At 41.5% G+C, this 144,179-nt stretch overlaps 5 protein-coding genes and 1 pseudogene across 7 annotated transcripts in view; 4 read left to right on the plus strand and 2 right to left on the minus strand.

The window, feature by feature from the left end:
- Positions 1-1,346: 1,346 nt before the first annotated feature.
- LOC139384844 (beta,beta-carotene 15,15'-dioxygenase-like) lies at positions 1,347-9,290 on the minus strand. Its single transcript, XM_071129740.1, has 11 exons — positions 9,075-9,290; positions 5,606-5,734; positions 5,385-5,514; positions 5,095-5,242; positions 4,857-5,004; positions 4,522-4,742; positions 4,135-4,404; positions 3,693-3,798; positions 3,388-3,482; positions 3,175-3,286; positions 1,347-3,073 (listed from the first exon to the last, which is right to left on the minus strand). Exons 1-11 carry the CDS (start codon positions 9,139-9,141, stop codon positions 2,913-2,915), a joined length of 1,587 nt encoding a protein of 528 aa, XP_070985841.1. The 5' UTR covers positions 9,142-9,290; the 3' UTR covers positions 1,347-2,912.
- Positions 9,291-16,673: 7,383 nt separating this feature from the next.
- LOC139384554 (polycystin-1-like protein 2) lies at positions 16,674-32,185 on the plus strand. Its single transcript, XM_071129394.1, has 33 exons — positions 16,674-16,959; positions 17,609-17,767; positions 18,812-18,952; positions 19,047-19,454; positions 22,511-22,741; positions 22,899-23,047; positions 23,177-23,353; positions 23,568-23,705; positions 23,835-23,978; positions 24,048-24,172; positions 24,341-24,461; positions 24,641-24,772; positions 24,981-25,206; positions 25,315-25,505; positions 25,622-25,852; positions 25,936-26,037; positions 26,132-26,310; positions 26,404-26,550; positions 26,648-26,847; positions 26,938-27,170; positions 27,358-27,580; positions 27,684-28,147; positions 28,246-28,342; positions 28,450-28,590; positions 28,681-28,866; positions 28,982-29,312; positions 29,470-29,603; positions 29,701-29,828; positions 29,947-30,107; positions 30,315-30,525; positions 30,727-30,828; positions 30,907-31,038; positions 32,015-32,185. The coding sequence occupies exons 1-33, from the start codon at positions 16,674-16,676 to the stop codon at positions 32,183-32,185; spliced, it is 6,201 nt and encodes a 2,066-aa protein (XP_070985495.1).
- Positions 32,186-41,773: 9,588 nt separating this feature from the next.
- On the plus strand, positions 41,774-55,747 carry LOC139384556 (polycystin-1-like protein 2; annotated as a pseudogene).
- On the minus strand, positions 53,567-62,986 carry LOC139384524 (26S proteasome non-ATPase regulatory subunit 7). Its single transcript, XM_071129354.1, has 7 exons — positions 62,808-62,986; positions 62,222-62,313; positions 62,018-62,110; positions 61,819-61,916; positions 61,587-61,667; positions 61,227-61,318; positions 53,567-56,763 (listed from the first exon to the last, which is right to left on the minus strand). Exons 1-7 carry the CDS (start codon positions 62,879-62,881, stop codon positions 56,331-56,333), a joined length of 963 nt encoding a protein of 320 aa, XP_070985455.1. The 5' UTR covers positions 62,882-62,986; the 3' UTR covers positions 53,567-56,330.
- A 2,360-nt stretch (positions 62,987-65,346) lies between these two features.
- On the plus strand, positions 65,347-130,398 carry LOC139385151 (nuclear factor of activated T-cells 5-like). Of its 2 annotated transcripts, XM_071130233.1 has the most exons (14): positions 65,347-65,640; positions 104,165-104,293; positions 116,333-116,993; positions 118,181-118,370; positions 119,247-119,437; positions 119,617-119,789; positions 120,939-121,073; positions 121,201-121,253; positions 121,905-122,037; positions 122,661-122,729; positions 122,884-122,987; positions 123,134-125,108; positions 125,261-125,517; positions 125,724-130,398. In XM_071130233.1, the coding sequence occupies exons 1-13, from the start codon at positions 65,568-65,570 to the stop codon at positions 125,497-125,499; spliced, it is 4,125 nt and encodes a 1,374-aa protein (XP_070986334.1). In that variant the 5' UTR covers positions 65,347-65,567; the 3' UTR covers positions 125,500-125,517; positions 125,724-130,398. The 2 variants fall into 2 exon arrangements, with proteins under 2 accessions (XP_070986334.1, XP_070986335.1); XM_071130234.1 differs by lacking the exons at positions 65,347-65,640; positions 104,165-104,293 and adding an exon at positions 111,667-115,738 and having other exon boundaries at positions 125,261-130,398.
- An 8,292-nt stretch (positions 130,399-138,690) lies between these two features.
- The window catches only part of LOC139384304 (lysine--tRNA ligase-like), a 10,911-nt gene continuing 5,422 nt past the window's right edge, over positions 138,691-144,179 (plus strand). Inside the window, exon 1 of one of the 2 annotated variants that reach the window (XM_071128981.1) lies at positions 138,691-138,771. In XM_071128981.1, the coding sequence (XP_070985082.1) occupies positions 138,728-138,771 (44 nt within the window). In that variant the 5' untranslated portion in view covers positions 138,691-138,727. The remainder of the gene's footprint in view (positions 138,772-144,179) is intronic. The other variant, XM_071128980.1, reaches the window with a different exon arrangement.

The following is a 144,179-nucleotide window of genomic DNA, read 5'->3' on the forward strand; positions in this document are numbered from 1 at the left end:
AAGGTAGGCCTTGAAATACATCTACAGGTACACCTCCAATTGACTCAAATAATTTCAATTAGCCTATCAGAAGCTTCTAAAGCTATGACATAATTTTCTGGAATTTTCCAAGCTGTTTAAAAGCACAGTCAATTTAGTGTATGTAAACTTCTGACCCACTGGAATTGTGATACAGTGAATTATAAGTGAAATAATCTGTCTGTAAACAACTGTTGGAAAAATTACTTGTGTCATGCACAAAGTAGATGTCCTAACCGACTTGCCAAAACTATAGTTTGTTAACAAGAAATGTGTGGAGTGGTTGAAAAACGAGTTTTAATGACAACCTAAGTGTATGTAAACTTCTGACTTCAACTGTAACTGTCGTCTGATGTACTTGGCTATACACTCTGTATCAGATAGTACGCCTCATCTTTGTTCTCACTTTGTTAGATCTCTTGAACATTCTAGGAATTACAGTTATGGTCGCATATTTATGTAATTCAACACGTTTGTTAAGACAGGCCTGTGAAATTGATTTCGGTGAACTCCGTGACACTGCCTGTAAGATTGAAAAGCCTCTCTTCTCCATTCATTCTGCTGTCTGAAAGGTAAGGATAAGACTAAGGTAAGACTTCTACTTACTGTAAGTGCCATGTTGTGACAGGTTTTTGGAGGAGAAAATAGCATAAGGATAGTAGTCACAAGACTATTATTACTGTAAGTACTCCTCAGTTACAATAAATAACTTGTCTGTCTTGGGTGATTTCATTATTGCTGTGTGAAGCTGTCAAAATGGCTTCTCATGCACAGTAAATGTAAATAGCAAAATGTGATATAAAACATGAAAATGTTGCAGTGATCATCTGAAAAGTCTAATTATTTTAAAAGATAACTATGTCTAAATAATGGCATCTCTGTATTGTGTCTATGCTGTGAGGTAAGGTCGGGGGTAAGAAATCATGATGGCAGTTCTTGGCACTGAGTTACCCAAATCTTATACATGTATACCATGATTAGTCTAATCCCATCCTAGAGATTGCACCAGGTCACCTAATATATTATATTTGTAAGCCATTGGTACCATGCTAGCCTATGCCAATTTCTTGTTAATTGTGCATGCCTGGCACTGAGGAATATCCCGTGTCTGTCTCTTATTAGTGAGGGTGAAGTCCCCGAGTCAAACCACATTTCCCATGGGGGAAGGAGGGGCTACATTAACAATCATATCAACCAACTGAACAAATGGTCTTAACATTTGTCTGTTTTTTTCTGTAATATTCTTTGTAGATTTTTGTAGATTTTTTTTCTGGCAGGGAAAGATTGGTTCCTCTACAAACATCAAGAGATATGGATAAAGCAACAACAAGGTTTGAATATGTTTTTTCCCTGAAGTTTTTATTTCTTAGCAAGCAAAAATGTACTTTATTGGCATAGCCATGTTGTTGTTGGACTATATTACACATAAATAGCCACTTGTATTACTGTAGTTGTAAACAATATGTTCCTTTTAGAATGTATTAATTAAAACGGTGATGACATGTTCAGACTTAAAGACAAATAGTTCAATTGCACATTTACACAGACATCAGGGGGTCCGTTTTAGGCAAAGTCACAGAATCAAACTCAGACTAACACACTATTAAAACAAAACAAAACATAACATTAACAACAACAATAACTGGCATTTAATGCACAGCAAATTGTCAAACTGTTAAACTAACTTTAGTGCATGAATGTCTTGTTTGAGTCTTCCTCTAGAATGTACTAAATCAAAGTATACATGTTTTTTTGTGTGAATTAAATAAAAGTATGACATATTTCATAAACACACTATTCTAATGGATATTCAAATATATATTTACAAACCTAATGTAAGTACATTGTAGTGACCCATGGTAATAATCATCATAATGTTGTTGAATGAGGTAATTATGTGCGCAGAAAGTGCTGTAAGTTCTCACTTTTGAGAGAAGTAATGGTGATAGCAATGCCACAGAAATAATAACAATGCCATAACTGCTTTGCCATACACTATTGTTTTCCTTAATAACCTGGTGTACAGAAACACAATATAATGTACAATTGGGTGACCAGGATAGACTGGAATTAATACATTATTATTAATAATACATTATTATAAACCCTTTTTACATACAAAACTATATTGTATACATCCTGATAAGAAAAATAGAGGTTATGTCGTTCTCTGTCTAAAAATAGGATTTAAAAAGACACTTTGTGGTAGATGTTCTGTAAACATAAATTATACAACATTTGAGCAAATACTATTGGAGAGGTAGCCTAGTAATCGAATGGCCCGGGGCTGGTTTTCTACTAAGCAATATGGAATTGTTTCAAGATGGTCATACCAAGGATAATTTAGCTATTTGATTTGAATTGTAGGTATACAATTTTGTATTAGAAAAATATTTGATAAAACATTGAATTTGGTCTTACTGATATTAGCCCATAGAAACACATTGAGTAACAGATTAATTCATGAAATAACAGATTTACATTTCGTATCAGGTTTAGAACTTACACAGCAGGTTACGATAATTAAAGTAGCAGGTTAGGAGAATTAGGTTAAGGTTAGGAAAGGGGTTAGTGTTAGCTAAAATAATCACCTTTTGAGGTCAATTTGACAATCTGTATCCCATCTAGACATGATCTTGTAGCTCTGCCACCTTCTACCACAGATGTGGAAGGCCGTCATTGTCGGATGCGGTGGACTGAGACGCAGCCCACACAAAACAGATATCTCTACTTTAAACTGAAGGATTTTGATGGGGATTTTTGTTTATTATGCTAATTATGCGAATTATGCTAATTTAATTTCCACAGGGGCACGGACATCAACTTTATATGGTTGGGAGTAATACTTTGCCCTCTACATTGTTAAGGTACAATCCTGCCCTTAGCTGGCTATGTCAGTTGGTGCTCTGTGTGGGAATGAAGTGTCCATGCAGATCCATGTGAATGCTGGCGTCAATTGAGGCACGAGCAATTTCCTCAAAGGTTTTGGCATTAAGGACAAGCATGAAGGGGGATTTCTTTGGATTGAGTGAGACGACTGAGGACAAAATGACTCCTGAAAACAGAAAATAAATAAATGTACCGTTTTATAGTGACATAGACATCAGAGCTGATTAAATGTTTTTGTAGTGCTGAAGAAGACCTACTGCCTCTTACCATCATCCTCCTCCACAGCTCCTGGTGTGGCAACAAACACAGGCTCAGAGGGGTAGCAGTCCTCTTCTGTCCACTCAATGTACTTTCTGGTCACAATGTCCCCCTTCCCAATCTGTGTAAGTATTATTAACACAAACAGAAGCATGTTTTCAGTGAGTAATGAGGAGGAACAACTTCTCTATCTTTAAGGAGAATACATTGGTAAGAGACTACCTTATTTGGGTGTGGAGTCCACTCCACTCTTGAGCCATAGAAATAACGGTACTTCTTGCCATTGAATTTGTAGTTCATCCCTGGCAACTCCAAACCTGTTTGTGTACAAATGGAGATAAATACAATTGTATTGTAACATTTATTTAGAAAATTACATTTTTTTATAGGTACGATGTTCCATAAAAAATGCTGCAACTTATAACCCTCAATATTTCATTAAAACTAACAACTGTTTTACTAATGTAGCATTTGATATATAATGGTATACCGATCACTGTGATGTTCAGTTAACATCAAAGTCTCACCTTCAAATATTGTGTCCGGCAGGCAATACAGCGAGCCATCTCTCTGCATCACTGTTTTGGCTGTTGTGTCTTTGAGCCTCACAAGATTTGTTCCTTTTGGAGTATCCTATAACATACATGTATCCAGTCTTTATTTGTTGTATAAACATGTAATGGTAACATTTAATTTGAAGCGGCTTTGCATGAAGCTTAGATCGCCTTGAAAACATAATATGAATTAATAGCTAGTTCATCATGAAAATGTCTAATTAAGCAAAATATCACAGGCCCTGATCAGTTCTAGATGTGATATATTCACAATATATCACGACCTCTCATGCTTTAATGCCTATTATGCTCTATAGCTCCCTCTTTAAGGTGCTCAATGTTTTAACTGTTCATAAGGAGCTAAATATGAATGTATTTACAGGATAGATGTGGGGTCTTATCTACCTATATATACCTTGTCAACAGTGAGAGGCAAGACGAATCTCTGGCAGACTGGTGGGGAGAAGTTGATGTTGTTGCTCTCAATGAATTCATGGGTTTCCTTTCTCAGGTTCGCTAAGTAGAACATTTCATACAGATTGCTGTCTTTGTAGGTGACCATGTCAAACACTACATGGCCGTCGTCCTCGTAGGCGTTGATGTGGTGGAAAACCACCAGGGCATCGGTGTAGAACTTGGTGGACACAGCCTTCCCAGTCTTCTTGTCGACCAGGTGGATCAGCGTCTAAAGAATGACCAAGGGGATCACCAGAGAGAATGTAAGAAGTTTGATTGTTGGCAAAGTGAGTTGAAGATAAAAATGAACATCCCATGAGGCTGTGATCAGACAAGTGTAGCTTACAATGTCCTCTTTGTCGTATCTGAGGCAGCTGGCCCAGTTGACGCTTCTAAATATAGCTGTGGCCAGTCTGACGATGTCCAGTTTGAATGGCTGCTCGACAAAGATTATGTAATTCTCTGTCATGCCGAAGCTGTGGAAGTAGCTGGGAAAGAGGGTAGAGCGAAACGGTATATTGCAGACCTGCTTCACCTTCCGCAGGGCAGGCTTCTTATGCTCCTTGTCTGGAGAGGGAAAGAACATTGTCCTGTGAACACTTAAATGTGTAATCATTCATGGAGGTTTTTCCCCTAACATGTATATGGCCAAGAACCCCCAAAATTTAAATGTTCCGATACCTGATGCATTTACTGGAACCTTGAAGATGACATAGTTGGGCATGCCAAACCTCATGAGGGCAGTTCCCATGTTATAGGTGTTTCCCTCATCGTCGTAGTGAGGGTGTGAAGTCGCCATGTTCAGAGCAATGTGATTCCTGTAGTTCATCTGAGGTTGAGTTTACAGGGAGAATATATTAAAGCCAGTGATAATAGATTACATGGACAACAGTGATCATTTCAACAGATTTGAATTTACCTTTCCAATTACGTCCAGGGTCATTGGGTCAATTTGATTAATGTAGTTGACTTCTGATGAGGCATAGTAGTCCTCACCATATCTAATGATGTTTATCAGGTTGTTATCTGTGAAGTCTGGGATGGCAGCGAGAAGGTAGGAGAAGGCTCTGAAAAAAGGACAAGACACTATGTGATATTATGTGTTTTTGGTCATGTTTGTTGAGATTTTTTGTGTGGACATCCATGAAAGGGACATGTAAAATCAGGAACAAATAAACTATAAATCATGTTTAAAAATGCATTATTTACTTTGAAAATATGTTTTTGCAGGGATCGGGATAGATCATGGTCCCAAATTCTGACACAACAATCTTGTTTGCCTGAGTGTTTTTCTTGAAGGTGTCACTCCTCAGGAATTTACTCCTGTAGTACACATCACCTGTAAAACACAAAGATTCTCAGCCCGATTCAGCCAGCTGGGAAAGTGTTCACCATTTGTGGAAATGTACAATGTGTTGTTCCTGTCTCACCATCTTTGAAGGTGAAACTATGAATTAAGGCCATGCCATCAAACCAGTGGTTGTATTCAGTGTCTCCCACTTTAAAGAGACCAGGCCCATTGCGCAGCAATGTCCCTTGTAGCCACTCAGGGACACATCCTGCAAGCACAGAAGATACAAGACATAAATGCTTTCATTTTTACCATATTTCCATGTGATAAACCAAACAATGTACAAATGGAGCTGATCCCTGATAAAGTTTGACCTTCAGCCTATATATTTTTTTGAATGGCAAATTTGATAACTTTTGAAAGTTTACAATAGAGGTTCATTATACCTCATATACTGTATATAGGTGTTTGTGTCAGTGAAGGCTCTTCGGAGGAGGAAGGGGAGGCCCATCGTCCTCAGTGATTTTCAGAAAAATCTCAATTGTAAAACATTAAAAAAGTTATCCTTTTTAGATAGAATTATACTAAATATAATCATGTCATCAAATAATTGATTAAAACATTGTTTTGCAATGGTCTACAGTAAAAAAAAATAGTCCTTCAACTTGTAAGCATTGCAATTTAGGCTATCATTTTGGGTACTGATGTCTCGCAGGATAATTGTTTAACTCTATTTGTGTTTTATAACTGTTTTTACTATAAGGCTACACTTAAAATGAGACCCTATCTCACAGGCCTCTAAATATAGCCTTTTTAAAAAAAAACGAAATTTTTGAAGAAGCACTTGCAGTGGCTGATAGAGAAAACAGATCTGGCAATAAGAATAGAGTCTTGACAATTTGGGACCCCTTGGCTATACCACAGTAGCCCTACACGGTAAAATAACAACTCAATGTTTATATCCCAGGACAAGTTAGCTAGCAACAGCAAGCTAGCTAAATAGGACAAATTAGTTAGTGTAACAGTACAAGTTTAGACCGTCCCTCGCCCATACCCGGGCGCGAACCAGGGACCTTCTGCACACATCAACAACTGACACCTACGAAGCGTCGTTACCCATCGCTCCACAAAAGCCGCGGCCCTTGCAGAGCAAGGGGAACTACTACTTCAAGGTCTCAGAGCAAGTGACGTCACTGATTGAAACGCTATTTAGCGTGAAACGGCTAACCAAGCTAGCCGTTTCACATCCGTTACACTAGCAAGTGCAAGCTAGCTAGCTAAATTGCCAAACATGTTTAATGCTTTTCGACGTGTTGCCAAATGAATGTCATTGGTTCAGAGTTTGTTTCGGTATTTTAACCTGCGTGTCGTGATAGCGTTTGGTGTAGGGGGACAAAATAAATGTATGCACGATAGCGCACGCGCGCAGCCGGTTTGGGTTCCGTGTCGTCACAGAAACTGCGAACACACAGGCAGAGAAGCACAAAGGACACTTTTTCTGAAAGACGCTAACCAAATTCCCATATCGATCAATGTGATACAATCCTTTTCCAAAGCGTCTGGTCTATATCTTAACATTAAGAAATGTGAACTCATGGCTGTCAAAAGATTGTGTGACACCTTCATATTATGGTATTCCAGTAAAAGAAGAACTTACATATTTAGGCATAACCATTACAAAGGATCAGAAGTCTAGAGGCTTACTAAATTTTAACCCTCTTATTAAAAAAAAAACAGAATAAACTAAATCAATGGCTACAGAGGGACCTATCTTTAAAAGGTAGAGTCCTAATAACCAAGGCTGAAGGTATCTCTAGACTAACATATGGTGCGTTATCTTTATATCTTGACCGTAAAATAAGCAAGGAGATAGACCAGATGCTTTTCAACTTTCTTTGGAGAATCCGTACCCATTACATTAGGAAAACTGTTGTAATGAACACTTATGAGAATGGAGGACTGAATTTTCTGGATTTTACTACTTTAAATAATACTTTTAAGATCAATTGGATAAAACAATTCCTAAGAAGACCCACTTCTATCTGGAATTGTATTCCTCATCATGTCTTCTCTACTTTTGGTGGCCTTAACTTTATGTTGTTTTGCAATTATAATATTGACAAAGTTCCAGTGAAACTTTCTGCCTTTCATCGGCAGGTTTTCTTGTCATGGTCCTTAATTTATAAACACAATTTTTCTCCACACAGATATTATATATGGAATAATCAGGATATATTGTATAAAAATACCTCTCTGTTTTTAGAATATTGGTTCCGAAATAATATCCTATTGGTGAGACAACTGGTAAATGCAGAGGGTCTTTTACTCAGTTATAAAGAATTCTTATCACTTTACAAGGTCCCTGTAACACCTAAAGATTTTGCAATTGTTTTAGATGCCATTCCCTCAGGTGTTACTCTGTTATTCAGGAACGTGTCAAGAGCTGACCCTCAGAGCCTACCTTCTGTTGACCCTGTTGACTCATCAGTAGAAAATATTTGTTTCTCTTTTGGTCCATTCAACAACAGAGCGATACGATCCTTGTTTCAGCAGGATGTTGTATCTATACCTTATGTCATGCCTTATTGGAATGGATTTATTGATAATATCTGTTGGAAAAAAGTTTGGATGTTGCCACACACATACCTACTTGTTAACAAAATTAAGGAAGTTTCCTTTAAAATTATTCATAAATATTATCCTGCCAACCACTATATGAAGAAGTTTAAGGAAAACATCAACTCAAATTGCTCCTTTTGTAATGACCACCCAGAAACAGTTGTGCATCTTTTTTGGCATTGTATGCATGTAAGAAAACTGTGGTAAGACATCAGTAGGTTTATAATTGAACACATTTATGAAGATTTTACACTATTGTGGAGAGATGTACTGTTTGGATTCTTTACATACAATAGAAATAAGCGGAATCATTTTTATGTAATTAATTTCATTATTCTTTTGGCCAAATTTCATATACACAAATGTAAATTTACAAACAGAAAACCACATTTTCGTACCCTACAAAAAGAAATTGAACTGTATTTTAAGACAGTTAAATGCTCTACTAACAAAAAAGATGTTAGAATTGTAAGTATATGCATGTCCCTTAAAGTCCTTGTGTAATTGTAATGTGATATTGTACCCCCTAGCTCGATTGTCTATTGTTTGTAATCTATGTATGCTTGTGTTTCCTCATGTGCTTTATGTATTGATTTGAAATTAATAATAAAAAATAAAAAACATGTTTAAAAAAAGAGAAGCACAAAAGGATGGAGGTGCGGCGAGAGAGCAGACGAAAACGCTTCTTCGGGGAGCGCAGCTGTGCGCAGCAATACAAATTGGTGCTGTGACGTCGTCGCAGCAACAGCAAAACGTAATCCACCGTTTTCTAGCGGAGCCAATAGCGGAGCTCACTGAAAAATAGTTGGAAACACTGCACAAGATATTAATCAGAACGTGCCAACGTTAAAAAAGTAAAGTTGCTCAGAAGGAAATAATAGTTTTATTATGCAAGTCACTAGCAAATAGGAAACTAACTTACTAACATAGCAATAACACTGAACTACCTTGAAAGATCGGCTAGCTAGTACATAAAGGGATACGCCTACCTGTTACTTCTGCTTTGACAGGTTCGGGTGATTCAGTCCCGTTCTTGCCGATGATGGATTGAAACATGGCATCAACTATGTTTCAATCTATAGGCTGTTATGTGGTACAGTGGTCCCTTATCAACCACAATAGGTTATATCAAGCTAGACTATGGACGGGTCCGTCTATATCTTTGTGGTATGGACAATAGTCTAGGGGTAAAATTCCAAATGTATTACATAACTGTATCACGTATGACCACGTAGGCTACTAGGCCCCGTCTATTGGCTGGTTTAGGTAAAGCGATCACAAAAAGTGATAACTCACTAAAACAATTACTATCGCCATCTACTGGCCTGTTTATGTATAATCAAACTGTAACAATGGTGGTTATATAACATCACGAAGAAACAGAGGTCAGACTCTTTTAATGCATTTTATTACAACTTTGAATTGAAACTCCACTTCTTCTCTTTTACCCCTTCTTCTTCATCTCTTATCAAATTGGCATCTTGAACTTTACTAAAAGATGGAAAAGAAAAAAAAGAAATGGATAGATTAGAAATAAAATGTGCTTTTGGGCAGTCTTCACGATAATGGGAGTTTATTGATTTTATACATGTAATGGGCTGCCCTATAGTAAGTTTATTAATGAAAACTAAAAAGCAAACACCTGGTAAACAGCTGAGGGATGGGCTGGAGAAATGTAACCACTCTCAAATTCATAGACAGAGCTATGGATGCAAGGACTGCTCATCCATGAGATAAAAATGTAATGTATGTAAGTTTTAACCATGTTTTGGAGCTATGCAGTGTTTATTTACAATTTTTGTTTACAAAGTAATGGAGTCAAACAGTTATATTTAGACAGTTGAATAAGCTCAACAGGCATTACAAATGACATTATTCAAGAATCAATGGCTATATACAGTGTCATTCTTTTACAAGTGAAAACATGTACAGTGCATTTGGAGAGTATTCAGACCCCTTGACTTTTTCCACATTTTGTTACGTTACAGCCTTATTCTAAAATCGATTAAATTGTTTTTCCCCCCTCAATGTTTGCTAATTTATATATTAAAAAAATAATAATAACAGATACCACATTTACATAAGTATTCAAACCCTTTACTTAGTACATTGTTGAAGCACCTTTGGCAACAATTACAGCCTTGAGTCTTCTTGGGTAAGACGCTACAAGCTTGTATTTGGGGAGTTTCCCCAATTCTTCTCTCCAAATCCTCTCAAGCTCTGTCAGATTGGATGGGGAGCGTCGCTGCAGAGCTATTTTCAGGTCTCTCCAGAGATGTTCGATCAGGTTTAACTCAGGGCTCTGGCTGGGCCACTCAAGGACATTCAGAGACTTGTCCTGAAGTCACTCCTGCGTTCTCTTGGCTGTGTGCTTAGGGTTGTTGTCCTGTTAGAAGGTGAACCTTTGCCCCAGCCTGAGGTCCTGGGCTCTCTGGAGCAGATTTTCATCAAGGATCTCTCTGTACTTTGCTCCATTCATCTTTCACTCAATCCTGACTAGTCTCCAAGTCCCTGCCACTGAAAAACAGCCCCACAGAATGATACTGCCACCACCATGCTTCACCGTAGGGATGTTGTCAGGTTTCCTCCAGACGTGACACTTGGCATTTAGATCAAATAGTTCAATTTGGTTTCATCAGACCAGAGATGCTTGTTTCTCATGGTCTGAGAGTCCTAACGTGCCCTTTGGCAAACTCCAAGCGGGCTGTCATGTGCCTCTTACTGAGGAGTGGCTTCTGTCTGGCCTCTCTACCATACAGGCCTTGATTGGTGAAGTGCTGCAGAGAATGTTGTCCTTCTGGAAGATTCTCCCAACTCCACAGAGGAACTCTGGAGCTTTGTCAGAGTGACCATCGGGTTCTTGGTCACTGCCAAGTCCAAGGCCCTTCTCCCCTGATTGCTCAGTTTGGCCGGGCAGCCAGCTCCAAATTGATTCCATTTAAGAATCACGACGACCACTGTGTTCTTGGGGACATTCAATGCTACAGACAGTTTTTGTTACCCTTCTCCAGATCTGTGCCTCGACACAATCCTGTCTCAGAGCTCCTTCGACCTCACTGCTTGGTTTTTGTTGTATAGATAGATGTGTGCCTTTCCAAATCATGTCCAATCAATTCAATTTACCACAGGTGGACTCCAATCAAGTTCAACTTGGACTCCAACCAATCAATGCCGCACGGCAATCACTCATCCATATATTTATATGTACTGTACATATTCTTATTCATTCCTTTACACTTGTGTGTATAAGGTAGTTTTTGTGAAATTGTTAGATTACTTGTTAGATATTACTGTATGGTCGGAACTAGAAGCACAAGCATTTCGCTACACTTGCATTAACATCTGCTAACCGTGTGTATGTGACCAATAACATTTTATTTGAAATTGTAGAAACCTCTCAAGGATGATCAGTGGAAACAGGATGCACCTGAGCTCAATTTCAAGCCTCATAGAAAAGGGTAAATAAGTTTTTTTTTTATTGTTTTTTAAAATTATATATACATTTGCAAAATGTCCAAAAAATCTGTTTTTGCTTTGTCATTATGGGGTATTGTGTGTAGATTGATGAGGAAAGTGTTTTATTGAATCCATGTTAGAATAAGGCTGTAACGTAACAAAATGTAGAAAAAGTGAGGGGTCTGAGTACTTTCCGAATGTACTTGTATGTACCAATCCCAGATTGCCCCTTTAAGACCTTTTTACCTTTCATAATAAATTGGTTCCCTCTCAAACTTCCTCTTCGCCTCCCCAACAGAGATTTTGTCTCTGGCTGACATGGCCTGGATAGTGGCCTGGGACAGTATTAAAAACCAATAATTAATCATTGTAACTTAATGAATGGATAAAGGGAAGTTTAAAGGAGTAAACAAGCATACATATGTTAAAATCCATGAAAGTGTCAGTAGATGGTAAGAGTTCACTGCCCATTATTTTGGCTGCCATGGCTGGATGAAGAGATGTCAGTGACTTTGAAAGAGAGGCCTCAAAGGAGCATAGGGGGTTAACGGTGTGTGTTTGTCTCAGTCACCAGATCGCAACCCAATTGCAGACTTATTGGAGATTCTGGAGTGGCGCCTGAGACAGCGTTTTCCACCAGCATCAACAAAACATTAAATTATGGAATTTCTAGAGGAAGATTGGTGTCACCTCCCTCCAATAGAGATCCAGTGTCACTGTAAATTATTTGCAATCAGTGTATCAATAAATCAATCAATTAATTTTCTTGCACTGGTAATTGCGTCCTTCTGAGCCGAGGAGTAGACATGAAAATAGAAGGAAATTACGTAGGAGTGGCCCAGTTTTACTGAGGGGCCAATTTAGCCAGAGGCTCTTTTAATGAGAGGCCAGATTCTCAGTCTCCAGCAGGACTCTACGACGGTGGCTACATTATGGAATTAGTCCATAAGCCAGACCCCCAAATTTGGTCTATCAGGCTCACTGGAGGCGACAATGTGTCCTAGTGAATTTAGAAAATGTGTGATAGCAGTGCAGCAATTGGAGCTTTCTCCAGTAATAACTATTTCTTTCATTCCTCAATCCCGTACAATTTTCCCATAGGGGTTTTACCCTATGACAGATAATGCTAATATACAAGTTATTGCTCACGTATAAGCTTTAATTATACAGTGCCTTGCGAAAGTATTCGGCCCCCTTGAACTTTGCGATCTTTTGCCACATTTCAGGCTTCAAACATAAAGATATAAAACTGTATTTTTTTGTGAAGAATCAACAACAAGTGGGACACAATCATGAAGTGGAACGACATTTATTGGATATTTCAAACTTTTTTAACAAATCAAAAACTGAAAAATTGGGCGTGCAAAATTATTCAGCCCCTTTACTTTCAGTGCAGCAAACTCTCTCCAGAAGTTCAGTGAGGATCTCTGAATGATCCAATGTTGACCTAAATGACTAATGATGATAAATACAATCCACCTGTGTGTAATCAAGTCTCCGTATAAATGCACCTGCACTGTGATAGTCTCAGAGGTCCGTTAAAAGCGCAGAGAGCATCATGAAGAACAAGGAACACACCAGGCAGGTCCGAGATACTGTTGTGAAGAAGTTTAAAGCCGGATTTGGATACAAAAAGATTTCCCAAGCTTTAAACATCCCAAGGAGCACTGTGCAAGCGATAATATTGAAATGGAAGGAGTATCAGACCACTGCAAATCTACCAAGACCTGGCCGTCCCTCTAAACTTTCAGCTCATACAAGGAGAAGACTGAATCAGAGATGCAGCCAAGAGGCCCATGATCACTCTGGATGAACTGCAGAGATCTACAGCTGAGGTGGGAGACTCTGTCCATAGGACAACAATCAGTCGTATATTGCACAAATCTGGCCTTTATGGAAGAGTGGCAAGAAGAAAGCCATTTCTTAAAGATATCCATAAAAAGTGTCGTTTAAAGTTTGCCACAAGCCACCTGGGAGACACACCAAACATGTGGAAGAAGGTGCTCTGGTCAGATGAAACCAAAATTGAACTTTTTGGCAACAATGCAAAACGTTATGTTTGGCGTAAAAGCAACACAGCTGAACACACCATCCCCACTGTCAAACATGGTGGTGGCAGCATCATGGTTTGGGCCTGCTTTTCTTCAGCAGGGACAGGGAAGATGGTTAAAATTGATGGGAAGATGGATGGAGCCAAATACAGGACCATTCTGGAAGAAAACCTGATGGAGTCTGCAAAAGACCTGAGACTGGGACGGAGATTTGTCTTCCAACAAGACAATGATCCAAAACATAAAGCAAAATCTACAATGGAATGGTTCAAAAATAAACATATCCAGGTGTTAGAATGGCCAAGTCAAAGTCCAGACCTGAATCCAATCGAGAATCTGTGGAAAGAACTGAAAACTGCTGTTCACAAATGCTCTCCATCCAACCTCACTGAGCTCGAGCTGTTTTGCAAGGAGGAATGGGAAAAAATGTCAGTCTCTCGATGTGCAAAACTGATAGAGACATACCCCAAGCGAGCTGTAATCGCAGCAAAAGGTGGCGCTACAAAGTATTAACTTAAGGGGGATGAATAATTTTGCACGCCCAATTTTTCAGTTTTTGATTTGTTAAAAAAGTTTGAAATATCCAATAAATGTCGTTCCACTTCATGATTGTGTCCCACTTGTTGTTGATTCTTCACAAAAAAATACAGTTTTATATCTTTATGTTTGAAGCCTGAAATGTGGCAAAGTTCAAGGGGGCCGAATACTTTCGCAAGGCACTGTATATCATTGGAAAGATTCACAGCTGTCCTGACACATTTTTGGAATGTTCAGGTCAACAGAAGTTTAACCTTTGACCTAGAGGGTACATATCAGAATTACCTGTATAAATTGCTTTTAAAAGGAAACCCTGACACATTTTTAACTTTGTCTGACAAGTGGTTCTGAAAGGTCATTACCTTTCAAATGATATATAATATAACTAACTTTGAAAGCACTCGCTACAACTATTGTTTAATAATCACCCATATTATGCTATTGACATTAGAATTTTGGAAGCTTAGCCATATACTTTCATGTAGTGGGACAACTATGTTTTTGAATTGTAACTTTGGTGATAGAGGCACCAGATTTCACACACATAGCTAGAACAGGGTTTTAAACAGATGTGTAGATACAGGGCCATCAGAGGATTCAGGCATTATCCCCACAGGGTTTTTTTCTCTCAATATGGCCGCCACATAACTCATTGGGGATAAATTTCACAAATCTACAAGATCTACAAATCTTTTCTAGCTGTGTACAGTATGTGCAATTTGGTGCCTCTATCACCAAAGTTACAATCCAAAAACATAGTTGGTCGAAGCTCTGAACATACCGAAAATGTGTCTGATGGATAACTGTAAATTCAAGCTTTCCAATGATGTATGATTAAATGGTATACGTGACCAATAACTTGTTCTATACTGGCATGGTTTGTCAAAGGGTAAAATCCCTATGGGAAAATGTATGGAATGGAGGGATGAAAGAAAGCCTGATAACCGGAGAAAGCTCAAATTGCTGCACTGCTATCACACATTTTCCAACTCTAGGGACATAGACCTTTAAAGAAATCACTATGAGACATCACCCCAAGTGAGCCCGACCGATCCCCCGCCCTGGCTCATGGACTAGTATGCACACTCCACACAGAAGTGCATGCACACTCCACACAGAAGTGCATGCACGCACACACATGCCTTTTCAACTAATTGTTGTGAAACTTACTGTTATCTAAATGCCAATTCTGTGCAAAATGATTACGCAATTCTTTCAAACACAGATCATGTCCATTATCTTTAAACACACGATAAGGCCACACACATTCAGGCATCTGAGAATAACACATTTAATATGTTCTGTTATTATCTCAGTGCAATTATTGTAGCCTATCATGTTGACATGATGTAAGGCAACTTGAGTTTAATCCCACAAACTCCTTGGGGTTTATAAAATGTATCCAAATGGAAAATGCATTAATCCACCATGGCCTGGATTCTCTTTAGTCAATTGGAAAATGTAGAGCAGGCCTATACTTTGGACCTACGTTTATTTGCCTTTATCTGTGCACATACTTAGCTATATGTGTTTATGGTTTTACAGAGGTCAATTCTGCTGTCACTGATTACCACATAGTACAGCTGGTCTAGAGCAATGCTTCCCAAACTCGGTCCTGGGGCCCCCATGGGGGCACGTTTTGGTTTTTGCCCTACCACTACACAGCTGAATCAAATAACCAACTCATCATCAAGCTTTGATTATTTGAATCAGCTGAGTATTGTTAGGGAAAAATCCAAAACTTACACCCAGGGGGGCCCCAGGACCGAGTTTGGGAAGCGCTGGTCTAGAGTCCCATATACGCCAACATTCTATCATTAGATTACATTTTCATACACAATAGAAACAAGGGAGCTAAAACTTAATAAACACCAAATGACATGATACCGACTCACATGCAGCTCCGAAAAAGAGACATGTTCTTATTAGTCAAAACAGACAGAAGACTTGTCGAGTTCACCACATGAACAAATGCATTTTCCTTTACAACTAAGGATGTCAAAAGTCCAGAAGAGTTGGACATGACTGTCAGGAGACAAGGCCACTGTCTGGGTCAGTGGTTGATTTAAAAGTCCTCTGACAGTTCACAGCAGTACCAATGTTAATCAACAAAATTCTTGGCCCTGTAAAGTTTAATATGTGGTATAAATACAAAGACTCTGTATTTTTGGACTTTTATAACTCTGATGGTCTTTATCTGGGTCATTGGTTTGTTGCTGCCAAACCTGTATAAAGTTGATCTACACCTGCAAGCTGCAGTGTGTTACATCAATGGTAGCCTTCAGAGGCACCCATTATTACTGTTGACACAGGGTCCTTCCCTGAGGACCTTATTGTAGACCATTCACTATATCCCTGTGGTCTGTTGGTTTGTACACAAGGATTATGTCCATTAGAACTTCACAAAGAAAGTGCAGTCAGCCATAACAGGTCATTCTGTAATGTCAGGCCCCTTTAAAAGACAGCATGTCATCAGGCTGCCTGTAATAGTGCACAGGTGAAGGGGTGAAGATGGACAGCACTAATCTCTCTGTATTGCTCTTGATGGCTCTCCTCTTAAGCCTGTCTTGTGCGGAGGATGAGATGGCACCTCTATCCTGCCCAGAGTACCAAGAGGGTTTTGACGGCTCCTGTTATGAGTTTGTGGCTCTACCGCGTTCCTTCCTCAGTGGACAGGGCTGGTGTGAGCGGGGTGGCGGACACCTGGCCTTCATTCTAAATATTGATACACAGCAGTTCCTACAGAAGCACCTGCAGCCAGAGCAGGACTGGTGGCTGGGTTTAGCACCTGCCTCCCCAAACCTAGCACTGGACTCTGCTGTTGCTGAAGGTAAGAGAGCAGCCCAGGCAACTAAAGTGGGCATTATTTGATAACACTAATGCGTTAGATCCTTTGATCATGCAAAGGGTGGGAGTAGAGTGCATTGTATTCATTTGAGCAGATATTGTACAGAAAAACGTTACATTTCCACTGCTGTCTCCCAACCTAAGACTAAGATGCTGGGCTTGTTCACTCCCACATCAGCTGGCCTCTTGCTGGGAGATTTATAATGTATTAATCTCGCTCCATTGCTAGGAGACCATGCCCCATTTAGATATATCCTTTTAGCAGCTAATTAGGTACATCTGTCATTCAATAGGTTTTGCTGTCCAGTCCGTTGAATTAAAGCAGTCTTTTTAATTCCCCACACAAAGGTCCAAACTGTATCACCTAATAGTGCTGTTTCCTTTCCTTCCTGCTTCTTTACATATTAATGCCTCTGACATCCCTCATGAGAACACAAGCTATCATAGTATTTATTAAATTAACTAGATAGTACACAGTAAGCATGTCAGGTCGAACAGATGGGACATCTAATATTGTGGGAAAATAATACTTTATTTCCTCTCCTTTGAAGAGCAGGTGTTCCTAATGTTTTGTACCCTCAGTGTATATATAATATAATACTTTAATTGGTGTTTGTGCTGTCAATCCTCAGGTCCTCTCTCCTGGCTTGATGGCTCTGATGTCAGCTACTCTAACTGGGTGAACGACCCTGATCCAGGGGCTGGCTGTGGTCACATACTGAGGAGCTCAGGGTTACAGTGGGAGGCAACAAGCAACTGTAGCCAGGAGCTGCACTTCATCTGCCAATTTGGTTTGTATTTGATGTGTGTGTGTTTGTGAGGCAGAGAGCGAGGAGTGCAGCTGGATAGAACTGTTAATATTGTAAAACAAACACAGCTGCAGCAAAGGAGGGAAATGCACGGGAACAAAATTCCACTTGAGGAAGGAGCTATTGTATAATCAACATAAAAGATGTCTTTATCGCACGGGAAACCACAGTAGCCGAATAAAAGCAAAGCCACTGAATATAGCCTGAATATAGTGAAATCACATGCTTTGGTTGTAAAAACAATACAAATAAATAGAAATACAAGGTAGTAAATATTGACCTTCGCATTTAACGTATTGCACTGTTTGTCCACCTGAGCTAGTGTTTCATGCATGAATGGCAGACATTCAGAGTAGGCATTGTAATAATGATCCTCTATCTAAACCATGTGTACCGATACCCCTCCCATAAATGTAATGGCTTTTGTACAACTCAATTCTAAAAAAGGAAGACAGCCTAATGAGGAAAACGATAATGACAATTTCATATAATTTACGTTGTTAGTAGCACTTTCTGTAGTGACAAAAGCAGGCCTACAATATATGCGCCTTATTATCTACACAGCTCATCCCACTCTGTTACAGTATGTACTATGTAAAGTGATTTTCCTCTCCCTCAGTATATAGGAAGCAGTGGTTGCTGTGTGGCCTTCAGACAGTACCTGTACTACATGCTTCTCTGCTTGATTCCAATCTCTCTCCCTCTTATCAGTTGGATTACACAACAACCAATCTTTAGTCGACCACTATGTGAAAAATGGCACAGCATCATCAGCCAATCAACTTTAGTTGTCCCTCAGGCATATTCTAATAATACAGCAACACACATGAGAATATATTCAATTCAAATGCAGAATGCAATGTGATGCATTTCAAATTAAACAAAAATACCCAAGTAGGCCATTAACTTTGTTCTAGTTTGGTACATTTCAGTTCTTATATTTGAACACATTGGCAAGCTTGAGCAGAGACTAGCACCTAGCACACACAGTCATATTCATCACCCAGCTGTGTCTCTGGTCCACAGTCCAGAAAAACATCATCCTTCAGGAGCCCATTGGGGAGTTTGGCGTCATTAAGTGCTATAGCATGAACCAATCAACAGATGGTGCAAACTGCAAGGCCCTGTACGGAAGCCCCCTTCAAATCCAGGTAGAAGTAGAAGCTGGTAAGTAAAACCAACATGAGCCGAAATAAAAGTATCTGGTCTTACATTTCCGAGTACAAATCTTGGTAGAATGAGACAACTTTGCTATCTACAGGTACGAATGTGACCTACAAACTCCACAGTGGTGAGATGTTGGTGGCCAATTCATCAGCAGTCAGAGGAATCGTCGCCCACAACATCACAGTGGGACCAGAGGTGGAGAAACAGCTGGGCTCTGGCTGCCACCAGCTGACCCTGCATGCCTCTAACGGGGTCTCGGTCTTGGGCGTGTCCACTGAGCTGCAGGTGTGTCTGCTGGAGCCTGTGGAGGGCCTGCTGGGATCAGTGATGGCTGAGGAGGGGGAGTGTCCAGACTCAGACCTCTATGTTAGTGTCTCCCTGGACCGGGGAGCCCCGGTGCAGCTTCTCTTCCAGGTGTCTGGAGCCAACGACAGCATCTCTGAGACCAGAGACATGCAAAACAGCAGCATGCAGGTTTACAATATCTCAACCACTATCCAAGGTACCTAACCTATCTACTCAAACTGTCATCCAACAAACCTTACTCAGAGATTAAAATAGAGACTGATGAAGAGACCTTTTTTTAAATTCTTTATAATACTCGTTTATATTATTCATATCAGCTGTTTTGTTACAGGATTTTTGCAAGTGAAAGTCAGGGCCTGGAATGTCTTCTCACACATGGATGTGGATGTGGGGAACACAACAGTTGTTTGTCACAACAGTGACAGGCAGAATGGCTATGCAAACACAGTATGTCAAATAGCTAAGAATTACAAAAAAATGTATATATTCCTCTTTAACCTTAAACAGGTAGCACCTTTTTCACTAATGTGAAGGTAATTATTTTCCTGCAGTTTTTCTTCACATATTTGTTTTCATCACCAGACAGAAAAGCATATGAGAGTTCGCCGAGCCTATACCTTGAGAATCACTGCCATTCCAGAAACTGCCAGTCAAGACACCGAAAGCGTCAAACTTGAGGTAACTGGCTTAGGAGAACTATCAAATGGAAAGCAGAGCAAATTTGAATGGGAATGCAGTAAGTACCAGTTAAGGCCTTGAAGCCACAGGGCTGTTGAAGAGAACCCTCTCGCCTCACCCTATTACAGTATAAAATGAAAAACAATGACTGTAAACTTTGTTTTATAACTTCCATTTTCCGTAACAATCTCAATCGTTTTTTCCCCTCTGTTTACTCCGTGTTGTGTCTGTCATCTTTTTACAGCATGGCCTTATGGTGATGTTTTCTAACCATTTTCCCTTTCCAATTCCAATAGAAGAAGACTGTAAAGGGAAATGCAACGATAAAACAACAGACACGACTCGTTTGGTTGAAAAAGACTGTCTTCCAAACCCATTTGAGTTTTTTGAATACACTTTCTCTGTGAAGAAATGGAGTGGCGATGGGAAATGGGTCGACTTGATTTCAACATCCCAATGCATCACGGTTACTCCAACAAACTTCGCCAACTTTAGAATTTGGTAATATGGGGATACGCTTCAAATAGTGAAGTTAATATAATTAAACAAAGTCATGCTATTTTATTTCATGACATGATAACTCCCATCAGTGTCATTATAAAAACAGGCAATGACAATATTATAAAAATGGCTATTTAAATATCCTAGAAGCTTATTAATAATTCTAGTATCATCGTCATAATCATCCACAGAGAAGTACAGGTAACTGCCAAAATAAAGGAAACACCAACATAAAGTGTCTTAATAGGGTGTTGGGCCACCAGAACGGTTTCAGTGCACCTTGCATAGATTCTACAAGTGCATGGATCTCTGTTGGAGGGAGGTGACACTAAGCTTCCTCTAGAAATTCCATAATTTAGTGTTTTGTTGATGCTGGTGGAAAACTCTGTCTCATGCACCACTCCAGAATCTCCAATAAGTCTGCAATTGTGTTGCAATCTGGTGACTGAGACAAACACACACACACACACACACCTTAAACCCCCTATGCTCCTTTGAGAGCCCTCACTGACATCTCTTCATCCAGCCATGGTAGCCAAAATAATAATAATAATAACTGGGCATTTTTATACATGACCCTAAGTATGAGGGAATAATAATAATTGCATAATTAACTCAGGAACAACACCTGTGTGGAAGGACCGGCTTTCAATATACTTTGTACCCTTCATTTAATCAAGTGTTTCCTTTCTTTTGGCAGTTACATGTATGTTGGACATCATAAGGCTTTTGGACTGGCCTAGGTGGCCATACAGAATGATACTAAATATCTGGAATGAATTGGGTTAGAAATGATTTAGCTTAAACTATTGACAGATTTGTAATCCTTAAGTGTACAACAGGGTTATGACATTAGCATGTTAATTGACTGATTTAATTCAAATTCAGAAGTAAATTGGTCACATTTAACATGAGTTGCTCTCATGCCTATGGAGCATGCTGTAATTACACTAATAATAATGTTGCATTAGTTGCCCAATAATTACATAATAATGTATGTATTGCTTTGTTATTACAAAGGTAAACTGTTTGTGGTACAACACTGTTCCTATTTCCATTTGTATGATAACAATAACTGCTGAACTCCATTGCTATGTATTTACGAAGCAATAATCAAGTTACTATGTTACAAAATGTGAATTCAATGTTTTTAAGATCTATTTTATGCTAAAAACGTTCCCATATTCTTTCAGTTGCCAGGATAATTGTAATATAGTGGATGTAAAAAAAGATGTCAAATTAAATTTGGACTGTAACTCCAGTTGCCCAAAAGTAATTTGGCAAATTGAGGACCCAAGACCTTCAACAGTAAGTATGTTTTATTGGTTTCAAATCAAATTTTATTTGTCACATACACGTGTTTAGAAGATGTTATTGTGGATGTAGAGAACTGTTTGTTTTCATGTGTGAATGAGTTTCATTGGAGTGCATGAATCAATTTATTGACTAACCCATGCTGTCTAATTTGGAGTTGACATATTCTAGATAAATAAAACAAGTTGATGCATAAACACATTATTTGTGGACTGCATGTGATGGACTATACAATAGCCAGAGTTCAGCGTACATGAGGACAACATTTTGAATTCTGTGGTCTTCTAGGGTGCCCTGCAAAACTGTTACAACAACGCAGGGAAAAAGCCACTTACGGAAAGAAAAGATCAAGATGGTCAGAAAGAGTACAAAGTGAGCAAAAACTACCTGAAAGAAGCTTCAGATAGGCTTCAGAATCTCAATGTGATAGTTTATGGTGAGTATCTCTATTCCTTCTATTCAATTCCAAAAACACTATAAGTACAGGCTAAAAGTTTGGTTAACTCAGTTGATAACAGGATGTCCTTCTGATATGTTGAACTTGCATCAAACTGTTCTTTAGCATATCGACAGAAAAAAAAGTCAACAAATTGTCATATTTAGACATTTCCCGACTGATCAATTAGACATCCCCATATTTGTTTGAGATATTTATAGGAGCATAGTTGGGATTGATTCATCCTCAGAAAGTATGGACCTAATGTAACATGTTCACGAGTGGAAATAAGATAAATATCCTTTTATATCACCGTTCTTTAGATAAGGAAACTTTTGAATATGCCAGGTACACCATTCAGATACCAGGTGTTACGACTCCTGCACCTGCTGATACTACGCCACCTGTAACCTCTGCTCCGACTATCACCTTAAGTCCCCCTTCATGTAGTATTTACCCTCCGAATGGCACCGTTCTGGATCCTTTCAATATCACCTGTACAACACCTACATCCTGCACAAACGGCTGCCAATATTGTTTTAAAACTGACCAAGGTGAGTATCCCTCTTTGCCAGTGTTGTATATTTCAGGAAACCTTCTCCCATCAAAGAAGTTTAGCACCAGAGCCAGATTAAGATAAAAATGCCATATTGATTTAGCAAAAAAATTTTAAAAAATGTAATCAGATAGTTTTTCTTCTTTATCTTTCAGGTAAACATCTGCGCTGCAGTTCTGTAAATAAAGTAACGTTAATCTTCCTACCTGTTGGGGAGATAAGCAGCAACTACATGCTGTCGGTAGAGGTGACTGTTACAGAATTGAACACAAAGACACGTGGAAGTACCACAATCAACACTGAGGTTTGTTATTACCAAACAAAATAAATAATAAATGATATAATTTCATGTATGGGCTCTGTCTTGCCTTTCATCTCCATAGTTCACATCCATTTAGTAATTGGAGCACTCATTTAGTTGTTATCCCCCAAGGTGCGGCCAGCCAAGTCCGGTACCCCAGTGCAGGAGCTCCAATCTGCAGTGGCGAACACAGTGGCTAATCTAGGGCAGCAGGGGATGCTCTCTGGAGAGACCCTTGGACAGATGTTCAAGTCTGTGTCGGACATACTGAATAAAGGCTCCAGTGAGGAAAAGAATGACAGGATGAAGGTATAAGGAGTGTGTGTGTGTGGGGGGGGATACTAAATGAATATGATCTTTAAGACAAAGATAGTGGTATGTTTTCGTTGAGTTTACAAGACAGATGTTTGTGAGGTATCCTGATTGAATAATCCAGATGGAGATGGTGCAATTGGCATACATGTAAAAGGTCCAGGTTAAGGGCTTTAAACATCATTCTTCAATGTTGGTGTGTCTCCTTAAGCTGCGAGAACAGATGCTGATGAATATAACTGAAGCACTGGAGAACAGCTCCAGCAGCACTCCTCAGAAAGTGCAGCTGACGGCCAGAGCTGTGGCAGGACTCACCAAGAGGGGTGATGAGCTTAGTCCTGATGCTCAGGTACACTTGGATAGACCTAGCCCCCCATGGAAGCAGGGTAGCATGGAGTAATTCACACAAACACATAGGCCTATTCGTCAAAATGTGCCCAGAATAAAGACTTAATTTCAGATGGTCTATTTTTTCCAGCTTGAAGCTAGCTTCCTGGTGGCAAACCTCAGCTCTTCCCTCCTCTCCATGAACGTCAGTGAGCATGGTGGAGAAGAGGAGATGGTGCAGGCAGCTACACCAATTGTAGAGGCAGCCAGCAATATCCTGGATGTTTCCTCAAACGTGAGCACACCTTCACTTAGTCTAATGACAGTAATGAAGCATCCTTACTGAACAGTTTGTCTTTCACAGAGAGAAGTCTCTGATTTACTTCTCAAGGGCATGGACAATGTGCAGAGTGCACTGTTGAATTGGAAGAAGGTTGATGAAGCTCCTGTGATTGTCAACAGCTCTCAGATCACTGTGTTTGTGAACAGGTAAGAAGAATGTGGGCAGAGGACATAAGAAAATGAACTGTAGTTTTAAAAAGCAACGATTGTACCACATCAGACATATTTTCATTGCTGTTACAATGCAATGTCTGCAAGACATTGCAACTGTTATATAGCCTCAATATTGAGTGACAGCATATCATGCCCTCTCAGAGTGTCAACAGAAACTATTCAGATGCAGTCTATAAACATCCCAGATGGCTCCTCTGCAAGCTTTTCCTTCCCTCCCCTGGGTGCTGATGTCCTTTCTCCAGATGAACCAGTGGATGTGAGAGTAAGTGTGCATGTGGGACTATATACTGTATGTATGTATTATCATGAGTCAGTATGCATGAAAGGTATTTTCATTGTGAAGAGAGATATGTATTTTTGTACCTGTTAGTTTTGTTGATTAATAATTAGGTATGGTTTTTAAACCCTCTCTCTTGATTCACGATTTCCTATTTGTTACAGATGCTAAGTTTCAAGAAGAACCCATTTTCATGGAGCGAGGAGAACAACATTACCGGCACTGTGGGGTCTGTCTCCCTGACAAGAGGAAATGGTTCTGTCATCCCCATAGAGAACCTATCTGAGGAGATTGAGGTCAGAGTGCTGCAAACCCCTTCATATTCTATGTCATTTGAGAGTGTAACAACTCTACTGTTGCCTTAATAATACCATATTAAATTAAAGATATAAGATTGCAGATCCTGGATCAGATATCAGTGGCGAATGACATCCTGCTGTATATAATAAATTATATACCCATTATCTCTTCTTTGAAAAACATAATCTCTTCTTTGATGCTCAGATCTTCTTGCCAAGGCCTGAAGGAGTGCAAGCAAACAGCACAATACTGTACTTGGGAAACTACAGCACACTGATGGTCGACGTCCCTTCCCCTGATGTAACATTGGTGCTGAAGATAAAGCCATCGAAGAACATAACCTTTCAACTGTTCCTGGGGTATAAAGACTACCCAAACGATAAACAATACATAGCCAAGACTCAGATGCCTCACCAGAGCAACACGCAAGGTGATGTACCTCCTGAACGTACATGAGTCACGTAGACATAAGAATTGTGAAGCATGGTGAACGGAAAGCATTTCACGTTTAGAAACTGTGTGTGTGTTTTGGGTACAGAGGAGAAATACACCTGGGTCCTGAGTCCCAAAGATTTGACAGGAAAAGTTGGAGTGCATTACCTTGTTGTGAGGCCCATTGTGGAAGCAGGGGTTAAATCCGTCAATGCCACTGTGACTGTCACCTCCATTGCTGCTCAGTGCAAGTATTGGAATGAAACCTTATCCACCTGGAGTGAAGATGGCTGCAGGGTGAGTTAAACAAGTACTACACAACACCTTATAATAAAACAAAGGCACATTGCAGCATCCCTGCAATCCTAGACCAGGCCATAATGAAATACATAAACCAACTGTGATCTCCTTAGGTTGGTCCTTTAACCACGCTATTGGCCACCCAGTGCTTATGTACGCACTTGACCTTCTTCGGGAACTCTTTCTTCGTCATGCCCAACCTCGTAGACGTGTCACGTACGGCTGAGCTCTTTGGCACCTTCGCCCAAAATCCTGTGGTGGTGTGCTTTATTGGTTCCATCTTTGTTGCTTACGTATTGGTGGTCATATGGGCACGCAGGAAGGACATCCAGGACACAGCCAAGGTCTGACTTGAAAAACCACTGCTACCATTTTATCATCTTTGCTGTTGATGCAGAGTTTTACCTTCAAGTGTTACTTCTTATAGGTGAAGGTGACATTGTTGGAAGATAATGACCCCTTGGCTGAATACCGTTACATGCTGAATATCAGCACTGGGCATCGGCGTGGTGCTTCCACCTCCTCTCAGGTCAGTACCAACAGTTCCCACTGCTGCAGGACATCATATTCTGTTCTCTGATAAAACCACACTCAGTCACCCTGACCCTGTGTTGATGCTGCAGGTTACTGTGACTCTGCTGGGCATGCAAGGAGAGAGTGAGCCACACCACCTCACTGACCCTGACAAGCCTGTGTTTGAGAGGGGTGCAGTGGATATGTTCCTGTTGACCACACCCTTCTCTCTGGGGGAGCTGCAGAGCATCAGGCTGTGGCACGACAACTCAGGGGGGCACCCAGCCTGGTAGGAAAGGGGGAGGAGGGGAAAAATCTATGACCAAAGTTGAACTTTGAAGTGAAGATGTAGGTCTAGTTGACAATAAGAGTTTTCTTGCAGGTACATAAACAAAGTTATGGTGCAAGATGTAGAGACAGGACAGAAGTGGCACTTCCTGTGTAACTCATGGCTGACCATAGATATGAGTGAGTGCACTCTGGATAAAGTTTTCCCTGTAGCCACGGAGATGGATTTGAAGAAATTCAGGTGAGAAGGAACTTGAATGCACCTTGGAATGGTAAAATATTAACACAAATCTAATTGTCCATTATAGTACAAGCTTCCTATACCGTATATTCTGCAGCAATATGTTCTTCATGAGGACGGCAAAGGATTTCCGTGATGGCCACATCTGGTTTTCTGTGATCAGCCGGCCTCCAACGAGCACCTTCACATGTGTCCAGCGAGTCTCCTGCTGTTTCTCTCTGCTGCTGTGCACCATGCTGACCAGCATCATGTTCTGGGGCATCCCCACCGACCCCTCTGAGCAGACCATGGACCTGGGTATGGACACCTGCACAGTATTGGTGGCATTTGGAAATGGTAGGTTTTCAGAACAATAACTCGTTCTTCTTTCTTTTTCTACTCCTGTAGGTCATATCGAGTTCACCTGGCAGCAGCTGATGATTGGAGTTCAGAGTTCAATCATAATGTTTCCAATTAATCTCCTCATTGTGAGTATCTTCAGAAACACCCGCCCCCGAGAGACGAAGCCTGGAAAGCCCAAGGCAGAGGTGTCCAAGCAGGGGAAGACTGGCAGAGTGACTCACTCACAGCCCCCCTCCCCACAGAGGGACAGAGAACTCACACCAGACACAGTCATCAAGGTAAACTATGTCAATATATTAATATTCCAATTGAAGCCAACAGTCCCTACCATAAAATCTCATTTTAGATACTGCATGTCAGCTATGATTTGTAAGTAGACAGTTGTAAGTTTGATCTCTTCCTGGCTGTCTTTATTCTGTATTCTCTCCACATTAGCAAGGCTGTTAATGTACTGTATTCTCGCAGGACATAAAGAAGATTGCTCAGTCACTCTCCAAGGCTATGAAGAGCCCCATTCCACGCCTGGAGTTAGAGATGAAGTCTGGACCGCAGACTGATATCAACAATCTGCTCTCTCTGGTGGAGGACATCATCCGGCAGCAGAACCGAGCCAGTGGAGAGTTCTACACTGATGCCTCCAAGAAAGAGGGATCGCTCATTCTCTCACTAGGGGTAACCAATCTGCAAGGTACAGCCCGAGCCTCCAGATCCTACAATGATGATCATCAGTATTGGTTGAAGATGTTAAACTCTGTCTGACCCATATATTTCCTATGTCCCTCTGCTTTCAGAGACCAGCATGTGTGGGAGCCCTGAGAAGACTGGGGATGGGAGACAGAAAAGGAGCACCAACAGCCAGTATCTGTACAGGCAGCTACGCCATGTAGAGAAGGAGCTGAGCCTACTGGGACCTTCTCGCTTCCCCAACCCAGACAGCTACTGCCGGGCAGTGCAGCAGGTCCAGGGCATGAAGGGATTGCTAGAGTCTTCCAGCCTGGCAGGGGATGAGCTGGCTCAAAGCCCGGGCCAAGTTGAGAGTAGTGATGGGGACAGTGGCAGTAAAAAGTGCTGTCAAGACGGGCTGCCCTGGTGGTTTGTGTTTATCGGCTGGATACTGGTGGTAGCCACCAGCGGAGTATCAGGATACTTCACCATGATGTATGGGCTGACCTATGGGAAGGACCGCTCTATAAGCTGGCTCATCTCCATGGTCGTTTCTTTCTTTCAGAGCCTCCTAATCATTCAGCCGCTGAAAGTGAGAAACATTAGATTAGAACTTTCTCATTTCAATTTAAAATGCCCTGCAGCATGTATCTGTAATCTGGGTATAACTTTGTGGATTTCCTATCACAGGTGCTAGGTTTTGCAGCCTTCTTTGCTCTCGTTCTGAAGAAAGTTGATCAGGAGGAGTATGGGGATCCAAAAATGGAGGGGGCACTCAGAAACCCAGGTTCTTTGTTTTCCTTATTTACAGTTTTGGGGAAATTCTGTTTACTTGTACATTAGCTAGACTTTTACAACATTAAACCGTGTAAGATGACACAATCTGGTCCACAGATGACCCTGATGTAGTCTGGGCTGTCAGGAGGGATAGCACATGTAGCTTCTACCAGCCCCCGCCACCCACAGACGTCGAGAGGATGAGGAACAACATGATCAAGGAGCAGAAGGTTTTCGCCCTCATCAAAGAGATTCTCAGTAAGAGGAACCACTTTTTCGTTCACTGCACTGTCATTCACTGCACCTATTGGTTAACATACATGTTTAAGCCCTATGATTCTGTTGCAGCCTACATGGGGTTCATGTGGATGTTGCTCCTTGTGGCGTATGGTCAGCGGGACCCTAACGCTTACTTCCTGATTCAGCACATTCGGCAGAGCTTCAGCCAAGGGATCTCAGACAGTATGAGCCACGGAAATGTGTTCACCTGGGCAAATACCTCTCTTCTCAGCAACCTCTTCGGAGAGTACCCAGGTAGGATTCTCTAAAGAGGATGTTTTATTTCTTTGAGAAACACGACGCTCCAAAATTTTCTAAATAAAGGTATAGATTGAATCCTGTGTCAACAAAAGCAAATGGTGTGTTAAAGGTTTCATCACAGATGGGAACTCCAAACTGGTTGGTAATGCCCGTCTTCGCCAGGTGAGGGTGCAGAAGAATTCCTGCCGAATCGCCCGCTCCATGCGCCAGGCTGTACCTGACTGCCATGCTCCATACTCATGGGAGGTGGAGGACATGGGCTCCTATGGGCCAGGCTGGAACCGCTCTGCGAGTGAAAACACCTCAAAGACCCTCCGCAGCCCCTGGCGGTACCAAACCCAGGCCCGACTCAGAGCCCAACCCATCTGGGGAAGTGTGGTTCTCTACAGGGGAGGGGGGTTTGTGGTGGACCTGGGCCCTGACTCACAGAATGCTAGCAGGTAAGCTCACAATTACCAATGCTTCAAATTGATCACAATTATCATGCCATAGCAAATGTATATAATGCTATATAATGGAGGTTGGTGCCCCGTTCCCCAAAGGCTGTAGTGTATCGAATGGTGTATTTTAATTATTCCATGTATTCTGTCCCTGCAGTACCCTTCAGTATCTGTTTGACAACACCTGGCTTGATATGTTCACCCGAGCAGTCTTTGTAGAGTTCACAGTGTACAATGCCAATGTCAACCTCTTCTGCATTGTCACACTCATGCTGGAGACCACAGCTGTAGGTGAGACAGTTGTTATATCACTCCATGAATACAGCACAAAGTAAGTATTTAAAGGCATCCAAAACTCAGATTGTCAGCACCTGTCTTATTCTCTCAGGAGCGTTCCAGTTTCGCAGTGAGCTGCAGAGTGTCCGACTATACCAGTCCACCGGTGGACTCCACATCTTTGTCATGGCCTCTGAGGTCATCTATTTCCTCTTTATCTTCTACTACATGTATGTTCAGGTAAGCCTTAATTTAAATACCTTTCTTATGTGTAAAGCGTATAAAATCTGTGACACAATGGTCTAGTGCCATTGTTCTGGAATTCCTCCTGAGTCTAACTCTTCTCCTCTCCTCACAGGGAAAGCTGATGAAGCAGCAGAAGTGGGCTTACTTCAAGACAAAGTGGAACCTGCTGGAGCTCGCCATCATCCTCCTGAGTTGGAGCACACTGTCTGTCTTCATTAAGAGGAGCCTGCTAGGGAACCGGGACATGGAGTACTACCACAACCATAAAGACCAGTGAGTTCACACTGGGTTGGGGTATCATGGGTTTCTGTTCTTCTTCAGTTTTAGGCTGGGTTTCTGTACAGCACTTTGAGATATCAGCTGATGTACGAAGGGCTATACAAATAAATTTGATTTGATTTGATTCTTTCGCTAGTCTGTTATCCCTATTGTTGGTCCGTTGCTCCTATGTGATGTTCAACTTCTCCCCTCTCTATCCAGGTTTGCCAGTTTCCATGAGACAGCCACAGCAGATGCAGTGCTGGGGTATCTGATTGCATTCCTGGTGCTACTGGCTACAGTCAAACTGTGGCACCTGATGAGGTTCAACCCCAAGCTACACATGATCACAGCCACACTGCAACGTGCCTGGACTGACATATCAGGCTTCATACTGGTCATCACCATTATGTTCCTGGCCTATTCTATGATTGTAAGGGTCTTCCTGGAAAACTTTTCATTCTACAACTTTCCTAGTTGGCATTCTCTTGTAGCAATGCATCTGTATTCCTAATAAATTGCAATGTGCTTGCTTTTGTGATAAATGTCTCTTCAATTTAACTGAATCTTTCACAGCTGAGCTATGATTCATTGCGCTTTGACACTAAATCTAGCATGTGATCATTGTCTGCAGTCTAATCTGATGTATGGCTGGAAGCTGTACTCATATAGGACTCTCCTGGATTCTGCTCTGACCATGGTCAGCTTGCAACTGGGCATCTTCAACTATGACGAGGTTAGTAAAGGAAAGCTCTCTAAATTACAGCTATGGCCATGATGGCAGATCTTTGATTGGTATCTTCTTCCAATCCAGGTTCTTGATTACAACCCGGTGCTTGGAGCGTTCCTCATTGGCTCTTGCATTATATTCATGACCTTTGTGGTTCTGAACCTGTTCATCTCAGTCATCCTGGTGGCGTTCACTCAAGAGCAAATGCATCACAAGGTACTGTGCATCATAATCATATAATATTCTGTGTTTATATAACGGATGGGTCTAATCCTGAATGCTGATTGGTTAAAACCGCATTCCAGCTGATTCCACAAGTTACCACTGACTAAATCTATGACGTATTTACTCTGTTCCATCTGACCACTGTCTCATTCCATCAATCCACTGTTCCATCAATCCACTGTCTCATTAGCCCAGCCAAGCAATTTACAAACTTGATCTCCACTATAAAAAGCATCTAGACATTATCTCACATTTCTTTTAGACTGACATTTCGTTTTCAACGGCAGAGATTTGTATAAACCTTGCTGTCTGCATCTCCAACATTTTAAACATTGTTTCAATATTCAAATTCTATCTCCAGCTGTTCCATAGTAATGAAGGAGTCGGGACGAGACAGAGAGGCAGGCTGCGTTTCTCATCCAGTCGAAATCATGAATCAGCTACCGTCATTTTTATGGATAAATGCAAAGAAATGTCAGTTGAAAATAGCTTAAACAAAACTAAGTGCAGCTAGTTTGCAGTCTTTGAAGTGATTAGCTGAGTTGTTGGCTAGCTCCTCTATTCTGGCTGCACATTTTGTTGTGAATGTAAGTTACCCATTGTTGGCTAGCTAGCAAGCAAGGGATCAGAACGTTGCCAGCCAGTATGGCAATGGAACATTTACAATGTATGACTGGGTCGCGTCCATAAATACAGAACAAAAAGACTGAACGACTAGCCGGCTTGGGCAGGATGAAATAGTATGAATAAAATGAATACGTTTTTAATTCAAATATGTCAATCATTATTTGAATATGTTGGTAACCTGAAGTCGGTGTTTGGAGGACTGCCAATATATCCTCCAAACACCGGCTTCGAGGGCATTATCACTTAAATAATACAGTATCAACACCACCATTGGCCATTGGCTACTGTAGGTGTATCAATGTCAGACCAATCAGATTTGACTGATCTTTTTTTTTTACAGCCCTCAGAGGAGGAGGAGATAGTGGATCTGATGCTGATGAAGTTCTGCAGCTTGTTCGGGATCAAATATAAGAAAGAAGAAAGTAACAGTCCCAAGGTGATTGCCAACCATGCCTCTGTTACTAAGCAAGAACCCTCCACTATATCCTCAGAGATGCTTAGTTCTCAGTAAAGATCTGCCACTCTGTATGAATTGATATTGGAACTGCTTTCATTTATGTTGCTCAATAGGAGTATTAAAACATGTTATATCAAGACTTTTGCACCACTTGTATGGTTGCTTGTAGCTGTTTAATAAAATCTAGCAATGTTCTAACCATATGTACATGAAATAATAATTCCTCTATCTAACAGTTCTGCTTTTTCAATATATTTAGTTCCAAAATAAATAAACAATATAAAGGGTGTTGAACCAGAGCAAACTGTATTCTTTCATCATTATAACGGGTTGCATTAAGATCAGATAAAAGGCCTGAGATGACTGTTGTGGCCTGGGCAATTCATTCTGATCACATTCCCTAGGATAAAGAACTACTACAGAAATGGTTTAGTGCAGTTTCTGTTTTTACTTGTAAGAGTTGGGTGCAGACCTAAGTTCAAATGCATGTGTATTTGAGTATTTGTTATGTAAATACTTTTTTTCTTTGTATTTGAGTAGTTTCAAATACACATCCTGTATTTGAGTATTTTCAAATACACAGCCCAAAACAAGTACCTTTATTTGAGTATTTGAATGGTTACAACTAAATTGTATTTTAAAGTATTTTTCAAATACTTGGGTTAAATGCATGAGAGTGTATTTTTATTTCAAGTAAAGTTTATCTGGATACTTATTTCGAAATGTATTGTAAAATAATAGAAAAACCTGGAAGTATTTTAACCCCAGTCTGGTTGGGTGACAGAGTTATACATGCTTGGTTGACAGGCCATGTCGAAGTTAGGTGAAGTTGCCATCCTATATGCTAAAAATATAAATAAGCCACACAATGAAACAATGAAAACGAACACAGTTGGTTATAGGCTAAGCTAGCCGTACCATGCATAGATTAAGCAGAAATCTAGCTTTGCTTGACTGGCCCATAGTTGCATGGACAAACTGCAAGATTGGCTAGCTACTGTAGATAGCTACAACACAGGTGCTTTTCGCAATGCGGGTATATTTACATACACTAGTGTTGCTCCCTATTGTATTGGGTTGCACAAAAACAGTTTGTGGGAAGCCAGAAGTAAATAAAAATTAAATTTCAACTTACTGTTCTGGTGTGCAGGATGGTTGGTCATTAAAGGGATACTTCAGGATTCTGGCAATGAGGCCCTTTATCTACTTCCCCAGAGTCAGATGAACTCGTGGATACTTTTTTTATTACTTACCTCAATTAGCCACCATTTTCCCTACATTTTCCCCCACGTCCCCTAGCATTTCGAGTTTCAGCCAACGAGCTTTAGCCTTTCTCCATTTGAGTGACAGCTAGCAAGATGCACACAAAGCAGAGCGAGAAAGAGCACTGATGTGGTGCACATATCTGCAAATATGCGATGTAGTATGCAATTTTCGGGAAACACTTTTGGCTCATGCATGCTACTTTCAGAACTACTGGCTACAAAAGTACTGAAGAATCTCTTTTAGATGGGAAGAATTTAAAACCAAATATCTAAACGAACATGTTATTAAAAATACTTCCCAAAGGTGGGTCTATTTTAGGCCCACTTGCTCTCTACTTACCTCATGTCCAAATTAAATTCCCCTCTATTTTTAATTGTATATATATATATATATATATATATATAACATTTTCTAAAATTTAAAACATTGTCTACACAATTCGAAATGTTTCGTGGCCACCAATGATTTAACATTTATATCAAAATTAACAAACTGTTTCATGCATTAGTGCTTTGAATTTGTCCTCGGGTATGGCATCATTATTCATGTAAATATGAATGTTCAATGATTCTCAAATAGACAAGAAAATGAATTGAACTCATTATTAGTTTCTCCTGTCTTTAAATCAGTCATGATTTTCTGGAATTTCAATTAAAAAACAAATTATTTTCTTGTACAATGACAATAACCAAGCGCCTCCCCATTACATTTTGAGTCAAATTTACCGAAATTTACCGAAAGTGTCTTATGATGGATGATGTTACCTGCCACATGCAATTATTAACAATTATTATTATTATTTTTTTCTTCACATTTTGTCCAAGACAACACATTTTTTCCCCTATCATTTATCAGCATCACCCATAGGACATTATGTCACACCGTTGGACAATACACAACAGGCAGTCAAATTTGACTATTAAAACATGTTAATGACAATTTCCGAAGTTTCTAACCACTGTACAATTCAACTTCTAAATATTAGCAATGGATCCTCGTTAAATAATTTATAGTGTGTTCACTCCAATTACAGGGCCTTGAGACTCCTATTTTGTTCTTTTTTGTGTACTTCCCCAAGTCGGCAGCGGGTAATTTTGCGCCTGCTGCCTTAATCCTTGGGTATGATAGCCGTTGCTCAGGCTCACTCTCCGCAGTCAAACCCTGATTCCTCATTACCCGTGGTCACCATAGTGTGCACAGAAGAACCAATGGAAAGTTGATAGATCAGGTATTATCATGAAATGTCACTGCAACGACGGGCACTCTATCAGCTCAAGGTTATCTAGAGTCACAAAAAGTGCCCTGGGTGCCCGAGAGGACCCCACATGCGTTTGGGGTTTGATAAATGCACAAATCCTCAAAAGTCAACGTTCGTTGGAATGTACAGATGTAGGATCTTAATTTGATCAACCTGTTGCAGAACTTTCCTGCAATGCAGGACATTCAAAACATGTGGTGTAGGTTTGATAAGGCTTCTTAAGTTTGTAGTTTCCACATGATTCTCACTTTCACGAGAAATGTATCAACGTCTATCAAGAACGTCTATTAATTATAATCCACAAAGTAATTCACATTTCCTGTTCCAGTAGGATTATTTTCCTGCTGAAGCAAACTGGCTCAAATTAAGATCCTACATCTGTATTAGCTCTAGAATTGTCACAATTATCCAAGTAACTTTGGAGTGATCAAGAATCCATAACTGATGAACTATTAGCAGTTTCATTGTACCTGACCTCCCTGGGGCCCGAAGCAAAATTCTGCTAAGGGGCCCTCCTACCTGACCCGTGAGCCATGTAAACCATTTACCATTGCCACACAGTCACACCTGACATCCCAGTGCTCCCACTACAATCCCCCCTCCTTTAAAACAGTTTGCTCCATCGGCCTAAGAATAACTAGACCTATACAGAACAGAATGAGGTATAAACAAACAATTTTTATTGAATAGAGTATTTTCTATAGAATCTTAAGATAAGTGAATATTAACATTAACACAAATAAGAAATTGTAGAAAATATAAAATGTAGAAAATAGTAAAATATAACACTGCAGCTATGGCTATAGCTATATGTATTAAAATAGTCAAATAAAACCTATACAGCTGTGTGATTAACTTTGGTTCCCTCTACAGTCTGGGCATTGTCAGCATCAGCATGGGCACCAGTCTATCTGGACTGTCTGAAGGAAATTGAGAAACTATGTCACATAGTTAGTTAAGCAGTCATTTACACAAATGCACTTCTGTCACACAACCTCAGAAGCTTGATACCTGATTGCATGAACACTTTGGAGCATACTCTCCCATCTTGTGTCACTCCGCATGACTTCACAGTTATTTTCATGTGTTTCTTCAAAACACTCCATCTTTGTGTGCCAACTGAAAAGAAGGTGAAGAGCTTTTGCACATGCCCAAAAAACCCAACTGCATCGTTTGAAGATTTGGCAGCATCTGCAATGACAAGGTTTGGAGTAGGTGCTCCACATGGGATGAACACGGCTCTGGGATTTATTTTTTAGCAGTGTGGCTTGTACTCCTTGGTGCTTGCGCTTCATGGCCCCATTTTCATAAGCTTGTCCTCTTCAATCTTCAAATGGAATCTTCAGCTCGTTCAGGTTATCTAAGATGACAGTTGACAGATTCAAGCCAGTTGTAACCTCAACATTCACAAAGCCGAGGAAGTGCTTCTTGATCTCTGGCTTTCCCTTTAAAGCCACGCTTCTCAGATTAATGGACATTTACTCCTGGTGACTAATGTCAGGTGTACAGTCCAAGATAATGGAGAAGTACTTTGAGTATCTTACTTGAGTCACTATTGCTTCCAGAATCTTGTCACTCACAATCTGTATCAGCTTATTCTGTGTGCGCTTCCCAAAGTAATGAGCATGTGTCTCTCCCTCTTTAATTTTGCTGAGATGATTTTCCATAACGGGGTCACATTTTTGCCAGTAATTCAACCTCTTTTAGGAAGTTTCCATTATCTGGTTGGAAGAGTTTGTCTGATGAACCCCTGAATGCTAGGTTTCTTTCAGTCGGCGACTGGGTGATGATACTTATTAAACATGTAAGAACATCCCACCATCTCTTTCTTTCAGCCTCCAAAATTGTCATTTGTATCTGGTCAAGAGTCAGACTTAGGAGCAGATCAAGTTCTCTCCACTTAATCATATTGTCTGTGTGTTCAGGAGTACCCTCATGGTGTTTCAGAATGGTGTTGTTGACACCTTCCTTTATTGTTTTGTAGTTTTTTGTAGAAAAGAGCTCATCTTTTCCCCATTTAGCCAGCTCCTGGTAATCTCTTCCCCCATTTAGCCAGCTCCTGGTAATCTCTTCCCCCATTTAGCCAGCTCCTGGTAATCTCTTCCCCCATTTAGCCAGCTCCTGGTAATCTTTTCCCCATTTAGCCAGCTCCTGGTAATCTCTTCCCCCATTTAGCCAGCTCCTGGTAATCTCTTCCCCCATTTAGCCAGCTCCTGGTAATCTCTTCCCCCATTTAGCCAGCTCCTGGTAATCTTTTCCCCATTTAGCCAGCTCCTGGTAATCTCTTCCCCCATTTAGCCAGCTCCTGGTAATCTTTTCCCCATTTAGCCAGCTCCTGGTAATCTTTTCCCCCATTTAGCCAGCTCCTGGTAATCTTTTCCCCATTTAGCCAGCTCCTGGTAATCTTTTCCCCCATTTAGCCAGCTCCTGGTAATCTTTTCCCCATTTAGCCAGCTCCTGGTAATCTTTTCCCCCATTTAGCCAGCTCCTGGTAATCTCTTCCCCCATTTAGCCAGCTCCTGGTAATCTTTTTCCCCATTTAGCCAGCTCCTGGTAATCTTTTCCCCCATTTAGCCAGCTCCTGGTAATCTTTTCCCCCATTTAGCCAGCTCCTGGTAATCTTTCCCCCATTTAGCCAGCTCCTGGTAATCTTTCCCCCATTTAGCCAGCTCCTGGTAATCTTTTCCCCCATTTAGCCAGCTCCTGGTAATCTTTCCCCCATTTAGCCAGCTCCTGGTAATCTTTTCCCCACTTGACAGCTGTCTCTGTAATAAGCCTGAATGGAAACCTCTTCTAGACTTGTCTTTAGGGTAAGAAAAATCCAGTCCTGGTTTGAATTGACCTGAATTGACGCGCAATAACTCAGTCCTCATAAAATCTGTTAAGACTGGGGGCCAATCTACTGGGTCATTTGGTGTTCTATTAGGGTCTGAGCTGCTTAAATAATGCTGGCTATACACCTCTGGTTGTGCTAGTACTGGCTGAGGCTGCCTGTACAGTACTTCACCTGTGTCTGTGTTAGTACTCGCTGAAGACGGCTGTATTGGGTCTGTGTTAGTATTTGCTGAAGCCGGCTGTACTGGGTCTGTGTTAGTACTGGCTGAGACTGGATGTGGATCAACTGAGTCTGTGCTTGTACTGGTTGATGATCTAGCATCTCCTCTACTGACAAACTTAAGCATAGCACCTGTAAATTATAGATAACAATTGTAACGGCTGTCTTTCTCTGATGAGGAGGAGTAGTAAGGATCGGAGGACCAATGCGCAGTGTGGTACGTGTTCATGCTCTTTATTAAAACAATCGAACACTGAAACAAAACAATAAACGTGAAATAACCAACCGAAACAGTTCCGTGTGGAACACACAGACACAGAAAATAAACACCCACGAAACACAAGTGGGAAAAGGCTACCTAAGTATGATTCTCAATCAGAGACAACTAACGACACCTGCCTCTGATTGAGAACCATACCAGGCCAAACGCAAAACACAACATAGAAAACACAACATAGACAACCCACCCAAATCACGCCCTGACCACACTAAAACAAAGACGCAACAAAGGAACTAAGGTCAGAACGTGACAACAATACTATTATTATTTTTATCAACTGCATCAGGTCCATTCAAATTGGCTCCCCCAGATATTCTTTTATACATTTTCAAATATAAAATACTATTTATACTGTGGCTTGGCTGAATACTTGATGGTTATTATTTACCGAGAGATGCAACCATATTAGATGCATCCATTGCATCCATATTGCCCAGTACGCCTAGCTAATCAACATTTTAAATTCAATATATAAATTGATAGTCAATGTCAATCCATTGTTTTCCATCTTGCATTAGTCCAGAGTTGTAACTAAACCTTGACTGAGAGACTAGATAATCATTGTCTTGTTTTAAAATTATGTGCGCATATGAGGAGTGTCACCACACCCATATATTGTCTGGACTGGTCCCCACAGAGGTTGCTGCATGGAAAGTTTCATTTTGTGCACGTGCATATGAACGCATGTTCCCTGCGTGAAGCGGTTATCTTTTCCGAGCTGCAATTTATAAACACCGTTGCCCGTTGCTGTTTATCAAACATAATAAATAGTTATATTTCACTCTCACTTTTGTCAGGCACAAAGTCGCAGAACACAGCCCTGGAAGTGGCTGGCAAGCCAGCAAGACACAGACAGACCAAGAGATGCACTGCCCACTAGGTTAGCAAGACAGACTAGAGAGAGATGCACTGTAAGCTACAGCACATCAACTTCACATTACTGTTATTTGCTGACATCAAACTTGGAGAGGAGAGAACACAATTTTACCTGATTTCTGTTCCCGCAATTCACTCTCACGGTGCTGTGTTTTTAAAATCTTTTTGTGACCAGAAGGATAGATCCGCTTCATCCTCACATTGAAGTTGTAAACACTGACACCCGCTTTGACACAAGGGGGAGGCGGGGCCCTTGCATAATTTGCAGGGCCCAAGCAACTTGCGTAGTGAGCGTATAGGACCTCCCGGCTCTGGTACCCCAGCCTTGTGTACTTAGACTTGCATGGCTTAATCTTTGAGTCAAAAATATGCTACTGGCAGGAAAAACCAGGTAACCCCTAGAAACATTAAGGTTAACCTTGGTACACAGTGAGGAGCAGACCCGCTCGCACCCAGTGGGAGGCCTCGACCTACCCAGAGCAGCCAGCAGCAGGCCATGCGACACAGTCCCCCTCAAAAACTAACCACATTTGGTTAGTAGAGAGCCTACTGAATATTTTCTACCCCACTTTAGCTGAGACCGAAGAGGTGCTGGTATCAAATTCTAGATGCCATTGCCCGCCGCTGTGCCCTTGAGCAAGTCGCTTAACCCCCCCACAAAACAGCTCCTGGGCGACCTGTGTGGCATCCCCCCGCACCTTTCCCAAACCTGTATATGTACTTTACATACAGTGCCTTTGGAAAGTATTCGGACCCCTTGACTTTTTCCACATTTTGTTACGTTACAGCCTTATTCTAAAATGTATTAAATGAATAAAAATACTAAAATAAAAATACCTACATAAGTATTCAGACCCTTTGCTATGAGACTCGAAATTGAGCTCAGGTGCATCCTGTTTCCATTGATCAGCCTTAAGATGTTTCTACAACTTCATTGGAGTCCTCCTGTGGTAAGTTCAATTGATTGGACATGATTTGGAAAGGCACACACCTGTCTATATGAGTTCGAACAGTTGACAGTGCATGTCAGAGCAAAAACAAAGCCATGAGGTTGAAGGAATTGTCCGTAGAGATCAGGGGAAGGATAGCAAAAAATGTCTGCAGGATTGAAGGTCCCCAAGAACACAGAGGCCTCCTTCATTCTGAAATGGAAGACGTTTGGAACCACCAAGACTTTTCCCTAGAGCTGGCCGCCCGGCCAAACTGAGCAGAGCTTGAGAGGATCTGGAGAGAAGAATGGGAGAAACTCCCCAAATACAGGTGTGCCAAGCTTGTAGCGTCATACCCAAGAAGACTCGAGGCTGTAATTGCTGCCAAAGGTACTTTAACAAAGTACTGAGTAAAGGGTCTGAATGCTTATCTAAAAGTATTATTTCAGTTTTTTATTTTAATAAATGAGCACAAAAAATCATTATGGGGTATTGCGTGTAGATTAATGAGGGAAAAAACTATTTAATCAGGCTGTAACGTAACAAAATGTGGAAAAAGTCAAGGGGTTTGAATACTTTCCGAAGACACTGTATACAGGTTTTGGAGAGGTGCGTTGGGCTGCCACACTGTATATGTATGTGTATGTATGTGTGTCTTTAAGAGGGGTTGGGTTAAAAGGCGGAAGTAAAATTTCAGTTGGACCTTGTGTGCAATTGACTAATAAACTGATCTTAATAATAATCTATTGTTTTGGGGGCTATGGAGGGGGTGGAGAACAAAGTGCTCCTGATATGTACGCCACAGTCCCCCTCCAAAACTACACATATTTGGTTAGTAAAGACCCTACTGAGTGTTTTCCACCACACTTTAGCTGAGACAGGTAGTACAAGTGTCAGCACTTTATTATTTCGTTATTGAAAAAAACTTTGTTTTTTTATTTGATTTCTGAAAATACTTATTGCCTTTTCTTATTGCCACAATACAAGTGGTCATTGACTACATTGCAATATATTTTTTATCGGCTTTTAAAAGTCTAATAATATAATCTGTTGAAATGCAGGCTTTTATTTGATTAAGTTTTCCTCGTTCCCCTATGAAAGGGACGCCAAAGTGACTGGCAGTATAGTACTGGGTTGAGAGCGGGAACTCTAGAGAGACTCCCGAGTGGCGCAGCGGTCCAAGGCACAGCATCTCAGGGCTAGAGGCATCACTACAGACACCCTGGTTTGAATCCAGGCTGTATCACAACCGGCAATGATTAGGAGTCCCATAGCATGGTGCACAATTGGCCAGCATCGTCCAGGTTTGGCCAGTATAGGCCATCATTGTAAATAAGAATTTGTTCTTAACTGACTTGCATAATAATATAGTTAATTGTGTCTCTAAAAATTACAACTATCTTGATATATGATTTTTAAGTCCTTGATATACTTCGAAGAGGAAATTCTGACTGTAAAAATGTATTGATTTCTTATCATTTGAATAAGACAGGTTAGGGATTCTGCTAGGGTTGGAATAGTAGTTGGATATACAGTATAAAGGTCTCTCTCTAACCAGAGTAGCCTACTGGAGTCTATAGCACTGCCTACTGGACACAATCATCATATACTGCGTGCAAGCTGCAATGGCTGCTCCATCATCGGCAGCCTTAAAGGAACAATAATACTCAGAGGCTGTTAACAGAGGAGCCAGAGGACCTTATTACAGCCCATTCACCGTAGGCCTTTGCTCTGTTTGTTTGTGAATCTGTTTGTTTGTGAACAAGGATACATCGTCCAATGGAAACTCACAAAGCCAGACTGCAAGGCGGACAGACCTTTGTTGGATCCAGAACAGATCATTCTGTGATGTTGAAGTTGTGGCAGGGAATTGTTGATGTCAGTCCCCTTTAAAGACAGCATGTCACCAGGCTGCCTGTAACAGTGCACATGTGAAGGGGTGAAGATGGACAACACTAATATCTCTGTATTGCTCTTGATGACTCTCCTCTTAAGCCTGTCTTGTGCTGAGGATGAGATAGCACCTCTATCCTGCCCAGAGTACCAAGAGGGCATTGAAGGCTCCTGTTATGAGTTTCTGAGTCTACCACGTTCAAGTTCCTTCCTTAGTGCACAGCGCTGGTGTGAGCAGGGTGGTGGACACCTGGCCTTCATTTTAAATGACGGAACCCAGCAGTTCCTACAGATGCACCTGCAGCCGGAGCAGGACTGGTGGCTGGCTCTGGCACCCGCCTCCCCAAACCTAAAACTGGACTTTGCTGCTGCTGAGGGTAAGAGGACAACTTAAGAAAACACTAATTGCCATCAATATATTGTATAATAATAGATATGATTATGGAAATCAAAGGTTGAGAGCAGACTGTCTTGTGCAAGGATGTATTTGCAAGAAGTTATTTTATTACGTGTTAGAGTGTATGATTTAAATTCTTATGAAATTGCCATGATATGAGGGGATTCTATGTCAAAGGATCCATTAGCACTAACAAGAGAAGTTCATAGGATCATGTCAAATCTGGCATCAAATGAAAGCTACATTTTTTTAAATGAAGGAATATATACATTTTTCAACCATTTTCTATCCTAAATTTTAGGAATAACAAGCAAAGTCTTTGACTGTTAATCAAACAGATGGAAAAGGGGTCTTAGAAAACATCTAGCACAAAAACTCTCACAAGTTCAACGACGTCTATGATTGGTTCAGATTTGATCCTATCCAAACCAATAAAATGTTGTCTTGTTTTGGGAGGAGCTCGTTAAAATAATAGCCAGTGTGTAGAATAATACCCAAATATGCAAAGGTGGATATAACATATACCTGTGTGTACCTATTAAAGGTGACATCACCAGGAAGAGAATGACATTTATATCCATAATTATATATTTCTGTGTAGTACAGATCAGGGACCCATGATGATGTTATCATGTGTGTAAATCCACTTCATTACTGTAATTCAATAATCAAAAAGAGGTTTAAGGTTTCATGTCATAGCTAACACCAGATTGTTTCTGCAGACATCTTTTGAATCTTAATTCAGAGCAAATATTTAACTGAGTTTTTGGAAAACGTGGTCACATAAAAAGCTGAGGGTGAATTTACTGAACTTCTGTCACCAAATATAAAGTACTTAGACCCATTCAATTTTTCTAAATTGTATTACATTGCAGACTTATTCTAAATTAATTAAATAAAAATAAATAAAATGCTTTCGCTTTGTCATTATGGGGTATTGTGTGTAGATTGATGAAGATAAAAAACAATTTAATCCATTTTAGAATAAGGCTGTAACGTAACAAAAGGTGGATAAAGTGAAAGGGTCTGAATACTTTCCGAATGTACTGTACATTACCATGGAATTGACCATGACGACTTTGTGTAAGACTAGGCCTAAATATTTAATTGATATTTGAAAGAGGTAATAGTGTTTTGGGGTTGTTGTTTTTTTCATAGAATAATCCTACTCCTTCACTGAGCTGTTCTGTTTTTTCACGATTATTTTAATCAGAAATCAGCTCAATTCCCAGTCTCCAAAACTAACATGATCCGCCCAACTGCCTACCACTTCTCCTGAGACAAAGATGGTACTCTTGGTCTTGTTTTATCAGTGGACCTTCTTTGATCTGCCAGTAAAACTGGAAGTAGACACAGGATGGGTTTGGTGGCTACCTCTCAAGTCAGCTGGCCTGTCTGTCTATCGCTGGGAGATTTATAATGTATTTATCTCACACGCTAGGAGACAGTCACAATTGTATATCTCCTTTAAGCAGCACCTGGCTGATGAGGAACACGTCTCATTCAATAGGGTCTTCAATAGGGTATGCTGTCCAGTCCCTTGATTTTGACAGGGCTTTTTTATTCCCACACAAAGGACCAGTTTTATCCCCTACTCACAGCCGGCTCCTGTGACTTTGTTTTCTGATGTCATATCCCTTCTTCTGCTTTTTAAGTGTTTTATTATGTGTATTCGAGTGTTAACAGAATGATGTATCTGAATGTACAGCTGGGATATCATTTTGTAGGAATATATGTCACAAATAGAATAGAATAAAATAGAATACTTATATATACTCTATATAGAATATGATACTTTATTTCCTCTACTTTGAAGAGCAGGTGTTCCTAATGTTTTGTACCCTCAGTGTATATAGAATATAATACTTTATTTCCTCTCCTTTGAAGAGCAGGTGTTCCTAATGTTTTGTACCCTCAGTGTATATATAATATAATACTTTCATTGGTGTTTGTGCTGTAAATCCTCAGGTCCTCTCTCCTGGCTTGATGGCTCTGATGTCAGCTACTCTAACTGGGTGAACGACCCTGATCCAGGGGCTGGCTGTGGTCACATACTGAGGAGCTCAGGGTTTCAGTGGGAGGCAACAAGCAACTGTAGCCAGGAGCTGCACTTCATCTGCCAATTTGGTTTGTATTTGTTGCGTGTGTGTGTGCACGCATGCGTGCATGCATCTGTGTGTGCATGTATGCAGAATAACAAGGTAGCGAGAAATATACTGTATGCTCTTGCTATTCCCTTTCACTCTGTAATTGTTAAACCTTATGTTCTCATTTGTCTCAGAATCTGGGCACTCCATTGCTTGTGCTGACCACAATGCCACACTACAGTGTGGTTCTGGTCAGGTGATAGAGATTGATGACAGCTTCTAAGGTCGTAAGACCGTTCACTACTGCCGGACGAGTCCCACTTCTTCAGCCACCTCCACACAGGAGGAGTGTACCTGGATAGATGTTGTAGATTCAGTGACAGGTATGGTGTGAAGTCTAATGTTTTTAAAACTGTTGAAATATTGTGCAAGGTGTATTTTGTCCATCACTCAGTATATTGATATATGTTTTGGTTTGACTATTGTTTCAAGAATAGTCTTGTTCTTACATTGGATGAGTAAGAACATTAAAGGTCCAATGCAGCCATTTTTATCTCAATATCCAATCATTTCTGGGTAACAACTAAGTACCTTACTGTGATCGTTTTCAATTAAAATGGTCAAAAAGTAACAAAAATAGCTTGTTAGCATAGAGCCATTTCTAAAGCAAGAATTTTGCAAGGACTGTCTGGGAGTTGTCTGGGAAACTGAAAACTAGCTGTTATTGGCAGAGAGGTTTGGATTGAACTATATTTCTTATTGGTCTATTAACTAATTTATCGCCTGGTGATGTCGCCAGACAGGCCAACACTCCAACCCACCAAAACAGACTGAAATTTCACGCAGTCTTTTCAAACAGCTCTTACACTAAAAGGGCATTATCATACTTTTCACAATTTCACAGTATTATTCCAGCCTAATAGAGTAGAAATATATATATATAAAACACAGGAAATCCCGTTTTTGACTGCACTGGGCTTTTAAGCACAGTGCTTTTAATGGGTCAAAGTAATTGCCTGCTGTGCAGTATTTGATAATTGCACTTTTAGGACACGCTGCTTAAAGTAAAAAGCAGAAATGTAAATATTGTAAACCAAACACAGATTCCATAAAGGGCCCATCAATTCAACAGAGGCAGCAATTCAACTTAATTCCACTTAAGCAAGAAGCTATCACGAAACATATTTAAACATTGAGCTCGTAGAACATGCAATAATTTGCAAAGCAGAGAGCAGAACTGTAAATATTGTAAGACACACACCACTTCAACAACGGCACCAGATGCACTGAGGCAGCGCTAAAACTTCATTGTACAAAGCACCACAAAAGATGTCTTCGTGTCTTCACAAAAACCATAATAGAGGTTCAGATGCTGGTACAATGTCAAGACTGAAAGCAAAGTCACAAAATATGCACGTTTTAAATGGTTGTAATACCGAAAATTAAATCTAAAAGTACTGCACTAAATTCGGACCTTAGGTTTAAGCCATTGCTTAAGCTAGTGCTTCATGTATGAATGGCAAATAGACTAAGCATTATGATAATCTGAAGCACGCTTCCAGAAAATTGGAACGGAAATGGCACCACACCAAACTGGAAGTCTTCCGACTAGCTTGGAAAGACAGTACCGTGCAGTATCGAAGAGCCCTCACTGCTACGTGATCATCCTATTTCCAACTTAATTGAGGAAAATAAGAATAATCCAAATGTTCTTTTTGATACTATTGAAACATTAACTAAAAAAACAGCATTCCCCAAGAGAGGATGGCTTTCACTTCAGCAGTGATAAATTCATGAACTTCTTGAGGGAAAGATCATGATCATTAGAAAGCAAATTACGGACTCCTCTTTAAATCTGCGTTTTCCTGCACAACTCTGCCAGAACCTAGGATCAAGGGAGACACTCAAGTGTTTTAGTACTATATCTCTTGACACAATGAAAATAATCATGGCCTCTAAAACTTCAAGCTGCATACTGGACCCTATTCCAACTAAACTACTGAAAGAGCTGCTTCCTGTGCTTGGCCCTCCTATTTTGAACATAATAAACGTCTCTCTATCCACCGGCTGTGTACCAAACTCACTAAAAATCTAAATCAAATAAAATGTTATTTGTCACATACATATGGTTAGCAGATGTTAATGAGAGTGGAGCGAAATGCTTGTGCTTCTAGTTCCGACAATGCAGTAATAACCAACGAGTAATCTAACCTAACAATTTCACAACAACTACCTTATACACACAAGTGTAAAGGAATGAAGAAAATGTACATGAAAATATATGAATGAGTGATGGTACAGAACGGCATAGGCAAGATGCAGTAGATGGTATCGAGTACAGTATATACATTCAGTATGAGATGAGTAATGTAGGGTATGTAAACATATAAAAGTGACATTGTTTAAAGTGGCTAGTGATACATTTTTCATCAACTTTTACATTATTAAAATGGCTGGAGTTGAGTCAGTATGTTGGCAGCAGCCACTCAATGTTAGTGGTGGCTGTTTAACAGTCTGATGGCCTTGAGATAGAAGCTGTTTTTCAGTCTCTCGGTCCCTGCTTTGATGCACCTGTACTGACCTTGCCTTCTGGATGATAGCAGGGTGAACAGGCAGTCGGGTGGTTGTTGTCCTTGATGATCGTTATGGTCTTCCTGTGACATCGGGTGGTGTAGGTGTCCTGGAGGGCAGGTAGTTTGCCCCAGGTGATGCGTTGTGCAGACCTCACTACCCTCTGGAGAGCCTTACGGTTGTGGGCGGAGCAGTTGCCGTACCAGGCGGTGATACAGCCCGACAGGATGCTCTCGATTGTGCATCTGTAAAAGTTTGTGAGTGCTTTTGGTGACAAGCCAAATTTCTTCAGCCTCCTGAGGTTGAAGAGGCGCTGCTGCGCCTTCTTCACCACGCTGTCTGTGTGGGTGGACCAATTCAGTTTGTACTTGATGTGTACGCCGAGGAACTTAAAACTTACTGCCCTCTCCACTACTGTCCCGTCAATGTGGATACTGTGGCACTGTATTGTCCTCAAAGCGAGCAAAGAAGTTGTTTAGTCTGTCTGGGAGCAAGACATCCTGGTCCGCGACGGGGCTGGTTTTCTTTTTGTAATCCGTGATTGACTATAGACCCTGTCACATACCTCTTGTGTCTGAGCCGTTGAGTTGCGACTCTACTTTGTCTCTATACTGACGCTTAGCTTGTTTGATTGCCTTGCGGAGGGAATAGCTACACTGTTTGTTTTCGGTCATGTTTCCGGTCACCTTTCCCTGATTAAAAGCAGTGGTTCGAGCTTTCAGTTTTATGCAAATGCTGCCATCAATCCACGGTTTCTGGTTTCGGAATGTTCTAATAGTTGCTGTGGGTACGACATTGCCGATGCACTTGCTAATAAACTCGCTCACCGAATCAGCGTATTCATCAATGTTGTTATTTCACTCAATGCGGAACATATCCCAGTCCACGTGATCGGAGCAATCTTGAAGCGTGGAATCAGACTGGTCGGACCAGCGTTGAACAGACCTGAGCGCGGGAGCTTCCTGTTTAAGTTTCTGTCTATAGGCTGGAAGCAACAAAATGGAGTCGTGGTTAGTTTTTCCGAAAGGAGGGCGGGGGAGGGCTTTGTATGCGAGGTTCTAATATGCGTCTCGGAATTTAGAATAACAATGATCCAGGGTTTTACCAGCCCTGGTTGCACAATCAATATGCTGATAGAATTTAGGGAGTCTTGTTTTCAGATTAGCCTTGTTAAAATCCCCAGCTACAATGAATGTAGCCTGTCTCAGACCTGCTGTTTTCAAAAATATTTTCAGAGCACTTGGATAAGTGTATTATAATGATAATGTGGATGATGATCTTATTGATGATTTTGATGACAATTACGATGGAAACTCTCCTCTTCTATTTCTTCCCCTCTCATATCTCTATTTAATGTACATTATTTCCAGGAGACTGCCATGGGCTGCAGGCGTGCCAGGCCACAGCAAATGTGGCCTCCTTTGGTGAACCATGCACAGGGATTGGAAGCTACCTGTCTGTGGAATACAACTGCAGAGATGGTCAGAACATTCTACCCCTGTCACTGTCTCTCCTTCCCTCCCTTCTACATCCATTTAAATATCCAAATGTGTTTTCAGCTAGTGAAGGCCTCGATTTACGTTTTTTCTAATGTTGTATTTCAACACATTATGAGTGGTGGCTAGCACACACAGTCACAATCTAACCTAGCCATGTCTGTGGTCCACTGGTCTCCACTTATTAATGAGCAAGTTGGCTTCTGTTTTTTGACAATGTCTCCATAACATTGAAGTGGCTTCTCCATCCATTCCAGGGCAACCTGACCTGCACTCTAAGTGCTGGAGATGGGCACAACATCGATCCTTATAGTCCAGAAGAGTAAGTAACTGAGTAATGTAAATCGCCCAACATCAATGGCAAAAAGTCCCTAAATCACTAACAATTAATGGAGTTTCCACTCTCACAGGTTGGAGAGCAGTATGGTTCATAAATACACCTATCCGGGTGTCTTCATGGGTCGGGTGGAGTGTACCACCAGTGAGTGGCATGTGACAGCTAAGAAAGCCATCACCATTCAGGAGCCCATCGGGGAGTTTGGCATCATTAAGTGCTATAACATGAACCAATCAACAGATGGTGCAAACTGCAAGGCCCTGTAACGGAAGCCCCCTTCAAATCCAGGTAGAAGTAGAAGCTGGTAAGTAAAACCAACATGAGCTGAAATAAAATGAAACAACTTTGCTATCTACAGGTACGAATGTGACCTACAAACTCCACAGTGGTGAGATGTTGGTGGCCAATTCATCAGCAGTCAGAGGAATCGTCACCCACAACATCACAGTGGGACCAGAGGTGGAGAAACAGCTGGGCTCTGGCTGCCACCAGCTGACCCTGCATGCCTCTAACGGGGTCTCGGTCTTGGGCGTGTCCACTGAGCTGCAGGTGTGTCTGCTGGAGCCTGTGGAGGGCCTGCTGGGATCAGTGATGGCTGAGGAGGGGGAGTGTCCAGACTCAGACCTCTATGTTAGTGTCTCCCTGGACCGGGGAGCCCCGGTGCAGCTTCTCTTCCAGGTGTCTGGAGCCAACGACAGCATCTCTGAGACCAGAGACATGCAAAACAGAAGCATGCAGGTTTATAATATCTCAACCACTATCCAAGGTACCTACCCAAATACAATCAGAAACAATGACAGAAGATAGGAAAATATTAAACATTTCCTTGTTTATTTATATCAGCTGTTTTGTTACAGGAGCTTTGCAAGTGAAAGTCAGGGCCTGGAATGTCTTATTTAATGCATTGAATCTGTCCTGCCTTTCTGCTCCATAGAGCTCACATTTATAATGTCGTATCTGGAGCACTCATTTGAATGTTGTCCACCAAGGTGTGGCCATCCAACTCCAGTTCCTCAGTGGAGAATCTGCAGTCTGTGGTTGAGAACACTGTCGCTCAGCTACAGCAGCAGGGGTTGCTCACTGGGGAGACCCTGGGACAGATGTTCAAGTCTGTGTCCGGCATTCTGAATAAGGGCAGTGAGGATCAGAAAGGTGTCAGGGAGGAGGTGAGAACGGGGTAATATGCTAAGGTCATAGGGAGCATGGGCCGGGACCAGTAAAAACAATTGTCCCACTGGGTGCAGGGCCAAGTCTCGCTTAAGGCCCCCAAAAGACTAGGGCCGGCTCTCGCTACTGGTGTAATGCATTTAGTTAAGAGCCATAAGTAGTTTAACTGCATAAATGGATTGAATGCAAAAATCAGTTGACTGCATGTGTGGCTATGGATGAGGGTACGCAGACCCGCGAGCCACTGCAGCTCCTCATGATGAGTTCACATTTTTTGTGCCCCCCACCCCATCAAAGTTGCCTATCCCTGGTCTAGGGACTCTGTGTATTGGTGAAAATAAGACATTACACTAAACTAAAAGTTAAGATAAATTAGTATGAAGTTCAAGACAAAAGGAAGTGTGTCTTTAGATGGATGTTTGTGAGGTATTCTGATTGATGTTGCAGCTGCGATAACAGATGCTGAGCACCATGACTGCAGTGCTGAAGAATGTCCCCAACAACATTCCTCAGGAAGCGTTACAGCCAGAGCAGTGGCAGGGATCAAGCGGGGAGAAGAGGTCAATTCCGCTGCTCAGGTACACTTGGATATGGAAGCAAGGAAACATAATCTTTCCCAAACATGTATTACTGAAAGAGAGCGGAGATTTAGTTCCCAATGGTCGATGTTGGGCTGTGGATCTTTTCCAGATAGAAGCTAGCCCCCTGGTGGCAGACCTCCGCTCTTCCCTCCTCTCCATGAATGTCAGTGAGCATGGTGGAGAAGAGGAGATGGTGCAGGCAGCTACACCAATTGTAGAGGGAGCCAGCAATATCCTGGGATTCTCTTCAAATGCAAGCACACAGGTGATATACAGTATATAGCTTCACTGAGTTCCCTGATGACAGTAATGAACTATGGTTACTTTTCAGGACTACTGCATTTTGTTTGTCTTTCACGGAGAAAGGTCTCAAAGATTCTCATTAACAGCATGGACAATATGCAGTGTACTGTTAAATGGATAAAACATTGGTCAGGAGCCTGCCATTATCAAGAGCCCTGAGATGAGTGTGTAAGAGACAGAGCATTGGAGTGGAAACATTACAATATAAAAAGGCCTGTCACATAAATGTCATTTGAGATATGTAATTTGTATTTAAAATGCAATATCTCAAAACCAAAATGCTACTGTTAAGTTGCCTCAATATTGAGTTACAGTATATTATGCACTCTCTGCTCTTAGGATGTCTCCAAATAGCATTCAGATGCAGTCTATAAACATCCCAGATAGCTCCTCTGCAAGCTTTTCCTTCCCTCCCCTGGGTGCTGATGTCCTTTCTCCAGAGGAACCAGTGGATGTGAGAGAAAGTGTGAATGTCTGTGAGTGAATGTGTGGAGGTTAGTGAGGGATTTATCACGCAAGTGAATACGGCAGTGAAAGTGTCTTTTTCTTTTCTGTCAAGCATTGGGGGGGTTTCATTTGGTTAATTATTCATATAGTAATTGTCTATCAGTCTTTTGTAGACGTTTTAACCCTCACTCTCTTGTCTCATCATTTCTTTATTTGTACAGATGCTGAGTTTTGAGAAGAACCCTTATTCTTGGAGTGAGGGGTGTAACATCAGTGGTGCCATGGGGTCTGTGTCTCTCACCAGACAGGATGGATCAGCACTCCCTGTGGAGAACCTGTCTGGGGAGACTGAGGTCAGAAAGCTGCAAATGTATACCAATTTTAGTGGAGCTTTTCTCTTGAGAGCCCTTGATGTCAAAGAATTACAGTATATCTTCTAAGATAATGTCCAAGACTTATACGTTAAAGACTATATGATCAAGTAGACAGAATTATGATTACAATTGTATATATTACAACATCTTCTATGATTCTCAGATCCTCTTGCCGAGACTTGAAGGTGGGCAGGTGAACAGCACAATCCTTGACCTGGGAAACTACAGCACACTGATGATTGACGTCCCTTCACCAGACATAACACTGGTGCTAAAGATGGAGCCCTCAGAGGACATACCATTTGTATAAAGACTACCCAAAGGACAAGCAATATATGGCCAAGACGCAGATTCCTCACCAAGGCAATTCACAAGGTGATCAACCTCCTGAACTGACTTTTTGTAAATGGCAGAGACATAGAACTATTGTGAAGCATAATGAACAAACACTGAGTGTTTAGAAAGATACATGTGCTTGTGTTGTGTTTATTTTGGGTACAGAGAGATACACCTGGGTCCTGGGTCCCAATTATTTGACAGGAAAAGTTGGGGTGCACTATCTTGTTGTGAGGCCCATTGTGGAAGCAGGGGTTAAATCCGTCAATGCCACTGTGACTGTCACCTCCATTGCTGCTCAGTGCAAGTATTGGAATGAAACCTTATCCACCTGGAGTGAAGATGGCTGCAGGGTGAGTTAAACAAGTACTACACAACACCTTATAATATAAATATTGGCACATCACTGAAACCAGGCACTGTCAAAATCAAATGCATAAACTGACTGGTCTCTTTAGATTGGTACTTTAACCAAGCCATTTGTCACTCAGTGCTTATGTAACCATTTGACCTTCTTCTGGAGCTCTTTCTTCATCATGCCCAACCTTGTGGATGTGTCCCGTACCACTGTGCTCTTTGCCACCTTCTCAGACAACCCTGTGGTGGTGTGCTTTGTTGGTGCCATCTTCATTGCTTATCTCTTGGTGGTTGTGTGGGCACGCAGGAAGGACATCCAGGACATAGCCAAGATCTGCCTTGAACAATCGCTGCCGCCATTTTCTAGACACTTTTTGTCCAGACTATACAGACACCTTGAGAACATGCTACTCTGGTGATCCAATCAGCAGATTTACAGTGCTTAGATTTACCAGTTTGAGAATGTATCATCCTGTTGGTTTGCTGTTGATGCTGAGTTTTACCTTCAAGTGTTACTTCTTGTAGGTGAAGGTAACATTATTGGAAGATAATGACCCCATGGCTGAATACTGTTACATACTGAATATCAGCACTGGGCATCGGCGTGGTGCTTCCACCTCCTCTCAGGTCAGTACCAACAGTTCCCACTGCTGCAGGACATCATATTCTGTTCTCTGATAAAACCACACTCAGTCACCCTGACCCTGTGTTGATGCTGCAGGTTACTGTGACTCTGCTGGGCATGCAAGGAGAGAGTGAGCCACACCACCTCACTGACCCTGACAAGCCTGTGTTTGAGAGGGGTGCACTGGATATGTTCCTGTTGACCACACCCTTCTCTCTGGGGGAGCTGCAGAGCATCAGGCTGTGGCACGACAACTCAGGGGGGCACCCTGCCTGGTAGGAGAGTGGACGGTGAGGATGTCTCACAGTAGTAGAGGGACAGATGGATTTGACGTTAATTAAAGCTGACGTTTGAAATTGTGGATGTAGTTGACAATAACGGTTTTCATGCAGGTATATAAACAAAGGGACAGTGCAAGATCTAGAAAGTGGACAGAAGTGGCACTTCCTGTGTAACTCATGGCTGGCCATAGATATGGGCAAGTGCATCCTTGATAAAGTCTTCCCTGTTGCCTCTGACATGGATTTGAAGAAATTCAGGTGAGGTAAAGCATGGATGCACCTTGGTATGCCAATATATATATATCCCAGGACCAGTGTCCATCATGTAACTAAATCTTCTTACACAATATATTCTGCAGTAATCTGTTCTTCATGAAAAAGGCAAAGGATTTCCGTGATGGCCACATCTGGTCTTCTGTGATCAGCTTACTTCCTGACTCAGCACATTCGGCAGAGCTTCAGCCAAGGGATCTCAGACAGCATGAGCCACAGAGATGTGTTCACCGGTGCAAATACTTCTCTAAAAAATTATGTTTATTTCATAGAGAACATTCATTTATGAAAAGTTAAAGAGAAATTGTATAGGTGAAAGCGTGCTATCGTTTTATCTTTTGGTTATTTTTTGCATGCTGTGTTATAGGTTTCATCACAGATGGGAACTCCAAACTGGTTGGTAATGCCCATCTCTGCCAGGTGAGGGTGCAGAAGACGGGCATTAGGAGCGTTGACCAGGTCTCTCTTGGAAAAGAGATGTTATCTCAATGAGACAAACCTGTATAAATAAAGGTCAAATTAAAAATGTAATAAAAAAGAACTCCTGCCAAATGGCTGTACCTGACTGCCATGCTCCATACTCATGGGAGGTGGAGGACATGGGCTCCTATGGGCCAGGCTGGAACCGCTCTGCGAGTGAAAACACCTCCAAGACCCTCCGCAGCCCCTGGCAGTACCAAACCCAGGCCCGACTCAGAGCTCAACCCATCTGGGGCAGTGTGGTTCTCTACAGGGGAGGGGGGTTTGTGGTTGACCTGGGCCCTGACTCACAGAATGCTAGCAGGTAAATAAACATTTACAGTGCTGAATGTTTAAGCCGTCTTTGTGGTAGAGAAAGATGTTATTTTATTCATCCATGTATTCTGTCCCTGCAGTACCCTTCAGTATCTGTTTGACAACACCTGGCTTGATATGTTCACCCGAGCAGTCTTTGTAGAGTTCACAGTGTACAATGCCAATGTCAACCTCTTCTGCATTGTCACACTCATGCTGGAGACCACAGCTGTAGGTGAGACAGTTTTTTATATCACTCCATGATACAGCACAAAGTAAGTATTTAAAGGCATCCAAAACTCAGATTGTCAGCACCTGTCTTATTCTCTCAGGAGTGTTCCAGTTTCGCAGTGAGCTGCAGTGTCCGACTATACCAGTCCACCGGTGGACTCCACATCTTTGTCATGGCCTCTGAGGTCATCTATTTCCTCTTTATCTTCTACTACATGTATGTTCAAGTAAACCTTTCTTTACACAGCTTTCTTATGCTGTTCTTTATTAGAATATAAAGGCAGTGATACAATGCTTCCGGTTCTCCTCTCCTCACATGGCAAGCTGATGAAGCAGCAGAAGTGGGCTTACTTCAAGACAAAGTGGAACCTGCTGGAGCTCGCCATCATCCTCCTGAGTTGGAGCACACTGTCTGTCTTCATTAAGAGGAGCCTGCTAGGGAACCGGGACATGGAGTACTACCACAACCATAAAGACCAGTTCACACTGGGTTGGGGTATCATGGGTTTCTGTTATTATTTTGCTAGTCTTCTATCCCTATTGTTGGTCAGTTGCTCCTGTGGGATGTTCAACTTCTCCGCTCTCTATCCAGGTTTGCCAGTTTCCATGAGACAGCCACAGCAGATGCAGTGCTGGGGTATCTGATTGCATTCCTGGTGCTACTGTAAGGGTCTTTCTGAAACACCTAACCTAGAAGTCCAACTTCATCCTCATTCTCTTCTTATGTGATGTTATGCTTGTGTATGATGGGTGTCCCCTCGACTTGCAGTGTGAGTGTAAACTGTGATCATTCTCTGTCTGCAGTCTAATCTGATGTATGGCTGGAAGCTGTACTCATATAGGACTCTCCTGGATTCTGCTCTGACCATGGTCAGCTTGCAACTGGGCATCTTCAACTATGACGAGGTTAGTAAAGTAGGACAGCTCTACTAGACCCCCGATTATTGCTGTAGTCATGATGGTAGCTTAGTGATTAAATTTGGTAACATCTCCTTCCAATCCAGGTTCTTGATTACAACCCGGTGCTTGGTACGTTCGTCGTCGGTTCCTTCATTATAGTCATGAGCTTTGTGGTTCTGAACCTGTTCATCTCAGTCATCCTGGTGGCGTTCACTCAAGAGCTAATACATCACAAGGTACTGTGCATCAATCTTACACGATGTCAAATTAACATCAATATATCAGAATCAACAGGGACCAATATCTCAGTACATTTTGACTGAGGCGGTCACTTGGCTATCCATTCTGAGCTGTCTGTTCACTGTTCCACAGCCCTCAGATGAGGAGATAGTGGATTGGAGGCTGATGAAGCTCTGCAGCTTGCTTGGAATCAAAGTTAAGAAGGAAGACAGCGACAGCCCCAAGGAGAATGACATGACTGCCTCAGCAACTAACAGAGGATTCTCCACTATATCCTCATAGATGATTACTTCTAAGTACTGGTGTACCACTCTGTATGTATTCACAGGGAGCTGTCATTTTCAGTTCTGTTATTTCATAGGAGCAGTGACGCATTTGTTGACTTGTTGCCTCTAGCTGTTTAGTTATCTAATATATCATGCATAAATGAGTCTATTTGTGCCATTTTGTGATCTAATGCAAAGCTTTAAAAAGATGGAGGAAATAACTGCTCCTTCTGTTACCTCACTTTTCTGTCACAAATACACATATGTATGGTTATTATGGTAACATGTGAGGAGACAACAATGAGGAGGAGAGCAGGATACAAGATAATTACAATGTTGTATTAGTAACATGTTTGTTGTGAAATGAATAAAAATAGTTTTGAACCATAGCAAACTAGTATTTTGTCAACATTAACCAAATGGGCTGCATAAGAATGAAAAATGATTAGACTTATGTGGAGTAGACAAACAAATGACCAATTCCCTTCACTCTTTTAATCCATTCTGAAAATGAGAGGGTCTTAACAACAAGATAGTATCTGACAGGTGGGAAGAACAAAAACAAAGTCAGTCTGTAGTCAGAAATTACCATTACTTCCTCATTTCTTCTCCTTCTTCTTATCTTTCTTAGTGTCTCCCTTCTCTTTTTCCTTGTCCTCTTTCTTCTCTTTCTTGCTGTCATCTTTTTCCTGGCCTTCCTTCTTCTCTGCATCTCGGTTGGCGACCTTGTTGTTGATGAGGTTGTGAAGAGCAACCACGGAGCGGATGAGTGAAGCCAGGTAAACCACCAGCATCTGGTCATTGGTCTTGAGGTAAAATGCCTTGATGAACTCTTGAAGGTTGACGTCAGGCAGCAGGTTGAAGACGTCCTGCAGCTGGTAGATGATCTGGTGGTTGATGGGCAGCTTACTTGCGGCAACTTTGTCCAAATAACCTTTGATATCCACTAACTTGCAGTTGAGGCCCTTTAGGCCATGCACTTGGTTGGTGATGCGTTGAGACAGGGTGCCAACTGTTGTGTCCTTGATGTCTCTGGATAGAGACACAAAACATTTCATTTTAGTGACTTGCATGTTTTAAGTCAACCGGTTTCCCTTTTTGGTGGAAAAACTGACCTTAAATGTTTATGGTAAGAATCAGACTTGGATTAAAATACTAGTTTTTCAATTACTTTCATATACATTTAAAGTACAGTTCCAGTCAAGAGTTTGGACACACCTACTCATTCAAAGGGTTTTTCTTTCTTTTTTAATATTTTCTACATTGTAGAATAATAGTGAAGATATCAAAACTATGAAATAACACATTTGGAATCATGTAGTAACCAAAAACATGTTAATCAAATCAAAATAGATTTGATTCTTCAAAGTAGCCACACTTTGCCCTGATGACAACTTTGCACACTTTTGGCATTCTCTCAACCAGCTTCCCCTGGAATGCTTTTCCAACAGTCTTGAGGGAGTTCCCACATACAGTGCCTTGCGAAAGTATTCGGCCCCCTTGAACTTTGCGACCTTTTGCCACATTTCAGGCTTCAAACATAAAGATATAAAACTGCATTTTTTTGTGAAGAATCAACAACAAGTGGGACACAATCATGAAGTGGAACGACATTTATTGGATATTTCAAACTTTTTTAACAAATCAAAAACTGAAAAATTGGGCGTGCAAAATTATTCAGCCCCCTTAAGTTAATACTTTGTAGCGCCACCTTTTGCTGCGATTACAGCTGTAAGTCGCTTGGGGTGTCTCTCTATCAGTTTTGCACATCGAGAGACTGACATTTTTTCCTATTCCTCCTTGCAAAACAGCTCGAGCTCAGTGAGGTTGGATGGAGAGCATTTGTGAACAGCAGTTTTCAGTTCTTTCCACAGATTCTCGATTGGATTCAGGTCTGGACTTTGACTTGGCCATTCTAACACCTGGATATGTTTATTTTTGAACCATTCCATTGTAGATTTTGCTTTATGTTTTGGATCATTGTCTTGGAAGACAAATCTCCGTCCCAGTCTCAGGACTTTTGCAGACTCCATCAGGTTTTCTTCCAGAATGGTCCTGTATTTGGCTCCATCCATCTTCCCATCAATTTTAACCATCTTCCCTGTCCCTGCTGAAGAAAAGCAGGCCCAAACCATGATGCTGCCACCACCATGTTTGACAGTGGGGATGGTGTGTTCAGCTGTGTTGCTTTTACGCCAAACATAACGTTTTGCATTGTTGCCAAAAGTTCAATTTTGGTTTCATCTGACCAGAGCACCTTCTTCCACATGTTTGGTGTGTCTCCCAGGTGGCTTGTGGCAAACTTTAAACAACACTTTTTATGGATATCTTTAAGAAATGGCTTTCTTCTTGCCACTCTTCCATAAAGGCCAGATTTGTGCAATATACGACTGATTGTTGTCCTATGGACAGAGTCTCCCACCTCAGCTGTAGATCTCTGCAGTTCATCCAGAGTGATCATGGGCCTCTTGGCTGCATCTCTGATCAGTCTTCTCCTTGTATGAGCTGAAAGTTTAGAGGGACGGCCAGGTCTTGGTAGATTTGCAGTGGTCGGATACTCCTTCCATTTCAATATTATCGCTTGCACAGTGCTCCTTGGGATGTTTAAAGCTTGGGAAATCTTTTTGTATCCAAATCCGGCTTTAAACTTCTTCACAACAGTATCTCGGACCTGCCTGGTGCGTTCCTTGTTCTTCATGATGCTCTCTGCGCTTTTAACGGACCTCTGAGACTATCACAGTGCAGGTGCATTTATACGGAGACTTGATTACACACAGGTGGATTGTATTTATCATCATTAGTCATTTAGGTCAACATTGGATCATTCAGAGATCCTCACTGAACTTCTGGAGAGAGTTTGCTGCACTGAAAGTAAAGGGGCTGAATAATTTTGCACGCCCAATTTTTCAGTTTTTGATTTGTTAAAAAAGTTTGAAATATCCAATAAATGTCGTTCCACTTCATGATTGTGTCCCACTTGTTGTTGATTCTTCACAAAAAAATACAGTTTTATATCTTTATGTTTGAAGCCTGAAATGTGGCAAAAGGTCGCAAAGTTCAAGGGGGCCGAATACTTTCGCAAGGCACTGTATGCTGAGCACTTGTTGGCTGCTTTTCCTTCACTCTGCGGTCCAACTCATGCCAAACCATCTCAATTGGGTTGAGGTCTGGTGATTGTGGAGGCCAGGTCATCTGATGCAGCACTCCATCACTCTCCTTGGTCAAATACCCCTTACACAGCCTGGAGGTGTGTTTTGGGTCATTGTCACGTTGAAAAACAAATGATAGTCCCACTAAGCGCAAACCAGATGGGATGGCGTATCGTTGCAGAATGCTGTGGTAGCCATGCTGGTTAAGTGTGCCTTGAATTCTAAATAAATCACAGACCATGTAACCAGCAAAGCACACCCACACCATTAAACCTCCTCCTCCATATTTCACGGTGGGAACCACACATGCGGAGATCCTCCGTTCACCTACTCTGCGTCTCACAAAGACACGCCGGCTGGAACCAAAAATCGTACATTTGGACTCATCAGACCAAAGGACAGGATTCCACCGGTCTAATGTCCATTGCTTGTGTTTCTTGGCCCAAGCAAGTCTCTTCATCTTTTTGTTGTCCTTTAGTAGTGGTTTCTTTGCAGCAATTCAACCATGAAGGCCTGATTCATGCAGTCTCCTCTGAACAGCTGATGTTGAGATGTGTCTGATACTTTAACTCTGTGAAGCATTTATTTGAGCTGCAATCTGAGGTACAGTTAATTCTAATTAATTTATCCTCTGCAGCAGAGGTAACTCTGGGTCTTCCTTTCCTGTGGCGGTCCTCATGAGAGTCAGTTTCATCATAGCACTTGATTGTTTTTGCGACTGCACTTGAAGAAACTTTCAAAGTTCTTGAAATTTTCCACATTGACTGACCTTCATGTCTTATAGACTGTCATTTCTCTTTGCTTATTTGAGCTGTTTCTTGACATAATATGGACTTGGTCTTTTACAAATGGGGCTATCTTATGTATACCACCCCTACATTGTCACAACACAACTCATTGGCTCAAATGCATTAAGGATAGACATTCCACAAATTAACTTTTAACAAGGCACACCTGTCAATTGAAATGCATTCCAGGTGACTACCTCATGAATCTGGTTTAGAGAATGCCAAGAGTGTGCAAAGCTGTCAAAGGCAAAGGGTAGCTACTTTGAAGAATCTCAAATTGAAAATATATTTTGATATGATTAACACTTTTTTTTGCTTACTACATGATTCCATGTGTTATTTCATAGTTCTGATGTCTTCACTACTTTCTACAATGTAAAAAAAAAAAAAAACCTTGAATGAGTAGGTGTGTCCAAACTTTTGACTGGTACTGTACGTATCCAGAAACATTTTATTTGAAAAGAATATTGAATGTTTTAGTGTACACTGAAGAAAAATATAACCGCAACATGTAAACATTTTATACTCCCATGTTTCATAAGCTGATGTCAACATTGTGAACAGAGTCCCCAATGGTGGTGGTTGGGCTACGAACAACGAACACAATTGCAATTTATCGATGGCAATTTGAACGCACAGAGATACTGTGTCGAGATCCTTAGGCCCATTGTCTTGCCATTCATCCACCACCTCATGTTTCAGCATGATAATGCACGGCCCCATGTCTCAAGGATCTGTACACAATTCCTGGAAGAGGAAAATGTCCCAGTTCTTCCATGACCTGCATACTCACCAGACATGTCAATCCAGAGCATCCCAATCTTGCTAAATGGGTGACATGTATAACAACGTGTTCCAGTTCCCGTCAATATCCAGCAACTTCGCTGGAGGAATGGGAAGACATTCTACAGGCCACAATCAACAGCCTGATAAACTCTATGCGAAGGAGATGTGTCATGCTGCATGAGGCAAATGGTGTTCACACCAGATAATGACTGGTTCTGATCCATACCCCTACTTTAAAAAGGTATCTGTGACCAACAGATGCAGATCTGTATTCCCAGTCAGGTGAAATCCATAGATTAGGGCCTAATGAATTTATTTCAATTGACTGATTTAATTATATGAACTGTAACTCAGTAAAATCTTTGAAAGTGTTGCATGTTGTGATTATATTTTTGTTCAGTATATTTAGAAATACACTTGGAAAGCATTTGAAAATACACTGACTCAAATACACACCCATGCACTTAACCCAGGTATTTGAAAATAGTATTTGAAATAAGTATTTGAAAATGGTTTCAAATACAATTATTATTATTTATTTTTTTACAAATAACCATTCAAATACTCAAATGAAAGTACTTGTTTTGGGCTGTGTATTTGAAAATACTCAAAACAGGAAAAAAAAATTCAGTACCAGATACTTAAATATACGTGTATTTGAACCCAGATCTGGTCTGAAAAAATGATGAGCAATAATACAAGAATGAGTCATTTACATATTGAACTTCAAGACAAATGACAAGTACAAACACATGCATGGGTCATGTCTTACCGGAGTAAATGCTCCACTCCCACTTCCTCTGCTTCTTCAGCACCAATCTCACTGGTGACATGTTCAAAAGTCTTGGACGTTGGAGTGCCATCCTAAAAACAAAAGGAATGTTACAACCATTGGACCTTCTTCTCAAGTGAATGTCAGTTTTCCTCAACATTAAAGCTCAAAAGGCATCCTTTGCTCCACGACATAAACTTTGATTTGTACAGTGACATTCTTTCTAATCCTACAATTTTTTGATTTCACTAAGTGGTAGATGTAAAACTGACATGCAGCATAAAACTTTGTTGCAGAGGTAATAGAGAATTGTAGTTCCACTTTTACATTCATTCAATAATTCCCGTGTTAAAAACATACATCATGCACTTCCTCCACAGATATGTAGGCCTCCGTTGGTAGACCCAGGTCTTTCGGTTTCACGTCAATGATGACTAAAACCTATAAACAACCAAAAAAATCAAATTAAAATCTTTGTACCATAGTATGTTTACTCATATCACTGACATCAGTAGTAATATGTAATTGCTAAGTAAAAAATTACATCAACATTTTGTATTAAATTCAACTAAAATGTTGTACTTATACTTACAGAATTAGTACAATATTGCTTCACGAGTTCATTGATGGCAATGTCATTCTTGTGTAGTTTGGGGCCCGTGTGATACCAACCAACTATTCTTTCCCTTGCTGAAACAATGGGAATATATGTTCAATCACTAAATCACATTGTAGAGTAGAATTTAGTGTTATTAAAATGCACACTAAGTTACAAAGAACTTGAGACTTACCATTGACTTTCTTGAACATGTTGTACATGTTCTCCAAATAGTCATGGTCCAGGAACCACACAGAATCATCCTTGTCATCCTCGTCAAATGGCACTGGAAGAAGGGGGGAGGGGGGGAGAGAGAATCAGCCAGATCAACAAGAAACCAGAGTGTAATCAAAGAATGGATCGTGGTTGTAGAAATAGGTAACGTTAGGAAACTCACCTGCAAAGCTGTTGGACACATCAATAACCTTCTTATGCCATGAGCCGAGAAGTACACCCACAACCCTCTTCTGACTTCCAATTTTACCGATTCTGATCAAATACAGAACAAGAGTAGGCTGTTAGCTACAGACAGAGTTTCTGAACTGCCTTTGTTGCACACTTGTGACAGTGACATCCCTGACTAGAGAGCGCGGATGGAGCTAACGCGTTACAAGCTGGTTAACGTTAGCTAGTTACAATAGCTAGTACAGTGCATAAACGATGCACTATTCGTTGAGGAAACCTGCCATTTGTGTAATATGAGAACTTGTGTATCTAACGTTAGCTAGCTACTAGCTATACTGGATAGCAGTAACGTAGGTGAATCAGAGCCTTCCGAGGTGAATCAGCTAGTTAGCTGCACAGTAGCTAGTTAGCTAACGTTAGCTTGATTGCTCTAAGTTAATTTGCTGCCGCTAGCTAGTCGTTTACGTTAGTTACCTAGCTAGCTAGCTAGCTAAACTTCACTGTTATTTGGGAAACAACAGTGAGTCCACATTTTTGAACAATCATCAACAACTGTCTAGCTCATTCGAATAATTTACCTGTTAAAATGATCCACCACACTCAGGAGCACCAAGGGATGGACAATCACTTTCTCAACAGCCAAATCCGGCATGTTTATGTGTGAATTAAATTAAATAGAAAATATTTTCGCGATAGAGAACCACAACCACCGTCAGTGCTCCACAATCCCACAATCCTTCGCGTAGGGTCATGTGACCAAAGAGCCAACGGTATGGATTTATCAAAACTGCGCAAAAAAATGCTCCGTTTGGATTCTAACGTGCATTTTGCATAGATTTGAATACCCTTTAAAAAAATTGTTGGGCGAAATATCTTAAATGAATTTGTCAGGCTATTTTTCACTCGAACGAGTCCAGAATATACTTTGTGTAGAATCATTGCGAAGTTGCAGTTCAAGCTTTTTAGTATGGGTTCCTACATGGGTTGGGCTGTCCCTGGTTTTAACACTAGAGGGCTGTAAAACGCAGAAATAACTCTTACACACTGTCCCATCCTGTCATAGTTTTATTCTAGCATGTAAGTGCTTTTGAATTTAGACATTTGACCTATTTTCAATGTTACTCGTGATGACCAGACAGACATGGATCTTGGTGGACAAATCAATCAATAAATTGTATCCTAATGTATTTTCCATCGTTATAGATGTAGCTCTTAGAGTTGGGGCTTCACTTTATAGTGAACTCTCTTCTCGCGTTTCTTCAGAGTTAATAATAATCAGCCCTTGGTAATTTCATTACCCTCATGCTCATCCAAGGTTAGTAGTATTTGCCACATGTTGTGTGCATGACATGCCTCACCCTGTGTGTGCTATCTAACTGCACATAATATTTAGAATTTTGGTTGTTTTCTACAAAGATTGATGAGACTTCTTGGATGGAGGAGTTAGGGTAGTGCCTTATAAACGAATAATGAGCAGTTTATAAACTACTTATAACCCTCTGTATAAATCCTTAGGTTGTTAGGTTGCTACAAGCTGGGCAGGGAGATATTTTATCGCTGGCCTACTGTCTATTTTACTTGAAATGTAGCCCACCTGTCAAACATTTTTTTTTTTAAATGAACTGAACAGAAAGTATTTGGAAGGGTGAGAGAGGCCTGATTATCAGCAAAATCATAGGGCCAATAAAAGCATTAAATCCCAAGGACACGGTCATAAACACTAAGGCCACAGGTCGTTTGAAGTTTGTTTTCTTTTTATAGAAAGAGTAATGAACTTGTGAATGTGAAAAAACTGACGAAACATTTGCTGTTGATTAACTCAATGCACTGAGAAAGTAATGATCAATCACAGATGTAGACCATGGCATGTGAATGGCTATTTTAGGATGCATGTGGTGAGTGCAGTGGTGAGATTAGGTCTATGATTAGGTCTCTGCATTGTTTGGAATGGGCTCCTAAGTAAGCATTTAACTGTAAGGTCTACACCTGTTGTACTCTGCACATGTGACCAATACAATTTGATTTGATGTTGGGATTTGTTCTGGCAGAAGTCAGAGTGTGCCATCCTCCAATCTTTACTTTAATGTCTATCTTCAAACCTGGAAACTTTCTAAAGGGTACATATGACATGAATAACGAAAAAGTCTCACATAACTCACAAGATCTACAGTACAGTGCAGTACACCCATTGTTACAGTCATGCCCCAATCAACAAACAGGTTTCTGCAATTACCTTGCTGCTGCGTTAACTTTGCTCTTGGCCATTGTTAGGATTTATAAGCATATCGTTGTTCATTCCACTCAAGAAGCTCATTGTGTTTTATAAGTGATTTTTATGTTATTTTAAAAGTCTGTATATTTATTTAAACTGATAGTTATCATACTTAAACAGGTGGCATAAGTGAAAAACATGTAACTGTTAAAATCCATAGAAACCTTCAAACGTTTATCAAATAGTATCTCACACTGAATCAAAATCCTCTTATTTCTGCTGATAGTTTGGCCTTATGAGATGCATATCATAGAACCATGATCCTTTCATTATACTCTAATATCCAAGAACTGGTTCTGTGGAAAAAGGTTGAGGACTTTAATGTGTGATAAACTAGCACAGGTGACAAGCTGCAAATACTTTTGCAAGTATAATGCATACCTCAACGGCCAACAGCTATGCTGTTACTTTTGAAAGTTGTAGGAGTTGCAGTGCCACAGTATTTGTTTACTCTTATAATATCACATATATGACATAACACGTCAGAAATGACCAAAGTGATGAGTGGATGCACCTGCATGATGTATAGCCACTGTGCCAGAAAGAAAGAAAAGCTGTGACCAATCTCATCATGACCATTTGCTTGTGCATTATCCTATAACTACATTGACATTTGGGGGAGATCACCAAATGCAAGAATGACAATTATCCGATTGACTTTTCCTTTATTATTTGAGTAGGCCTAGTGCTGTTACACTTTCAATTATGCAAATGTCAGACTAGTTGTAGGCCTACAATCATGTGACAGATTATTGTCCAGTGGCTACTGTCTTATCTTAGCTGACGGGTTTGCGTCATGGGGGGGCGGGGCTGTACAGAAAATAGACGAACTGAACACATTTGACAAACACGAACGTGAAGGAGGCAGAAAGAAGCGTGTTACACAGGCTAATAACGACTGGTTCAAGATATACGTAGTCTATATGCCAAATAGCGTTTTGTTTGTTATCAGTATATTTATTTTCCATTAATTCAGTCTCAGAGAAATATTTATTTCTAGCTTGCTAGCTCAGCGACGTTCATATCTGAGGGCGTCCGATTTCCCCTCCTCTTCAGAGGCATTACGATGCCCTCTGATTTTATATCCCTACTCAGCGCGGATCTCGACCTGAATTCCCCCAAATCCCTATATTCCAAAGGTAATACATCTATTTTATGTTAAACTGAGACTTTCATTTTTTCTTGTCTGTGTTGTTTTAGTTATTTTCGTTGATATACGCTGTTACTCTCGTACATGTGTGTTGTGAGAGCGACTGCCCTGGTTTATTTGGCCGCCCCGGTCGAGGTGAACGCCAGCGCTCCGCATCCATCTACGTCGCTTTGGCATTGCATCTAAACAGATCTAAAGCCGATGCCGCGTTCAGAATAACTAGGAAATCGGAAATCGCCGACTTCAGTGCATTCAATACAACTGGGAACTCGGAAAAAACGAGCTCTGACTGGAAAAAATTGGTTTGAATGGTCATCCATCCCGGAATTCCAAATAAGAAACCCAGGCATCTTCCAAGAGCGCCGTCTTTCCGACCTGAAGATCACTGACGTCATGATTTGACCTGGGGTTTTTTTCTCTCCAGATTTCCAGTTGTCTTGAAAGCATCATCAGTGTAACGTCACGCGTAAATCTGTTTTTATTTTAGAGTATTTGCTTTAACACTAAAGCTAGTTTAATCCTGTTTGTTTCCTATATGTATGTGACGATATTGCAATATAAAAAAGGAAATACTTTGCCTTAAATCCTGTCAATTTCATGCACAATGCCACATGATACATTTACCCTTTTGACCCAGTTTATTATTTATCCTCCTTACAAAGGTGAGGACCTCTTTGGCAGGCATAGCAGATCTAGCCTCATTTTTTTGCATTCCTGCTGTCTAGAAAATATTAGTAGGAATTGGCCAAGTGATCTGTTGAGTATTAGATCCATGTGTAGATTATATAAGAAAATAAAATAGAAAGTTGCCTCTTAATAATAGGCTAGTCTTATGAATGTAAGAAAGTATTAGATTTTTATACCATTCAATGTAGCTTTAAAAGTTGCTTACCTTGATGCAATGTCAACATGTTACTGTTGTTTGTCACAAGTCAACTAGGCTATTTATTCAGCTGGTAAATGACTCCACAAATGATTTTTATTTTATTTATTTAACATGTAATGATGTTTATTAAAGTAATTTGTGTTTATGGTCCCATACCCTACACATATTTGTAGTGCTATCATGAGTGTGAGAGGATAAAGGCTGCCTCATTGAGGTCACAACACAAAAAGGGTTGAAAGCCATTAATGCATTCTGTGGAAGTGTTTACCAACACTGTGCCAGCAGTAATTTCAATATTTAATGTTTAAACATACAGTCATCACTCAGATGATGACTTTAAAAAAGAGGCAGATACTAGAGTACAATATAGGCCTAGGCCCTATTTTTATGGTGTAGTTGTAGGTCCAAATAGATTATATTCACCATGGCCTAGTCCCACTGAACAACAACCAAGGGTGCACTGGTTGGCTGAACAGTTAGGGGTGTCTCCGCAGCAGCATGTCAGTCGTCTTGACTGATGCAACAGCCGAGCTGAACTGGGGTTGCTTGAGATCTGCAGCAAAGAGTAGAGTCACTGAGAGGAGTGGGTTGCTGCACAGTCAAATGTGAAAGTGTAGAATTTGAGATGTCTTTAAGTATCTCAGATGTATCTCACACTGTACTTGCTTAAAGGTCATGTGCTATTTGTGTGACAAATTGACAACTGTTTCAGAGCGGCTTTTGTTTTTCCAAGGGTATGATGTTATGTTGGCAATACTCAGTGCCAGGTACACTGATTCATCCTCCAAATCTCTTTTCATATGGTTTCGCAATATGTCTCAATACAGCACTTCAACAACATATCTATAAGCCCTTTGACAAACAACGGTATTAAACATGTCCAATTTCACAGTGAAAGTCCATTGTACATCTCAATACATCTCAAATAGCCAGTGGACTTAGGCTAGCCTATGTCTCTTTTTTTACTCCCTCAAATCCCCTACAAAGTAGAAAGTGTCGTCTTTATTAAAATCAGAACTTTTTTGTAACCCATTCCTGAAAACATGTTTTTAAATTCCTGAGTACTGCAGAGATATAAAGTTGAAGTCGAAAGTTTACAGACACCTTAGCGAAATACATTTCAATTCAGTTTTTCACAATTCCTGACATTTACTCCAAGTAAAAATTCCCTGTCTTTGGTCAGTTAGTATCACCACATTATTTTAAGAATGTGAAAAGTCAGAATAATAGTAGAGAATTATTTATTTCAGCTTTTATTTCTTTCATCACATTCCCAGCGGTTCAGAAGTTTACCTACACTCAATTAGTATTTGGTAGGATTGCCTTTAAATTGTTTAACTAGGGTCAAACATTTCGGGTAGCCTTCCATAAGTGTCCCACAATAAGTTGGGTGAATTTTGGCCCATTCCTCCTGACAGAGCTGGTGTAACTGAGTCAGGTTTGTAGGCCTCCTTGTTCGCACATGCTTTTTCAGTTCTGCCCACACATTTTCTATAGGATTGAGGTCAGGGCTTTGTGATGGCCACTCCAATACCTTGACTTTGTTATCCTTAAGCCATTTTGCCACAACTTTGGAAGTATGCTTGGGGTCATTGTCCATTTGGAAGACCCATTTGTAACCAAGCTTTAACTTCCTAACTGATGTCTTGAGATGTTGCTTCAATATATCCACATGATTTTCCTCCCACTTGATGCCATCTATTTTATGAAGTGCACCTGTCCCTCCTGCAGCAAAGCACCCCCACAACATGATGCTGCCACCCCGTGCTTCACGGTTGGGATGGTATTCTTCGGCTTGCAAGCATCCTCCTTTTTCCTCCAAACATAATGATGGTCATTATTAGAGGTCGACCGATTAATCAGAATGGTTGATTAATTAGGGCCGATTTCAAGTTTTCATAACAATCGGAAATCTGTATTTTTGGACCCCAATTTATTTATTTTTTACAACTTTATTTAACGAGGCAAGTCAGTTAAGAACATATTCTTATTTTCAATGATGGCCTAGGAACGGTGGGTTAACTGCCTTGTTCAGTGGCAGAACAACAGATTTCTACCTTGTCAGCTCAGGGATTCAATCTTGCAACCTTACGGTTAACTAGTCCAACGCTCTTAACCACCTGCCTCATGAGGAGCTTGCCTGTTAAGCGAATGCAGTAAGAAGCCAAGGTAAGTTGCTAGCTAGCATTAAACTTATAAAAAACCCAATTAATCAATCATAATCACTAGTTATAACTACACATGGTTGATGATATTACTAGTTTATCTAGCGTGTCCTGCGTTGCATATAATCGATGTGGTGCGCATTCGTGAAAAAGGACTGTTGTTGCTCCAACGTGTACCTAACCATAAACATCAATGCCTTTCTTGAAATCAATACAGAGAAGTATATATTTTTAAACCTGCATATTTAGCTAAAAGAAAGGTTAGCAGGCAATATTAACCAGGTGAAATTGTGTCACTTCTCTTGCGTTCATTGCACGCAGAGTCAGGGTATATGCAACAATTTGGGCCGCCTGGCTCATTGCGAACTAATTTGCCAGATTAAAAAAAAAATGTAAATGATTATGTTATAATTAAGTCTATGATTTGTTAGAGCAGTCTGACTGAGCGATGGTAAGCACCAGCAGGCTCGTAAGCATTCATTCAAACAGCACTTTCGTGCATTTTGCCAGCAGCTCTTCACAATGCTTCAAGCATTGCGCTGTTTATGACTTCAAGCCTGTCAACTCCTGAGATTAGGCTGGTGTAACCGATGTGAAATGGCTAGCTAGTTAGCGGGGTGCGCGCTAATAGCGTTTCAAACGTCACTCGCTCTGAGACTTGGAGTAGTTGTTCCCCTTGCTCTGCATGGGTAACGCTGCTTCGAGGGTGGCTGTTGTCGATGTGTTTCTGGTTCGAGCCCAGGTAGCGTCGAGGAGAGGGATGGAAGCTATACTGTTACACTGGCAATACTAAAGTGCCTATAAGAACATCCAATAGTCAAAGGTATATGAAATGCAAATCGTATAGAGAGAAATAGTCCTATAATTCCTATAATAACTACAACCTAAAACTTCTTACCTGGGAATATTGAAGACTCATGTTAAAAGGAACCACCAGCTTTCATATGTTCTCATGTTCTGAGCAAACAACTTAAACGTTAGCTTTCTTACATGGCACATATTGCACTTTTACTTTCTCCAACACTTTGTTTTTGCATTATTTAAACCAAATTGAACATGTTTCATTATTTATTTCGGGCTAAATTGATTTTATTGATGTATTATATTAAGTTAAAATAAGTGTTCATTCAGAATTGTTGTAATTGCCATTATTACAAACACATTTTAAAAAACGGCCGATTAATCGATATCGGCTTTTTTTGGTCCTGCAATTATCGCTATCGGCGTTGAAAAATCATAATCGGTCGACCTCTAGTCATTATGGCCAAACAGTTATATTTTTGTTTCATCCGACCAGAGGACATTTCTCCAGAAAGTACAATCATTGTCCCCATGTGCAGTTGCAAATCGTAGTCTGGCTTTTTATGGCGGTTTTGGAGCAGTGGCTTCTTCCTTGCTGAGCGGCCTTTCAGGTTTTGTAGATATAAGACTCTTTTTACTGTGGATATAGACACTTTTGTACCTGTTTCGTCCAGCATCTTCACGAGGTCCTTTGCTGTTGTTCTGGGATTGATTTGCACTTTTCTCACCAAAGTACGTTCATCTCTAGTAGACAGAACGCGTCTCCGTCCTGAGCATTTTGACGGCTGCGTGATCCCATGGTATTTATACTTGCGTAGTATTGTTTGTACAGATGAATGTTGTACCTTCAGGCGTTTGGAAATTGCTCCCAAGGATGAACCAGACTTGTGGAGGTCTACAATTTTGTTTCTGAGGTCTTGGCGGGTTTCTTTAGATTTTCCCATGATGTCAAGCAAAGAGGGACTGAGTTTGAAGGTAGGCCTTGAAATACATCCACAGGTACACCTCCAATTGACTCAAATAATGTCAATTAGCCTATCAGAAGCTTCTAAAGCTATGACATAATTTTCTGGAATTTTACAAGCTGTTTAAAGGCACAGTCAACTTAGTGTATGTAAACTTCTGACCCACTGGAATTGTGATAATGTGTGAAATCTGTGAAATCTGTCTGTAAACAATTGTTGAAAAATGACTTGTCATGTACAAAGTAGATGTCCTAACCGACTTGCCAAAACTATAGTTTGTTAACAAGACATTTGTGGAGTGGTTGAAACATGAGTTTTAATGACTCCAACCTAAGTGTATGTAAACTTCTGACTTCAGCTGTATATTCTGTTTGTAAGTATACACGCTTCTTTGGTTCCAAGTACAGGACCCCAGTAATCTCTGTGCAATTTAGTCCGAGAGAAATTCAACTTTTTTTCCTGCTATCTTCATCAAACCCGAAATTACCATACAGTTACCAGGATTTTTCATCCAGTCAGCCCCGAGGGTGCATGTGAGTGTTCAACTTCAATCACAATGTTGGGCAAGTAGGGACTCTGCTGGTGTAGTGTTGCACCTGAGCCCTGAGTTCCTTAGCATTTTAGATGACTCTTCAGTCTTCATTGCCTACTTTCCAAGACAGATACTGTATAATTTAAACGGCATGTTCCCTCAACTGAAAAGGGAGAAAAACAGTGGGTATATTTTTCTCGTGTCTTTGGTATGTGTGTGGTTTGCTGAAGGTATCCATAAGACTTTGAGTCTGTTTTTCAACTGAATTCACAATAATCTGGCTAACCTAAAGTATAAAGGGCTGTGTTGACTTGTCTGACCGTGCTGTTAATCCTCTACCTGGCTGGCTGCTGGCAGTGACCACACAGAGGCTGCATGCCCAGAGTAATCTCTGCACAAACGATCAGATTGTTTCTGTGGCTCAAAGACTTGCGGTTGTAATGGACTGCCCCATGTCAGAATATGAAAATGATTCGGCCAGGCCTAGTATCTTCACTGAAAGTCTGCTTCTTGAGGAGCTACAGATGGATATCATTACAGTGGGCTCACAGGGCTATCTATTTTTCTGTGTCACTACTTTTATGGGTGGAATGAGTGACCGGGCATGTATGATTCTCTAGACAGGCAGGCTCCTTACATAATCATAATCCGAAAGATTTTGTGTGGGCTTAGAGGACGTTTATCCACTTTTGTAATAAGAAGGGAAAGTAGAGAATTTGAGGGAGAGAGAGATTCCTCAATTGCTGCCCTGTAAACGTTTTGAGAGGTTGAAAACGCTCAAATTTAAACGAGACACTATGTTTCCAGTTTCTGTTTTTACTCATTGCTCATTGTTTACTGAGTTTTACAAGCATTGACATAACATAATGTCATGTGTCATTTTGCTGGACTATAACAGGTATTCTGGGGTACGCTCAATGCCGTTGGGGGTACGCCAAATAAAAATGTGAATCGCATTTAAAATATATATTTATTTTTACATGTTTTTTTTCTTCACATTTTCAAACAGTCCATTTATATTTTCCAACGGGGCTATACATTTGGGTGAGGTTTTTTTCTCATCTGAGTAGCCTCGTTTCACTGCCAAAAATAAAATTAAACCATCTAGCGTTCAGAAAAATAACACACTGTCAAATACAGGTAACCTAGTCAAATAATTAACATCCAATCACATTAACCGTTACTCTCTTGTGGGAATTCCACTAACGGTCTGTATGTAGCCAAAAGTAGCTGCTGCTTATGTTGGTATCAGTACTGATGGCGCAAAAGCCTTGACAAGGAGACATAGTGGAGTGGTAATGTGCGTGCAAGCAGTTGCTCCCGACGCCACTTGGGCACACTGCAGCATCCACAGAGAGGCTCTTGCTGCCAAGGGAATGCCTGACAGCTTGAAAGACATTTTGGACACTACAGTGAAAATGGTTAATTTTGTTAAAGCAAGGCCCCTGAAATCTTGTGTATTTTCTGCGCTATGCAATGATATGGGAAGCGACCATGTAACCCTTTTACAACATACAGAAGTGCGCTGGTTATCAAGGGGCAAGGTATTGACATGTTTTTTTAAAAATTGAGAGACGAGCTTAAAGTTTTCTTTACTGACCATAATTTTCACTTGTCTGACCCCTTGTATGATGACGAGTTTCTCACATGACGGTTTTTTCTCACCTGAATGATCTGAATCTAGGATTACAGGGACTCTCCGCAACTATATTCAATGTGCGGGACAAAATTGAGGCTATGTTGAAGAAGTTGGAGCTGTTCTCTGTCTGCATTAACAAGGACAAAACACAGGTCTTTCCATCATTGTATGATATTTTTTGTGTGAAAATGAACTCGAGCTTACGGACAATGTCAAATGTGATATAGCGAAGCACCTGAGTGAGTTGGGTGCGCAATTACGCAGGTATTTTCCTGAAACGGATGACAGAAACAACTGGATTCGTTGTCCTTTTCATGCCCTGCCTCCAGTCCACTTACTGATATCTGAACAAGAGAGCCTCATTGAAATTGCAACACGCGGTTCTGTGAAAATTTAATCAGAAGCCACTGCCAGATTACTGGTTTTGCAAATCACACTGTTAAGACACTGATGCCCTTTGCAACGACGTACCTATGTGAGAGTGGATTCTCGGCCCTCACTAGCATGAAAACTAAATACAGACACAGACTGTGTGTGGAAAAGTATTTAAGACTGAGACTCTCTCCAATACAACCCAACATGGCAGAGTTGTGTGCATCGTTTCAAGGACAGCCTTCTCATTAATCTGTGGTGAGTTATTCACAATTTTTGATGAACAAATAAGGTTTTATATGTAAGATGGTTAAATAAAAGAGCAAAATTATTGATTATTATTATTTGTGCTCTGGTCCTATAAGAGCTCTTTGTCACTTCCCACAAGCTGGGTTGTGACAAAAACTCACACTCATTCTTATGTTTAATAAATGTATCGTATAATATGTGTGGCAGGCTTACAATGGTGTCAAAAAACATTTGAGAGTGCGCTGACCCTGGTGCTAGAGGGGGTACGCAGCTGGAGGTACGGGACTATAAAAAGTTTGGGAACCACTGGACTAGAACATGATATGGCCCCATTGACACTGAAACCACTTGTATGACAACTAATCTCTTCATCTCCAATCCTCAACTATGATTTCTGAACCATCCATCAAGATAAGAGGCAGAGGATGATCATTGTTTTCCTTAGGATTGTTTTCAGCAGTGGTGGCAAGGGTAAGGTGGGGGTGGGTACATTGTTACTATTCGTCCAATGACATGCTACCTGTTCCCATAGACTTTCAGTCATTGAGCCAACGACTATCCTTTTAAAAGCATGTCTTGGCAGAAATATATATATACAGTGCCTTGCGAAAGTATTCAGCCCCCTTGAACTTTGCGACCTTTTGCCACATTTCAGGCTTCAAACATAAAGATATAAAACTGTATTTTTTTGTGAAGAATCAACAACAAGTGGGACACAATCATGAAGTGGAACGACATTTATTCGATATTTCAAACTTTTTTAACAAATCAAAAACTGAAAAATTGGGCGTGCAAAATTATTCAGCCCCTTTACTTTCAGTGCAGCAAACTCTCTCCAGAAGTTCAGTGAGGATCTCTGAATGATCCAATGTTGACCTAAATGACTAATGATGATAAATACAACCCACCTGTGTGTAATCAAGTCTCCGTATAAATGCACCTGCACTGTGATAGTCTCAGAGGTCCGTTAAAAGCGCAGAGAGCATCATGAAGAACAAGGAACACACCAGGCAGGTCCGAGATACTGTTGTGAAGAAGTTTAAAGCCTGATTTGGATACAAAAAGATTTCCCAAGCTTTAAACATCCCAAGGAGCACTGTGCAAGCGATAATATTGAAATGGAAGGAGTATCAGACCACTGCAAATCTACCAAGACCTGGCCGTCCCTCTAAACTTTCAGCTCATACAAGGAGAAGACTGATCAGAGATGCAGCCAAGAGGCCCATGATCACTCTGGATGAACTGCAGAGATCTATAGCTGAGGTGGGAGACTCTGTCCATAGGACAACAATCAGTCGTATATTGCACAAATCTGGCCTTTATGGACGAGTGGCAAGAAGAAAGCCATTTCTTAAAGATATCCATAAAAAGTGTTGTTTAAAGTTTGCCACAAGCCACCTGGGAGACACACCAAACATGTGGAAGAAGGTGCTCTGGTCAGATGAAACCAAAATTGAACTTTTTGGCAACAATGCAAGACGTTATGTTTGGCGTAAAAGCAACACAGCTCATCACCCTGAACACACCATCCCCACTGTCAAACATGGTGGTGGCAGCATCATGGTTTGGGCCTGCTTTTCTTCAGCAGGGACAGGGAAGATGGTTAAAATTGATGGGAAGATGGATGGAGCCAAATACAGGACCATTCTGGAAGAGAACCTGATGGAGTCTGCAAAAGACCTGAGACTGGGACGGAGATTTGTCTTCCAACAAGACAATGATCTAAAACATAAAGCAAAATCTACAATGGAATGGTTCAAAAATAAACATATCCAGGTGTTAGAATGGCCAAGTCAAAGTCCAGACCTGAATCCAATCGAGAATCTGTGGAAAGAACTGAAAACTGCTGTTCACAAATGCTCTCCATCCAACCTCAAACGTCAAATAACACTTTGATACGTCAGATAAGCTTGTTGACCAATCAGGACCTGAATATGACTGCACGTCCCATAATAATTAAATGCGTTCATAATTTTTTTTACGTAGTTATTACACATTGATTACACTATAACTCGTATTTCATATGTCACAATGATTCATCTATATGTATACTATGATGCTGGTAAAGTTGTCTCGCGCACCTACAGTGCTGGTCATAAGAAAAGCTAGCTAGCTCATGGATGCAAACAATGATCTTCCCCAAAAACATAGCAAAACGACAATCTGTTTCAGTAGCTACAGTTAGCTAGCTAACTATATTGCTAGGTGTCATCATCTAAAATAACCCTAATTTATTAAACAGTTCTTATTTGATTAATGGTGGTCTGACCCATCTATGTGAAGCTAGCCACAATAAGGATTAACCACAATACTGGACTTTGTGGTTAGCCTTTAAATTAAAAGTATGTAATTGACAGTGATGCAAATGAATACAAATAGTGTAATTATGCCATAATTGTATAGATCATAATAAACGAAGTTGGAATGTTGTTATATAAAATCAACAAAAGACAATTTGTTAATTTGACTAATCTGTTGAAATCACACAATGTATTACACTTTAGAATTGCTTTGGGGGCATACTTATTTCACTGTACAGCATTACCCATGTCATTGATCCACAATCCATCGGTATCAGTCTACTCTGTGACACGCAGAGAACATTAGCATCGTAGCTCTTATTGCAGGACTCTGAAACAACTGAATTGAGCTACATTTCTGGTCAACCTACTATGTGTATTAAACATTATTCCTGAAGAAAAACAATACTGTGTGGATGTTTTGGAGTCAGATAACTCAGAGGAGGGTGTTGGGAAAATAATATATTGGGTATTGAGTAGACGGATACCTCATTTCATTGATCCCCAATCCTTAGGTAAAGCTGTACAGTGCAATATGAATGTCAATACACACAATAGGCTGACTGGGGAGGTGATTTCACAGTCCCGCGATAAGATCTACAACGCTAATATTTGTGTAAACTCTTAACAGTTGTTTTCTATGGGTGTCACCGAGTAGACTGATACCCCATTTCATTGCTTCACATTCCAACCTTGTTTAACATTATCTAGTCTAAATATGGCATGATTCCAACAATTGTAAACTTCTGCATCACTTTGAAAGAGGTACTTTTATTTTGAAGGCAAACTGCAATTCTACTATTGTACCTAATTTTTTATTATGGCTAGCTTCACAACACAGCCCGTTCAGGTCGAGCCTCACTAGCCAGATGAAGCTAGCAGGCTGCTTATAACGTTAGCTGGCTAGCTATTTATTTTCATGAACTGAAGTTCAGTTTCAATAGGTGAACAACAAGTGGCTACCTATCTAATACTTACTCACAAGGATTCCTAAATCATTGCTAAGAATAGTGAAAATGACAGCAGTTTCTACTGGTCATTGTTTTCAGGTTGGTTGTATTGGTGCTAGCTAGTAGCGGTCGAGCAAATAATGCTTTATTACTAACGCGGTATTGGAACGCATTGTTTGTGGCCGGTGTGTGCTTGTTTGCATACTTTTTTTGTACTGCTTTGACAGTGCTATTTATCGTGGTGGCGCTTGGCTTGCACGTGCAAATTCAGGAGACACAACATTCTATAATAGAACTGTGTTATTTGACGTGTCAAATTAAAAGCTTATTTAATCGTCAAATTGTTTTATTGTCAAATAGTGTTATTTGACGTGTACATTTTTTGACACGCAAAGACCCAAACGGCGTTCCATAGTCTGCAGCTGAAGTTGTATCAAAACATGAAACATTCACAGCTTACATGGAAGTTGGAGCAGGCAGCTGTTTATCTCATGGCTGCGTGAGGTTGTGTCGTCATACTGTACTTTTCTTTTCTGTCATTTATGGATCATATTGTGGTGTTTCCGCGGCTCAGAGAGAGTTCCAGGGCCTCTGGGAGCTCTCTAATGATGCAGTGAATCACACTACACTGCAAACATGGCTGTGGAGATGGAGCCAAGCATATGGCTGTGTCTCTGCTGTCTGAAAACATGGCAGAATGCCCTAGAGGTGAAACACTTCTATTTCTAGTACATCTCTCCTATTACATCTGTTTTTAGTCAGAATTCACATAGTCTATATGTAGATGTAGGGGCAGTGAGGGCTTAGGTTGCATTTAATACATCTCAGTTGGGTTTTGTAATGTGATCCAGGTACAGTACCATAGACGTAAGAATATTTGAAACTATAGGATAAGAGCATACTTCGCTTGTCTTCGGGCTGTCAATTGCCACGGACCTCACAATATGATATCACGATACTTAGTGCCAATGCGATTTCTATTGAGATGATCAAGATTTTATGTGTTGTGTTTTGATGTTCCAAACATTGCTCACTATATGTCTGCTGCAGAGAGAAGAGAGCATGAGAAAATTATTTTTGATCAGTCATGATAATAAAAGTGTTGAAAACATTTTGGCTCAATATTTTTCTAAAGAAGATTGAGAACAAGTTATAGGATGAAAAATACTGGAGGTTTGGCACAGGTACAGCCACAAGTGCTAGCAAATTTTACCTAGCAAAATTGACACTTGGGAGTCAAAGTATCAATATAATATTTTCCAAAATAGTCTTGCAATTTTCTTTACTCCCATCACCAGTTTGCCATGTCAAGTTGTAGAATTGTGACCACTTTGCAATATGACAAGCATTTTAGGAGAAGGTATAACAACCATTATAAGTAAAATGGAATTGGGAGATTACAAGGCAAGATATTTGAAATGGCCAGCCACACAATGAAATCTTTACTCCTGAACACTTACTTCACTGTTAAGTTAATTCGTTGGCCCAATTTACACGCCCTGTGGTTTTGGTAAGCTTAAGAGCTCAGGCCTCGAGAGACTGGTCCCTGTCTTAATGAGTGTATTACACAGTGATGCTTTCCATCAGTATTGGTATCTTTGTCCTACTCTGGACCACAGATCTCCCTTTGGCAGAGGCCCTCTATGTCTCTAAGCTGGCCCACCAGAGCCCATAGGATCAATCATTAACCATCACAAGGGGAGCGGGCTGCTTTGTGTGTAAACCTGTGCTTGCCCTCAATTAATATTGACTCTGCTATGTTAAACAAACTTGGTGGCATGCGCTTAAAAATATTTGATTGCCTTGAATGCTAATATATTTATGATGATGAAAGATCAAAGACCTCAGAGGGACAACAAATTAAGCCAGTTTTTGATTAGATTCTTGATAATAATTTGAAATGTTTGATTTTCTGATTGGAACAATGAGACTACAATACCAATCTCCTCTCTCTTTTAAAACCGATGAACAAACATTCAGTCCCACACCTGTGCTTGCACTTCTACCACAAATCTGCAGGCATGGCATACACAGAGAAAGGATGGATTAGTGATCTCTCTTTTTAACCTTTGGGATCATCGTTTAGAGAGAAGCCAGAATCAGCTATCCCACTCTTTTTCTGCTCCACACAATTGAATTGAGTCTAATCACAGCAGTTGTTGGTGTCAGTTTCACACTACTACCCAGGCACACTTTTAAAACATGCCCAGTATCCTTCTGATGATGATGTGCAGAATTATGTCCTTACGAAATAATCTCCTTGTTCACTGGATGGTTGCTTGTGTTTTTAGTCACGGTATTGAGAGGCATACAGAAGGTGTTTTCCTCTCAAACATAATTTTGCCAGAGACCAGGTTATAATAAGCCATGCTGGGTATTATATGTCATGCAGGGTATAATACCAGTGTGCCAGCTAGGGGGCTATACATTAGGTACAAGGGCCACAGAGAACCGTTACAGGGCCATCCGTGTCAGTGAGTTAGGCTATAAGGATCCACAGTGGGTTAGTTGGGGGCAAGTGTAAGGTAACAGTATATTTCTGCCAAAGTGGATGCTTGTCTCAATGTCTAGTTACACGCAGATAAATCCATTGGATTTGGTTTCCAAGAACCATCTTATGATTTGGTGTCTTTAGGTGTAGGCTACTGCTTTAGGAACATTGTCATAAACTAGGCTAAATGTTTTAGTACTGTATATCAACTATGCCGATGTGAATCAGACTATCAATGAATGGATTGTTTTGTATCCAAAAACATTTGGTATTTTTTCATTTGTCATAGGCAGAGATAGGCCTACTTTAGGACTCTGACTGTAGGAGAGTTAAATTACAGTGTGGTCTGGACATTTGGAAATATGGCCGGTATTTTTTCAGTCCATTTTCTTCTCCAGGATTAGCTTAATCCATGACTATTTTTAAAGAGTCATGGTCATGTAAATTGCTGTGTACTTAAGGTAAAATGTATGTTCAATGACAATCTATAGCTTAGTCTCCAGTCTTTGTTATCTGTGGGTCTGGGTCACTCTTTGTTGTGAATCCATCCAGTGGTTACCAAAATGCTTGGTTATTTCTGAGTAGCTCATTGTTTTTGTGCTTGTCTGGATATTAAACGCTGTATGTCACCACCAACATGGAAGGAAATGGGTCAGCATCACGTCCACTGTGTTGACATGGCTGAGAGTGGTAGTTATTTCACTTGGTTCAAAGAGCCAATACAGATGACAGTTACGGGTGTAGGATCTTACTTTGATCTGTATTGACGCAGCAAACTAGTCCTGCAGCAACAGGATTTGAGTGTTTAGTCTATAATGTTGCTAGCTTGGTGGTTAGGTTATTAGTTGGTCAAACTAAGGTTACATGAATCGTGGAATACTATTAATATAACTGTGTGTAAGTGCAGGTTTTCAGTGAATTTCTGTAAATCACAATATGCATTTCCTGCAAGGCAGGAAAATTCTAAGCAACAAAAGAGTGATCAAATTAAAATCCTTCATCTGTATGTGAAAACAGCACGATTTCTGGTAGATGATCAGTTGACCAAAAGCCTACTTTTTTTCACCCAATGCTATTGTTCAAAATATGTCTTGGGCCAACATGTTTAACAGGTTCTTAAATGCTTCTTATGCTCTCAGAGTACAATTTTGTAAATGAACAAGAGCTGTCAACACTAGCTGGGTTATTACAGCGGTGTATGCAGAAAAGTGAGCAGACTTGTTTTGAGAAATGACATTTGATCACACAGCCCACTCCCCCTCAACACTAGCCTACGTCAAACCAGGCTTCACTGATGGATCTTAAATCCATCTAACGCAAACTGGACAGCAGGGCTGTTTCTAGCTTTTTGGGGGCCCTAAGAAGGGCAAAACATATCCCCCCCCCCCCCCCCCCCCCCCTCTTGGAGGTGGAGAGAGAAACTACACGGTTTAGATTAGCTGGCTAGACTAACTTACCTAGCAATCTAAACTGTTAGTTGACATGGGCTTATTGACTGGCTGTCAATAACTGACATGACATACATCCTTCCTTTTTGTTTGGGGGCCCCCTAGCGGCCGTGGGCCCCTAAGCGGCCACTTATGCCTAGTAACGACACTGCTTCCCCCATAACTTCATTTTAGAAACTCTCAGGGGTTAATGGTTAACACTAACCAAACCTCAGTAAAGAGGAGTAATAGGCCTTAGGTCAAAACATTACGTCTTCCAGTATTTACTGTGACCTTGTTTAGGCTCTAACCATCCTATGCATGAGCGGTTTAACCTCCTAGCACCCATAGCAACAGTCACTGATGGTAACATCAATACTTGTCATTTCACCTTGCAGTGGTTATCATCCCTCTTGTTCTCGTATCAAATTGACGGTTTTCTGACGGTATTGAGAGGCTTTCATTAATCAATGTTATTTTTTAATATGTACTTCTTTGGTTTAAAATGACTGCAGGACAATGTAGCCAGTGTCATAGGCACCCTGATCATAATTTGGCAAGGGAATACTAGTTCAGATGAGCGTGAGAAAATATGTAGAGCAAAAGCCACCATAGTTGCAGGGCTACAATCTCTATAAAGCATGTCAAGAGGTTGGCAATAACACAACGCCAGTTGGTTAAGGCCTACCTTTTTCAAAACATCAGTATTCCATAATGATCGACACACCAGTCCCTGTTGTTGCATGGTTTGTATTAATACAATCACAGTCACTGCTGTGAATGAAGTGCCTCGCCACATTGAGTTTAAAAACACAACTTTTATCAGTACTGTTAAATGTCATTTGTGATTTAGTGAACATCAAGACTGGTCTCATGTGACTTTAATTGATTACATATGGCTAGTATTTCAGAAACCCTGTTTTAGGAGCTACTGAAATGATTCCCAGATCAGTTGTCTGTTGGGGACAATTCAAGAATGACACAATCGTGCAGGAAGAATGACACATCGGGCAGTTGGTAACCTAGAAATTAGAGAGGCGAGCCAGCTACCGGAGTGTTGCCAGTTTGAGTCCCGGGTCTGAAGGGGAAAAAAATTGTCTGAAAGTGAGCCAGGCAATTGGATGGTTGCTGGTATCCTAAGTAGAGGTAGACCGATCATGATTTTTCAACGCCGATACCGATTTATTGGAGGACCAAAAAAGCCGATACCGATTTAATCGGACAATTAAAAAATATATATATATATATTTTTGTAATAATGACAATTACAACAATACTGAATGAACACTTATTTTAACTTAATATAATACATCAATAAATTTAATTTAGCCTCAAATAAATAATGAAACATGTTCAATTTGGTTTAAATAATGCAAAAACAAAGTGTTGGACAAAGTAAAAGTGCAATATGTGCTATGTAAGAAAGCTAACGTTTAAGTTGTTTGCTCAGAACATGAGAACATATGAAAGCTGGTGGTTCCTTTTAACATGAGTCTTCAGTATTCCCAGGTAAGAAGTTTTAGGTTGTAGTTATTATTGGAATTATAGGACTATTTCCCTCTATACCATTTGTATTTCATATACCTTTGACTATTGGATGTTCTTATAGGCACTTTAGTATTGCCAGTGTAACAGTATAGCTTCCGTCCCTCTCCTCGCTCCTCCCTGGGCTCGAACCAGGAACACAACGACAACAGCAACCCGCGAAGCAGCGTTACCCATGCGGAGCAAGGGAAACAACCACAGGCTCAGAGAGAGTGACGTTTGAAGCGCTATTAGCGCGCGCTAACTAGCTAGCCATTTCACATTGGTTACACCAGCCTCATCTCGGGAGTTGATAGGCTTGAAGTCATAAACAGCGCAATGCTTGACACACAACGAAGAGCTGCTGGCAAAACGCCCAAAAGTGCTGTTTGAAGGAATGTTTACGAGCCTGCTTCTGCCTACCACCCCTCAGTCAGATACTTGTATGCTCAGTCAGATTATATGCAACGCAGGACACGCTAGATAATATCTAGTAATATCATCAACCATGTGTAGTTAACTAGTGATTATGATTGATTGTTTTTCATAAGATAAGTTTAATGCTAGCTAGCAACTTACCTTGGCTTACTGCATTTGCGTAACAGGCAGTCTCCTTGTGGAGTGCAACAAGAGAGAGGCAGGTCGTTATTGCACTGGACTAGTTAACTGTAAGATTGGATTTATCGGTCAACCTCTAATCCTAAATGCCATTGCCTGCCGTTGTCCCCTTGAGCAAGGCAGTTAACCCCACACAACAACTGCTCCACGGGCGCCCAGTGTGGCAACCCCTGCTCCAACCTGTGTGTGTCTTTTGGTGGGGTTGGTCTAAAGCAGAAGTCACATTTTGGTTAGACCTTCTGTACAATCGACAAATACAGTGATCATAATCTTGTGCCAAATGATCTGCACATTCCCCAGTTGTAGCTTATCTTTGAAAATCAGAACTTGGCACTATTTGATTTCTGCTACTGCCAGTAACTATAAGGAAATACATGTAGGCTTTAGGTAGGCCTATGCACTTAACAGCATAGTCTCTGACCAAATAGGGTCTTAAATTGGGCGATACAAATGCCCAGTCTCAACACTGTCCCTTGGCTTTTGTCTCAGGGACAGATCCTGCTGTATTCAGTGATACCCTGTGCCCACAGTTGAACTCCGGTGGTAGACTAATTCTCATGTTAGTATTTGATAAATCTCTTGTCGACAGATGCACGTAACATAACTGGTAGTAGCAGCTGTCGACAGAGTGTATGATGCGACGACTAAAGCCTGTTGCATGTTTCCCAATCAAACATTTTGTGAATATTTTATGACAAAATTCTGTCAAGTTTTGGTGTTTGGCAGGGATCTGTTTACGCGCACAAACATTTTTCTTGAAGTCGAAGTTCGTTAGCCGAAGTCTGCTCCCCTTCGTCAGTGATTGGTCAACAGTACTACTCCTAGTAGGAGTGGGAGCTAGGGACAGGGTTTTTCAATAGTGTTTGTTGTCATTGAATGAGAGACAACTCATTCTCATGCAAATTGTTTTACTTAAATACTCCAGTTAGATGTGAAATTGCACAACTAAGACCTCCTTTGCAAAAATGTCCAAATTAATTACAGATTTCTTGATTTATCATAGATTAATTATTTTGAGGAAGTGTTACTGGGTATGTTGTTGCTACAGCATCTCAAGAGGGACAAACAATAATATTGCTGCTTTTTTAAGGGATCATGCGAGGCACAGATGTTCACTTTGCCTAGCCAAGTTCTGCTAGGAGCAAACCGAACCTAGTATGCAGGGGCCTTTACGAGGAGCTTACAGGTACACACATGTTTTATCACTGGTCATTTGGCCAAATCACAATATAGCAGGTCCTCACATCTTTCACATTTCAGAAGGGAAGAGATATCTGGCCTGTAGACTTTTCTTATTGTCATTAGTAATTTTTCGAACACGTCCCCCTCCTATAACCTAATCGAGCATCTGATGCAATTATGCAAGGTTTTAGTTCTGGATGTCTCAGGTTAGTGGTTTATTAATTTCTCTCTGGCCACAGGTGCTGTACCAGTGAGAGACAGGATAGGCTGGGAGTTTGGCTGTGGCGCCCTCTGCTCTCGCTGTGCCTCTCCCTCGTAGGAGACTGATTTGTGACACATTTCTGTGAAAACCTGAAAGCGTCTCCGAGCTCTGATCCCTCTGATGTTTCTACCCAGAGCGAAATGCCCACTTTTTTTTATTTCAACAAAGATGTTAAATATTTAGAGGGCTAAATCATAGCTGCCAGGAGCTTTTCCATTGGCAGATGAGAAGACAAGGTCAGGTTTCAGTGTAGGCTTACAGCTCTGCTAGTCCCGCCTCAAAGAGCATGGCTCCTTATGTGGACTTTATGACATGTCTGCCCCATTTGGATCCACCGCTAATGAGCATTGTTCATCAATCTTAACCAAAGGCCATAAGCCTTTTCTGGTAGTTTTAAGATAACCCCTTGCTCTTTAGTGCTATTTAAAGTCCTGTTCCTGATTTGTGATTCTTGTTAATGCTTTCTCTCTCCCTCCCTCTCTCCTCTTCTACCTCTCTCTCTGCTCCTGCAATTGCCACACCCAAATGTGCTCTGTCAGAGAGCTTGCCCAACGATAGATTATTATACACAAGAGGTATGTCAAGGGCTTCGGCAACACTGTGACTTCAAGGGGGGTATAAATTGACAAACATTCCAGTGCACCATAACGGTTGTGTAATATCAATTTCCTGTGTATTCATTCCCTTTTCCTGTCACCTGTTAGTTCCCAGGGAGGTGTGGGCAGAAAGGATGGCACCTTTGGAGTGACTGTCTTATTTTTCCCCCCTAACATCCTGTCATAAAAAAAAGAATATGTTTTATTCAAGTAGCTTAGCTACCAGTCTTAAGTCTCAATAACTTGTAATTGGAAGCATAATAAGGTTCACTTTCACTGAAGTACAGGTAGTTAGTTATTACTTTACCTCAGTTGAACTGCCTCATAGTCACAGCCTGATAAATTATAAAATGTTAGAAGGGTTTTGTTGAGTGGGAAAACCAGATGTCATCATCAGGTATGACGGTGCCCCACTGCCAAGCTCTGAACCAGATGGAACCTGTTTCTGGTTAGAGATAGGACTGATTACATTTTATCTCAGGGCCTCTGTCAGGATCTGCTTGATAGCATTGTATTCTGTTGAATAAATCTGTTGCAAAAAATACTACCTTTCTCTAAAGTTATCTGGAACAGCATTCATTGTCCCACATAGTTTTGAATCCCCTCCAATACAGCCTTGGCAACAGAACAATTCTGCTAAACTAAATTATGTAGCTTAAAGTGAAGAGATGGTGCCGGAAGAAATGGCAGACGTTTTACAGGTGCCTAATCAATTGTGCTATTATGTGTTTTTTTTTGCATTATATGTAACTTATTTTGTACATAATGTTTCTGCCACTGTTTCTGGATATCAGAACAGCGATCACTCACCTCGGATTAGACAAAGATTTTTTCTTCAACAAGCAGGACGCACAGGATGTACTTCAGACACCCAACAAGGCCAATATCCCCGTCATTGGCAGGAGAAAAAGACCTAGGCATAGGGGACACAGGACGGGGTGCCTTGTAAGGATCCGCTGACGGTGAGTGGGAAGTCTGCCTTTACCATCAATATTACTTCCCAACGTACAATCATTGGACAATAAATTAGACGATCACGAATATCCTACCAACGGGACATCAAAAACTGTAATATCCTATGTTTCACCGAATCGTGGCTGAATGACGACATGGATAACATTCAGCTGTTGGGGTATACGCTGCACCGGCTAGATAGAACAGCAAACTCCCGGTAAGACTAGGGGCTGCTTTCTGTGAATATTTGTAAACAACAGCTAGTTCACGAAATCTAAGGAAGTCTCTAGATTTTGCTCACCTGAAGTATAGTATCTCATGATAAGCTGTAGACCATACTATTTACCAAGAGAGTTTTCATCAATTTTTTTTGTGGCTGTTTATTTACCACCACAGACGGATGCTGGCACTAAGACTGCGCTCAGTCAGTTGTACAAGGAAATAAGCAAACAGGAAAACGCCCACCCAGAGGCGACACTCCTAGTGGCTAGGGAATTTAATACAGGAAAACTGAAATCAGTCTTACCTAATTTCTATCAGCATGTTAAATGTGCAACCAGAGGGGGAAAAAACTCTAGACCACCATTACACCACATAGAGATGCATACAAAGCTCTCCCTCACCCTCCATTTGGCAAATCTGACCATAATTCCATCCTCCTGATTCCTGCTTACAAGCAAAAACTAAAGCAGGAAGCACCAGTGACACCGTCAATAAAGAAGTGGTCAGATGACGAAGGTGCTAAGCTACAGGACTGTTTTGCTAGCACAGACTGGAATATGTTCTGGGATTCCTCCGATGGCATTGAGGAGTACACATTAGTCACTGGCTTCATCAATAAGTGCATTGAATGTGTAGAATGTGGCAAAGCGCCAATACAGGACTAAGATTGAATCATACTACACTGGCTCTGACGCTCGTCGAATGTGGCAGGGCCTGCAAACTATTAGACTACAAAGGGAAGCACAGCCGCGAGCTGCCCAGTGTCACGAGCCTACCAGATGAGCTAAATCACGTCTATGCTCGTTTCGAGGCAAGCAACACTGAGGCATGCATGAGAGCATCTGCTGTTCTGGACGACTGTGTGATCACGCTCTCCGTAGCCGATGTGAGTAAGACCTTTTTCAACAGGCAAGGTTAGACGAATTACCAGGACGGTTGCTCCGGGCATGTGCTGACCAACTGGCAGGTGTCTTCACTGACTTTTTCAACATGTCCCTGATTGAGTCTGTAATACCAACATGTTTCAAGCAGATCACCATAGTCCCTGTGCCCAAGAACACTTAAGGTAACTTGCCTAAATGACTACAGACCCGTAGCACTCACGTCCGTAGCCATGAAGTGCTTTGAAAGGCTGGTCATGGCTCACATTAACACAATTATCCCAGAAACCCTAGACCCACTCTAATTTGCATATCGCTCAAACAGATCCACAGATGATGCAAACTCTATTGCACTCAACACTGCCTTTTCCCACCTGGTCAAAAGGATCACCTACGTGAGAATGCTATTCATTGACTACAGATCAGCGTTCAACACCATAGTGCCCTTAAAGCTCATCACTAAGCTAAGGATCCTGGGACTAAACATCTCCCTCTGCAACTGGATCCTGGACTGCATGGCCAGGCACGACTCCAACACCACCATTTAAGTTTGCAGATGACACAACAGTGGTATCAGTGATCACTGACACCGACGAGACAGCCTATAGGGAGGAGGTCAGAGACCTGGCCGAGTGGTGCCAAAATAACAACCTATTGATAGTGGACTACAGGACAAGGAGGACCGAGCACGCCCCCATTCTCGTCGACAGGGCTGTAGTGGAGCAGTTTGAGAGCTTCAAGTTCCTTGGTGTCCACATCACCAGCAAACTATCATGGTCCAAACACACCAAGACTCTCGTGAAGAGGGCACGACAACACCTATTCCCCATCAGGAGACTGAAAAGATTTGTCATGGGTCCTCAGATCCTCAAAAGGCTCTACCGCTGCACCATTGAGAGCATGGTGGTAACTGGTTGCATCACTGCCTGGTACGGCAACTGCTCAGTCTCCGACCGCAAGTCACTACAGAGGGTAGTGCGTACGGCTCAGCACATCACTGGGGCTAAGCTGCCTGCCATCCAGGACCTCTATACTAGGCGGTGTCAGAGGAAGGTGCTAAAAATTGTCAGACTCCAGTCATAGACTGTTCTCTCAGCTACCGCATGGAAAGCGGTAGCGGAGCGCCAAGTCTAGGACCAAAAGTCTTAACAGCTTTTACTCACATGCCATAAGACCTGGACTATGCATTGTGTCCAGCCGTTTGTTGGTTAAGGGCTTGTAAGTAAGCATTTCACTGTAAGGTACACCTGTTGTATTCAGTGCACGTGACAAATAAACTTTGATCTGATTTTAATTAAATGTTGTTCTTCTCAGTTTAACACCCTCGCCTACAAACATTGCGAACTGAGTTGCCATCAATTATTTATTTGTGGTGGTGTTGGCTTGTACCATTGCTCTGATAATAATAGCCTCATTCTCCCATGGTTATTTCTAATTAATCAGCAGACATTCTAAAGCCTTAATTAGATTTTGTGCCAAATCCTCTTAGGTGATTAATATACTGTAGGTATGGTCTTAGTATGGCTGGGAGAGGTGAGATTGAAGGACAAATTAGCACTGCAGCCAAGGCAAAGACCGCTCCAACCACACACAGTCCTCCATGCGGCACCATCATGGTCCAACTGAAGAGGTCAATCAGGATTGTGGTCAATGTGTACAGCAAGCCTATCTCATCATGGGTTAAATTATACAAATGGATAAATACACAGTTGGTTCTATTTTGGTTGTTCTGACTGCTGTTGCTGCAGTCCTTCATAGTGCTCTGCTCAGTAATAAGTAATAATGTTATTTTCTGGTTTGGCAATTTATTTTGTACTTTTTTCTAAATGCATCTATTACCTCCCTCCCCAACCCCCATGAAGGGGAAGCCTCAAGGCCAAAACAACCCTTCCTAACATAAATTGTTAATGCCAAATATTTTATCAGCTTATTCCAACAGTCTTATCAGCAGAGTCAACATGCGCTCGTAGCAAAATCAAGAGCAAATCCACAAAGGTTCCAAATTTGGAGGCTTGGTACACCGCAGGCTATTTTTAAGCATATCACTAATAACTCTCCTGGGATTTATAGATGGATGGTAGGAGAGGGGTCTCTGTTTCTCAATGCTCTACAGAGCTGACGTTTGACGGTGAATTTCATTGGCTGCTGGGTAAATGGTTTGGAGTCTTTCATAGTTCTCATATGTCAACATGGCTGGTACTGATAGAGCCTCAACCACTAACCATTGTTCATCAATCATTCACTTGGGAAGAGATGCATTTTTCTCCTTCATATGATCCTGGGTAAATAGTAGGGTCGGGACTATACCAGTATTGCGATACTTTTTCAATGACAAAAATGAAACCATGAAGCAGACTCTTTGGTCCTTTAAAAACCTGCTGTGTGTAAAATATTGTGTGCTATAGCTTGGAAAATAAATAATTGTGACTCTGGATGACAACATAATGGATATTTGTTTCCAACATTAGGGATGTTTTCCTAAAGAAGTTAAATCCACTTTGTTTTGTTTCCTTACCACGATACTAACGAGTATCGCGATAATGGTATCATCCTGGCCCTAGTAAATAGCATCAACCTTTTTTGTCTTTTAACCAAATCAAAATCAAATCAATTTGTATTTGTCACATAGAGTTTACAGCAGGTATAGAAGGCCAGTATCCCGGAGTCGCCTCTTCACTGTTGACGTTGGGACTGGTGTTTTGCGGATACTATTTAGTGAAGCTGCCAGTTGAGGACTTGTGAGGCGTATGTTTCTCAAACTAGACACACTAATGTACTTGCCCTCTTGCTCAGTTGTGCACCGGGGCCTCCCACTCCTCTTTCTATTCTGGTTAGGGCCAGTTCGGCATTGTACGAGATCTTCAGTTTCTTGGCAATTTCTCGCATGGAATAGCCTTCATTTCTCAGAACCAGAATAGACTAATGAGTTTCAGAAGAAAGTTCTTTGTTTCTGGCAATTTTGAGCCTGTAATCGAACCCACAAATGCTGATGCTCCAGATACTCAACTATTCTAAAGAAGGCAAGTTTAATTGCTTCTTTAATCAGAACAACAGTTTTCAGCTGTGCTAACAGAATTGCAAAAGGGTTTTCTAATGATCAATTAGCCTTTTGAAATGATAAACTTAGATTAGCTAACACAACGTGCTATTGGAACACAGGAGTGATGGTTGCTGATAATGGGCCTATGTAGATATTCCATAAAAAATCAGCTGTTTCCAGCTACAATAATCATTTACAACATTAACAATGTCTACACTGTAATTCTGATCAATTTGATGTTATTTTAATGGACAAGAAAAAGGTTTTCTTTAAAAAACAAGGACATTTCTAAGTGACCAAACACTTTTGTGTGTGTATTTACTTTTTATTGCTGTTCCATGTTACAAATGTATTGCTCACCATGTGTCTTCTGCAGAGGGACAAGAGAGCCATGAGAAAACTAATTTTGATCAGTCATGGAAATAAAAGTGCTGAAAACAAATTGGGTCCCTATTTAAAAAGAAGATGGAGAACAAGCCGCGAGGGAAAAATACAGGAACTTTGGTGCAACTAGCACAAAAATAATATTGCGATATTGTCAAAACGAAACTATATATTGTCCAAAATGATATCCTGATGTGTAACTGTATGGATTATTTATTTATTTTCGCCACTAGTCAGTGCAATTAATCTCTAAAGTGCAGATAGTCTCTGAGGCAAATTAACTCTAATTTCAGTGTTATATGGCTGGTTGTTTTTCTGATTGTCCCGTTTGGGAGGCTAAGAAGCTAAAAGCTCTGAGTGTAGCCCTGGCTTGGTGATGTCATGCAGTGAGTGTACTTGCGCATGCTGAGTGACCACAGGCCTCCTTGTTGCCTAAGCATGGTTCTCCCGCTGGCTGGAGACATGCCTATGTGGGCACACTAAGCTTATTGTGAAGCAGCGTCCTTGTGATAATGGGGGAGTGGGGGAATGGCAGTCCTGTGATTTGTGTCCTATGAATGAGACAGGCAGTAATAAGATAGATATTAGCAGATGGACCCTATTGTGACTGACAGACCACACCTGATGGTATGCAAGGCCTGGTTCAGTAAACCATCCTGTGTGTCTTTGTGGGTGTGTGCAGAGGGTTGGCTTGTGTAAATAGCTTGAATTCCACAGATTTCTGAAGTCTTTCTTTCATATTGTCTGTTCCTCCTCTCTGAAGCTACTGGTAAACACAGCACAGACAGACCAGGATTACCATTAGCAAAAAGTGGCGCAGGACATTTTGAACGGCAGCGTGTTAATTTACTGGACATTTGAGAAATGTACCTGGTCCAGTTGCGTCACCTGATTATGGCGTCCACCCACGGTGCTCAGAGTAACCTGATTATGGCATCCACCTATGGTGCTCAGATTCACCTGATTATGGCATCTACCCACGGTGCGCAGAATGACAGAAATCACGTTTGCATTATGGTAATTAATCTTAACAAAACTAGAGAACGACCGAAAAATCGTCCCGAGCCGATATATTGGCCTTTTCTATTCTATCGGATATAGGTCCTTCTCTATCGTCTTTGCCAGCCACCACTCACCGCCTGAACCACGAGCACTGCACAATGCAGAGGAATGTCTAGCTGGGGAAATCATCATCAACAACAAGCTAGCATATTCTCGAAGAGAAATGTGCAGTATTGAGAAATTGATTATTTGGAAAAGTGACAAATCAAATTCCTGTTGCAAATATTAGTTTAGTTAGCAATTCGCTAATAATTACGCTTTTGTCGAGGTGTCCGGACATGCATGCAATAAGCAAGCTAGCTAAGCAGATAGCTATGTGATCTGTTAGCAAAGATGACGATAACTAACCCTTTTATCTGTGGTGTTGGCTAGCTAGCTATTATTAGCTACTAATATCAGATAACATTAGCAGTTAATAGCCAACATAGCTAGCTATCTATCATATTGAACATGCACCAAGTTCGGGAACGAGCCAACTGACTTGCAGTGTAAGGTTAGCTATTTACTGGTGTGCCGATCTGACCATCCACAATCGTTCCCGTAAATTGACCATTTGATAGTCGGGTTAGAGGACTGTCGTAATAGGGAAAGAAGGAAGTGTTTTAAAATGGCTAAATAGAGGTTGGCAATAGGTTTAGCTAGCTAAGAATCTTACTGCATGTTTATTGACCAAGAAATCTGTAGATCAGTGCCTGTATGTAGGTTCTCACTTCTCAAACTATGGGCAGATTTCAGCCTTTCAGACAGAATGTGCATTGTCGTTTAATCATTTGTTCCTTCCCTCGCTCTCCCTGTTAGATATATGATGCACTTATATGGCTTTGTAGGAAATGTAATCACCATTAGCTAGTGCTCATAGTAGCAGAAAACGTCAACAAGTGATATGAGCAATGGAGAGAGATGTGAGGGGAAAGTGAAGTTACAGCCTTACTCTATCCAATCATAGCAGTAGGATCAAGTTACAGTCCGCCCATTCCTTGACAGCCCATTGAGGTATTTCAAATTTTGTCATAGCAGCTGAGTTGTTTAGAGGTGCTTCCTGACGGCAACAAAAAAAATACAAATAAATTCCAGATCACAGAAAATGACTAAAAATAATAGTTTCATAAGAATCCATGATCACAAATCATGACGTTATGTTGGACCCATTTGCATTGAATAGACTTTCTCTTATATTCTCAAACTAACAGCAGTGCCTATATGATGTCCTTCTATACAGGCGTGACATGCTGGAGTGATGCTGCTGTGCAAATATCGTTGATTAGTAGGCTAATATAAGTCCCAAATAGAAGGGAAACAGATTGTCATCTGTAGCACCATAGACTCCACTGATCAACCAAAACAAGCTCAATAACTCAATGCATGCACACATTATTTTTGAATATGCATTCACATGTATTGTGAGTATTTTATTTATTTATTTCACCTTTATTTAACCAGGTAGGCACGTTGAGAACAAGTTCTCATTTACAATTGCGACCTGGCCAAGATAAAGCAAAGCAGTTCGACACATACAACAACACAGAGTACACATGGAGTAAAACAAACATACAGTCAATAATACAGTAGAAAAATAAGTCTATATACAATGTGAGCAAATGAGGTGAGATAAGGGAGGTAAAGGGGAAAAAAAGGCCATGGTGGCGAAGTAAATACAAAATAGCAAGTAAAACACTGGAATGGTAGATTTGCAGTGGAAGAATGTGCAAAGTAGAGATAGAAATAATGGGGTGCAAAGGAACAAATAAATAAATACAGTAGGGGAAGAGGTAGTTGTTTGGGCTAAATTATAGAGGGGCTATGTACAGGTGCAGTAATCTGTGAGCTGCTCTGACAGCTGGTGTTTAAAGCTAGTGAGGGAGATAAGTGTTTCCAGTTTCAGAGATTTTTGTAGTTCGTTCCAGTCATTGGCAGCAGAGAACTGGAAGGAGAGGCGGCCAAAGGATGAATTGGTTTTGGGGGTGACCAGAGAGATATACCTGCTGGAGCGTGGGCTACAGGTGGGTGCTGCTATGGTGACCAGCGAGCTGAGATAAGGGGGGACTTTACCTAGCAGGGTCTTGTAGATGACCTGGAGCCGGTGGGTTTGGCAACGAGTATGAGTATGAAGGCTTTGGTGACAAAACGGATGGCACTGTGATAGACTGCATCCAATTTATTGAGTAGGGTATTGGAGACTATTTTGTAAATGACATCGCCGAAGTCGAGTATTGGTAGGATGGTCAGTTTTACAAGGGTATGTTTGGCAGCATGAGTGAAGGATGCTTTGTTGCGAAATAGGAAGCCAATTCTAGATTTAACTTTGGATTGGAGATGTTTGATGTGAGTCTGAAAGGAGAGTTTACAGTCTAACCAGACACCTAGGTATTTGTAGTTGTCCACATATTCTAAGTCAGCCGTCCAGAGTAGTGATGTTGGACAGGCGGGTAGGTGCAGGCAGCAATCGGTTGAAGAGCATGCATTTAGTTTTACTTGTATTTAAGAGCAATTGGAGGCCACGGAAGGAGAGTTGTATGGCATTGAAGCTCGCCTGGAGGGTTGTTAACACAGTGTCCAAAGAAGGGCCAGAAGTATACAGAATGGTGTCGTCTTCGTAGAGGTGGATCGGAGACTCACCAGCAGCAAGAGTGACATCATTGATGTATACAGAGAAGAGAGTCGGTCCAAGAATTGAACCCTGTGGCACCCCCGTAGAGACTGCCAGAGGCCCGGAAAACAGACCCCCCAATTTGACACACTGAACTCTATCAGAGAAGTAGTTGGTGAACCAGGCGAGGCAATCATTTGAGAAACCAAGGTTGTCGAGTCTGCCGATGAGGATGTGGTGATTGACAGAGTCTAATGCCTTGGCCAGGTCAATGAATACGGCTGCACAGTATTGTTTCATATCGATGGCGGTTAAGATATCGTTTAGGACCTTGAACGTGGCTGAGGTACACCCACGAAGAGCTCGGAAACCAGATTGCATAACGGAGAAGGTTGACTTGGCTTTCGAAGACCTTAGAAAGGCAGGGTAGGATAGATATAGGTCTGTAGCAGTTTGGGTCTAGAGTGTCCCCCCCTTTGAAGAGGGGGGTGACCGCAGTTGCTTTCCAATCTTTGGGGAATCTCAGACGACACGAGAGGTTGAACAGGCTAGTAATAGGGGTGGCAAATCATTTTAGAAAGAAAGGGACCAGACTGTCTAGCACGGCTGATTTGTAGGGGTCCAGATTTTGCAGCTCTTTCAGAAGATCAGCTGACTGGATTTGGGAGAAGGAGAAATGGGGAAGGCTTGGGCGAGTTGCTGTGGGGGGTACAGTGCTGTCGACCGGGGTAGGGGTAGCCAGGTGGACAGCATGGCCAGCCGTAGAAAAATGCTTATTGAAATTCTCAATTATAGTGGATTTATCGGTGGTGACAGTGTTTCCTATCTTCAGTGTATCTTCAGTGCAGTGTCCCAGAACTTTTTTGAGTTTGTGTTGCAAATTTCTGCTTGAAAAAGCTACCCTTGGCTTTTCTAACTGCCTGTGTATATTGGTTTCTAGCTTCCCTGAAAAGTTGCATATCATGGGGGCTGTTCGATGCTAATGCAGAACGCCATAGGATGTTTTTGTGTTGGTTAAGGGCAGTCAGGTCTGAAGAAAACCAAGTGCTATATCTGTTCCTGGTTCTAAATTTCTTGAATGGGGCATCCTCTAGCATCCTCTACTGACGAGATGAGATCAATATCCTTCCAGAATACCCCGGCCAGGTTGATTAGAAAGGCCTGCTCGCTGAAGTGTTTCAGGGAGCGTTTGACAGTGATGAGTGGAGGTCGTTTGACCACTGACCCATTACGGATGCAGGCAATGAGGCAGTGTAGGCCTATGCCATCTTAATTTACCCAGTTTATTAAGAGATTTACCATTCAAATAAAATTGTTGTTTTTTAAATGTTTAATTAAGGCATATGTGTTCGATTTTTTTTAAATTGATTAATTAATGCATACATGACTGTCTCTTGGAAATGTAATGATATTGAATATCGGCCTAAAATATCGGCCATAGGCCTCTAAAATTGGTATGGGCATTAGCCCTAAAAAATCCATATTGGTCGTTCTCTAAACAGAACATGCAACTCAAAGATGCAATGGCATGCGTTCTTACCGAATTCAGTTTGAAGATGTTAGAATAACTGTCCACGTTTACTGTTCCTCTGCCAACAAGACAAGTAATGAACAGCAAAATCACTAGCCTATGTCAATCTACTATCCTCCATAGTAGAAAGTTGACCTACTCTGTTGGTCAGCTCGTAGTTCTGTGTGAAAAATAAATTTGAAACAGACTCTGGGACAGTTGTGGGACAATAGATTCCATATTCATACAACCAGTACATTGAGGCTGATGCAACAGATCAGAACTTTTGGCTTAAAATTATGATTCACAATTGAATTCCACAGTCGGCTCACTGTGACTTGCTAGTTTGTCCTGATGATGGTGGGTGTTGTTGCGTTGCGAGCCAGTCGGAGGTAGGCCTAATCTGATTCCAAGAGGTGGTCTCTAGTCAAAATTAGATTAGCTGGACAGAAACAGGCTGCAGGTCACGATCTCTGAGCCTTGCGTGACACCAACGGCTGCCCTTAATCCAGGACCTGGCTGCCTTTCACTTTTACAACAAACACAGATGGAGAAAGAATAAAGAGTGAGAAGACCAAAGATGCATAGATGACACCGATCACATTCTGAGATGTGATATGGGACCTGATAAAGATAATGCACAGTCTATAAAACCAAACCTCTCAACCTACCTTGTGATGCGTTTCACTCAATGGTTAACAAACCTCGGCTAGTTTGATTCCATTCAGTATGACAGGGGAAGAAACTATGACAAATTAGGAAGCACATGGAAGGGAAATTATAAACATCCACTCTGTTAACCCCTCTGTCCATGCACTGCTCACTGCGTTGGTCTAAAATGGTCTTCTTTCATCTGTGTTAAGATATTGTTTGAGTGAGACGTTATGGTGCTGTATTAATGATCAACCACACAGATACACACACACACACGACCCGAACAATTTGATCAATGGCTCTTGGACTGGTTGTGTGGAAAGAAGCCTGCTGTAAAAGTGAATCTGCTCTAAACTAACTTCTGCACTCCTTGTGACTCCTCCTAAACATTGTACTGCAACTGGGCTACAACTCAAATATTGCCACTCATTAAGTAATTTATTTGAGCTATTTTCCCCAACAACATTGTTCCAAGTGGAACATTGATTTGAATAACAGAGAACATTGAGAATCCTCATTTTGTTATTTTTGATCAAATTCACCTTAGCTATTCCTACGAAACATCCGGCCAACCTCGAAGGAAGTTGACTGGAGGCTGAGTGTATGAGCCCCTGTGTTGTTAGTCACACATTGTGTTGTTTTTTCTTTCAGGTGGTTGATTCCTCTGTCTCTGTGTGAAGAATAGATCTGCTCTGGGATTCAATTCCATGGAGAGCATTGTCATAAAACATTCATCAGTGGATGGCTTAGGTGACAGGACATGGCACTTGCCATGCATTAGGAAGTAGCTGAGAAGACCAGACCTGCTCAATTGGATTAATGAAGCCATTATGTTTTTTTCTCAGGTAGTGAGAGATTGTGACTGGTCTGGGGCTGAGGATGGTTTCATTTGCATTTGGTTTCTAGTGTTCAGGTACCCAAGATGGAGATATGAATGTTCCTTTGGTTATGCACAGATAGAGACCTCAGTTCAGCTGTGTGGTGGGTCAGTGCATTGGGAACCAGTTTTTTTTTTGTTGCAATGTCCTTGTTGGAGGTGTGCTGGTGACCACGTCTATAATGATGTCACTAGTCCATGTGGTCCTTACACCTGTATTTGGGCAGCGGGCACAGCAGTAAGAGATGAGGGTTGATGACGGTACGGTGACACTGGTAATGCGTAAGCCAACTGTGCTCTGATTGGGCTTGCCCCCTAGATGTCAACACATGGAGGACGTGAACATTTACATTAATCCCTGACCACAGAGCTGGTGACCCCTTATTTTGTTCTCCACCACCCCTCCAGCTTTCCTGGAGAGAGTGAGAGGGGACAGATTTGCTGTTGGGTGATACCGTGGAAGCATTTTATTTTATTACTCCATCCCTTAGTTGTCAGGCGCATTTGAATCATGCCGCTGTTAGGTTGGCCAAATTGAGACTGAAGGACGTTGCAACGGTTGTGATTGTCATAGTTGTCTTTGGGAAAAGCTTTTTGTTGTGGCTTGAGTGGACTCTTGCTGATATATAGGTTACTCTTGGGTGTGAGGATCACAGTGGACAGGTTAGGCTAGGTCTACTTATCAAAAGTTTTGTTTCGCTTTACTGGTTTTGGTTGACATTTATGTGGTGAATACTTTTAGCACCTCTTTGTCACAACAATTTCACCATGTTTCAGTCACACATCGGATGGCAACATCTTCCTTACGGTTGAACAAATCTGAGACGACACTTTTGACGTCATCATTCAACATTCACTCAAGATCGTATTTCTCAGTATCAATGTTTTACAAAGTAGGTGGGCCGTATGTGACTTGTGCTTCAATGGTTTGTATTGGTTTGCCTTTAGGAGTGTATTTTGCGAAGATGTTGACTTCTCCCTCTGGGCTCATACCAGAGTAGCACCTGATTTGAATAGAAAATTGATGGCTGCCCAGACAGCTTTAGATGTCAAGGGAGACCGTGGGTGGTGTTTAAAGATTTAACAGATTTTTTTAAACACATGGGTTACCGTTGCTTACTGAGATGATCCTGCAGTATTTACAGTAACTCTGGCAGTTGTAGAATTATCCACCTGTAAATGGTAAGCTAACTTCTTTATTTGGGTGTTTTGTATGTCTGTTTTTCTCCTAATTTTCTCATGAGAAGAGACAACTCTCTTATGGAAAGTGCCCCCATGTTCCCTGTTGCTATGGTGTCAGTGGCAGCCCTCATGTAGGCTTGGTTGTAAACATATCAGGACTGTTGTAAATAGCTCACTGGAGGTGCCAGCCCTCTGAATGTGTTTCTCCCTGCCTGGGTTGCACATCAGATGTGCTGCTGTGAAGGTAAGTCTATTCTTTATCCTTCCTTGTCTACATTTAGTGTTGTCCCACCATAATGTAGCCTAGCCACCCTGCACCTTTATCCTACTTTGGCTGTTTGTGTTTTTCTCAATGGCCTCCATTTTTATTTGACAAGCTTCCAATGACAATGCAACCAACCTGTTGAACAAGCTGATGGAAAAGGTCGGTGAACACTGTAACAAGACAAGTGGTGGGAGTGGAGGGGGACAGAAGGGGTGTTAACAGTCATTCAGCCAAAAACACAGTGCCACGCCCCAGGTGCTAGGGCTAGTGAGAGCAAGCACCAGGAATGTGAGGGAAATGAATGGGAGTGTAAGTCCTGCCTTTCCCATGGTGAGTGGTCTCTCTTTACACTTTTACTTCGACATAGAGTTGTGCAGTCAAAACTGAACACAAGCGTGGCACATGCTATGGGAACAATTTTTAACTGTGTGGACGTTTTGAGGTCAACTTTGCCTGGATTTGCCTCTAAAGAAGGTGAATCTTTGAACAGTAGGCTGCATGTGGCAGATCATAGGCTTGGCAGAGTTAGGCTAAATAAAGTGTACCCGTATCTTAATTATAATTTAAACCCTATCATCAATGCATGTATAGTAACAGCATTCTTTCTTTGAGAAATGGGATGGCAGCATCTTCCCTTCATTCATTTTAGGTTTGAAGCAGATCAAATAAAATAATTGGCATCTTAAATCCAGTTTTGGAACTGAACTGGTTCACTTTCTGAACTCTGTCAGAATAGGAGAGGAAATTAAGTTTATCCTCATTTTCAGTCTGACTTGATCAAGTTCACAGAACAGCAAAACAGGGTGTAAGAATATAGAGCGTGTTAGAATGGAGGCAACACATGGTGTCAAGTCAATGTGTTTATTTAGCCAGTTAATGATATTGACCCTTGTTTTTCTTTTCCCCATGCGAAAGAAAAATGGTGTTTAGCGATGTGAAAAGAAAGCACTGTGCTCTGTTTGCGAGGGAGGAAACTATGCAGCAGAATAGGAATTTTCACTCTTTATAAAGTCCTGGGACTGTGGAAACACTAAAACAGGCCAGCCACTGATTCGAGAGCAGAGTACATATTTTCTGTCTGTGCGGTCTGCATTCTGTTTACTGGAAGGGCCCCGTGCAGAGTACACATTTTCTGTCTGTGCGGTCTGCATTCTGTTTACTGGAAGGGCCCCGTGCAGAGTGCATATGTTCCTGCATGTGCCATCAGTGTGGCCAGGGAGGACTGGTAGAGGGACTGGTAAACGGAGTGGCAGACTCAGAGAATTGGAGAGAAAGTGTGTGTGTTTGTTCATGCCTTTCTTTTCTGAAGGGGTTACCTAACGTAGAAGCATTAAACCACACCAGATCTGCTTGTGCTGCTCCAACGTGAAGCTTGGGCGAGGAGGCGGCAGAGATTGTCATTTTCAGGCCCCTCTGTGTGGGAAACTGTGTGTTCATCCAGAATGAGCAGTGCTGTGGGACTCCCGAGGCCTGTAGGCTGGTTTTCACTGCTTGCTTCCCAGGTTCGTCTGTAGTAGACAGCCAGCGGTAACAATGGGAGGGTTAAGTATCTGACACACACACCAAACCCCGGGACTCAGCTGCAAGTAATTAAAGCTGGCAGTTGGCAGAGAGTCAGGCGACTGTAATGGCCGCTGTTAGTTCATACCATAATATTTGGAAGATGAATAGGGTCTGGTAGTAAACGTGTTGTCATGTTGTTGACCTAAGGCTTTCTAGCTCCCCTCCCTCTGTCCCGTTCGCCCTGAGGGGGGAGTCCGAGGGAGAAAGGCCCTCTGTCAATCCTGCTCTCTCTACTGTAATCAGTTCTGAAACGCTACTTATTGACATGCCAGGGCTTTTGCTGTGACCTGCGTAGTCTTGTTTTTTCCATAGAAGTCGTTTTATCCCTGAGGTGTTACCGTCTCAGGTTTGGAAGTAAAAGATGGTTTCCTTCTCAGAGAACCCTCAGCAGGCCATTCATTTGATTCTACTTTGATATGATTGCATGGATTCATTCAGATCTGGTGTTGCAATCTCAATCATTAAAGTGAAAAGTAGCTTATTGAGCTTTTTGTCTTGTAAAATATAAAAAGGATCAGCAGGGGCTTTACTAGGACACAAAAAGCAATCGATTCAAATGATAATTTAGGACTTGTTTGTTTAGGCTGACGATGGCCCTATAGTCCCACTACGAGATATGAAGATCTGAGGAGCGGGGTGGTGAAATAAAATGTAACTTTTCAATTCACATTACATCCTTGCTTTACCTTTCGTTGTGGCTGGCAACACCACATTCTTTGTCCGTAGCTCAAATTTAACATAAATATCACAGTAGCCACTAGCCAGTTGGCACAAACTATTCAACATTGACATACTTTTCGTCTAAAACATATTACATTGTTGAATAATGCAACCAAACCATATTACACTCTTGATTAATACAACAATTCACAAACATGTATGTGCAGACAATTAAAGGGTTTATTTCTCGTCTATAGGCTACAATCGTTACATTTTAGCTTCAAGACAAAAGCACAGAGTTGCTATAACGGCATGTTTTCATCAAGTAAATTTAGCCTATCAAAGCTGTTTTATTTGGAAGCCCATAACTGCCACAAAAAAAAGAATGCTTCATGATTTGTCAAAGTGCACAATTAGTCTGATCTGCAGTCTGATCAACTGGGGTCTACTGATAACAGCTGCAGGTAGCCTAGAGAAGCCTATGCGATCTGATCCCATCTGCGTCTGGCCAGGGGAAACGTAACATGTTTTTATAGCCTACGCTGTGTATTTATAGGAGGGATGTAACGATTCACTCGATTTTCAGATGTTTAACGTCGGTCCGCAAACCTCAAAACGATCCAAATGTAGCATGCATCCGTCAGAAAATAGATTCTAACATTGCGAATCGCCGGTTCAAATGTGTTTTTATGACATCTGATGTGTCCTCTCATTCACTGTCGAACTAGCCATATAACTGTGTTGACAGTCATTGATCTACAAGTCATTTTGCATGCCAAACAAGCCCAGGGATTATCAGTCTAGTCAAACTGCACACTGTGCCCAGCTTTGCGTGCTGACCAACGCGAGCTATGCTCCCTGTCCCTGCAGGACCATGTACATCTGTGCGGCACCTTCAGCATTCACATGCTAAAAGGCCTTGAACGATATTAGGCTTTATTATTTGAGTGACAACACATGTAATTTGCTCGATTGTTATCAATGTGCTTCCAATAGATGTTTCAATTGTCCAGGTTCACCATCAGCAGTAGTTCTGCTTTAATTGATCAGTGCACGCTGAGTGTACAAAACATTAAGAACACCTGCTCTTTCCGTGACATAGACTGACCAGGTGAAAGCTATGATCCCTTATTGATGTCACCTGTTAAATCCACTTCAATCAGTGTAGAGAAGGGGAGGAGACAGGTTAAAGAAAGACTTAAACAGGGTATGGTAGTAGATGCCAGGCATACCGGTTTGAGTGTGTCAAGAACTGTGTGTCAAGAACTGAAGCGCTGCTGGGTTTTTACACTCAACAGATTCCTGTGTGTATCAATGTTCTACCAACCGAAGGACATCCAGCCAACTTGACACAACTTTGGGACACATTGGAGTCAACATGGGCCAGCATCCCTGTGGAACGCTTTCGACATCTTGTTGAGTCCACGCCCTGACAAATTGAGTCTGTTCTGAGGGCAAAAGGGGTGCAACTCAATATTAGGAAGGTGTTCCTAATGTTTTGTACACTCAGTGTATATGGTAATTAGATATACAGGGTAAAGTTGATCATTTCCTAACAAGGAATCACTTTTGGGAGGTGCTCGGCATTACTAACACAGGAAGAGAAAATAAGCTCGCTAAACAGTTGTGCTATATATTCATTGGGTATGTCATAGCTAATTTGTAAATGATAAATATTGATACATTACTTGCTCCAACTTAATCTGCAAAAATGACAAGTTAATTAGTAGGTGATGGGGAGACAAGAAACATAAAGCTACATTGCCCCCCTAATCTGGTGGTAGATGCCTAGTCTCCCTTGTGGCTCAGATCAGGTGCCTACACAGTACACACCATAGACATACATCACTTACAGACAGACCGGCAGATCCTGGCTCAGCGAGGCCCAACTCATGAGCTCCATCAGCAACAGGTTTTAATATAGAATGGAAAATTAATGTGTTTATGCAACAAATGTTACTGCATCTCAAACCATCAATTTGTTCTCTACTCAAACTGAATCGCACCAAATCATTTCAAACTAAAACGTATCGTTCATGTATTGTACCGGATCCCATATATCTAAATACACATTAAGTCGTTGTGAAAGGGAAAGATGCACATTCCCAATTTATAGCCTAAAATGGGCCCATTTATTTGTGTTCTAAGAAAATGTGAATGTGATCAAATGTGGTTTATAGTCACACTTCGGGTAGCGAGGCTACCTATTCCTTTTTAATCCAAAGTTGGAATGAATCCATCAACACAATAGTAATGACTTGCTGTATGAGCAACCCTACATACAGTGAGCTCAGCCTTGTTTGTTTTTATCCAATCATAGTTGTCTCTTAATCTGTGTGAAGGGTTGTAATGTTTTTTAGTTTTTACATATGACTAGATTTTTTACAGTGATTTATTACTATGTCATATGCTTCAAATAGGATCCGGAGTTGGTTAGGTTAGTCTACTACCAGATCAGGAAAAGCTCTAGGCCCCAGGAAAACAATTGCCCCCCACCCCACCACCACTCTGGGACCTGTGGTCTCTGAAATCACCACACAATGTTACAAATGAAACATTTGTATGATCAACATTTGACATGTTTTAGGTGGTGGGGATGGGCTTCCATAGTTTTACATGGCTCAGTGTAGCCGGCACCTACTGCGACAATTTCAGAACGTAGCAGGCTGTTACTGTATTTTCAGGTAAAAACTGCTCTGGTATTGCCATTTATACTGTAGGAGTGTTGGCTCGATGAGACAATTCTGTTCGCACTGCCCTGCTTCAAGGGGGGGGCAACTGTCGTGTCATGCGCTTCCTCCGAAGGTAACAGTTGAGACATAGAAAGTAAGCAAGTTTACATTTGAGTAATATGTGTAGCCTAGTTAGGAAAAGTCTAGTAAGTGTGAAGAGGCTCCATCTGCAGAACCATATAGTCCTATTGAATGGGGGGAGTTGGAAGGTGTGAATGTTCTGGTCGTCATCACATGTAGTGTAGCGCTTGAAGTCACCTCCCTCCACACTCGCCTTCCTCCAGTCCTCCTCAGCCCCTTTGGTTTTCAGTGTGGTGCTCATCAGCATACTAAACATGGCTCGGGGGGCATTGTGCTCTTGTTCCTCTAAATAGCTCCCTGCCATTTTTCAGGGAGGGGGCGGAGCGAGACGTCCAAGGCCCCTGGCACAGACACGTGGGGATGGGGGTTGGTAGGTGGTGGGGGCACCAGGCAGCAGCTGATAGGCCAGGCTGTGGAGACATGGCAGGAATCTGGACTGGGGCTGTATTTATCACTATGCTCTTGTTGTTATAGTACATTTATAAACTGCTAGGTCATTTTCCAGAGTGATGGCCAGGCAGGACAATGCTCTGGGCCTGGTACAGGGTCAGTGTCAACCGCCAAAGGCATGCTGTACCATGTTTACGAAGGTTTTTGTTTTTCCCTGTTGAAATGTTTTCTTGATGTCTATAAGGAGAGCCTTATGAGTATAGCCTATAAGTGAAAGGCATTTTACAATTTAGAAAATTGACCATCTTCCTCACATTTTGAAAAGGAGGAGCTGTAACTTTGCTGTATTTAAACTTGTCTTTTAGAATTCTGAAAGCGCTTCATGTACAGTAAATCTGCTGACTTCTTTGCAAACTCTCTCATGCTGTGAGATTACGAACAGCCTTTCAAGTGGGACTCGACTCACCTCCTGAACCCCCCCTCTCTCATTTCTCTTCTCTCTCTACACAGAATCAGTGTATGACCTTCTCCCCAAAGAGCTGCAGCTGCCATCCTCCACTCAGCAAAACCCAGCAGCAGCCATGAGCCAGAAGAGCGGTGGAGAGGCGGTTCCTCCTCCCTCAGCTGCCCTTGACTCAGGTAAGCCCCTCCTCCTTTACCCCCTCTTCTCTTCTGCCTCCATGGTAACAGTGAGCAGTGCTGGTAATGGTTCCATCCTGTTTCCTGGAGTCAACCCTTCTTTAGGCTACCTGCAAGACCACTTCCAACTACATTAGGGGTAGGCAGCACACAGTCTGTACCTGTAGGCTTACACCTGCATGTAGAGAGTACAGCCAATAGGCAAGGAGCAGCTGCTGAAGACCGGAGTTATGAGGCCTTATTGCCCTCTCCCTTGGGCGTCCTGTGGCCCTCAGCAAACACACTGCACACAATGCCAGCCAGCCATCCCTGGGCCCTGGGGGCTTGCTCACGTCTCAGAACTGTTCACAGTCTTCAAACTGTGAGTGATGGGAACGACCTGTTCCTGTTTTTTTGTTTTGGTTTGCATTATCCCCTGGGTTTTACACAGAAATAATTATTGCAGACATGCGGAACTATGAGTACCTTTTATATCATGATCTGTTGCTGGTTGCTATAAACCTCACAGCACAGATGTAATCAGCTCCAGCTGCAGCCCCTTTTAGAATCCCAATCAGAGGGCTAGACTGAAAATGAGCTGTAGTAAAGCATTGCCTTGTTTTGTGCTGACATAATGATTCTATACAGGGACTGTAGGATCCAAACATCTCTTTATGACATAGGCCTACAGGTTGCAAGCAGATCAGAAAGGCCTCTTTTAATGTGCTTTAGGGTAGACATTTTTAAAGGTTTTCCCATCAAGGCATAGGGGCTGTAACACACAATCAGAGGGGGCATTCTTGCTCTCCATAGAAATCCAACTTCATCATCCTAGCTCAACAATTGGCTATAAGGATTGCACTGTTTTCAGTGGTTGGGTTATGCCAAAACAAAGTCATGCTGGGAACACTGTGCCTTGCAGTTGGAGTCTAAGGAAACCCTCTTCATTCCATGCCGTTAGAGGACACCCCTGATTCTTTCGGGGCACACAAGACCTACAGTCCCCATCTTCTTGGGCTGTCTGAATGATCTTCAATACGGCAGTCTGTCTTTTTGGGGTCCACTAAATCATGAAAAGCTAAATGTACCCCATTAATTGACAATAGCAATTGGCTCTCAGTCTGTTATTGTACATTTCTGAAGATAAATGTTATAAAAATGCAAACCATCTCTCTTTGGGACAAGTCAGAAGCCGGGTACAAAACCATTTCGGTACTGCTCACAAAATCATTGTTTGAGATCCAAAAATGTTAAGAAATTCAGTGATACCTCTTTGCAAAATTCCAGAAATATCACTAACTGTTTACTTATGTGTTTTGCAGCTATTTTGCTTAACCAGTTACTGCCACACCATTAGTTCAAGTAGTATCTTCTGACACCATGCATCAGTCTGTGTAAGGCTAAATAGTACATCTAGTACAGTACAGTACAGTACTTCCACATAAGTAATCCAGAAAATCACTGAAACTAGGTGTTTGCAACTGTAGGCCTAAATGTTAATTAACCCAATATCATATTCAAAGGAAGATAAAAAAATATAAAACAAAACACCTTTTTCTGGTTAAATTTGTCACAACCTGAACGTTCAAAATGCAATTCACTTTAGCTCTTTTTACTCTGCCCCTTACCAAAGTGCCCCGGTTTAGAGTGAGTTTCAGTAGAACCAGAAGTCTGTTGCCTTCGGACATCAGTGCTTCAATGCAGCCAATGCAGCCCTCAGACAAGGCGGGACAAACTGGCTGTAGCTGGAGGAAGGTGAAGTATTTTTCAGTTTACATGAAATTTAATTTGGGACTGTAGATTTTACTGCAAATTGGCCTTACTACTTCTGGCTATCTCTTCTTTTCACTTTTTTTGTGAACTTTATTTTGTACCCCAAATCTTTGGAATCAAGGATTGAAAAAATACTTTGACATTTCAAATGTAGGTTTCTATTGGTTCTCTGTCAAATGAGGACAACTCTTTAATTTTAGGCTGTTCAGCAGTTCAGGTTAGTTTTTTTTGGTCACACCAGACAATTTTGCCTGTCGCTTTGGCTCTTTGTTCAAGTAGTTTCTCCCTCCCCGTATCCCTGCACAGCCTTCCTCTGTTTGCCACCATATAGCTCTCTGCTGAAGCATCACTGCCCTGGCCTTTTTACACCTTTACTGTTCTGTGCTGTTACTGTACTTTGCAAGGCGGGTGCATGCTGGCTGTGATATTACCCTACACCCATCACCCATCCGTGGCCTGCCCTGCTACTTTTTATAGCTTGGCCTGGCTGTCACCACATCCCTGGTGCCAGTGTCCTTACTGTTTAGCTCTATACGGCTGCACACTTCCATGTTCCTGTTCCTATCCCTGTTCTTATCCCTGTCCTGCCACCCCTGCCTGTAACCTTAAGGCTTCATTACGTTTTTCCTGTTTGTCCCTTCCCCTGACAACTCTTCTTTGAAATATGGCTGAATGGAGATGCAGCATCACTCTAGGTTGACTTCAGCTGTTGTGTAGGAATGTTGGCTGTTTCTAGTCAACTCTTGCCATACAAAATTCATATTGCTTTTACTTTGCTGATTAGCTCTCCCTTTTTTTCTAATTGATGTAACATGTTATTGATTTCCATCTAGAAGTTGGAAATGGGCACGAATTATTTGTTGTCTGAGGTCAACTTTCTTCCTTGCCTTTCAGTCAGTCTATATAGTACTAATGCCAGGCCATTTAAGGGAGGTCATTTCAAGTAGTGCACTTCACAAGAGAGTCTGTTTTTCCGTTTTAAGTAGGTAATTGCAGTGGGAGTCTTTTTATAGGTGAACACCCATTAGAGAGGGAAATGACCTTATGTGACTTTTGCCCATAATTTCATTCAGTTCATCTTTAGGAATGTTTGTTCTGTTCAGACCTTACCATCCCAGCCACTCCGTCTCCTGCTTCCTCCCACCCATGCTAAAGGGTCCGAGTTTGCTTGTGCCAACTTAGCTTCTGCATGCGTTTAAAGTGGGAATGCATTTTATTTTACAAGCTCCAAAATGACACTCAGCCTGTACATTGAACAGCACCTGATCAATATAGGCATCCACACACCTCAGCAATATATTGACAAGTGAACTGAACATCCACAAAGCCTTTGAAATGTTCTTCCTTTATTTGTTTCAATAATATTCAGCAAATGCACAAAGTGAATTGCTTTTTTGTTGATTGGATACAAGTTGTTTTGCTATTAATGAACTTAACTTGCATTTTAGCCCCAGAGGCATCGTGGTGGGTTGTGTGGCTGTCTTTCTATCAGTAGTGAAGACATTTAGTTCCAAGGGCTCTTAAACCCATCAAAATTCACCCAGGGTGTTGAGTAGGTCCGTCTAAACTTGTAGACTTCTTATTATTTTCATTTACTGCATTTACAGTTTTTTGTATTGTAACTGAGTTTTTGATGTCAGTTTTGTTTCTTTAATTCTGCATTTAAATGGTAGTGGAACACAGTGTGTGGTTAAAGGGACATTTAAAAATATATATATACAGTGCCTTGCGAAAGTATTCGGCCCCCTTGAACTTTGCGACCTTTTGCCACATTTCAGGCTTCAAACATAAAGATATAAAACTGTATTTTTTTGTGAAGAATCAACAACAAGTGGGACACAATCATGAAGTGGAACGACATTTATTGGATATTTCAAACTTTTTTAACAAATCAAAAACTGAAAAATTGGGCGTGCAAAATTATTCAGCCCCCTTAAGTTAATACTTTGGAGCGCCACCTTTTGCTGCGATTACAGCTGTAAGTCGCTTGGGGTATGTCTCTATCAGTTTTGCACATCGAGAGACTGACATTTTTTCCCATTCCTCCTTGCAAAACAGCTCGAGCTCAGTGAGGTTGGATGGAGAGCATTTGTGAACAGCAGTTTTCAGTTCTTTCCACAGATTCTCGATTGGATTCAGGTCTGGACTTTGACTTGGCCATTCTAACACCTGGATATGTTTATTTTTGAACCATTCCATTGTAGATTTTGCTTTATGTTTTGGATCATTGTCTTGTTGGAAGACAAATCTCCGTCCCAGTCTCAGGTCTTTTGCAGACTCCATCAGGTTTTCTTCCAGAATGGTCCTGTATTTGGCTCCATCCATCTTCCCATCAATTTGAACCATCTTCCCTGTCCCTGCTGAAGAAAAGCAGGCCCAAACCATGATGCTGCCACCACCATGTTTGACAGTGGGGATGGTGTGTTCAGCTGTGTTGCTTTTACGCCAAACATAACGTTTTGCATTGTTGCCAAAAAGTTCAATTTTGGTTTCATCTGACCAGAGCACCTTCTTCCACATGTTTGGTGTGTCTCCCAGGTGGCTTGTGGCAAACTTTAAACAACACTTTTTATGGATATCTTTAAGAAATGGCTTTCTTCTTGCCACTCTTCCATAAAGGCCAGATTTGTGCAATATACGACTGATTGTTGTCCTATGGACAGAGTCTCCCACCTCATCTGTAGATCTCTGCAGTTCATCCAGAGTGATCATGGGCCTCTTGGCTGCATCTCTGATCAGTCTTCTCCTTGTATGAGCTGAAAGTTTAGAGGGGCGGCCAGGTCTTGGTAAATTTTCAGTGGTCTGATACTCCTTCCATTTCAATATTATCGCTTGCACAGTGCTCCTTGGGATGTTTAAAGCTTGGGAAATCTTTTTGTATCCAAATCCGGCTTTAAACTTCTTCACAACAGTATCTTGGACGTGCCTGGTGTGTTCCTTGTTCTTCATGATGCTCTCTGCGCTTTTAACGGACCTCTGAGACTATCACAGTGCAGGTGCATTTATACGGAGACTTGATTACACACAGGTGGATTGTATTTATCATCATTAGTCATTTAGGTCAACATTGGATCATTCAGAGATCCTCACTGAACTTCTGGAGAGAGTTTGCTGCACTGAAAGTAAAGGGGCTGAATAATTTTGCACGCCCAATTTTTCAGTTTTTGATTTGTTAAAAAAGTTTGAAAGATCCAATAAATGTCGTTCCACTTCATGATTGTGTCCCACTTGTTGTTGATTCTTCACAAAAAAAGACAGTTTTATGTCTTTATGTTTGATGCCTGAAATGTGGCAAACGGTCGCAAAGTTCAAGGGGGCCGAATACTTTCGCAAGGCACTGTATCTACATCATATTCATCATCTCCAGCACCACCCCAACATCGACATATGCAAAAATTGTGCATTTCTGTGTTTTGTAGTAAAACATATCAAGATATGGTTTTCCAATGACATCAACCAATTGGTAGATAATGTCTACAAATGTGTCAATTGTACAATGCACAACGATGATGTCATTGGAAACACTTATCTTCCTCCATCTTTTTTTTTTTACTACAAAACATAGAAACTCACCATTTTCACATGTTGATGTTGGGGTGGTGCTGGAGATGATGGTTTCCTTCAAGGGTTTAAGGGTAACAAAAAGCAGAACTTTGGCTAGGATGGAACATGCAATGGTCCCATAGATGGAGGCATGGGTCTTCGGTAATGCGTTTACAATAAGAGCAAATGTTCTATGTTTATTTGAAAATGTATTGTCTATGCTGTAATACACCTTGAATCCAATTGCCTCCATCTGCTGGGGCTGTGCAATAATCACATTGGTTTTAAGAGCATGGTGATTTGCAGCCACTTTCAGCATTTTCTGTGAAGTGGAAATTGGTAGGGTTTGTGGAAAGAATAGCCTACATATATTGAATGATACTGCTGGTACTACTATTTTATGGCCAAACCAAATAGTTTCAGTGCCTTCAGAAAGTATTCATACCCCTTGACTTATTACACATTTTGTTGTGTTAATTTAAAACCTGTTAAAGATATGGCAGACATATGCCCCCTTTGGAGGGATTGGGTACCCCTAGTAAACTGAAAAAAAAATCTGTCAAAAATTGCTAATATATGCATATAATAATTATTATTGGATAGAAAACACTCTAAAGCTTCTAAAACCGTTGGAATTATGTCTGTAAGTATAGCAGAACTCACAGGGCAGGCATTCTTCCAAACTAGTTTTTGTGGTCATGAAAGTTGGAGCAACTTTGACGTCATCGCCCCCACCCTTCCCAACCAGCTATGATTCTGGGGAGACTCTATGTCTTCCACTAGATGTCCTCATTCAGTAGAGCTTTTAATCGTTCAAATCCCGCGAGAATTGGCCCTATGGGAGTGATTTGAGTAAGTGCCACGAGAAGAAAACCTGTGCGTTAGGGCGCGAATTGGTCACAGCCATTCCTTTGTTCCAGCACTCAAGAGAAGGACAGACGATGGCCGATTGAATTGAAATTTGTTTTGTGTGTTAAAAACATCATAAAGCTTGCTTCTGCACTTAGTTTGACCTGTTTAGTCGACATATAATATGTAATTTTGAAGTTTTGATGCGCAACTTTTCCGGACCAGAGGACATTTTGGGTGCATTTCAGCTGATGTTATTAGCAGTAGCTAATACAAAGACGCAAGACTTGAAACCAAACAATGTATTGGGTAAGTATGAAGCCTTCCACAACATTCTGAACGAAGACCATCGAAGGTAAGGGAATATTTATGCTTAAATCTGTGTTTCTGTTGACTCCAACATTACAGAGAAATGTAGCTTGTATCTGAGCGCCGTCTCAGCATATTGAATAGTGTGCGATTTCTGTAACGTTAAAAATAAATGTAACAAAGCGGTTGCATAAAGAAGCAGTGTATCTTTCTAACTATATGTAGAACATGTATATTTAGTCAAAGTTTATGATGTCTATTTCCGTTATCTTGCCGCGCTACCTAGATTTCCTGCGGACATTTTTGAGTAATTTCTGACAATGAACTCAATGTAAATGGACATTTATATATAAATGGCATATTATTGAAAAAAAAAAAATGTACTGTGTAACATGTCCTATTACTGTCATCTGATGAAGATTTTCAAAAGGTTAGTGAATGATTTATTTTTTAATCCTGTGTTTTTTTGATAGCATGTTTTGGCTATTCAAATGAGCTGTGTCTGGTGGTGGTTTGACATAAATATGTACTATGTTTTCGCCGTAAAACATTTTTGAAATCTGACTTGCTGGCTAGATGAACAAGGTGTTTATCTTTCATTTGAGCTATTGGACTTGTTAATGTGTGGAGGTTAAATATTTTTACGAATATTTTTGCGTTCCATGCGCCACCGTTTCAGCTGAACGTGGGAGGGTTGAGTCCCAATTGGGAACCAATATCTTTAAGAGCCTGAGTTCAAAATGTATAAAATTATTTTATAATTATATATATATTTATATTTATATTTATTTATTTATTTATTTTTTTTTTTCTCTCAACCATCTACACACAATACCACATATTGACAATTATTATATTTTTTATTCTGAACCCCCCCCAGTCCTTAATGATTACAAGCATACCCATAACATGATGAAGTCACCACTATGCTAAAATATGGAGAGTGGTACTCAGTAATACTCGGTATGATTTCACTCAGTATTTGCACATTTGCACAGCTTTTTCTTCTACATTAGCAGCAGTGAAATGTCTCCACACATCAGATAGTGCCCGTGGCATTTTCCTGTAAACATTAGAAAAAAAGGAGTAAAAAAACATACAATTCCATGTACAGATAAATAGTTAAGCAGTTAGATTAAACAACTCCTTTGTAAGATAAATGTTTTAAAATGAAACATGTATGGAAACAGGTGAATTAACACTCCTCAGTTAGCAGGCACAAGCAAGCTAAAACCCACATGGTAGCAAAAACTAACTAGCAGAAATTAACAAGTTAAAAATGATTTAAACACACTTTTCTATAGGCTATTTACTAGTTAACAAAAAATAATGTATGTCATATCAATTCTATTCACCTGACCCTTTGCAACCCTAATTGTGGCGTAACTACAATGTTGTTGATCATCCTCAGGTTTTGCCTATCACAGCCATTAAACTCTTTAACTGTTTAAATGTCACCATTGGCCTCATGGTGAAATCCCTTAGCAGTTTCCTTACTCTCCGACAACTGAGTTAGGAAGGGCACCTGTAACTTTGTGGTGACTGGGTGTATTGAAACACCATCCAAAGTGTAATTAATAACTTCACCATGCTCAAAGGGATATTCAATGTCTGCTTTTTTAAATACTTTTTTCCCTTCTTTGCGAGCATTGGAAAACCTCCCTGGTCTTTATGGTTGAATCCGTGTTTGAAATTCACTGCTCGACTGAGTGACCTTACAGATAATTGTATATGTGGGGTACATATTCAAAAATCATGTTAAACCCGATTATTGAACACAGAGTGAGTCCATGCAACTTATTATGTGACTTGTTAAGCACATTTTTACTTCTGAAGTTATTTAGGCTTACCATAACAAAGAGGTTGAATAATTATCGACTCAAGGGATTTTTTTTTATTTGTAAAAATGTGAAAAAAATAATTCCACTTTGACCTTATGGGGTATCGTGTGTAGGTCAGTGACAAATCTCAGGTAAGCGATTTTAAATTCAGACTGTAACACAACAAAATGTGGAAAAAATCTACCATGTGAATACTTTCTGAAGGCACTATATAAAATGTGTTCATAATATACACCATTTTATGTATGAAGTTTTCTAGCTTCAACCTATCTGTACTTTGTTCCTCTGGATGTCTCTGTACCAAACCTCCTCAGAGTAATTATACATGAAGCCTTCAACCTTTTGTCCTCCATCTACATTTGACTATTGAATTGCAATGCATTTCGTTAACCATATTATTATGCACAAACGGAGCAGGTGATGACTCAAAATTCAAACAAGAAATGAATCCTGAGTCAGCCATTTTGGTGGTTATAGCTGTCCTATTGGCCAGCTGTCTTTTTCTTTTAGAATGGATGGGCTCCTTTTGAACAGGATGTCTTCATTAGCATCTGTGGCTCAGCATTTCAAGGTTATCAGATGTACTGTGCTGTTTGCAGGTACAATAGTTTGTCAAGATCAAAAGGTTTAAAACCAGGCAATGCTTAACGAGGGCCAGTTTCCTGGACTGAGATTAAGCCTACTCCTGGATTAAAAAGAATCTCCAATGAAAGTGCTTGACGTGATGATGACCAAAGACACATTAGGCTTTAAAGAGGCTAAACAACAACGGGTTAAAAGGTGTCTGTGATAAATGCCTCTTCCTGTGGCCAGGTGCCTTTCTCCTGTGATAAATCAGACTTCCTGATTTTAAATGATTTATACCCTGGATAAAGAGATGCAGCAGTGCTCTCCCCCGTCCTCCCTGTAGGTGTCTCTGGGTTTTCTCTTCTTTAAGACCTGGCTACATTTTAAACAAACAATCAGCCAGCCTTGCTTGTTTAAACTAGAAAGCTAATGGGGGTGTGGTAGAGGGAGAGACGGAGAGGGAGATTCTATCCAACAGTTCTACTGCTCCACAGCACAGGCCAAAAACAGAGGGATTTCATTCTCTCCCGCAGCGTTTGCTGTCCTGCTGTTTATTACACGGTTGTCTTTAGTTTCATTACACTCAAAGCAGGGCAACTCATTTTTAGATGAGAAAAAAATACATTTCCTCCCTCCTCTGGACAGACAGCAGGACATAAAAGGGCAGTTGTTTGAAATGTGTACACAACTCACGGATGGGACCATTTACTCAGGCATATTTGCCAATGTACAGTAGTCTACAGAAAGCTTTTAGGCCATATAAATAAGTCAGGAGGGAGCAGAGTAAGAGCTGTGAACCTTTACAAAGCTGGAGGGGTTTACTGGACTGGGTTTCTTTGAGGCCTTTGTTTCTCCAGTTTCTGTGAGTGTTTTTAAGTGTGGTGAGAGGGCGCTCAAAGTGGCTGCAAATCATTCACTGCGGTTCCAATCTTAGCAGGGCCTGTATGTTTCTCATGTTTGTTACGCTTCCTAAAATCTGCATGAACAGCACCACATCATGAAATGTGTTTCACAGGAAAGCTTCATATTTAGATTTTCTACTTGACAAAATGTTGTAATGAACTAATCCATCAGCAATTCAAAACCACTGTTCTGTTATGTTTATTCTTGTTTTTAAACTGATTTTCATTTGAAATGACATGATTGTGAAAATGGAACTAGTTATTTTGCAACCTAGGATCTGCATGTGGGGTCTGTGGGAGGAAGCTTACAGCTGCCATGGGGAACAAATTGCTGTCTTGCTGCCATGGGGAACAAATTGCTGTCTTGCTGCCATGGGGAACAAATTGCTGTCTTGCTGGATCCCAATCTAACGAAAATGATTCCTGTCTCTTGAATAAAAAAATATAATCTATTGGATAAAATAGCTGCTCCCAACCATCTGCAATCAGGTGGAAGTTGTTTGTCTGTTCGCTAGATTGTATGGATTTCTGCAAACAGAAGCAATGTGCTGTATGTTTTGAAAGCATTCTTGTTCATCAGAGCATAAATGGATGTATGGCTTTATACATTTCTTCTGTTTATCATGGCAACTCTACAATAAGTTCAATCAGTTTAGCCACTAAAATTAATTAGAGAAAAATAAAATCCTATTAAAGCTAAATTGTGCTCCATATTGTGGCATGGTTCCTACATATGAGTGCATTTGGAATGGGCAAAGAGAGCGAGTTTGTGGGTGGAATGTAAAGTGACTGGAATTTCTTCATAGACAATGCACCACATTGGCTTGTAATGAGTCATAGATATCTGGAATTCTTCCAATTACCAACAAAAAGCTATCTTATTTTTCAGTCATAAGCACTGTAGTTACCTTTTTTTTGAATGAAGTGTAACCTAGTTGCACCGCTTTTTATTTTTGATTTGTTTTTATTAACATGTTGAATTCACAGTATCGATAAAGGTTTTACAAATTAGGATAGCTTGTCTGCCTGTCCTCTCACTCCTCTCCCTTCTCCTGCAACAGTCTTCAGGATTGCACCTCCATGCTCAGACCTTAGCCCAGGGCTAAGCCCTTAGGCCCCCAAAGGCTTCCATTTCTTCCATCATATCATCTCTAGTATACTGTCAAGTATTGCGTGTTTGTAATGCTTTATTTCTTACCATGGGGGTGTCATGAGCTTTCTCCAACTCCATGTTTTTGTTGCCCTTTTATGCCAGGGACAAGCCCTACACTAGCCAAACAATCCAGTTTGTTTTAACAAAAGTGGAAGATGACAATCTACCATGCAGCATCTGCCATTTCACTTGCTTGAAGCTGCACTCTACTGTACCCTGCATTGAGGACCTGATAACTAGGAATGCTTTTGAAATGTATTTAACATTTGCTGCCATTTTCAACCCTCGCTAAGGTTTCCTAAGGTATTTTTAGGAGGACTTTCAGAAAAATATAGCAGGAATAGAACGAGACCCTTGAATGACTGTTCCATTTTCACAAATACGTTTTGTTCAACGTAGTTTCTTTTTAAATTACATTTGAATGTTCAGCTCTTATTGCTCATTCGCTGTCTCGTTTTTATTCCAGGAAGTTCCCTCTGAAGCAGGGAGTGTCTGCATATAAAATGGTCTGCAGTTCTCTGCTTCATAGGTCAGAAGCTTGTTTATCTTGTCTCTGTGGCTACGCTCAGTCCCAACTAAATTGTTTGAACCTGTATGAGAAAAAGCTCCATTTGGCACGCATCATCTTACACACCAGATAATCTTCATTTTCATTTGAACATCCCTCTACATGTAGATTTCCCAGTTAATTTATGTTGATGGCAAATGCTATTCAAAATCAAGTCCCAGTGTCACTGAAAGGTGGCGAGAGAATTGGATTACTGCACGTTCTGGGGAACTATTTTTTTTTTGCAGATTGAATTAGAAACTCTCAAAGTATCCATTTCAGATAATTAGATATACATGTCAGTAGATTCATGACTTTTAATTTACATCATGTCCTGTAATAGGACTCCCACTTTTTGTATTTATTTTTTTGTCAGAACACGTGTACGCACATACTCACCTACACACACTCACTCATCATGATGCAATAAAAGAAAAGTGAAAATTATAATTGGATGATCAAAGAAAGCAAAAAAAACGAGAAAACAATCATGCACAAATTTCGCTGCTTGAATGGGACTGCTAGCCAATGCTGGTTGGGATGCCTTTATTTACTGTCCAATTGTATACACTGTAGATGCCACCAACGTCTCCTCTTCTATGACCATGGGAGGCCCTCGCAGTGCTTTTCCCACCTCTTCCAGCTCCACCATGCACTCCACTACTTCAGCCACCGACCAGACCTCTGCTCATACCGGCATCGCCGCTCCAGACGAAGGTGTAAGTAGCAGAGCGGTGGCCGAGATGCTTGGAGCCGAGGGCGGGACCGGCAACAGTGGGAGTGCTGGTGGCGGCAGGGCTGGCGACGAGAAAGGAGGAGGGGCAGGATCCCTAGGTGGAGGAGGAAGAGGGGGGGCATCCCAGGAGGCCCAGCAGCACCACCAGATGACCCCCTCCAAGCGGCGGACGGTGCTGAACATCTCGCCTCCGCCCGAAGACCTGTTTGACGACAGCCGCATGTCCTGCCAGGAGGATCAGCTCCAGGACTCCGAGCAGAGCAACAGCATCTGGATGGATGACTCCGCCTCCAACTTCAGCATCGTCAGCTCCAGCTCCTACAACGACAACACAGAGGTGCCCCGGAAGTCCCGCAAGCGCACCCCCCGCCAGCGACCCGGGCCCAAGCCTGCCTCGGCCGAAGAGGCCAGCATGGACGTGTTTGATGCAGACAGTGCCAAAGGGCCTCACTTTGTGCTCTCACAGCTGGGCTCAGACAGCAAGGCCTGTACCAAAGGAAGGTGGGTGCCCCTGGATCTCTTTTACAGTGAAATTAGCCCATGTGGAAATCTATCTAGCCTACCATTTACTTCCTTTTAGTCTGCAGAGGTAACTTTCCTGTTCTTTTACATCTTTGAGATGGCTCTATGGACTTTGTGGTTAAGTTTCAGTTCTCAGTTTGAATCTTGTCTGGAGCACAGAATGGAAATACATTAAGAAAAGTTAAATGTCAGAAAGTGATTAATTAATTGAAAAACACTGATCAACTTGAAATTAGCATTTTACAACTACTATTGAATGAACATCTCAACAGAACTGTTCATTCTTTATCTTACCTGATTTTGAAGAGGTTTATCTAAATTTGCTCCATACTTATTCCCATTGTTAAGAGGTGTAAAACCACTATACCACAAGCGGAAATCGTACCAAACCACTGGCTGAACATTTGTCTGTGCTTGAAGAAGAGCTGGCAGATCAGAGGCTAGGGAGGGGCAGGATACCACCGCACCAACAATGGTCAGCCATGGTGAATCACACTGAGCCTCTTTAAAAAGCGCTGAGAAAGCAGAGCAGATTAAATATACCGATAAATCTGAATCCCTGAAGAGGTTCTGATGGACCCTGCTTAGTAGTGGGCCTCCAAACTCTGCATTGCTCACTAGTGTCACTGGGAAACCATGGCAGCTATTTGGGGATCCCTCACTCGTCCCCTGCTGCTCTCTAGTTCCAAATACCCCCTATGCTCCACCATACACACATACTGACTCTCTCACTCACACACACACACACACACAGATATTTGCTGGTGGGTTCACAGCTTGGCTGGAACTTTGATAGTAAGTGGATGGTCTCCAAGTCCTGTCAAGTTATCTTCCACTGAGAGGAAGCTTGGTGCCAACAGTGGAGCTTATCTTCCCTCCCCTTACATAAACGAACACAAGGTGGAGCGGAGAGGAGGCGTGGGGGGTGAGGGTTGCTGCCACTGTCACCCAACGCCAGGTTGTGCAGCCCTCAGTCCCCATTGATTACAAGGACACAGGCAGGGTTAGGGTTAGCAGGGGACAGTGCTGTGAATGAGTGAAAGGAAACAATCCCCTGCATTAAATATAAGCAAGCGTATTGTAGTCAATGTTAGTGTTGCATGTTTCAATGTAGGTTGTTTAGGAGTTGTTGGGCTTACACAGTACCTAACCAGTCTGTCTTGCAGTTCGGCAGATGGCTCCCAAACAACCCATCAGAAAGGTGGGACCCTAGCAAGCCAGTTCCCTCAGAAGAGTGAGGGCAAGGAGCTGAAGATCCTGATCCAGCCTGAGACCCAGCACAGAGCCCGCTACCTGACTGAGGGCAGCAGGGGGTCAGTGAAGGACCGCACTCAGCAGGGCTTCCCCACCCTAAAGGTACGCCTTAAACCAGCATCAGGACCAGGCTGTGGCCTCTAGGGCTTTTTGTGGACGGTCAGTGCCCCATACACGGGTCACTGTTTTGACTCTACCCCTTTATCTGTCCTTCATCAAACGCCACCATCAACCTGCTCCATACTCATTGTTACAGAACACCTCTACATTGGGTTAACATGCTTAAGTCAGCCTGTGACAGTCACTGAATCACTATGTAGAAACTTGTGTAAGAAGTGATGCAATGCATCAACCCCACAGTATTTTATTTTTATGAAATAAGGTTTTCTAGCTAGATGTTCCAACGCACCTTGGAAGGCAGCACTCGGGTGGTAGAGCATGGCGCTTGCAACGCCAGGATAGTGGGTTACATTCCCAGAAATGAATGACTAAATCCCTTTGGATAAATGTGCCTGCTAAATGCAATATATTATATAACCTACATAAAAACAACAGATTTTCCTGTCCACCGAGAAAAGAGGTAACTATCATTATTCTCTTGGAAGTGATTACAACAGCAAATCGTGACTTTATTTGCATTTCTTTGTCATATCTCTGTATCAACAATGCTATTCACAATGTATTGCATATTTCAGATGTTTTACTCTCAAAGTAGACAGCAAAACCGGCAGTTGTGCAGGGACAGTTGTGTTGTCATGGAATTATCATCTTGCTAAGCAGAAAGCTGGCACTGTCTTTCACGTAGTCACTTTTGTACGTTATTTCACCTGCACCCTTTTGGCTCTTGTGAAAACTATCACTTGCACAATACATTGAACGCTCAATTCTCTAGTGACTTACAAAAATAGGTAGAGTTGACTTTGGCGCAGCTGTGTTATTTTCTGATCTGAGTGTTCTTTGTTTCCTTCTTGTCCTCAGCTGGAGGGTGTGAATGAGGCAGTGGTGCTGCAGGTGTTTGTGGGTAATGACGCTGGGCGTGTAAAGCCACATGGGTTCTACCAGGCCTGCCGGGTGACGGGGCGCAACACCACAGCCTGCAAGGAGGTGGACATCGAGGGCACCACTGTCATTGAAGTGTCCCTGGACCCCAGCAATAATATGTCCCTGGCGTATGTATCTGCTTATTGCCATAGCTGTTTCAATTCTGTAAAATCACATATACTGGAGACTGCTCCTCTTAGTCATCCTCCAATGGGAGTGTGTTGGGGGCTGTTGCAGCCGCTGGGGCCTTGGTCAGCAGGCCTGCCTTCCAGTCTAATAGCTGTGATGTGTGTGTGTGTCTCTGCAGGGTGGACTGCGTGGGGATCCTAAAGCTGCGTAACGCTGATGTGGAAGCTCGTATCGGGGTGGCCGGCTCCAAAAAGAAGAGCACGCGTGCCAGGCTGGTGTTTCGGGTCAACATCCCCAGGTCGGACGGCTCTGTGCTCACGTTACAGACACCGTCGTCCCCCATCCTGTGCAGTGAGTGGCTTTAGGTTATTCGTAGCTTTTGCTCACCGGAGTTCTCTCAGGAACTCTGTTGAGCTGAGAGGTGACGCACGTCATTAGGGGGAGGGATAATAAGTTAATTCAGGGGGTTGGTGGACAGGAGGAAACTGAAGAGGAGCTTGGGGCAGGACAAGGACAAGGATGTCAATAATGAAGTCTCCATTGGGAGCCGTTACTGTCAAAATTCGACTGGATAGCCTTATGAGCATTTGTAATATAGGTTTGTTTTATTGTTTTCATCTTGTTTTTAAGTTTTAAGCTGAAGACTTGGACACTTTGAAGAGTTGATTCAGTCTAGAAGTTCCATTTCTAATGTGTTATGTATGCTTAGCAGATCATTTTCTAATTCAAGTACATTTTCAGAGACCATGTACTCTCTTCAGCTTCACGTGTTCCTCCCGTTGTGGGCATAGGGTGTGGCTGTGAGTGGCAAAAACAGGAAAGACTGCTCTGGGGTATAAGAAATTCTATTTGTCGGTGGTTTTAGAAGCAGAAATCCCAAAAAAAAACGAGGGAGAGAAAGAAAGGGGGAAGAAAGAGGTGTGGACTTCTATTGTTTACAATGCCAGAGTGCAATCCGTCCAAGCAAAAATCTGGCCAGAAAATATCAAATCTAAATCTCCTGTGGCGTCTGTCTGTCTGTGTGTTGTGCTGTGGAGTGGGATGGTGAGAGTGAGGAAGGCCTGTGAAAACTGGGGAGGGAGGAGGAGTGGGAGGAGTCAGCTTGTTGTTTATAGAAACTTGGGCATTTCTATTTGCCTGTGAGAAAGGGGGACTGCAAAGACAGTGTCAAGTTTACCTATATTCCAGTCATTTTACTGTCTGGTTAAGGATCATATACTGTAAAATAACAATCACATGCACCCCATTTTTTTAAACGCCAGCTCAGCTCACATTTTTCCTGGCAAAGCAATTAAGCACAATTACTATTTCACAAGATTACACGTGTGCCTTCCAAGAAATCACAAGGTACTCTTGAGCAATTGGTTTAAGCTTTTCTGTCAGCTTCCCCTGGTTCCTCTGAGAAGGCCAGCAGTTCTGTACTCGTGACAGAATATTGGTTAAAGAAGCTAGGTCAAGCAGAACTCCGAGCCTGACGGTCTGTTGGTGTCCTGTCTACAGCCCAGCCTGCAGGGGTGCCTGAGATTCTGAAGAAGTCCCTCCATAGTTGCTCGGCGAGGGGGGATGAGGAGGTCTTCATCATTGGGAAGAACTTCCTCAAGGACACCAAGGTCATATTCCAGGAAAATGTGTCAGGTAGGCAGGCCTACACAACCTATTATTGTCTGAAATCCATGTCTATGGATAATGAATAATGAATAACATTTATATTTATTCTTTGACCTACCATACTAATGAAACCGTTCATTGTTTTCCCCCTAAGATGAGAAGTCTTGGAAGGCAGAGGCTGAAATTGACATGGAGCTGTTTCACCAGGTAAATAAGCTTATACTCTGCTTATTGTGGTCCTAGAATGATTCATGCTAATGATTTAACGGGGTGATTAGATAACGACGGCCATTTGGGATTTGTAGGTTCAGATGTAATCATCTTAAATTGCTAATCACTCAGGGAGGTGAATGGCCTCATTGTTTTGTCACCTAATTACTGTGAGCCACGGTGGTAAGTGTGTCTCAACAGTCCTGCATAAACCTTTGCCCTTGGGAGCCAGAGGGTCAGAGCTTCGTTAGCTAAGCCTCAATCAGTTGTCTGAGCCCTGAGGTATTAGATGTCTTTCACATGTTATTCACAATTTGTAACCAGGCAAACTATGTAAATCACCGCCACACCTTTTACTAGTCAGCAGCGTTAGAAAGGTGATGCGTGTTTGAACTAGTTAGTGACGTACGGAGTCTCCAGTTCATCGTCTGTGCCAGGATTATGTCCATTGTGGCTATGTCTCTCTTTCAACTCTACATTGTGCTGACATCGCTTGATAATTTAAACAAAGTAATTTTGCGATTGCACATGTTTTAGACGGGATGGTGACACGTTTATCACATGACTTGATGTATGTAATTATAAGACTGGGGCTACTGTACAGTTTTGTTTGCTAAGTGGATTTGTCTGTTATGCCTTTCCCCTCAGAATCACTTGATTGTGAAGGTTCCTCCATACCAGAACCCAGCCATCGTGTCTGCGGTGTGTGTGGGGATCTACGTGGTGACCAATGCTGGCCGATCCCACGACGTGCAGCCTTTTACATACACTCCAGAACCAGGTCTGTGATAAGTCCAAGTCCATGTTATTTTTTTTACACCTCCTGCGCCACATTAGGACCAAAACAGCATTTCCTCAGAGCGTGTCTTCAGCCAGTGTAAATTACAACCATTACTCTACCACCACTACTGGATTAGGTGGATATATCCTCTAGCCTGCTCTAAATTTACCATTTCAGTCCTTGGTACAGGAAGCCATGTCCACTCGAGAACAGGGGGGTATTTGTCTCCTCCTTTTTCTCTCACATCACTTCCAGTCGTTAAAACGTCCTTTGGGCACTGTGGCACGAACTATCAATGAGCGAGCAGGAAGTGACAGAGAAAGGAACTAAAACAATGAAACAAAACATGGAAGTGTAGATGATCCATCTAAAAAAAAATACCCTTCTAAATACAGTATGTACTAAACATGATACTGCCCAATAGGGCAGCGCCCTATACAAAACAGTCAAGTCATACAGATTTATTCCTTATTGTTTTTCACTCTATACAGTAACATTTCATATACAATTTTTGTATATGAAAACCTGACATGCAGACGAGGGAGAATGAGACTGGGTATGAAGAATAAGTTCATCTGATTTGCATGTCCATAACTCAACCTACTTATCTGTGTACGTCTCAGTGGACATATCTGTGAAGAAAGAAGTTCCATCTCCAGGCAAGCCCTGCCCTTTTGATCAACGGATGAAAGGTATAGTATATCTCTACCATGCTGTATCGTGTGTTCTTGTTTGTAATGCATAGGTGTGTGTGTGGGGGGGGGGGGGGGGGGGGGGGGTGTCAATGTACCGTATCTTGGCTTTCAGTTTGACAAAATTTTAACATTGTCATTCACGCACCTACAGTAATTGATGGTGCCTTGATGCCCCCAATGTTGCCTCTTGTGAAGAGAGAAGAGGTCACTCCAATGGAGGTCTCCAGCAACCTCCCTTCTGCTGGCATTTTCAAGGTAAAAGCTCTACAAATGCATTCCCAGCCTTGGCTGTGATAATGCCTCATTAAATGGTAGAATCATATCCATATGAAGCATATCGATCTTTCTCCCAATATATATAAAAAAAACTAGCAGGTGTCATCTGTTTTTTGTATTCTCAGCGAACCCCCGATGTCATGTGTTCGGTCCAGCAGACGCTGGACATGAGTTCCAACCTTCCCCCCAACAACAGCCCGTTCTCCAACTCCTTGCCGCGGTCTGCCAGTGACCCTGATGAATCCCAAACAGCAGTCTTCAACAGTGCAGAGGCCCTGAGCACCATACAGAAGCAGGATATCGCTCCCACCAACTCCTTCCCCGTGCCTGCAGACTCTCTACTCCAACCTGGGCCTCAGCAGTTCCTCCTGGAGCCCAGAGAGGGGCTGGGGCAGGACAGGGCCGGCAACAACGCTGGGGCGGTAGGGAGGCTCAGTCAACAAGTGGAGGCTCCTCAACCTGTCCCCCAGCAACACCAGCTGCCCATATTCCCCCCAGACGAGGTGGCCCAACTGGAACAAGCAGTGAGACAACTGCAGGCCAAAGGGTACTGCAGCCAGCAGCAACAGCGACAACAGCAACAGATTCAGCAGCAACAAATTCAGCAACAACAGCAGCAACAAATTCAGCAACAACAGCAGCAACAAATTCAGCAACAACAGCAGCAACAAATTCAGCAACAACAGCAACAACAAATTCAGCAACAGCAACTACAGCAACAACAGATTCAACAACAACAAATTCAGCAACAACAGCAAATTCAACAGCAACAAATTCAACAGCAACAAATTCAACACCAGCAGCAGCAACAGCAAGTGTTGGAGAACCTGCAGCAGCAGCTGTTTCAGTCACAGATGCCCATGCAATGTGGCATATTCCAGGGCGGTTCTCGAGGTGAGAACACTGAACAGCAGGGTTCCCAGCAGGGCATGGTGCAGAACCATGGTTCCCTCTTTCAGCAGGCCCAACAACAGCAGCAGCAACAACAACAACAACAGAAACAGCAGCAGCAAGCAGCACTCTTTCAGCAAGCCAATGAGATCCTCTCCATTCAGACCAACTTCCTCCATCAGACCCCTTCTCATCCCTCTCCACCCATCTTTCATAACCCCAGCCCCCTGGCTGAGGCACAGGACCCACAGGGGGCACTGTTCCACACTCAGAAGGCCTCTCCCACCCAGGAGCAGGTCCAGGCAACCCTCTTCCAGAACACCCTGACAGTGTTGAGTAGGACCAGCCTCTCCCCAGAGCAGCCCCCCTCTCCCGCCAACCTGTTCCTCCCCCAGAGTACCCTGCCCGGGCAGCTCTCCGCTAGCGGTAGCCAGCAGCAGCAGCTGGCCTTCCTCAGTGCCCTGCAGACCTCTGCCACTGAGCCCCAGTCAGTGTTCCAGGCTCAGACCCAGCTTTCCCCCATCCAGCAGGGAACTCCCATGGAGCAGCAGCAGCCATCCCAGCCTCAGCCCCAGCCTCAGCCACCTCAGCAGAACTCCATGTTTCAGAACATCTCCCCTCATCCACCTGCAAACACTCTCTCTCAGACCCAGCAGCAGCAGGCCAGCCTACTGTTTTGCAGCAACCCCCTCTCCACTCCAGAGCAGGCCCCCAGTCTGCTGTTCAGCGGCCAGGGCCAGATGCCCCCCATGAGCAGCAGCAGCCTGAACTCTCAGGAGCCCCAAAACCCCTCCATGCTGTTCTCTCAGGCCAGCATGGTGACGGTTAGCCAACAGGAATCCTCTGAGCCCATGGCCTTCCAGGACCAGAGCCAGGTGGTGGGGAACCCCTCAGAGCCTCGCCAGCAGGGCCTGTTCCAAGAGCAGCAGCCCATGCAACTGATCACCAGCTCCAACAACGGCCCAGAGCAGCCCGTCTCCCTCTTCATGCCCCAATCCAACATGGCTGCCCTGCAGGGTTGCATGGCTGCCCAGGAGCTCCCGCAGACAGGCATCTTCAGCACCCAGAATGGGGTGGCAGGCCTGCAGACCACCACCTCCTCCCCTGTGCAGCAGCCAGGGTCTCTGTTCCAGACAGCAGTCAGTGGGACCCTCAACCAGCCCAGCGAGGCCCAGCAGCCAGGCCTCTTCCTCTTTGGGATTCAGAATGGTAAGGATTCATGATTAAGATTTCTGTTCTTTTATCAAATGTCAGCTTTTTTAATATGCTCCAGATAACAGTATGCCATTGTTTGGTTTTCGATAACATTTAACATTTCATGTGGCATGTAGTCAGTGACTACCCCTTTCTTCCCCATACAGAGTGTGGCCAGCTGATAAGCTCTCCTGGAACCACTCTGTCTGATCAGATCATTGCCATCAGTCAGTCTGGTCAGAACCAGAGAGAGAGCGAGGCCCAGATCCAGTCACTGCTCAACCAGTCCATGTCTGAGTCAGGGAGCATGCAGAACAGCATGACTGCCTCCCAGAACATGGAGAAGATAGATGACCTGCTTGTTAGCCTGCAGGAGCAGGGCAACAACCTCACTCGCTCCTACTAGGCCTGCTATAGGTTTTAGGTGAATGCTCATCTCTATATAAACATTTTAAAAGTTTGGTTTGCCAATGTGTTTAAAACGGTTGCACTTTTGTTGTTCAGTTTAAACGTTTTGATGGTATCTCAGAAAGCAGGATTAACCATTTTTAATTCTAGTTCAAATTTTAATCACTGACTACTGTTTACATGCTCCCATGTCTTTAAACATGTAATTGCCCCTCCCTTTAGGAGCCCCGAAGACCCCCAGTGTGGACCCCTATTACAGACGGCAGAAGACCCCGTGTGGACCCCCATTACAGATGGCAGAAGAATGGAAACAAATTCAACAGTGGGCTCCTGTCCAAACTCCAAGTTACATGTAAGCCTCAGCGGCCTTCTTCTCCAAGGACAGTCTTCATCATGTGTAGATGCTCCACAGTGGCGCCGAACGGGGCACCAGTCCTCCACTGCATCTAAACCTGGACCTCAAAATAGGACATAGGTTGTAGTCACCCCACAACTGCAGTGTGGTCAATGTATCTCACAGCTAGTCGCCTCCAGCTGTTATTGAAACATGACACTTTGAAATGTTTGGCTAACTCATCAGTTCTCAGAGCAGCACTTTGCGGTGTGGTTTTATAAGGATGGTGGTGGAAGCTAGCGCAGCATTCTGTCTTCTCCAGGACCAGAGTGTGGGCTCACAATTGTTTATAACGCATTGTTGTCCTTTTTATACGATATTAAAAGTATTTTAGGAAATAGCAAAAGAAAATATACAATTTGTGAAAAACAAACCTTTGTAAGATATTTTGACATTAGTTCTTTCAGCACTTTACGATGCTTTCCTTTTGTGACCATTTCCTCATTAAGTTGGCCCATGCATTTAGTCGTCAGCTATTTATCTCTCCTGCTGTTTACTGGATGTACAGCTCGACTACTTTATTACTCCTGCATGTGTGTTGAGTTATGGCTTTCGTTTTTTTATTGCTCCTTTCATGAAACACCAGTTTATCTTATTGGCAGCATTCTTCCCATTACCCATTCCTGAGAATAACTCCAAGTATTTGAGTATTACAACATGGATTTCTTTCCCTGATTAGACTCTGGAGTACGAGAGATGCTCTAGATTAGGGTCAATGTGGATCAAGAAAAAAATAAATAATCCAGCCTTTAAATCATTCATTTCCAGTCTACATAATTAAATAATAGGCCTATATTTTGAATAAATCCGAATCATATATGCGTACCATATACCAGTGCGCACGGTTGTCTGATTGATGTAATTAAAGAGTATATTGTTATTTGTATCATTCTATGGCAAGTGTAGATAATGTGTTGTTTTGTAGTGATGTCTCCATGGCAGATGTTTGTATTAGCTCACGTCGGGCACGCACGAACTAGACTTATCTATAGATCAGAGAGGAGTTTTCCGTATGTTTGTCTTACTGTAAAATACCAACTCTCTTGCCTACAGTGGGCCACCCCAGGACCTGAGTCAAGGCCTCAGGTCACACCCTCCTTTTTCGTCTTCATGAATGGCCAGTTGTATGGCTCATATTGATTGGTGTGTTCATATTTGTCGTTTGAGACTAGCCATGTTTTGACAGGGAGAAAATGGTGAAAGTGACTGGAGCAGTTATTTGTTTTGCCTTGACCCTGAATGGTGGTTTGTAGTTGGATTATTAGTGTCAAGCGTGATATACAGATGTAGGATCTTAATTTGATCACTCTTTTGTTGCTGAGAATTTTCCTGCACCTCAAGAAATACAAACTTGTAGTTTTTCTTATATATATATATATTTTGTAATTTTTACCCCCAATTTCGTGATATCCAATTTGTACTTGGTCTTGTACCATCGCTGCAACTCCTGTACGAACTCGGGAGGTAAAGGTCGAGAGCCAAGGGTCCTCCGAAACTTGACCCTGCCAAGCCGCACTGATTCTTGACACTCTGCTCGCTTGACCCGGAAGCCAGCCGCACCAATGTGTCGGAGGACACACTGTACAGCTGGCGACCAAAGTCAGCATGCATGCGCCCGGCCCGCCACAAGGAGTCGCTAGAGCGCGATGGGACAAGGACATTGTGCACCGCATCATGGGTCTCCCAGTCATGGCCAGCTGTGACACAGCCTGGGATCGAACCCGGGTCTGTAGTGACACCTCAAGCGCTGCAATGCTGCGCCTCTCGGGAGGCATGTGTATTTGAGTTTTGAAAAGGTTTCTAAAGTTTGTATTTTCGACTTTTAAATTTTAGACTTGATTTACCCTAATGAAAAATGCATCAACCCCTACAAAAATGTCCATTAATTATAATCCACAGAATAATTCACATTTCCTTTTGCTGCAGGATTATTTTTCTGCTGTAGCAAACTGGTTCAAATTAAGATCCCACACCTGTACTGCTGCCAAACTGGTTTGTGCTTTTATTCTTTACTTGTGAGTATTGGGCTGAAGTGGAGCCAACAGTAAGATTGTGTCTTGTTTTTAGTCTGAATCTGAGTATACGCATGAACAAGGGGCTGGTCTCTGGTGACAACAAGAACAGCTTAGTTGAGTGCCTCCATCTTTCTCTCTTATTGTTGTTGTCTGTTAGTGTGTGTTCTTAACATCATTACCTTTTATTCACTTTAAAAACAAGCAGATTTTTAAAATGGAGAGTATTTAAACTATTTTTAGTAATGTGATTGGTGGGGCCCCATATTCCCCATCCCAGAGCTTGAGCTGTGTTCTTTTAGATATTTAAAGGGACCCTACTCATGAAGAATGAACCGTTAAGTTGCTTTGGAGAAAAGAGCTGTCTGTGATTGGCTTTCTTCAACTCTTGTGAAAAACTAGTACTTTTGTTTCCAATAGTCATGAGTATTTATGTGAATTTTTTACAAGATTTACAAATATTTTATCATATCTTTTTTACTGGTGTAGTTCTAATACATCTTTTCAGAAATCATATCTAATTTATTTGTTATTTTTTTGTCTTAGATATTGTGTCCCACAATCATCTTTGTCCTACAAATGACTTGATGTACAAGTTTGGTTCTGATTTAACTCCGTAATTGTATTAATATTAGTTATGTGGATTTGGCCCTTCCCCACCTGTTGAAACTGTAATTGGCAGTGTTCTTGTGTGACATATCTGTCAGTGAAGCTTATCTTCTCCTTCTGAGGACAGTGATACAACTTTATGGTTGAGGGAGTTCAAATGTACCATGTACACTACGAGTCACATGTACTTTCCTGTGCATTGTTTTCCTCCTTAGATAGATTTCTGTTCATATGCCAGGTTGAGATCAATTGTACAGTATGTTTGTCCAAAGCTGATAGTTTAAGTAAAACCCTTGTGATATCATTTGTGAAACCTTGAACCTGTACTGTCACATCTACAACTTATTTCACCTCTTGAATAAGGAAAGAGCAGGAAGTTATTGGACAACTATGCCAGTTATAAAGCCATACAGACAGATAAAACAGTATCTATTAAATATTTGTTAATAGGGTTTACAAAAAACTCCAAACGCAGAATGTGTTTGTTACCTCAACCCGAGCAGGTTGCTAATCAGGCCACCTTACTCAACATTGGACCAATTACAATGATAAAGTACATTCTTTATATATAGTATACATACAATATTTTGGCAGCAGCATGTTAATGTTTTGTGTTATGAATACACAATAAGCATATTGAGGGGGAAAAAAATACCTATTTTCAAATGTAACCAATGAATATCCCAAATAGTTTGAGCTTTGACAAAAGAGGAGGACTATTTGGTTCTGAGGCTACATGTTTTACATTGATGACGACATGAGTCTTTGTAATTGAGTGACGCTATACGTTATTGTGCCGGTTAAGGTTCCATTTACTGAAGACCTAAAAATGAACTACTTTTCCTACTCAACCAATGACTACAGAAATGCAGAGGTCACCTTGAAAGTTATATTTTTACCATATTTGCACCCAGACTAACCAATGATTTATGACATCACAGTGTACAGCAAATATATTTTAGAAGTATTGCTCAGTACATTGGATGATATACTTGTGCCTTGACAAACTTTTATAGTAGAGACCAGATTTATCTTGTACCAGTGTTGCCTGATTTATTCACCGCTGTGACACTATTGTCAGTGGTTATTAGCCCTTGATAACTAGTATCTTGCAAGCCATACGACTTGTGTGCTTCAAATGCCGTACAGAGATGAGTGACCAGATAAATGTATAGTGTTGTGCATCTGATTTTATTTTCATGAAAATGTTAATTGCATTTGTTGTTTAACGTCGTTGCAATTGAAGTTTTGTCTCAAACTGCTATGCAGCTTGATTCAATATAAATGTATATCTGTTACTTTTTTAATATAGATTTGATCTATCTAGCCACTCTTGATTGTTCATTGCAAAGGGGAAACTATAACGAAATATTGTAATTCTGTTAATTATTTATGTAGCTTTTTGAAATAGTATTGATACTGTGTGCCACCGGAATTGATTTTTATGATTGGGCTTATGTCAGTCAAGACGAACACAAATTTCACCTAATTCAAACAAACTTTTCATTCAGAATTTTTATCATTTTATCATGAGTGTTTTGTTTATATTGTAATTGTCATCAGTTAGTCTGTTCACACACTTCTGTTTGTGTCCCCTTAACCTGTCTGGCTTTGGTTTGATGTGAAAGTCTGCTTTATTTCCATGAGGGGTTTTTTCTGGGATAGTAGTGAACCTGTTGATAGCATTGACAGGTTATAGGTATGGGGAGTGCATATCACCTATGTGTTTTTAGCTACCATGTGAACAACCGTGAAATATTACCTTTGAAAAAATGAATCGATATAAATGTATTTTTGCTTTTGTTGGGGCATTTGTATACTCTTGCAATTATATTTATGTACACCTGCTGTTATCTATATTAATAAAGATAGATGATACGTTTTCCTTTGTCAAGTTAATTTCCACACCCTCTGATGTTTTGGTTTTGGTAAGATTTTTGTATTGATCAACTTTTGTTTTTGCTCAGGAGAGACACAAAGATGCCATGAATGAACCATACCGTGAAAGAATGGAAATGACAAAATCACAAGCACGTGAATTGAATTACGTTTGAAGAGTAACAACTAATCATCAATCAAATGCATCATGGCCTTACCCTAGTTGTCCATCTGAAACATGTTTTAACATAAGGAAAGGAGGAGAGCGAGGGAAGTAAAAAGGGAAAACATGCTTGCATGCTCAGAAACCAGATGAATATGGTCACATATTCACATGTATTTTAATATTGTGATTAGAGGTTAATAATTAGTAAATTACCCGTGTTCTTCAATGATCTAAGATCCGGGGTAGGCAGTCATTTTAAATAAGAATTTGTTCTTAACTGACTTGCCTAGTTAAATTAAAGGTTAAATAAATAAAAAATATATATAAAATGAAGACCACCCACAACAAAATAAACCCCTATGATCCCCCTGGTGGTCTGAGTGCAGTACTACTTTTGCGCAGTGTCTTCTGTGACTGATCCTCTCGAATACGCTGAGATGTCATTGCGTACAATTCAACGTCAATATTTGTGTACGTGCGTTGATCTCGCTTGGAGCTGGAGAGGGTTGAGGGCCAGGATAGAAGTAATGTGGTGTGGGGAATTGGATGGATGGAAATGGCCAAGTGATGGAAAATCTGATAGAGATGAAAGATAGGTATGCCTGAATGATGGCCGAGGGACCAGGATTGATGTAGCCACAGGTATCTAGTGCGATGGCAGGAATCTTGTGAGTGGGAGGTGTGGGAGGAGTTGACAGTAGGGAGTGATCATTACCCCATACTATGTACGGTAGGTCGGAGGGGGGAGGAGGTATCAGTGCATGGAATAGACGGGTGAGTGTTTGGAAGGGCAAAGTGGGATCAGGTGTCAGTGAATGGAGAAGAAAGGTGGGGGTTTGGAAGTGTGAAGTGGGATCAGTTTCAGGAGCTGAGTGAGCAGGTGATTGCTCGGGTGGATATGAGCGGGTATGTGGATAGTATGAATAATTGAGTGGGGGAAACTACTGAGGCTATACTTAAGAGTTCAGGGAGGAGGAAATCAGTCCCATGGTGGACGGAGGAGTGTGGGGCAATGGTGAGGAGTAGAAACAGGGCATTTAGAGTACTGAAAAGGACGCATGACTTCCAACATCTGATTTAGTATAAGCAGGCCCTGGTGAGGAGAACTATCCGCTAGGCAAAGAGGTCAGGTTGGCGTCGGTTCTGTGACACCATTGGAAGGGCGACACCTGTGGGAGAAGTGAGGTTAGAAGGGAGTGAAATTATCCAGTGTTGACGAGTGGGGATGATACAGATGAGAAGGCAGAGATGATGGTCAAAACATTTGTCCAAGTGCATAGCTCGGCAAATTTTGTCAGAGGAGGGGGAGAGAGAGAACGAGAGAGGAGCACCAGATAGGAGGGACGATGTAAATGATGCATTGAATGCACCATGGCAGAGGTGAAAAGGGCAATAGGCAAGGCTGGGTTATCTTCACCTGGGAAAGATGAGGTGTGCTATGTTATGTTTGCCCATCTTAGTGATGTACAACATCCTGATTGGTGTTGTACAACAGAGTGTGGGAGGAGGGGAACCTCCAGGTAGCTGGAAGGAGGCAGTAGTGGTACCAATCCAGAAGCCCGGGAAAGACCCAGTGAGGCCAACAAGCTATCGGCCAATAGCTTTAACATCACGTGTGAAAGATTATGGAACGTATGATTACGGCGAGGCTAACTTCCTTCCTGGAGAGCAAGGGGCTAGTATCGCCACATCAGAGTGGGTTCAGGAAGGGGCCGGGTAACTATGGACCCAGTGCTCTGCTTAGAATCAGAGGTCAAAGGCTCAGGTGAACAAGGAGAATGTTGTAGCTGTCTTTTTTGATGTGGAGAAGGTGTATGATATGATGTGGAAGGAGGGGTTGTTAATCAAGCATGATATTATGGGAGTAGGAGGAAGAATGTACAACTGGATAAAGGATTTCCTGTTTGGAAGGTCTATACAGGGGAGGGTAGGGAAGTCTATCAAATCAAATCCAATTTTAATTGGTCACATACACATATTTAGCAGATGTTATTGCGGGTGTAGCGAAATGCTTGTGTTCTTAGCTCCAACAGTTCAGTAGTATCTAACAATTCACAACAATACACACAATACATCTAAAAACAAAAGGATGGAATTAAGAAATATATCATTATTAGGATGAGCAATGTCATTGACTAAAATACAGTAAAATACAGTATATACATATGAAATGAGTAAAGCAGTATGTAAACATAATTAAACTGACTAGTGTTCCATTATTAAAGTGACCAGTGATTCCATGTCTATGTACATGGGGCAGCAGCCTCTAAAGTGTGGGGTTGAGTAACCGAGTGGTAGTAATGGCTATTTAACAGTCCGATGGCCTTGAGATAGAAGCAGTTTTTCAGTCTCTCCTTCCCAGCTTTGATCCACCTGTACTGACCTCGTCTTCTGGATGATAGCGGGGTGAAAATGCTGTGGCTCGTGTGTTTGATGTCCTTGATGATCTTTTTGGCCTTCCTGTGACATCAGGTGCTGTAGGTGTCCTGGAAAGCAGGCAGTGTAGCCCCGGTGATGGATTGGGAAGATTGCACCACCCTCTGGAGAGCCCTGCGGTTGCGGGCAGTGCAGTTGCCGTACCAGGCGGTGATACAGTCCGACAGGATGCTTTCAATTGTGAATCTGTAAATGTTTATGAGGGTCTTAGGGGCTAAGCCTAATTTATTCAGCCTCCTGAGGTTGAAGAGGCACTGTTGCTCTTTCTTCACCACACTGTCTGTGTGGGTGGACCATTTCAGGTTGCCAGTGATGTGTACTCCAAGGACCTTCTCCACTGCGGTCTCATCGATGTGGATAGGGTCGTGCACCCTCTGCTGTCTACTGAAGTCCATGATCAGCTTCTTCATTTTGTTGACATTGAGTGAGGTTATTTTCCTGGCACCCCTCCGCCAGGGTCCTCAACTCCTCCCTGTAGCCTGTCTCGTCACTGTTGATAATCAGGCCTACTACTGTTGTATCGTCTGCAAACTTTATGATTGAGTTGGAGGTGTGAGTGGTCACAAAGTCAAGGATGAACAGGGAGTACAGGAGGGGACTGAGCATGCACCCTTGTTGGGGCCCTGTGTTGAAGATCAGCGTAGTGGAGATGATGTTTCCTACATTCACCACCTGGGGGTGGCCCGTCAGGAAGTCCAGGACCCAATTGCATAGGGCGGGGGTCAGACCCAGGGCCCAAGCTTGATGGGTACTATGGTGTTGAAGGCTGAGCTATGAACAGCATTCTTACATAGGTATTCCTCTTGTCCATATGGGAAGGACAAGGCAGCTAGCTACCTGGTGGATAATGGTACACCGCAGGGGAGCGTAATTAGGCCTTTGTTGTTTTCATTCACGATCAATGATGTACTCTCAGGTACGGCCGGATATTGGGAGGTTGTTATTTGCAGATGATGGCGCCTTATGGAAGAGGGGAAGAAATGTGCCATACAGTACATAATCAGGAAGGTACAGGAGGCAATTGATGAGGTAGAGCGGTGGGTATTAATGTGGGGAGTCAGGTTTTCTGTAGAGAAAACTCAGTGTTTTTTACCAGGAGGAAGGTGGGTGATGAGGTATGCTTGAGGTTACAGTATATTCGAGAAACTTGGTGACGGTGGGGGCGTTCAGGTTCCTTGGGGTATACTTTGACACTAGACTGACCTGGGCAGAACAGAGAGAGAGAGTGGTGGGAAAGTGTAAGAAGTTGCTAAATGTGATGGGCTGTCTGATGGTGAAGAAGTGGGGGGCGTTCCTCATTGAGGACCATGTACTGTATGTTGCATTGATCTGATCTGTAATAGACTATGGCAGTATAGCATATGGTTCGGCAGTCCGGACCTCATTGGAAAGTCTAGATGTCATAGAGGGGCAAGGAATATGGAGTGGGGCGTTTCGGACCTCCCAAGTGTCTGCACTACAGGTGGAGATGGAGGACATGCCATTGCAGATTAGGAGACAGCAGCTGAATTATTGGGTCAACCTACAGGGACATGGGCTGTCTTATCCTGCGAAAGGGATTTTACAGGTATGCTGGGAACATGAGCGAGGACAGAACACAAGCTTTGGGTGGGTGGGTAATATTCAGGCGAGGGAGATGTTTGGAAGGGAGTTTTGTACAACGGTAGCTATTCCTGTAAACCCTGCAAATCAAATCAAATTTTATTTGTCACATACACATGGTTAGCAGATGTTAATGCGAGTGTAGCGAAATGCTTGCGCTTCTAGTTCCGACAATGCAGTAATAACCAACAAGTAATCTAGCTAACTATTCCAAAACTATTACCTTATAGACACAAGTGTAAGGGGATAAAGAATATGTACATAAAGATATATGAATGAGTGATGGTACAGAGCAGCATAGGCAAGATACAGTAGATGGTATTGAGTACAGTATATAAATATGAGATGAGTATGTAAACAAAGTGGCATAGTTAAAGTGGCTAGTGATACATGTATTACATAAGGATGCAGTAGATGATATAGAGTACAGTATATACGTACAGTGCCTTGCGAAAGTATTCAGCCCCCTTGAACTTTGCGACCTTTTGCCACATTTCAGGCTTCAAACATAAAGATATAAAACTGTATTTTTTTGTGAAGAATCAACAACAAGTGGGACACAATCATGAAGTGGAACGACATTTATTGGATATTTCAAACTTTTTTAACAAATCAAAAACTGAAAAATTGGGCGTGCAAAATTATTCAGCCCCCTTAAGTTAATACTTTGGAGCGCCACCTTTTGCTGCGATTACAGCTGTAAGTCGCTTGGGGTATGTCTCTATCAGTTTTGCACATCGAGAGACTGACATTTTTTCCCATTCCTCCTTGCAAAACAGCTCGAGCTCAGTGAGGTTGGATGGAGAGCATTTGTGAACAGCAGTTTTCAGTTCTTTCCACAGATTCTCGATTGGATTCAGGTCTGGACTTTGACTTGGCCATTCTAACACCTGGATATGTTTATTTTTGAACCATTCCATTGTAGATTTTGCTTTATGTTTTGGATCATTGTCTTGTTGGAAGACAAATCTCCGTCCCAGTCTCAGGTCTTTTGCAGACTCCATCAGGTTTTCTTCCAGAATGGTCCTGTATTTGGCTCCATCCATCTTCCCATCAATTTGAACCATCTTCCCTGTCCCTGCTGAAGAAAAGCAGGCCCAAACCATGATGCTGCCACCACCATGTTTGACAGTGGGGATGGTGTGTTCAGCTGTGTTGCTTTTACGCCAAACATAACTTTTTGCATTGTTGCCAAAAAGTTCAATTTTGGTTTCATCTGACCAGAGCACCTTCTTCCACATGTTTGGTGTGTCTCCCAGGTGGTCTGTGGCAAACTTTAAACGACACTTTTTATGGATATCTTTAAGAAATGGCTTTCTTCTTGCCACTCTTCCATAAAGGCCAGATTTGTGCAATATACGACTGATTGTTGTCCTATGGACAGAGTCTCCCACCTCAGCTGTAGATCTCTGCAGATCATCCAGAGTGATCATGGGCCTCTAGGCTGCATCTCTGATCAGTCTTCTCCTTGTATGAGCTGAAAGTTTAGAGGGACGGTCAGGTCTTGGTAGATTTGCAGTGGTCTGATACTCCTTCCATTTCAATATTATCGCTTGCACAGTGCTCCTTGGGATGTTTAAAGCTTGGGAAATATTTTTGTATCCAAATCCGGCTTTAAACTTCTTCACAACAGTATCTCGGACCTGCCTGGTGTGTTCCTTGTTCTTCATGATGCTCTCTGCGCTTTTAACGGACCTCTGAGACTATCACAGTGCAGGTGCATTTATACGGAGACTTGATTACACACAGGTGGATTGTATTTATCATCATTAGTCATTTAGGTCAACATTGGATCATTCAGAGATCCTCACTGAACTTCTGGAGAGAGTTTGCTGCACTGAAAGTAAAGGGGCTGAATAATTTTGCACGTCCAATTTTTCATTTTTTGATTTGTTAAAAAAGTTTGAAATATCCAATAAATGTTGTTCCACTTCATGATTGTGTCCCACTTGTTGTTGATTCTTCACAAAAAAATACAGTTTTATATATTTATGTTTGAAGCCTGAAATGTGGCAAAAGGTCGCAAAGTTCAAGGGGGCCGAATACATTCGCAAGGCACTGTATGCATATGAGATGAAAATGTAGGGTATGTAAACATTATATTAGGTAGCATTGTTTAAAGTGGCTAGTGATATATTTTACATCATTTCCCATAAATTCCCATTATTAAATGGCTACTCCCGCATGGCTACTCCCGCCTCCAGTAGTTGACCTAGAAGTATTGGAGAGACTAGGGAAAGATAGGGAGGGTGTTGATCCATCTGATTTGTTAAAGAGACATCTGGATACTGTGTATCAAGATTTTGTGGGCATTTATACAGATGGTTCAAAAGATCCAAGGACAGACACACTGGGTCAGCATTTGTAGTGCAGGAATGTGGGGTGGCAGTCAGGAAACGTATTACAGATCATCTGGCTGTATATACGGTAGAGCTGATGGCCATATTGTTGGCCTTGCAGTGGGTTAAAGAAGTCAAGCCAGACAGAGGAGCTACAGTATATGCTCCGATTCATGTGCAATGTTGATGAGTCTTCAATCCTTTAGATCACGTAGCAGACAATACCTGCTTAATGATGTACTACAAGCCCATTGCAGGATTAGATAAATGGGTATACAAATAAGATTTACTTGGGTCCCAGTCCATGTTGGGGTGGAGGGGAAAGAGACAGTTGATGTACTGGCTAAAGAAGCACTTTGTTCAGGGATGTTGATGTTGGAGTTTCAATGAGCAAGGCAGAGGCAAATCCCCTGATATGGACAGTGATGATGCAGAGATGGCAGGAGCAGTGGAATAGAGATACTAAGAGCAGGCATTTATTGCAAGTACAGAAGAAAGTCGGGGAGGGGAGGACGGCAGGAATGGACAAAAGAGAGGAGGCTATTTTTAGATTAAGGCTGGGACACAGCCAGTTGAATAAGACTTTACATTTGGTAGGAAAACCTCCAACAGGAAAGTGTGATTATTGCCAGGAGATAATTGTGGACTACAGGAAAAGAAGGGCCGAGCACGCCCCCATTTTCATTGACGGGGCTGTGGTGGAGCAGGTTGAGAGTTCCTTGGTGTGCACATCTTCAACAAACTATCATGGCCCAAACACACCAGGACAGTCGTGAAGAGGGCATGACAACACCTATTCCCAATCATAAAAATATTTGGCATGGGTCCTCAGATCCTCAAAATGTTCTACAGCTGCACTGGTATGGCAACTGTTTGGCCTCCGACTGCAAGGCGCCACAGAGGGTAGTGTGTACGACCCAGTACATCACTGGGGCCAAGCTTCCTGCCATCCAGGCAGAGGAAGGCCCTAAAAATTGCCAAAGACTCCAGCCAGCCTAGTCATAGACTGTTCTCTCTGCTGTCGCATGGAAAGCGGAAACGGAGCGCCAAGTCTAGGTCCAAGAGGCTTCTTTACAGCTTCTACTCCCAAGCCATAAGACTGCTGAACGGCTAATCAAATGGCTACCAATACTTTTTGCATTGACCCCCCCCCTTTTTTACTCTGCTGCTACTTGCTGTTTATTATCTATGCATAGTCACTTTACCTACATGTACCTACATGTACATATTACCTCAATTCCCTCGACTAACCTGTATCCCCGCACATTGACTCAGTATCGGTACCCCCTGTATATAGCGTAGTTATTGTTATTTTATTGTTACTTTTATTTATTTTACTTTAGTTAATTTAGTAAATATTTTTCTTAAAACTGCAGTCTTTTAATTAAAACTGCATTGTTGGTTCAGGGCTTGTAAGTAAGCATTTTAATGGTAAGGTCTACCTACACCTGTTGTATTCAGCTCATGTGACAAATACATTTGTATTTGATTTTGAAACAGAGATAGTGGAGCATGTATTGATACAGTGTGGGAAGTATGAGAGGGAAAGAGAGAGGCTGATATCTAGTATGAGGGAGAAGGGAATACAGAAAATTAGTTTAAAGAGTATACTGAGTAGAACGTCATTAGATACAGTCTCAAATATTTTGTAATATTTTTTAATGAGAAACGTGGCTGGCAGGTAGAATTTAGTTTCTCCCTGGCCCACTGTCCAATACAGTAGGTGGCGGTAATGCACCATAACGTTGGATGCCAACGCCCGACAAAGCCTAGCGAAGGAGAAAAATAAGATGGCAGACGTTACCGAGGTGGATGCAGAGAAACTCAGCAAAAAGTAAGCCATTGTCGATTCACTCTTTTTTTGGACAGCATTTATGAAGACGTTTGCAACACTTTGATGGTGTGTGTGGATCACATCCTTGTTATTAAACGATAAAAGTAGTAGGATATTGTTGCACCAGTACGGATAAAGCACGATGGAAAAACAAGTTTACCATAGCGAATGTGCATACAAATTCCAATGGTCCATTCGGTTCAAGTTGCATATCGCGCGTGCTGCTTGTAGTCCTTTAATGTGCACGCATTCATGCTTATCATCCTATTCTGTGCGTAGATGACTACAAAACCCATATTGCATCGTACAAATTACCCATGGTTATTTGCTGATTTGAAGTTTCTTGTTTTCATGTAGGTTTATGAACAAAACCACGTTTTAGCTAAAGTAGTGTTAGCCTTTTTAGCTTTACCGTAATGAGTTGCTTGCCAAATTCAGCAACCTTTCAAGTGATACTGGTGTGCTATTTATGTGGGGAAACACTGAACTCATCAGCTTTATGCATCCAAGCGAATTATCCTATAATCTCACTTCTGCAATGGGATGGCTTGCTAGCTAGTGGATTTAGCTAGCTAAATTACTTCTAGGCTACATGGTCTGACTGATCAGCTCAGAATGATAGTGAAAATGTTCTTCCTACTCAGTGGAAAAATTACCCAATTGTCATACTTGAGTAAAAGTAAAGTTATCTTAATATAAAATGAGTCAAGTGAAAGTTAGAGTAAAATATTCCTTGTGTAAAAGTCTAAGTATTTGGTTTTTATTATACTTAATTCTCAAAAGTAAATAAAAAAAATAATGTATTACTTATATTAGGCAAAAACAGACACTACGATTTTTTTTACTTTTTTAACACTGACTAGACAGGGCATATCTGAAATAGTGAGAACGGGTTTATCAAAAAAAATCACAGTACGTTTTTGGACTCATTCAGCAGTTCTAACCTGATTCAATTGGAAATTAATGTTAAGTTATTCCTAAAACAAATTGAAAATGATGCTGTTGCTGCTTCCTGACTTCACCCACCGTTCAGGTCATACTGATATGCTATTTATGTGTTGACAAGAACTTTTGATAAACTCTGTTTTGACATTGAGCCATTTAAGTGTCCAAATCAATATTCAGACAACATTTTGTGATATATTAAACACTCATAGCGATTTAAAGGGGAAATCAGATTGTATGCGCTGTTGAAACCAACACAAAAGAAAAACAGAAACTGGAAATATTGTTTACATCACTGGCTTAAAGGACAACCTGTTGAAGACAGCCAGCTACATTTTGAAGTGATGCATTTTTGACCCACCACCTCAATTCGGTCTTATGTAGCAACATTTGAATTGGTGTTTTTTACATTGGATGAAAATACAGACTACAAAATGGTATATCATACACTACACTGGTTAACTTGTAACCCCACTTTTGGGGTTACAAGTTAATGTCCCTTGAATGTTTTGGTACACCTACTGGAGAGCTCTTCTTTCTCTATATCCATTCAGCGTAGTTCCCACCCTCTTAAGCCCTAGCCACATCAATCTCTTTAAGGATACACATGTGAGTTGAATGTACAGTTGAAGTCGGAAGTTTACATACACTTAGGTTGGGGTCATTAAAACTAGTTTTCAACCACTCCACAAATTTCTTGTTAACAAACTATAGTTTTGGCAAGTTGGTTAGGACATCTACTTTGTGCATGACACAAGTCATTTTTCCAACAGTTGTTTACAGGTTATTTCACTTATAATTCACTGTATCACAATTCCAGTTCGTCAGAAGTTTACATACACTAAGTTGACTGTGCCTTTAAACAGCTTGGAAAATTCCAGAAAATTATGTCATGGCTTTAGAAGCTTCTGATAGGCTAATTGACATAATTTGAGTCAATTGGAGGTGTACTTGTGGATGTATTTCAAGGTCTACCTTCAAACGCAGTGCCTCTTTGCTTGACATCATGGGAAAATGAAAAGAAATCAGCCAAGACCTCAAAAAATAAATGATAGACCTCCATAAGTCTGGTTCATCTTTGGGAGCAATTTCCAAATGCCACGTTCATCTGTACAAACAATAGTACGCAAGTATAAACACCATGCCATCATGCTAAACAGCTAAACAGCTGCGACCACGCAGCCATCATACCGCTCAGGAAGGAGGTGTGTTCTGTCTCCTAGAGATGAACGTACTTTGGTGTGAAAAGTGCAAATCAATCTCAGAACAACAGCAAAGGACCTTGTGAAGATGCTGGAGGAAACAGGTACAAAAGTATCTATATCCACAGTAAAACAAGTCCTATATCGACATAACCTGAAAGGCCGCTCAGCAAGGAAGAAGCCACTGCTCCAGAACCACCATAAAAAAGCCAGACTATGGTTTGCAACTGCACATGGGGACGAAAATCGTACTTTTTGGAGAAATGTCCTCTGGTCTGATGAAACAAAAATAGAACTGCTTGGCCATAATGACCATCATTATGTTTGGAGGGAAAAGGGGGATGCTTGCAAGCTGAAGAACACCATCCCAACCGTGAAGCACGGGGGTGGCAGCATCATGCTGTGGGGGTACTTTGCTGCAGGAGGGACTGGTGCACTTTACAAAATAGATGGCATCATGAGGTAGGAAAATTATGTGGATATATTGAAGCAACATCTCAAGACATCAGTCAGGAAGTTAAAGTTTGGTCGCAAACTTCCAAAGTTGTGGCAAAATGGCTTAAGGGCAACAAAGTCAAGGTATTGGAGTGGCCATCACAAAGCCCTGACCTCAATCCTATAGAAAATGTGTGGGCAGAACTGAAAAAGCGTGTGCGAGCAAGGAGACCTACAAACCTGACTCCGCTACACCAGCTCTGTCAGGAGGAATGGGCCAAAATTTATTTTGGCCCATTTTGGGAAGCTTGCGGAAGGCTACCCAAAACGTTTGACCCAAGTTAAACAATTTAAAAGTAAAGCTACCAAATACTAATTGAGTGTATGTAAACTTCTGACCCACTGGGAATATGATGAAAGAAATAAAAGCTGAAATATATCACTCTACTATTATTCTGACATTTCACATTCTGAAAATAAAGTGGTGATCCTAACTGACCTAAGACAGGGAATTTTTACTAGGATTAAATGTCAGGAATTGTGAAAAACTGAGTTTAAATGTATTTGGCTAAGGTGTATGTAAACTTCTGACTTCAACTGTACTTCATTATCAAAAGTCAATGAAAATGCTTCACTTTTTTTGACACTCAAACGTGATTAGACAGGACAAAGCTGTTTTCACGATGTCAGGTATATCATCAAAATAAATCAATCACAGCACTGACTCAGCCAGCAGTTTCTCCCTGATTTAATTAGAATATTATTGGAAATTAATGTTAAGTTCCATTGTTATTCCTAAAACATAATTTGAAAATAGTTATCGACTTCAAAATCGTGTATCATACACTGCAGTTGAGGAACAATGGGTAAGTAATTCTGCTTTGAAAGTAAAACTTGTATCACTACTTTTGAGAAAATGGCCATTGAATGTTTAGGTACACCTACTGGAGAGCTCTTTGTCTACACCCATTCAGCATAGTTCACACCATCCTTGAGCCTATCCCCACCCATCTCTTTAAGGATTCACATGTGAGGCCATGTGCTAAACAGAGTGAGTAGTTTAGTAAACAAACAAAGATTTCAATACTAAAAGTGGTGAAAGTAGTTGCAAAAATAATGAAATACAATAGATGGTTGTAATCATCCCCAGACACACCTGGCTAACTTGATGGGTCGTGTAATCATCTGGCGAAGTAGTCTTTTGTTTAGATATAAAGGGTAGCTAGCTAAATAATGAACCATAATATCAACCCATACAGTACAAACAGATTGATGTACTGAACAGCTCATGTTATAGACAGAAGCATGCTACATTACAGACCAATCCAAACTCATCTCTCGATATGACCAGCCCCATCCATTATTTCAGCCAACCATGGTCAGCGGGAAGGTTCCTGGCTTTTTCCTTGGCTAAACCAACTAGGCTCAGAATTTAACAATTTGATTCATATTTACAGATGGCATACAAGTTTGTTATTAAGGCACATTAAAGTATTTATTTAGCAAGCTAAAAGCATGGCGCCTAACGTTAGGTAGCTAGCTAGCCAGCTAAGGAGGATGTCATTGGATGAGTGACTGACCTTTTTCCCCATATTGTTTTTGGTGGTTACAACTAGAGATACAGGTGTCATTTGTTCAGCTAGCAATAAATGTGAATCGCGTTGCTGGCTATCTAGTTAACTATGCTGAACTTGAACAACTATTATCCAGTTAGCATATCTCTTGCATTTGTAAATTCACTCTGGCTATCTACTCCGATTTCAGAGCACTCTCGTCTGAATGTGCCAGAGCGCAGAATAACTGATGAATTGTTGCCACTAGCGCAGTTAGTCACTAACGCTCTAAATAACATGTAAACAGCCTAACCAGCTCCTCTAGAGCGAGTAAAATGGTCAAGAGTGAGGTGGCCATTTGACTTGGTGCTTGACTGCCATTGTGAGGAACGCTCGGATCAACCCTACACCTCAACCACAGCGTCCAGTGTAGTGTGTGTGTGGCTCTGAATACTTGGAGAGCAAAACACTCTGAATTTACGAACAGACAATCTGACAATGCGCTGAATTTACGAACGACCCAGAGCACGCTGACACACTGAAGATAATTTACCAACGCACCCTTAGTTGTCAATCAAATGTATTTGGCATCGATCAACTGTGCGTGCCGGAAAGTTCCCATTCAGTTGTCAAACGTGGGTTGGGGACAAGCATGCATTGCCAGGCAATGGTTTAAGAGTGTTCATCTAATCTCGCTCTAGATAGCATTAGTTGTTGATCTTGCTGCTGTTGATGTGCATAACTAGGGGAGAGGGAGCCTACCTTTTCATGGTTGATTGATCAATAGGACTCCCATGATATTTAAATATTTGTGGAAATCTATTCAGGTGTATTTTGTGGCTTTTGGCGAATGCTTTCTAATGATCTAAAATCGCGTCGTTGCTACTGCCTGTAAACACAGTCCAGTTCAAATCGAATGATAGGAGGCATGTGTGGCATAAAGGGCTACTGTTGGCTTTGATTGGTTATTCTGCGCTAGTCTGCGTAGACTCCGGTCCTGGGTGAGACAGATGTTTTTTTGTTGTAAATTATTTACTGCAGTATCTATTATTTTTCCAAACGCATGGCCACTTTCCCACTCTACATTGTGATAGTTTTCAAATGTTGTTCCCAATTATTCTATGAATTTATTAAGATGTGGAAATGACCATATCTAACTGGTCATATTGTCAGAAAATGTTTTTAAAAAAGTAATGTTGCTAAAACGCTGTCAGTTCCCTATTCAAATGACACACAGAATATGATAATTTTTATATCACTGGTTAGAAGAGAA

The sequence above is a fragment of the Oncorhynchus clarkii genome, chromosome 26, assembly GCF_045791955.1.
Source record: "Oncorhynchus clarkii lewisi isolate Uvic-CL-2024 chromosome 26, UVic_Ocla_1.0, whole genome shotgun sequence".
NCBI lineage: Eukaryota > Metazoa > Chordata > Actinopteri > Salmoniformes > Salmonidae > Oncorhynchus > Oncorhynchus clarkii.

Excerpts from the sequence above, each read along its gene's own strand:
- LOC139384844 (XM_071129740.1), bottom strand. The coding sequence starts at position 9,141 with ATGTTTCAATCCATCATCGGCAAGAACGGGACTGAATCACCCGAACCT. Across the intron at positions 3,799-4,134 it reads TGCCTCTCACTGTTGACAAG|GATACTCCAAAAGGAACAAA; the intron begins GTATATATAGGT and ends TGTATGTTATAG. Across the intron at positions 3,287-3,387 it reads GGACTCCACACCCAAATAAG|ATTGGGAAGGGGGACATTGT; the intron begins GTAGTCTCTTAC and ends ATACTTACACAG.
- LOC139384554 (XM_071129394.1), top strand. The coding sequence starts at position 16,674 with ATGGCTCTCCTCTTAAGCCTGTCTTGTGCGGAGGATGAGATGGCACCT. Across the intron at positions 28,343-28,449 it reads GGGGGCACTCAGAAACCCAG|ATGACCCTGATGTAGTCTGG; the intron begins GTTCTTTGTTTT and ends TCTGGTCCACAG. Across the intron at positions 30,526-30,726 it reads TCCTGGCCTATTCTATGATT|TCTAATCTGATGTATGGCTG; the intron begins GTAAGGGTCTTC and ends CATTGTCTGCAG.
- LOC139384524 (XM_071129354.1), bottom strand. The coding sequence starts at position 62,881 with ATGCCGGATTTGGCTGTTGAGAAAGTGATTGTCCATCCCTTGGTGCTC. Across the intron at positions 62,314-62,807 it reads GTGGTGGATCATTTTAACAG|AATCGGTAAAATTGGAAGTC; the intron begins GTAAATTATTCG and ends GTATTTGATCAG. Across the intron at positions 61,917-62,017 it reads CATGTTCAAGAAAGTCAATG|CAAGGGAAAGAATAGTTGGT; the intron begins GTAAGTCTCAAG and ends CCATTGTTTCAG.
- LOC139385151 (XM_071130233.1), top strand. The coding sequence starts at position 65,568 with ATGCCCTCTGATTTTATATCCCTACTCAGCGCGGATCTCGACCTGAAT. Across the intron at positions 119,438-119,616 it reads AGCAATAATATGTCCCTGGC|GGTGGACTGCGTGGGGATCC; the intron begins GTATGTATCTGC and ends GTGTCTCTGCAG. Across the intron at positions 122,038-122,660 it reads TACATACACTCCAGAACCAG|TGGACATATCTGTGAAGAAA; the intron begins GTCTGTGATAAG and ends TGTACGTCTCAG.